Below are 144179 nucleotides of genomic sequence, written 5' to 3'. Positions count from 1 at the left end.
TACTGTGATAGATGAGTAATGTGATGGTTGACTCTCACAATTAAAAGGCAAATATCATGTGTATATATGCTAAGAGAAGTTTTATAGACTTACGGTTGTGTTTTACCCCCTTGCATTGTTATCAGGGGGTGGCTGGGGTTTGGGACATTTGGGAGGGTTGGCTTGTTACTATGGCAGCACCTGACCTCCAATCAAGATTTAAGGAAGTAAACTCCACTACTGGACAGGGAAGAAGGAGTCGATGGACAGAACTTTGGGAGGGGCTAAAGGGTTAAAAGACAAAACCTCCATTGTGTGGATGAGCACATGGTGGGAAAAACCCTCTGCTGTCGGCGCCAAAATATTTTCTCTATTCAGTCTTCTGTTGTATTTTTGATAAGGTTTTAATAAATCTTTTAAATTTTTTCAAAGTGAGTAGCATTTCTCACAAAACTATGTGTTGAAGGAGGTGTGGGTTTTGTTTGAGACAAGTTAAGGGGATGCACAGTCTAAAGTGAATTACCTCCCCTGTAGTTTAGCCAATCCCTTTCCACCAATAAGGAGAAGCAAGTATGAGTAGATGTAAGTGAAAAAATAATGGTTTACCAAAAAACCCCAGAACAGCAAGAGGTGAAAACCATCACTAAGATGCTGAAATCTCACTGACCCCAGGCACAGATTGAGATTCCAGCTGGCAGAGTGACTCCCACTATGGTGCTCCCGTTGCCCACTGCTGTGGGGAGACAGAGGAAGTAGGGCAGCCCTGCCCTCCCCGTCCATCTCTCTGGCAGCAGCAACTCTGTCTGCGAGTGTGGCTGGCAGCTCTGGCGGCTGGTACTCGCTCAGGGGCTGGTAATTCGTCAGTGGCTGGAACTCATGGAGGGATGATGTTCTACTGTGGACAGCAGAGAGCAAGCAGCTGACTTGGGCAATCAGACTCTGCTGTCTCGCCTCCTCCTCGTGTGCTCCGTAGCTGTCAGTGCTGCTGTTCACATGGGTGTGTTGCAGGGGCAAAAACAATCCCTGAAAATGGTACCCTCTGGCCATTACTGCTGCAAAAATAACTCTGAAACAAACAGTTTTTGATTGTGATATGCAGCTTCTTGGGTTGCTACTGTTGCCAGTAGAGCCAAGAGGTAAGAAGCAAGAGAGGTAAGAGATGAGAGAGAGCCTAAGAGTCAAGACAACAAAGAGGAGAACTCAGCTTTGGTGACTCTGACTTGTGAAACAGACCAGCCCCTGCTCCACTGCCCTGTGGTTTCATTTCTGGCTGCAGGGTCTTGAAGAGACAGTAACAAATTTGAGCACAGATAGATAAGGAATACAATAACATTTTGAATTACCCATTTTGGGTAATCCAAATAGGGGTTTATTTCACCCCTATTTTTCAACTTCACTTTATTTATCACTTCAACATTTGAAAATCACAGCAAGGCATAATTAAACCTTATGAAAACATTTCTTTCCTTTGTTCAAAAGAACTAGCCTTTGCAAGACAGAAGCAATATGCCTATGAGCAGTGTTTTGACAAAAACGATTACTACAGCTTATAAAACACAAAACTAAGATATAGAGTATGGGAGAGCTTAATGAAGTCTGATTGCCCTAGGAAAAAAAAAAAGTAAATCTGAAGCATAACTAATAATCTGAATTTATATTTGTCTAATCTTTGATTTTATTTTTTCTTTCAACTGGTAGCTATATATTTGGGAAATTTTCACTCTTCCAGTCCACAACAAGTCATACACACAACTGGTGGGTATTTAAGTAGATAATCTGTTAATAATAAGGTACAACTGCTAATTTTGAGATCTCATTTCTTGGCTGCCTCTTAGCCAAATTAGGAATTCGGTAACTGTGGTGCAAGTTTATGCAACAGATACATCTTGATGATATCTCTGACTGATTCTGTGTTACAGACTCTTCTGGTGCATGCACCTTTTAATGCCAAAATGATGTTTTTATAGCTTTGTTCATCTGTAGGAGGAATAGGAAAGCAGATTTCTTTTACTAATACCAGAGATATTTTGGTGGAACAGGAGTGATTTTTAGTACAATATAGCAGATTTCCTGTATTATACTTTTTTTCCTGGCAAAGACAGAGATACCTGTTTGCAGACTTAACTGTAGCACTGGCATCTTGAAATCTGTTTTGATTCACTTGGCAATCTCAAACTTCTTCCTGTGTCCTCTGAAAATTAAGAAACCATTTGAGATCAAAAATGCTTTTCTAATGTCAATGAAAAATGCAGTCTTTGACAACAAAGAGAATCGAGAGTGGATATGTAGGATGGGGTCACCAGGGAGAAGGGACATCATACAGGGAACCTGGGCACCTGTGTGCTACTGAGGCAGTGTCATGCATGAAGGCAGACTGGGAATCTGTCAATTAATGCACTAAATAAACACCTCTACTTGCCTAAATTCCAGCTAACAGGTCACACCTTCCACTTTCTGTTTCTTCCACAGGACTGCTTGTCAAGTACAAACTGGGACAATGCTAAGGTCTGGGATTCAGCTTGGCATTCCTCATCACTTGAGGATGTGCATAGCCCAGTTAGTTAACCTGCATACTCAGCAGTATTGGAGCCATATTGAGGAAAGTGGAATTGAAGCCAATTCTTGATAGGATCGAAGCCAGGGGTGAGGAAATGGGCTGAGTCACTCAAGGAACCAAAAGAAACATAACTGTGATTGTCATCAGTTTCAAAATTATGACCTCAAAATAGTTAAAATTATGTAGCTGAGAATAAGGAATATAAAAGGTGACAGGCAACATAGGAGCACAATTAGCCCTAATATTTTATAACGTGTTACTCGTGTCCTTTTGTAATTGATTGTGAAACTCTACCTGTCTGTAATGGAGCAAAATGTAAACAATATGAGCATTGCATACTTGCAATTAGGACAACAGAATGAGGCCAAAGACAGGTAGTAGTACTTACTAGTAGTAGTAGTAGTTACTAAGCCTAACCAGAACCTTGTAGAAATACCTGTGGATGATACCAAATACCAGTTGTTCTCTTTTGGGGAAGCTGGTTTTATGGCAAATAGATAATCGAGATGAATATTTCTTCCCAAGGAAGGTGCCAATGATGCAGAGGTGGCAAAGCATAGAAAATGTCTCAGGGTAGCAGGACAACTGAACCATGAAGAGATTATAGTTTGTATTTTTCCATTCTCTGTTTCTCTTTGCTATTCTTTGGGAAAAAATACCAGTGTTTTGTTAATATAGAAAACAGTTTGTTTACCCCCTAGCCTTGAGGCTGTCTATCCGAGAACATTTTAAATGTAGTCTAAGTGTCATTACTGGTAAAATTCCAAAATAATATAAAGTAATGAAACTGGTAATGAGAGGAAAATAAAAAAAAATCTATGGAAATTCTGTCTACAGATTTTCTTGTTGTATCTCTTGCTTGTAGTTTCAGCCTCTCACAGGAATTCATCTGGAAAACATTGATGACTTTTTGGTCATGATACCTTACCATGTCCTGCAAACAGATACTTAGAAAGTTTTGTGTCTGTGCATTGGGTATTAATCCCTTCTCTCTGCATGGCAAAATTACCCTAAGTGTTATGTGGAATTTTATTGGCTTCTACTGCTAAATCAGGTTCTGTGACTTTGCCCTGTAGCAGAAAGACAGGAGAGAGTGGTCAGACCTTTCACTGGGTGCAGGTAAGCCCTGATGTCAGCCAGGGCACGAGCAGGGGGGTGCCCATGGGTGCTTAAGCTGTGAGTTATGCAGTTCAGAGCAGCCTTTTGGTGACTACCTGCTGGAGATCTGATTTACACTACCATCAAGACAAAATTATAGGAGCAGGAGGGAAGGTCTTGAATTGTTCTTTCTCTGTGTTTGCTCAACAGCACAATGGGAAAATCCTATTTGTGTTTGCTTACCCACAGCCTAACCAGCTTAGCTGGCTTTGTTTCAGTTTAGATATCAATGGTCTTCCAAAGGTACTAAACTGTACTGATGGAGCTACACTGACTGGACAATAATCTTGTTTTAGGTTTCCAGCCTGGGCCTAGTCTTTGTAAGTCTAGTGCATAGGCAGTAGCAATGGGGTAAGTTAGGAGAAGTTTTAAAGATTATACCAGTGATATTTATGTGGAGATCCTGAGAATGGCACAAGTGACTTGTGACCTCTCTATCTGAGAGTATACTAGAAGTTTTTCATTGATGTTTTATCATGGGATTTTCTAAAATGTCTCTCCCATAAATTTTACTGAAAACAGGATCATGGAAAAGCAGTGGTGAAGTACAGCATGGCTCTGTTGTCTGCTTTCACACGGTGCCTGGGGCCTGCCTAGGGTTCTTGCCCACTAGCATATGGTGACCAGAGCATTGCTTTCCCATTTTCTTCCTTTCTCATCCTCCTGCAAATCATGCAATCCTCCCCTCTAGCAGAGGGTCATGATGATTCTGTCAGACATCATCATTCTTCCCATTGGGTTCACCGACATCTACAACACTGTCCCTGTACCCCTGCTGTGATACAGAAATCACAACAACCCTGCCATTGAATCCACACATTTCATTCATGTCAGTAGGAAGGTTCTCTGCTTGGGCTTTAGAGCAGCCCTGAAAATATATTGGAAAAATATATTGGAAAAGTATATTGGAAAAATATATTGGAAATTTTTTTTAAAAGCCCCACCAAAAAAGATGTCATATCTTATGGCTTTGAAACTCAGCCAGGCAAATCCACTGTTTAATTGATTTATTTTATCATTCTCTCTATAAAGAGAGAACCAGCACACACTCAAGCCCACCTCTGATTTTTGCTTTTCTCTAATTGCCTTGATGCTGCCTTTAAATATCCAGGAATGAGTGAACATTTCTGTCTTGACTTCTGGTTGAGCGGATGAATGTGAGTGTGGTGATTTTTGCTTTCCAGCTTGCAGCTGTCTTGTAGCAGTGCTGGTGTGTGCTCTAGGAAAAAAAGCAGACAAAGAATTGGCTTGTCTGCATGCCACTGTCATGTCTTGTGTCCAGATTTGGGCAGGAAGCTGGTGGAAGGGTTCCTATGCTTTTGGCTCTCATCTCCCCTTTGTGCAATGACTTTTCACATTTTGACAAATGTAAAATTTGTCATTCTTGTAAGTGCTTGTGCCAAATCAATGTGTTAGTGACTTTAGGGAGGTTACAGTCATGAACCCTGGCTTTTATTAAAGGATTTGAATGGATTGCTGGCTGCTTACAGGCTCAAAACTGCAGAGAATAGGTATGCAGACCCCATGGGCTGTATTTGTATACTTTTGTATGGCATCTTACCTGGTGCCAGTGTCTGTACATTCTGCATGCTCCTATTCCTCTCAAAATTTCAAATCAAAATTTCAAATTATTTCTTATGGTGTAGGCAGTGGATTTTATATTTTTTGATTAATTTCTCCTCCCCATGTTTTAACCATGGTTTATACTTTGGAAGAAAGAACTCATTCCTTTCATGTCTAAAACACCTTTTGGGAAGGCTTTTTGTGATCCCTTCCTTTTCTGTTCTTTAGCTAAGGATGTCAACTCCCATCCCCATCCCACTGTAGTACAATTAATTATTTCTTCTTTTAACTCTGACATGTAAAAATTCCTCTCTCTTTTCCTTTCTGTGGTCAGGGTAGTGTGAAATTATGTCACATTAACAGGGTATCAACGTGCATGGTGGGGCACAAGGGAAGCCTACCTGTTGTAAGGTAGTTATGGGCTGACAAAAAGTCCAAGTGGAGTTGGGGTCACACCCTATCAATTTAACAGGTTACTTGGCAGCTCACAGGAGATGGTGGTAGAAATATTACTGTGGACCATTTCTCTAGAAAGCACAGCATTATAAAAATGTGCATTTAACTGAGTCCCCATGTTAGCGTTCAGGAACACACATAATCACGGGATATGATTATATGCAGGTGCTTTTATTGCAAAGCTCTGGGAATCAGGGGTACAGACCCAAATCTGACTCCAACATGGCTTTAGAGCTGAACGTATTTTATATTCTATCGTTATATAACTTACATATTAATTATTAAACTTATATTGTTCTATTGTATACATTGACTTTATCCAAGCATGAATTTCTTGTGATCTTTCTCGAGCCCCTGACCACAGTTTCCCATGATTATTCATATGATTAAACAGTAATTATATTTATTTACGAAACAATCATCACATCTAACAATTCCGTCATTTATCATATACTAGCTACACAGGTGCAGTTCTAGCAAGTACAAGGCCTATACTTTCCCAGGGTATTTTCCCAGGGCCTAATATGCTTAGTTTTCCTTCTAACTCCCCAAATCCCCATGATTTTAAAACCCTTTTACTACCACCCAGAGGGTGAAATTATAAGAACAAAACAGCTGCAAAGGTTTATATTAATCTTTGATATATTGTCTTAATGCAACATGTGGAATATGTAAAAGTTTTCTTAAGAAAGGATGTTCTTTGATGTTTCATTTTTGTATACATTCAAGCCTAATCAACAAGAAGAGAGATATAATCTGTGAAACAGATAGCAGCTAACAAGCAAACTCTAAATGATGCTATGTATTGGAAAAATAAATCCTTGTTTAAATTTAGAACTTGACATGCTTCATTGATCTCAGATCTAGGGGGAGGTTTAACAAGGCTTGGGAAGAAAGGATGTTCACTGATATTGGACACAAAGAATGCAGAATTTATGTGACATCTGGTAGAACTCCCAAGATAAGGGAGAAACTAATAAAGCCAACTCAGCAACTGTGCTGAAATTAGCTCTGACTGGGTAAAAAGTAATTCTTGCAGGGGAATCTGAGACCACCAATTCACAGGCCACAAACCCGAGAAGCCCACTGACTCAAAAGAAGAGAAAGACTGAGCATGCAGACTAATTAGCATGGGAAGCGAGAGAATCATTAACCACTAGAAGATAGGACACTAATTAATTAATAAGAATTATGTAACAAATATGTATAATTTTCACAAGTTAATACTAATTCCTTTGTTTGCTAAAATGTATAAGTAGTAAAAATCTTTAATATTTGAGATGCTTGACTTGTGGAATTCCACCAGGCATCCAGGCTTGTGCAACCTTGAAATAAACAATCACTGCCTCTGTAGAGTGAGTAATTATTGGCTTGTTGCACACCAGGTAATGAATCTGTTTCTTGTGCACAGCAGACTGTTAGTAAATAGTCTGTCATCACTGAGTCACTGTACATGACTGCATCTGTAACATTGACTTTTTCTTCCCCTTTTGAAAAAAATTGCTTATATTAGTGATTTTCAGTATATGGTATCACTTAATTAATGAAATTAAAATTTTAGGTAAATTCTTACAGCATGCTGTAACTTTAGGGATTACAAGACCATTAATTCACATATCATTTCATGTCTGATAAAAGATGAATTCTTACTGGGGAATGAACAGGAACTGACAGTGTTTATCACCCACTGAAGAATCTTAGCATCTGCTAATAGCAAGGTTGATTTTTCTGAAAATTACCTGTTCATCGTTGTCTTGATTTGAAAAGACAGGAGTCTGTGAAGGAAGGCTAGAGTCTCCTGTGAAATGGAAAGGTAAACCACCCTCCCTCCAAATTACCACAATTTCAAAATAAAAGGTCTCTCAGGCAAAGATATAGGAATGGGAATAACAGTTCTTTACTAGGAAAAAGCTAAAAAAAAAAAAAAAGTAATCAGTACAAACAAAACTACTGATAGAGTCAGAAACCTGACACCCTGAGGAGTCAGGGTGTTGGTGATAGTCCAGTTAAATGGTGGCTGCTCCTCCTGGAGTGGCAGATGAAATGCTAATGAAGGAGTGGTCCTGTAGAAGGGTGTAGTTTTCTCTGAAGGTCTGGTGATAGAATAGATGGGCCTGGTCTTCCTCTGGGAATCCAGCGAAGAGGCTGAGTTCATGTCCCAAAAAATGCTGATTTTATGCAGGTAGGGATGCTTGGCTCCTCCCTCTGGGTGGAGCATCTCACAATGGGATGATGTAACCCCATCAGTCATGCAGTGAGTCATTCAATGGCCCATTAACAGAAGATATCTCCCCGGAGGGAGACATTGTTCTTGGAAGAGATAAGAAAACTGCCCACCTCCAACAGATGGCAAATAGAATATATGCTTATCTTACAAGTCAGAACCATCATCTTCATCAGTGTCCCTTTGCTCAGGACCTCCAGTGTTACACAGATTTTTTTCATCTGCTTTTTCTAAGGTTACATGAGCACTTCCTAATTTTCCCACTTTTTCAGGTTGATGGTGAAACAAGAGCTGGAGATATGCCCATGAGTATACGTTTAGATGGTGTGTCACAAAGAATCACCCTTCTTTAGGTTAGCAGATTCCTTTTACTGAGCCTTGTGCATGCTCACCTTTTCAGAAAGGAGAAAAGCATTGTGAGGAGCTTCTGCTGTTGTTGAGTGGTAGTGGCTTCATTCATCAGCTCAGCAGAAGATGCAAGATGAGGTAAGAGGTCACAGGAGACGTTCTGGTACTGAAAATGCTGTGGTTTCCAAGCAGCAATGATTAGCAGTGGTTAGGTTTTCAATTTAAGGACAGAGAATTAAAATGTAGTTTTCTGGTAAGAAGGTTTTGTGGTTATTTTATGACTTCAAAAGTGAGATCTAAATAATGTACCTTTCCATGGTCACTGTAACAATCACACTTTACTCATCTTTAGGAACTGAGACTTCATTGAACCTTAAACTTTGCAGAGTCATGTCAGTTTTTGTTTTCTTTAATTTCTTTTGCTTTCCCAGCACTAAAATCAATTAGAATATTAAAAAAATTGTATTTTTCAAGATTGTCTTTGAAGCCCAGTTTTATAAAAATTTATGCTTTCCATACAGCCAGAAACTAGGCTTTCCAGAAAGCCTTAAGTGGATACTTTGTTGCCCATAAGCTTCTGAGAAAGGAACATCAGCATTGTGAAATGTAATGTTTGAAAGTCAAAGTAGCGTTATTTCAGGCCCCTTGAGGTTAGGCATTACTCTACCAGCTTTAATTACATTGTTACATAAATTTTTTGCTACTTAAAATTTTGTCTACTCTCATGCTAATGTTAATAAACCTTCTAGTGTTTGATTTTAATGGTCCCTTACCCTCCAACTCTGGCTGTATATCCCAGGAATTCTCCATCTTGACTGATGGGCCATAAGCTCCCTCTGAGCTTATCAGAGACAGTGTTCTTTAGAAATTCTGCTGCCTAACCAACTGCTGTTGCCTAACGCCTTGTTGTTTACGTGTACTATTTGCCTGATGAAACAATATTGTATTTACAGGACTTTTGAGGAAAATTCCATCCCAGGTTATGGCCAAGAGGAAGACTGACAGACAACTACATCTAACCCTAAGCAGCAGTCCTGGATGAGGCTCTTGGAGCTCTGCTGGACCACAGTAGCTGCCCCAGCACTTCCCTTCTATTGCAGCGCCTCTTGGAATTCAGCAATTTTGTGGTGTACAACACTCGGGCCACCAAAGCCTGGCATTGGGGTTGGGGCTTGATACTTCCTTCATCAAAGCTTAACCCTCACCTGTTGAGAGGTGAAAAGATATCTAACATGAGTATCTCACTGAACTTTTAGAGGTGAATTTTTAACAGGTATATACCTCTGTACGTACTTCTTTGTGCTTGTATGCATGCATGAATCAATTTAAATATTATTTTCCTTTGTATGTTTCATTCATGTAATAGGTAATACAGTGAACCTTACATTAAACTTTGTTAAGTTATGCTTTTGGAAATTTATATTAAACTTTAAAAAAAAAAGAACTGTGATGGTGATTCTTTAAGTGACATAAATCACTCATTCATGACAGATGTGAAGAAAGTTGGAAAAGTGGGGACTTAATTCCTTGGGATTTTTAAAAAGGAAGCCACCCCTTAAACTAAATAATTGTCTTCTTGAGACCTCCTGACCACCATTCACATGGGTTTTTAACAGAGATAAGGAGTCCTGCCACTTTTCTCATTATTTGAATTAAAGGAGTGGCTGATGGTGGTAGAAGCCAAATTGACTTGAGTTTCCTAAAACATTAAACAACAAAACCACTGACATGTAATGCAGCTTGGGTTGCTGCATTCCTTGGGTTGCTGCATTGGGTTGCTCTTCCTTGATGACATACAGCACTCTCCTTTTCCTTTTCTTTTCCAGTCTGAGAGGCTGAGTATTAAACATGAAGGTGCTCAGAGAAGAATCAAAATCCCAGGCCTATAGTACTGTTTTTTTTTAGTTTATTCTGCCAATGAACACAGGCTTTGTTCTCACAGCAGCTATTCATCTGCTTTTAAGATGGATGGGAAATGCAATCAGCCTTTTCCTAGTTCCCTCTCAGTGCTGTTTGAGGGATGCTGTCTTGGACCTCCCTTATAAGGAGCTAAGCACTCATACTTTTCAGAAGCTTCTCATTTTCTCAGAGGACACAGACCATGTAGCAAATGACAGAGTATTTTTCTAATGAAAAGAATATGTTGGAGGAGAAAATAAATTACTACTTAAACAAAGCCTTTGAGATTGTTCTTAGAGAAACACAGACACTGGAAAAGAGGAACAATAAGGTCATATTTTAAAAATCAAAATCTCATGGAAAAATATCTTTGTGGTTGAGGGGATGGAATACAGACTCCAGTTTCACCAGCTGTAATTAAAACCATAAACTTCTGTTGAGATCTGATAAAAAAAAATATCCAGAAATCCTTATGTGATTCATTATTCAACCTCCTGGTGCACCACTGAAAGAAAGAAGAAAGCTCCAGTGTCACAAGTTATTCCACACGGGCAAACTCCTTTACCTTCTATGAGTTCCACTCGTTTTACTAATTGGTTGGGTAATGTTGTTGTCTCAGATGTGAGTTCATTACCTGATGCACAGCACCAATTCACACACTGAGGTGAGATATTTCTATCTTTTATTCTAAATTTTATTCTAAATAGGGAGCTTGTGGTAACCCATGAAATGCTGGCTCACAGATCATTAAAACTTAACACTATTAATACATTTTAACAATATGTAAATCAACATTCATTGGTTGCAATTAGATAACTTGTTCATTTCTTAATACTCAACCCCCTATTTGTTAGTTATATCTCTCATTTCCTATGCTTTTTAGTCTGCAGGTGCAGTTGTTCTTTTCACCTGAGTCTGGGGCCTGTTTTGAATAGGTGGACACTGAGTCAGTAGCTAGGATGGCTCACTGCTGGAATTACCTTTCTCCCAGTTACTGCTCAGTTCTGCTGACTTTACCCTGGTGGCTCTCATCCAGACACCCCATTCACCTTGGGATTGCCATCAATTTCCCATAAAACAAAAGATTAGCCAAGCATACAATATTCACAGTGCAAATGCTTAATCCTAACCATCTAGCTATAGCTACTGATTAACAAATAAAAGTTTGGTTCAAATTTTGAGGTACTTACATCTTGCCAGACTTGATACCAAGGTCTTAAAGGGACATAACTAGCAGCTTTGGGGAGCATCAGTGCTTGGCTTGGTCTCTGCTTTTTAGTTTTATCAACATAGATACATTGGCAGGATGATGGCAGCAGCACTAGAATGGGTTCATGAGTCAAGCAGATGGCGGAGCTTTGCCTGGCCCAGTGCCTGCAATGTGCTGTTGTAATGATCTGCTCTGTGCCTCATTCTGACACTGTGCACCATGGCTGTGTGGGCTTTGCCACACATTCAGGGAGCTGAGGAGTGCTGGCTCTGCTCCTCAAAACTGTGCTTCAGCACAGCAGGATCCACATCAGCCCATCTGCCATCCCCACCCAAGGTGTGTCTGCCCATCCTACTGCAGTGACTTGCAGCATGAAGGCCTCAAATATACAGACAGTGTCAAACCATGAGTAACTGCAGAGATTCCCCAGGATTTATAAAAGGATGTCTGAATATAATCAATAAGGATCTGCCCTTTGAACCTTCCATCTGTGTAGGTAAGAGTTGTGCTATGAAAAAGGTATCCTTTAGACAATTTTAACTTTAATAATCTCTTCTTTAGCCTTCTCTTTTTTGAAAATACATAGGCAGTCATTGTCTCAGGAAACAGGGAGACCAAGAGCAAAAGATGTCCAGTGAAAGGGGCTTTATTTTCTTGACTTTGGGTCCATGAAAGAGTTCATTGTTCCACCTCCACACTTCATTGCTGCTTGTAAAGAAAGGAGCAAATTACTGAGTGCCAGCAGAGGAAAAGAATGGTATTGAACTGAGATGAACAGGGGGTTTCATCATGACAAGAACAAGACAGATAAGAAATCAGTTGATTTGTGTTCAATGGCTGATGTTATGTTTTAATGTTCCAGTAGTGGCTGTGCTGTCTCTGATACCTTTTGGAACTGTTTGTACTTTGATTTAATTGAGAATTAAAGCTTTAAAACAAATTCAGTAAGCCCCTGGGGAGAAAAGCTACTTGTCAGCTGTTATTGCATTTAGTTAGTGCAAGAGTGAAGTTTTGAAGCGCCATTTTTCCTCTTAATCTTAGCTCACCAAGTCCTATTGAGTCTCTTTGGAGTTCCATTATTCCCTTTTGGTTCTCTGGGTTCTGAGTTACGCTATACTGCCATGTTTCTGATGTGAAGTTTTGTAGCAATCCTTGTTGACACAAAAAGATATAAACCTAGCCAATATAAATAAAATCATGTTTCATGACCAGGTCATAGCAGAATGGGCGATATAATAAGGAAAAATCTACTTTGTGGATGAATATTAATTGTACCTGGGACTTCTGTGCATGTTGAATTTACTTAGTAGTAACCCAAACTGCATTGATATAGAGATCTATATCTGGCAGTGTATTCCTCTAGTTTAACATGATTTTCAGCAGCTATTTTGCTGGGGTCTTTTGTGCTTGGCTGTGCTATCACAAAGTCTCAATGATGAGGATCAGAAAATTTACATTCAAAGTGCACCAGAGCTTTCCTGGAACACTGCTACTGAACATTACACAATATCTGCAAACATGTTTGATAACCTATGTGAGTACAATGAAATGGAGGGAAGAGGCTTGTCTTTGGAGGAGTTACACATGGAGGACAACCAGCAAAGTAGCAGGCCAAGCCGACAAAACCTGGGAATTGCTGAAGAAGGAAAATTGCTATATTCAGGGAACTGGAAAGATATTGCAGAAGCAGATCTTATGGTTAAGTGAACTAACAAAGTATGCTTTCATGCTGCTCTTCTACTTCTTCCACTTTGGTGTCTGACTGCCTGTGCATTAACTTGAAGTCACATCAGCGGCAGGCCCTGAAAACCCTGTGCATGAGGAACAGCTGCCCATAAGAATCTGTGACACAGAAACTCCAATAATGCTGCCTCAAAGGGAAGAAAAATTCAGGGCTGTATACAGACAGTCTTCATGAACCTGGGCACTGGGAAGTGTCCAGCAAATTGAGGGTCTGGAGAGGAATTTCCTGCTACTCTGCAAAGGATCTGTACAAGGTCTAGTGCTGCTGGGCAGAGAATTTCCTTTTCACAGGCATGAATTATTCTGCCTCCTCCCAGAGTCATGCCTTGGAAGTGTCATAACTCTTCAGCTAGTGATTCCTTTTGTAGTGAAAACAGTGACCCATGGAAACTGAGTTGCTTTGATTCTTCTGGAGGTGAAGGTGGTGCTTTATTAACTCCTCAGCCTCTGGAGTTCCGAAGGGGGTTCCAAGAGGTAAGAATCCTTGAATCCAAAGATTAGGATTTTCAAACCAAGGTCTTTCTGATACTACAGAGCCTGCACTGTTTGCACAGCATGTAAACAGTTGCAGTTTAAGAGAGCTATTGTTTCTGCAAATGTAATTTAATTATCTCATTTTGCCCATTATACCAAATGCTACTGCCCAGAAACAGCTGGAAAGTACCATTTTACAAAGCATGAGGAGAAATTCCATGGATAGTAGTCTCTCTTTGAGCCAATAGGCCAAAATGTTTAAATAAAATGATGGCATGTGACTTCAGTAAGGCACACTGAAGGTGAAACAAAAGTGTGTTCTCAGGAGACCTTGGCTAGGGGTTCACACCGCATAAACTAAGACACCTGACCCGATATGCTAGTCAAGATCTCTTTTGCCAAATGGATGTCTTCATGTCTGTGTGAGATGCCCCTGATACCATATCCCCAGCAATTCTCCTTTAGGAAATGGCACCTCCTTTGCACAGAGACTTGCCTGGAAAATTGATGTCTTTCTTTTTCTGCAATGCATCCTGGACTGCTTCAGACAATACTGGAGGAAATGCTTCACAGCTGGATTCTGGGATTGATACTACACATCAAGAATCACTTTTCCCCAAAAACATGCTCTGTGGTTCCCCTGCATCTGTTTCAGTGACTGTTAGTTCCTGATGTATCAAGTCTTCATCAGCTTTTGTAGATGAAAGAGGAAAATTCAGAAGACAGAAAAATACACAGTATCATCCATAAAGCTGGTCAGTAGCTGTCTTGAGGACTTCTGGTGGGAAAACAGTGGCAATAATTGTAATTCAAGAGATGTACTCACCTTTGTCATAAGAGTCCTGCTTGCCAGGCTATCAGCATTGTATTAATTAGCACCTGCAGGCACCAGTTGAACATCATGAACTTCCAGGTGCTCTGTGTGCTTGTAGGAGCTCTCCTATGTGTATGTGCCTGTCACTGAAACTCACAGATCTTGGTGTTCTGCAGCCATGCATTGCTCTCTTCTCCCTGATGATGTCTCTTTACTGTTCCCAGAATCATAATGTGCTAAACAAAACTATTCTGTATTGTCCTTGCTGAACCAGGCTTCTCTTTTCTTGGTCTCATGCTTGTTCTTTATCTTGTGAAGCTGCAGAGAACACAGAGGGACCTGTGACTTCCCATGAATCCCCAGTCTGCTTACCAGCATGGCAGGATGAAAATCAGAAAGCTCTGCGTAAGCTTTCTGAACAAAGCTTAGAACAAAAACAAAAACAAAAACATCTCTCTATTACCAACCCTGTGTCCAGCATAAATCCAAAACAGCCCCATGCCAGCCACTGTGAGGAAAATTAGCTCTACCCCAACCAAAATCAGTGCAGGCCCCTAAAGCTGCTGTCACAGCTGCTGATTAGCACAATGCCTGACTTGCAGCCAGCTTGCAGTGACCCTGGTACACACACCATGAGGGAAACGCATCTGCCTCACTATCAAAGTGTGGGTTGCCTTTCTGGTGTTTGTGGCTGTCCACTGGCACTGGCTGTTAGAAGGAGTCTATGATATGAGATAGCAGGAGAACATTCCAGGATTTTTTTTGTGCAATCTTAAGGTGGGGCACAGTGTTTCTTAGTTGCTCCCTGGCCTGCATCTGAGAACTAGGAAAATGCCACTGGGAATGGAGGTCAGCACTGTTACAAGCAAATGAAACCATCAGAGGAAACCTGCTTTGTCTGAAAGCACCAACTCACTGCAAAGCAAAAGCTGTTGGAATGCTGCCACTGTGTGCCTGCTCAGATGGTATGCTTACCATGAAGTACATAATCTTGATGTAACTCAAAGAAAGCAGAAAGGTTCTAAGTAATTTTCTGTGCTCAGCTGGCTTGTGTTGATGTCACTGAAATAAATGGAGTTGCACAAGTGAGATGTACATATTCATTGCAACTTCTCTAGACTACTTTTTAGAGAATTTGTTTTCTTATTTGATATGATCCCCAAACTAAAATAATTCTGACCATGACACTAGAATTTAGCTTCTCTTTAGAAAATAATATTATATAGGCATGTTATATAGCAGTCTCGGTGTAGTCCTGCCTTTTTGCTCCAACCAAAGCTCCACTTATAAGCTGGTGGTGAAGTCCTTTAACATTACAAAAATATCTCAGAAAAAAAAAATATTTACCAATCCTAGACTAATTTTAAGTTGTGTTGGCGTTTCAGGTCTTCCAAGTTATGGCCTAACTACAAAATGGCAAGATTTGTATATTGTCATAAAATGCCACAGACCAGAGTTAGAACCATGTCAGGGTATGTAGGTTTTAAGCTGCCAGGCTGGCTGAGCTCCACTGCTGTACTCGGAGTTGCTGCTACGTCAGCAGACTGCCAGTTTCCTGAATACTAATTCAGAAAGTCTGTGAGCACTGTTTCATTATTGCTTCACAAGTGTCACAATTCTTTTTCTTCATCAGTGGTGGTGGGCTGACCCTGGATGGATGCCAGGCACCCACCAAAGCTGCTCTCTCACTCCCCTCTGCAGGTGGATAGGGGAGAGATAATAAAATAAAGTTATATTCATGGATTGAGATAAGGACTGGGACAGATCAGTCACCAAACACCATCACAGGCAAAACAGGCTAGATTTAGAGATATTAACTGAATTTATTACTAACAAAATCAGAGCAGGAAAATGAGAAGTAAATCAGACCTTAAAAACACCTTCCCCTCATGCCTCCTTTCTTCCCAGCTCTACCTCTCCCCCAGAAGCACAGGGAGACAGGGAATGGGGGTTATGGTCAGTTCATCATGTTGTTTCTCTCACTGCTCAGGGTGAAGAGTCCTTCCCCTGCTCACCCATGGCATCCCCCTTACAGGAGACAGTTCTCCATTAACTTCTCTGATGTGAGTGTCCCACAGGCAACAGTCCCCCTCAAACTGCTGCAAGGTGAGTCACTCTTCCATGGGGTGCAGTCCTTCAAGGACAGGCTGCTCCAGTGTGGGCTCCTCTCTCCATGGGCCTCCTCTTAGGCATCCCCCTGCTCTGGTGTGGGACTCCTCTGGTGTTTGGATCCTCTTTCCCCCCTCCTTCCCCACTGACCCTGGTGTCTGCAGGGCTGTTCCCATCATATGTTCTCACCACACTCTTCTCTGGCTGCGATTACAACTGTGCAATGACTTTTTTGTCATTTGTAATTTCTAATCTGCCCAGCCTTAGCCAGCAGTTTGTTGACCTTTGGAGCCACTTGGCACTGACTTTGCCGGACATGGAGGAAGTTTCTGGAAGCTTCTCACAGAAGCCACTTTGGTAGCCTCCTGCTACAAAAGCTTGGCCATGCAAACCCAATACAAGTGAGGGAAATAATAATTTAAGGACATGAATGTAAAACCAAACTGCCACTCTGAGCACTGATAAAGACAATGCTGAGATTATAGTAACAATGGTGAGCAAACTCCTTTCTTCTCTTCACAATTTTCTCATCTTCATTTCATTGTCCAGCTTTCTTTATAATGAAACCCAAAATTTAATGAAGAGCAGTTATATTTACTCAGTTGGACTATGTGAGATCAAATTACTTTTTGTCTTACAGTTAGCTGCTGCTTATTTATTTGCTGTACATTATGTAAGGCCACAATTTCAATACTCTCCCCAACAGTGTGAAAGAAGACTGTGTGTGTTCATGTGTGTGTCCAAACTGTCTTTTCTCTGTGTGTGGTGAGTGGATGCCAGATACATTGTCTGTTGTGGGTTGGGTTGGTTTAGTTAGAGATTTTAATAAATGTTAGTTAGGTTGGTTCTCTGTACCCCTATTTTCCCTCACAATGGTCTGCTCCAAGCTGTCTACCACAAGAGCTCTTACATGTCAATCTTGCAGCCACTCCCTGATTCTTCTTGAAAGTTCTGTGTCAATCACCCCAACTTTGCAATGCTATTTGTCCCAGAACACTCTTCCCATCTCTGTTATGTTCCCACAGGTTATTATGTTCTATGTCACTCCCCTGTTGTCTGTCCCTGTTGGGCGAGGGGGTTTTCCACCCCTGTCCGCCCACCCCATATTTAACATAATGCTTTCTTTGTACTGGTGCCATTTTTGCCTTGCACTGCGCTGGGAACAGTTGCTCTGACCATCACTGCGGCCAGGTGGGAAATAAACGTTCTCAGGCTCACTGGCAAAGTGTGCCTCTCTTGTCCCTTCGCTTCCTCTCCGCATGAAGCTACCAAAGCTGCTAACCCATGCCGGGACACTCCGCAACCCTGGAGTGCCCGTCCACGTGGCAGCTACGGTGGGCAGCTCTAGCTGGGCTTTCCAGCTGCTTGAGGCCGTAGCGGGTAAAAGCTGCAAGTGGTGCCCAACAATTGTCCTCATTACCAAAATACAATTGAATAAAAATAATGCAATACGCAATAATCTGTTTTTCATTTGCATGAGGTGTGCAGGCAGACCTATTTGGTGCAGCTTAGCAGCCAAAGCTTTAAAGATTGGCGCTGCAGTGTCTTGACACAAAGCTTTCTGTAAACTAGATTGCAGGCTGATGCCTTGTTATTTATTGGTGCAAAATATAAAGACACTAAGTATCTTTCTCATGTAACTCCCTGGGTAAGAGGAATGAGGTGTAACTGCTATGATCTTGCAGTAATGAGTATCTCTGTTATGGGAACGGAGAGAAATACAACAATTAGAAACTTTCAATATCTGTTTAATAATCAATCTTAGCCCTGTATCTAAAAATTATTGTTAATTTTTTAAAATCAGAACACATTTTCAAAGTTCAGGGCTCTTTACTGTGCTTCCTTGAACTGACAACATGAAAAAAAAAAAAAACCTGGGCAATTTTTGTCCTCCAAGGCTACTCTTTTTCCTCAGGAACAAACAACTTGCTTGGACTCTCAAAAAAAAAAAAAAAAAAACCCAACCAATATAAATAAATATAAACAATTAAAGGTGGAGGCTAACCTACCATATCAGCACTGTTTAACTCATGCTAATGGCTGAACATTTTTACAGCTGCCAGTGCAGTTCTTCTGTGACCCTTACCAGTACTCACAATCTCTTAGGGAACTGTATTTTAAAACAAAAGCAGTACTTAACACTTGGAAAAGTGACAAGTCTCTGTAGAACCATAAAATTACAGGCAGTTGTGAACAAGTATCTGTTGAAAGGCAGCAGAGCATACCTCCTTCTTCCATGCAAAACTGAATAAAAAATGTCAGCCCATACCTCTTCCCTGCTTTTAAGCTAGAACACAATGTGGTTTTCTCCCTCTTGAGTAAAATTTATGTTAAGGTGTGCACATCAAGTTTATGTGTCCGATTACTTGGAAACTATTTATAATTACATTCAGAACATGTTGCAGTCCACTGAGGGGCTTACATTGTGCATACTTTAGTATACATGACAAGAACAAAATAGAACTATATCTGGCATATATCTAGATGTCATTTACTGTGGTTGAGCAAAGTAAACATAAAACGTGCCAGACTACATTTATAACAAGCATTTTTTAGAAAATATGCACCAAAAGTGTGTTAATATCAAAGTTCAGAAGAAATCAAGCCTATTTTGCAGACTGGCATTCCTCTTAAACAAAGTGAACAGGAAATAGTTTGAACCTCATTAATATTTCCCTATCAATATTTAAGTGGAACAGTTACAGTGTGTGATGCATATCTTTCTCTCTCTTAAATATGTGTACAATATGTTTTATGTTATGTATAATTCAACATAGTGGTTGAAAATTTGACAGTAATACAATAAAATTTTAAGATATCGTATCTTGACTATTACAATAATTTATCCCTAGGTCCTTGAATTTCCTTTCTGAAGAATTTTGAAACTTTTGGTTGTTGGCCATTCAAAAGAGTAAAAACTTGAAGATTTTTCATAAAACTGCCACTGCTCAGTACTAGTGATGACTGCTTTATTGACAGAGCTCTGGTGGTAATAATAGATAAGATACAACACTTCAGAGAAAGTGGAAGAAACTGATTTGAAACAGCTACAAACTAGAAAATATAGTTCAGTTGGTCAGAGCATGGTGCATCCATGCTTAATCCCAGGGTTGTGGGTTTGATTCCCGTACAGGCCATTCACTGAAGAGTTGGACATGATGATCCTTGTGGGTCCCTTCCAACTCAGAATATTCTGTGATTCTGTAATATAGTGTTTTTGAGATTCATGGTAAAAATACTGTCTTGCTTTCATATGTGCAGTGAATTTGTTGATTGAGGATAGCTTAAGACTGGACAAAGAAAATGGCTTTCCCTATCGTCTATTTTTCTGATTCTGTGAAATGATACCATGTGCTGTTAAGCTATTAAATAAGCTTTGTGTGCTCACCTTCAATTTCTATCTCTACATTCAGTAATAGCAAAATGTGGGGCATTACTCAGGCTCCGACTGCTGCCTGGCACTAGTGGGTGTAGTGTGACCTGACACAGTCAGAAAATAATCAGTCCTGATTCTGAGAGTCCCTCCAAGGCCACTATGCAATTTAGAAGGTACTACTGAGTAGTAAGATCTTCCTACCTTCCGTTTTGTAAGGTAAGGGCACCTTTTTTCATGAAGAAAGAGGATGGAAGCAACTGAAGATTTCAGTTAAATCAAATGCTGAATCACCTCAGGGCAAATGTTAAACCACCCAAGTGCTTCAGATTTCTATGGCATTGTCACCTTTGTAGTTGAAGGAAAGAGGTTCATGTAGGAAGGGAATCTAGAGTCTGGTTTTTGACACTGGGCTTCAGCATACTGAGCAACTGGCAATGTCTAAATGGCATATTTTTTTCAGGACATGCAATTTCATTTTGAACCACCAGTATAGATTGTAAGAGAAAATACATTATACAGGAAGCTACCTGTGTACTTGAAACCAACATATGCAATTATTCATGGATGAAACTGACATTTTAATAATGCAGAAGACTTGTCCACATACACAAATCTTTCAGTTTTCATTGTAGAAAAGCTTAAACAACATGACAAAACTTTAAATTTTGACTTAGTGAGGGTTTTTAAAAACCCTCAATAAAATGCATTCTTCTTGACATTTCATAAACAGATTGCATGAGATATAGCAACATTCAGGAAAGCTCACTGGTCATCAGTAATGGTTCAGTCATACCTCCACTAGCAGAAGTCTGTTGCTGCACTCCTATATAATTCTGATTTCTATTTAATAGCTGCTCACCAGCAGCCATTTGGTTGTATACAGAGGTACTCTGGAAAATTTTGAGGATGCTAAAAAATGCTGCCTTTGCAAATGTGCTCCTTTGCTATAGCATTTGGCAGGAATGGTGTGGCAAAAGTGAAAATAAAAGGAAAGAGACTTAAAAGTATACTAAGGACAGGCCAAGGCGACAATGCCATGAATTTAAGCAAAAGCTGCACTTTAAAAAAGGTTTTCTAACTGGGGGAGGGTCAGGCTTGTGCATTGGCAAAGAATCAGTGGAAATCCATATGCACCTTTCATAAAAGGACTTGAATGTAGTGCTGAATACATGTTAGGGAATAAGAAGGGCCTGGTAGCAGAAGGGTGGATGAGTTAATAGATCCTTTCTGTCCTTAATTCCTGTCATTCACACTCTATCAGTCAGCACATGGTATATGGAGAGAAAATGTGGTGCAGCCAAATTGGTTTTACAGATGAGATTGTTTTCAGCAGTTATTTCACACCTGCCAAGAACCACTTGAGTGAAATCTTTAACCCATCAAGCATGGGCACATTTCAGCCTGCAGGGCCTCATTGACACTAAGGGAAAAAGAAATCCACCTTTTCGAGAACTCACTGTTTTCCTTCCTGAGGGATGGTGCTGCCCTTTGCAGGCAAAATGGTTGTGCCAGCACTGTAGTGTTGACTTCTTGCATTTAAAAATCAAAAGACCCCTAAGTAACAGCATAAATGTAATATACTTTGGCTTCCTTTAATGTTTGTTCTACCTTTATACTCTTTGTTTTTTCACTGTTATCAATTTTCTTCTTCAGGAACAAAAAGATAATATCTTTAAGAAAATCAGGGATCCCCGTAATAAGTGCGTACACCACAAACTAAATATCCATTGTTATATCGGACATGATTGTGAGTTGCAGAGTTCACTTACCTGCATGAACAAACATTTTAGTTATGGGTAAAACAAGACTCCTGGTATAGACTTCTACACGGTTTAGGAATGCAGAATGTAATTATAATTTTGAACATTGGCGGTTGTTGCAGTGGGTTACAACTGGGTTCATCATGTCCAGGGAGGGTGCAGCTGCCGGTGCTGGGCATGGGAAAAAGTGGGACGGGTCTTTGTTTCAGAAAACTTGATAATCCATTTATTACCCCCGGGGAGGAGGGGTGGGATGGAGAGGAAAGGCAGGGTCATGGGGTTTTTATAGGGTATCGCAGGGGTGGAGTTAGGGTTTGGGTCAAGGGAGGAGTTATTAGCAACACAAAATGGGTAAGATCAAATTCCTGTCTCTTAGGAACAGGGGCATTCTACAGACAGTTTCAGTTCATATTATTTTAACTTATGCTGAGGACAAGGAACAGCATTATTCTGGATCCCCAGAGCCCACCAGGGGATTGGGAAGAAAGAGTTAAGTTGCAGTATGGGATGACAGTCTGCAGGAGCATATTAGAGTTATTTGCAGTTATTTGGCTCTTGTACATCTGCACCTTCACTTCAAAACAAAGAAGCCATTGTCACCCCACACTAATCTGTATGACATCTCATGGGATCAGGAGTCTAATGACTGAAACATTCGTGAGGGTCAGCTGGGCATGCAGTCCCATTGGAGGGGACACTGTTCGACATGGCTTTGGTCCTATCTGTCTGGGTGGCTAAGTTGCAGATCAGCCCACTATGAACAGCTTTCTTGTTGGCTTGCTGCCAGACAGGTAGTGTTGTATCTTGTGAGGCAAAAGACAGCAGAGATAAGTGTGCTACAATAATTTGTTTTCTCCTGTGCAATGTCATTTACTCATGTCCAGAAATTCTGGTTTGTTAGTACTCAGAAAATATTAATGTTTGAGCAGTGTTTCCCTTCTCAGCAGATCCAAGGTTCCTCCATTGCAAAATAACCTGGCAATGACAGGGTGTTTAAATGGACAAATAGCAGGTAAGAAAGTAAGAAAAGCAATCAGTGTCATTAAGGAGGTGGCGATTTCTCTTCCACCCTTCCATCAAGCTGCCACCTTTTCAGGTTTTGAAATAAACTTTACTCTTAGTCTTCTGAAAGCCCCAGTGTTCATATGTTATCTCTTCTGTTAATGTCGAAGCAAATACATGTGCCCAAATATTCCTGTAGTCTGGGCTGAACTGATTTGGATGTTAGGAATTTGAAATTATGATCTTGTAATTAAATTGATTTGGATAAAGGTGCAAATAATTGTGTGAGGCAACTTTACATGAGAAAAAGCACAAAAATTCTCATTAAATTGCTAGCTAAGATCTGTGTTATTTCCTTTTATACAAGAAAGAGAGTCTTTTCCTCCCTCTTCTATTCTTCTTCTGTAGAAGGCTGTCCTTTTGCATTTTGCAGCCCTGGATATGCGTTATCCATAAGCTGAGTGAAAGGCCAAGTCTTTAAACATACCTCTGCTTGACAAATATAGAAGGCAAATTGAGGCTGATAATTCATTAATAATTTATTACTCCCTCAACACATATTTTTAACACAAACTGTGGAAAGGGAGAATATAGATCAGTCTAGCAAATGAGTTGTCCCATTAAGGTTAGTGGGATCATTTGCATGGATAAAGTATACTCACGATACTACAGGCTGTACTCTATGGCATGGGTTTTGCAGCTGTGCAGTCTGAAGTCCTGCTCTGAACAGGTACTAGTTAGAGTGAAGGAAAAGACAATATGTCTCCATGCTGCTACAGCTCTATCCTTTTGGTTTGAAAATTGAACAGAGGGTTTTTGGATATTTTTAAAATTTTCTTTTTCCTGACCTTGACTGGGCCTTATGTTTTTGAAAAAGCAAAACATTAGGCCAGAAAGCATTTTCTACAGCATTTTGTCTACAGTGGAAATAATTGTAGGATTTGAAACCTAACCTATTCAGTAACTTCTTTCCAATTTTAAATTTGGAATACTTCTTTTGGAATGCACCCCCAACAAAAATTTGGATTTTCACAGGTCATTTTCAACCAGTGTAAGTAGTCTGTGAGTTTCTAAATATTTTGCAAGCCTGTTCAAACCCAAAGCTTTTCTATTGAAAGTCAGAGCAAAATTGTACTACTTTAAAACAATCTTATTAACAGTCGACAGAGCTTGCTGCTTGGTAAGAACTATTTGTCGTCTTCTGCTAGTCGTTGGACTAACAATTTTCCTATATGAGTAGATGCAATAAAAGTGATTGAAAAGACTACAGCCTCATCATGTGGGCAGGTGGTCTGAGAACTAGGGACCTGAAGGCACTGGTCACCTTTTTCCTGGGATGCAGCTTTGGAGCTGGAACACCTGTGCTTCTCACCATGACTTGCCTCAGCCAAGTGCAAGTCATCAGCAGAAGGAAGGAAAATTCTTTTACTGAAATCTGACTCTGGCAACTCTCAGAATTCAGGAATTGTCTGCTCTGTGACAATGGTATTTTGAGTCCTCAGCCTCTTCGTTTACAGACATAAATTTGAGAGTCTCAAAACTTTTAGACTGCTAATTCACCTGTAGATGCCAACATTTTAAAGTCTCTGACTCTTTTTCACACATAATGCTGTCATGAAGCAGAATGTTGACTGATGCTGGCACTCTGTGAAGATTCTTAGGGCTGCTGTCTTCATTCAGTGCAGACTTCCTCTAAACAGAATGTTCCAGTTATTTTGGAACAATATTGTAAAGTGTGGCTATTTTCCCTGCAACAGATAATATAAAACCATCATATTAACTTGTTTCTGTGGTTCCACAAACCGTTAGTGGAAGTTAAGTGGAAAGCATATTTAAAATTTCAAGTGTAATGAGCTGTATCCAGTTGTAGTTCCTGACTTATAGTGGTGCCAGGAAAGGAATTGTGTCTGGCCTATCGCCAGGGTGTGACTGGGGGGACCAGTGCCATGATGCGTGTAGGGCTTAGATTTAACTTAGAAACTGCAGAAGAGGATGACACAGCTGTACAGTGAGCAAGTATGAATGCAAATGTGTGACATCCCTTGACCTTTACGGGATAAACACCACAAAGTAAAAGTGGAGGAGCAATCGTGGGCTCAGAGAGCTGTCAAAGCCATTTATTCTGGAAACTTTGCACAGAAACCACTGGGGAGAAACTCAGAACTCTTCTGGTGTAATGCTGGGCTGCAAATAGCCAAATTGTAGACATGATTTTTTAGTTTATGCTCTAGTTTCTTAGGATAGTGAAGCCACTGTAACACAAGGGAACAGGAAGTTAGTAAAAAATTCAAGAAAATTCATTCTCCAAGCAGCAATATTTGAGCCACCATTAACCTGAATGACAATATTCTCTCCTTAATTCCTAAGGGTACTGTGTCAGGGGAGCTTTAGGCTGGATATCAGGAAAAGGATTTTCACCTAGAGAGTGGCTGGGCACTGGAACAGGCTTCCCAGGGAAGTGGTCATAGCACAAAGCCTGAAAGAGTTCCAGAAGTGTTTGGGCAAAGCTCTTGGGCACATGGTGTGTCTCTCGGGATGTCCTTGTGCAGGACCAGGAGTTGGACTTTGATGGTCCTGATGGGTGCCTTCCAGCACAGGATATTCTGTGATTCTATGACTTAATTGGCACACACTCTTGACAGCAAGTACTTTCAGTCTGTCTGCAAGCAAAGATGAGTAATCAGTATTGCAGATCTGACACATTCACAACAGTGTAAGCTTCATCCAATGCACACAACACATGTGCACACAATGTTATGTTGACCTAGTTGATAATTAATCAAAACTTGTTTATTCCTTGTCATATTCCTCCTGAAGCAGCTCATTGAATAATCCTACACTACAAATATTAACCTATTATTTCTCTAATATAATCCCTTGAAATAACAATAACTAAGTTGCAATATTGTAATGTTAATTTGCAACTGATGTTGTTGAAGAACCAGTTTACTGTCTGAAACATCTTTTTTTAAAGTTTTTTTTACAGCTTTTGCTGTACTAAACTCCTACAAGTTGATATTTGGATATATTCAAATGAGATTACATATGAACAGCAGTTCAAAGAGAAAAATGTCAGTTTGGCATTTCTTCTGGAAAAATTAGGGATTTTTATTTTGAGATAATGGCAATTAAACTTACATACTTAATATGTGATGGTTACAGCAAAAAATTTGGATCAGCTCTAAAAATGGCAAAGTTATTATTTTTCTCTTTCTGTCCTAGAGAGTAATGGGCATCAGGGAGCATTTCTTTCCTTCCAACAATGTACATAACTATGACAGTAATTGAAAGGAGGCACTACCATAGTGATAGGTGTGTTTTCGTGAAAGTGTGGTTTTACAGTGACCTTGCTGTGAACTGAACTCACAAACTATTCTCACTTCAGCTGGCAATTATGTACAGGCTTCATCCTCCTCCTATTAAAACTTTTGTCATGATTTTTGAATATGTGAATAATCTTTTCACTCCAACAGTGAAACTGGGGTGTTTTGACATAGTCTGATCTGAGCAGGAAAAGATCTGTCCCAGGTTTCTGCAAACAAATTCATTCAGATTTTAATTTTAGATCGCTTCTGAGTTCAGTTGTGAAATTGCGCAGACATCACCAATCTGATTTTAAGTGACCTGAGATGCAGCAGGAGTAAGAGATGAGGTGGTCTTAGAGCACCTGAAGGGTTTTAATTTGATATGTTCATTACAACTTGGTTTAGTACTGGGATTTGAGAAGTTTATTAATGCAGTGAAATAGTTTACCCTTTGTTCTTACTTCTAGTATTTCCCTCCTTAAAATTTATAATGAAAACATGTTAGAATATAGATAATATCTGCAGACAAGTACATTTCATTGATGAAATGTGTGAATATCTACTATTCAGAAGCTGACTGGAAAAAGGATCACAAAGTAATAAGATCCTATTTTTTTAGAGGTTTTTTAAAGCTCTCCTTCTAGGAGGGTGTGCTTTTTTTTGGCTTGGGTTTTTTTTTCCACAGTTATTCAGGGTGGTTTCATTGGTGCCCAGTGCTATTTTTTTCTGCAGTTTTTGCCAGAATATGTGTTTCCAGCAACAAAATGTCAAGATCATAGAATGACATGGGCAGAGAAGGAAAACAAGAGAGAGAGGAGATGATGAGAAAAATAAATGAGAAATTCCAAAGCAGTGCATTTCACCTTCCTTTCTATTATTAGTCCTGGGCTGTACCAAACACGTGGTGTGTAAAAAAGGTGGATGTGCATGTTGTTTTTCAGGACCATTCCCACCTGTCACAGGGGAATGTTTTTCGCAGGGGTTAAGGGTTTTTTTGTTTGATATCCCCATTCCAGCCCTTGGTGGAAAGGTGTGGGAGAGAAGGTTGCTTAGTGTTAGTAACTAGGGAGTAACCTTCACCTCTTGCATCTGCCTCCAGCTCCAAGATATTTAACTAACAGAAATGTGTACTGGGTTCACAGGGTTCAAATAAACAAGTTTCAGCTCATGCACGTTGTGTTAGCTATCTTAAGGGAAGTTATTTACAGCTAGTTCTGCCTACCTTTTGACCTCACTAGCTTTCTGCCCCCCTTCCCCAAATTCTTGATTTATTTCCAAGGCATGATTAATGTATTTCTTTAAATGCTTTGGGCTGTACACCCCAGCTGTTTTACTTTGATGACTTGTTTCATCATAATCCTATTTACTAGTGTTACAGTCAACAAGACTTGCTTGTTCCCTGAGGAGAACACAGGAGTAACAACACTTAAAATTATTCCTAATCAAGTTCCAGCTACTACAAGATGAGAAAGATAAGAGGTTTATTATTGTTAATATAATCTTGTGGGACATCAAATGTTTTGGTAATGGGCATCAAGATAAGCACCCAGGTACTTAACAGAGAAGGAGATTAAAAAATTGTGATATTAAGGTTTAAAATGGAAGACTCTACCCTTCTGCCAGTGAGTGTAAATCAGTTGAGAGAACAACATTTTCTGTTGTTTCATTTAAACTTGTCTAGGCTAGCATTTATTCAGAGATTTACCAGTGTTACACCTTCATTAAAAGTTTTATAGTGTAATAATATAAAAATTAATCAGTTTTAGCCCTGGTTTAAATATCACTGGTTTCTGTCTGGTCAATTGGTGGCAGGCAGAGCAGGAAAGCTGCCCCAAGGAGACACAGCAAAGAAGCTGCAAACACTGGAAAATGACCATCTGTGTGTCTCCCATCTGTGTCCAACAGAAAGGGGAGGTTGGGATCTAGCAGGGATTAATAGCTGGCAAGAGGTGATTTTGGAAGTGCAAAGGAACCCTGGATCTCCCTGTAATCCTTGGAGAGGTTCTTGTGGGTGTGGGGTGATGGGTATGACTATGAGTGTGATCTAAGATCAGGGACTGGAGAGGTCACTATGACTTTATGGTCTTCTATGTCTACTCTTTTGTACTTGGCTGAAGTGAGAATCTTTCTCCATCCAGCACATGCATGACTAGTTGCGCTCTTTTCTGCCCTGTGTCACCCCAAAATCCCAAATTGGGATCCTGCTGAGTTGTTCACAGAGACACAATCATTAGCAGGATTGTGTGGAGGTCCACAATGTTATGATCAAGATATTGTGCTTACAATATGTGGATGTGTTGAAGTCACTTATTCATCTGGAAGACAAGTGGGCACAGTGGACTAAGAGGATTTTTATGTAGTTTATTTTTAATATCTCAATATAGGGAGATGTAATATTCCATGGATGATCCTACAGACACGGGAGAGAAAGTGACTTAGTCTGGAACCTCAGCAGGAAGATGGAATAAGACTCACACACAATCTTGCACAACCAGGCTGACGATAACAATATGGGCAGTTATCTGGGAAGGATCCTAAGCCATTGCTGGAATTCCAGATGCATAATCTGGTTTTGTGTAAGAACTGTTCTCACAGTTTTCTAAATCCTAACCTGTTTTAAAGATTATGGTAATCCAGGTAATTAAGAAAAGGCACACTTTTTGTCTTCTTGACATCCAAAAATCAAAAAGCAATCATACGGAGAGTGTTTACTATCCCATTTACTGTAGCTGCTGCTTTATTACTTGTTCCAAAATATGAGCAGGTGAATTCCTTTCAATTTTTGCATTGCAGTTGACAAGAACTAATCAGCCAAAATTTTCAGTTCTTGCTTTGTTTCAAGTAAACACTGATAAAATCAAATGAAGCTTCAGCTGCTTTCTCCAAAACATAGTGAAAGCCAGTGTTCACAAAACAGGAACTATAACAAAGTTTCAGTCACATCTAACCTAGTTTGAATATTAGACACTGATAGCAGTGTTATGTCACCTTTTGGGAAAAAAGGTACCTTGCTTGATATTAATTAGGTAACATTCTATATTTGAAAGTTATGCCCCAGATATTTTAAAGTCCGTCTGATGTTTTTGATATTCCTCGGATTTGAAAATTGATTGATATGAAAGTAGTTGTTTCTGTAGTATTTTCCTTGTCAGGAAGTTGTTTTTGTAGTATTTTCCTTGTCAGGGAAAAAATGTTGCTGCATGTTTGTGTGTTTCAATTGGCATTTAAAAGATAATCTTTATTTAATACCTATTTAATTAAATTGCACATGTTTAACAACAAAGGAAGTACATATTCTGACATGTAATGTGCTAAATTAACACTAGTACACATGTTGCTTCAGGCTTGTATGGTACTTGATAAAGAATAAATTGTTCCGGGAGTTATTTCTCTTCTATTCTCAAGCATTTATTTCAAACAAACAAACAAACAAACAACTCCCAAAAAGCCAAACCCACATCCAAAAAAGAACCTCCCTCCCCGCAAACTCATGAAAAAAACCCAAAACAAACCTCCCTCCCAAAACCAAAACCCGAACAAAAGAAAAGTTAATCAGTGGCAGTGACAAGGATAAGATGTACACAGCCTGAACTCCATGTTCTCATCATATAGAGTCCTTATCCAGCACAATCTTCCTCCATTATCACATGTTTGTTCCTGGAAGGATGAAGTTTGCCTCATGCTAACTTTCCAAATTCCATCAAATTTGAGTACGAACAAGTTGGAGTTGAAAAGTGAGTACTTTCGCTGAGCACTTGAGACAAAATTCACCAGTATGTGTGTGAGGAGTGGGTGAACCCAGGTAGACAGGGATTTCCCTACTGGATTTCCACTCTATCCCTTCAGTTGTTCCCAATTACAGTTAAACTGTGTGAGCAGTTCAGGAGAAAAAAAAAAAAAAAGGAAGAAAAGGGTTATGATGGGATGCACTGGGGGAGCACTGTTGTCTGCTCTAGAGCTGCTGGCTGCTAGGAGTCCAGCTTGACCTGCTGAGCATGTAGGGCCATTTCAGTCCAGCAGGCACAAGCTGCTGAGCTGCTAGGAGCAGGGCACACAAGCAGGAAAAGGACTCATATTCTTGTCAGGAGCAGATTTCTAGGAAGTTGCTCAGCTGGTAAGGAGCACTTGCTGGATTTCTTACGAAGGCTGACAAAGTTTTAGAGGAGTGTTAGGATGCTCCATTACCTAAAGGGGGCCTGCTGGGGGAAAGATGGAGAGGGACTTTTTACAAGGGCATGTAGTGATAGGACAAGGGTAATGGTTTTAAACTGAAAGAGAGCAGGTTTACATTAGATATTAGGAAGAAATTATTTTTTGTGAGGGTGATGAGGCACTGGCACCAGAGAAGATGTAGATGCGCCATCTCTGGAAGTGTTCAAGGCCAGGCTGGATGAGGCTTTGAGAAATCTGGACAAGTAGAAGGTGTCCCTGCCCATGGCAGAAGAGTTGGAATTAGATGATGTTTAATGCCCCTTCCAATTAAAGCCATTCTATGATTCTGTTGACTCTGATTTAGTCAGACACATGAAAGGTTGCTCTTCTCTTTTCTAGAAGAGAATTCCTGTAAGAGAATGACACCAAGTCAGTGAATGAGGAGTTAAGATTTAACTGACTGTTATTAGCCTGGGCTGTTCATAGCAAGGATGATTCAAGTCATTGAATTCAACAAAGCTTTCTGCTCAAAGTAAACTGAGTGTTCACAACATCCTCCTAAACCAAAGCTAAAATTCTTCAGTTAAGTGACGTCTGACAAGGTGTTTCAAGTAAAGAAGTACAGTTAGTAGCTGTTTCTTGGATCTTATTTGTAAATAAATCTGTATAAAATAAAAAAGGAAAGATTAGGTTATGTCCTTATAGAACAATTGATGTTTCTTAGAAATTCTTCTGTTTGGATACCCTACAGTTGGAAATGAAGTATTAAAGTAAACCATCTGCACTTGATCAAGTGCAGATGGTTGTAATACTAAGATATTTACTTGACTGACTGAACTTGCTACAAATGTAATTTCTCCTTTACGTGTTGCCTCTGAATTTTTGTGGGTTGACTGGTTAAGACTCAGGTGACCATATAAATAATAGGCTGTAGAAATTTCAGGAAATAACATGGGATGATATTTCCTAAGCAATAAATTAAGATCTTTTTCTTACAGCAGTGGCAATGATGTGCAGTGACAGTGACATGCTAGGTACTCTCCAAACACACAATGGAATGTGTGCAATGGAAAAACATCTAGGAGGAAGACAAAGTGAAAGAAAAGAGGGAAGTAGAACACTAAAAGCTAATTACTATTGAAAAAGACAAGATTCTCTGCAAGAAAAAAACAAGATTAATGAAAATCCCTAAAGACACCCATAGTTTGTTTGGTGTCAGGGATTAAAAACAAAGTTAAAAGTGGAAATAGTAATGGCCTGTAGAGAAATTCATGTGTTCTGGCTGGAGAAGAGCTATTAAGCAAGGTATAAAAATGCCTTTGTGAGAAACTGCCAGTCACAGAGAAATGAATGATTGCTTAGCAGAGTGTCATGAGAGATGATGAATGTAGAGAGACACACTTACAAAACAGTGAAAATGGAAAAATAAATTCAAACCCAAACAATCCTGTAATTTCAAGGAGAAACTGAGCAGAGAACAGCAAGACACATTGCAAAGGTAAATAGCAAGTAAAATATAGCACATACAGCCTACATGTTCATTTCTTCTGTGCCATGACACATTTTCATTTTGCAGTCCTATACCACTAGTACAGTAATAGTGAGAACACTAGGCAAGTAATCCACCACTAAAATTGCTGCCAAGCTCCTCCCTGTTTTCAGAGGCAAATCAACTTTAGATATGGTACACAGACATGAGAAGGAGTGTGTGGTACCCTGGGAGGACCTGGAGAGGTCTTGCACTTAAAAAAGGCAGGAAGTTGTGAAACCAAATAAACAACTCACTGACCACATCACTGTTTCGATTCTAGGTGAGTCATCTGTACCTTCCTCACCTTCACAAGTGCTTCTGTGCAGACTTTGTCTATAGAGTAAAGATGTTCATGTCGAACAACCAGGGACAAGGATCTTCATTTGTTCCAAAGGCTGTTAAAAGTACTTTCTGAATGTCTCCAGCCTACTTTTTCCTCCTTCCATTTTGCATCCTTTCCTACTGCTCTTTGAAAAAAGTCCTGGTTATTTAGAATGGAGTCCAGATTGAGTAAGAGCAGTGTTCAGCTGCTTTGATCCTATTCCTCATGGCCTATATAGCTGCAGGAGCAAAGTTTACTCCTGCCATAGCCACTTTATTCTGCATGCATTGTTGTGATTTCCATGGTAAGTGGGTACTGGTCAGTGTACGCAGCATCAGCAGCAGCACCAGCAGCTACAGCAGCACCGTTTGGAGCAGTCTGATCTGTGTGAGGAAGTGTTTTGTGCAGCCTGAAGGAGCTATCACAGAAGAGCTGTCAGAGTAGTAATCTCTTTCTACACGAAAGGAAATGAAAAAATGTCACAAAGGCAAATTGAAAAGAGAACAGAAGGCGAGGGTTGCACGTACTTGAACATAACACAGCAAAGCTCAAAGTTTCAAACAAATGTAACAGCATGGTTACATTTGCAACCAGGGAACTAATTTTTTGGTGATGAAGAAGGTGTGAGTGTAGGAGAGGCTTTTGCTTTTCAGACATAACCAGAATAAAGGCAACAATGGAGCAGTCTGCTTCCCTCCGATAGCTCAAGACAGTAGCTCAGGATACAGAAAAGGTTGTCTGAGTAAGACTAACCACCATGGGAGAGCAGCAGAGGTGTGGAAGTGGAGATCAGGTCAATGGGTGAGAAGTGGTGACTGAAAAATACACTTGAAGCCCTTTGGTGCCTCAGTGAAAGTGGGAGAGGAAGGGGGAGTAGGGCTCACTGAGGAATCATTGCAGGGATTTCACTGCATCTTGACGTGGTGGGCTTACTTCTACTTATTTCAAAAGTGCTGCAGAAAGGGATTCCTGGGATAACTGATTACATCCATAACTAGCCTCATAGTTTTTTTTTTTTTTTTTTTTTTTTTTTTTTTTTTTTAATCAAAGATTCTGCTAGAAGTATTAATATATTACAAATATATGCTGAAAGGAATTCTTTTTTAAAAATAAAAACAATAAAGTTCTTGGGAGGAAATAAAAAATGAGGCAAGAAAAAAGGCTAGTTATAACTAATTTTGTTGCTAAGATTCTTAAACTTATGTGAAAATATTTAGTAACATTTTTGCGTACCCCATTATATTTCTAAGCTGTATATCCTGATGGCCAACTCTATTGCTTTCTGGACAAGAAAGGACTGGCAAATCAGCTATTTATTTACTCTGGTTATTAGAGTATTGCATCTTTTAAGCTGTGTAAAGAACAGTAACGTATCACAATTGCTTTCAAGAGTAAATGAAGTTTGGTTGCAGTCTCCTCAAGGCAGGAATTTTATGGCCTGTGCAGTGCTTGCCCAAAGAAGCCTTGGTAGAGCAGCATTTACTTGTATGCTTGTAATAATAATAGTAATATATTTTTAGTTTACTGAACCTTTTTTTTTTCTCTGAAGAATTAAGTGTCTGAGGTACCTTAAAACTATACCCTGCCCTGGGAAGGACTTTTTCTTTTCTGTAGTGAATTTGGTGTTCAGGGTTCACAGATTTAAGGACTGCAAATATTTTGTCTCCCCCAAAATAATGAAAACCAAAAACTGAAAATGTTTTCCAGGTAATGAAAAACAATAATTGCTCACTCTGCCTCCTTGTGCTTTTATATTGTTGTATTCTGTTGTAATGCTCTAACCATATTTGCTTGACAAATCTGGGACTCTCTGGAGGTGCCTGCTGTATAATGTACCCTTAATTTCAAGATGCTCATTTAGGGTCTTGTCTAGTCTATTAGGATCTGAAAGAATGTGACTTTATATTATTGTAGAGGATCTCTCTTTCTACCAGTGCTTTTTCTTGGCATTTGTGGTAGGTAGTGTACTCTGGTCAGGAAATGCTGGGGTCTATCATCCCCAAAGCTCTGAATTGTTCAGAAGGATGTCTGCCCACTTCTGGACATTTCTCTCTTAGGTGAAGAGACAGTTTTGCTGTCATCAGCCAATAAAAGGTTATTATTCCTTCCTAGTTGAAGGAATCTCATAAGCTGTGAATCATCCATATGAGGAAAAGTCAGGTAGATCAACTCAAATTGGCTGGCTGGATAAACCAATTCTGAAAGGATGGGAGAGTGATCCTGTAATCCATTTTGCAGTGTTTGCAGGTAGCAGAGAATGGTAACAACCAACCTTCAACCAGAACACCCATTTGCCAGCTGAGCATCTCTACAGTCCCCTGAATAATTAGCTTGGGTTTTTTGTTTTCTCTGAGCAATCTGTGTCAGGAATACCAAACAAAAGTCTTCTGTAAATAAGTTATCCCCATATGATGTGAGTTTTCTGCTGTTTCCTGACAGTTTATTAATATTTAATTGCATTTGCCATATTCAGCCAAGAATGAAATCTAAGTTAAAATGCTGAAGAAAGTCACAATGGATTTGGCTGCCAAAACAATGCTTAGATAAATTAAATACAGGCTAATAATCTGTTTCCTTAAAATCTTAGAAAGATGATGGAAAGAGAAATGTTAGACATGAAGTCCACATGGAATCAAAAAACAACTTACTTTTTATCAAGCAACAACTTACTGAAAGACTCTTACACTCAAGGCTGCGTTTTCTGAGTGCCTATATGGGTTTAAAAACAGTAGAAGAAATAGGTGCTGTTTGCACACAGCAAGGCCCTTTATATTACCATTGTTCTTTTCGTCAGTGCTAATAAGCAGATGCATTACCCAATAGTCCTGGTAATTAGTCTATCATCAGAAGGAGCTGGTGTTGCAAGTATGAGTAAAGATGAGAAAGATAAAGATAACTAATTTAGAACAGGAAGGGCAATGTGCTTGGTGACTATCATCACTGCACTTACACTCTACAGGGAGAAAAATAGGTATAAAACACAAGGACATTTTTAAATGCTGCAGAAGATTTTACTGGATGCCTAAGAATAGAAAAACCAATTCATTTACATTGTTACATTTTCTAGGTTATTTGCTATGAGAAGCACCCATTTTCTCTGCAACTGCAGATGTTAGGTTTAATTTCTGATCAATAGAAAGAGACAGTAATTGAGGTCAAACCTGCAAATTGTAGTACCAGTTTGTGTAGCTGTTTTCCTCTTTAAAAAGCTACTAATTGATTTATCGCTTTCTTACTGTGATCCTCACTGTTTTTTTTTCTTTAGCAGTTCTCTTTTCTGCAGAGTAAGTAAATAAATAATTGATCACTTGTAGTTTATTTTTCCCTCCCTGACCCATGTATGATATTTAGAAGAAGCTTAAATGTCTCAAAAGCTTTACACTGTTTTTTCAACTTAAAAAACCCATCCAGTTGATTTTTTCTCCCCAGAGAGTCATATTGTTGAAGGCCTTGAGGCTATTCAGTTTTGCCACTTGAGGAAACATGTAGAAGACATGTAGAACATTTTTCAGCTTGCTGACTGGAGCTGATTATAACAGCTGGGTTTTTTTTTTTTTAAGTATGTAATTACATTACATTTCAAGTTTTGTTCTGCTTTTTTTTATACCACCTGTTATGGACTCCCAGTAAACAATATAAATATATTATGTAGTTCTTTAGCCAATTGATCATGGTTACATTTGCATAGCATGCAAGTTCATAACTGGTCTTTGGAAAAGAGGAAAAAATATTTGATGAAAGTTACTTTTCGTAAAGAAACTTTGACTTAACAAGCATTTCTTTTAGCAGTGGTGCTGTTGTTAAAGGCTCTTACCCCTTGCCTTTATTCTCAGCCTATGCTTGAATAGCTTTAACGTCACCCTTCTTTGTCACAGATGAAACGAGTTTCCAAGCCAAATTTGCCTTTATGAATGGGGTTAGCTCAATTTAGTTTCATACACTCTCAGTTGTAAAGATACCACTGGTTGTGAGATCATACAGTGGCTTAGATTACAGAGGTCCTCTGTGACAAAAGCTGGAAAAAAGACAGAAAAAAATATTTCAGAACCAAATTATCTTAAGGAGCTGTAATAACTGAAGAGCTGAAACAAGGATCCTCTGGAAGCTGGACCCAGGCTGGATATCATGTCCCATAGCTATTCTCATTATGTTAATGAAGACTATTAAAGGTAAACCTTAACATTCTGTAAGTGAAGAATAAAGTCATATTAATTTTCACCACTTTTCTGAGCAGACACTTCAGTAACTGCTATCCACCATTTCTTTCAGGCTGCAAATCAGACTATGGTATTTCTGTTAGCTAAGAAAAAGGTGTGCAGTACATTACTGTTGAAACTCAGTATGCAAAGTTATGAGACAGATTCCAGCCTGGACTGAAGTGGTCCCTTCTGTCCCTAGCCTGACTACATTTTGGGCAGGATTTACAAAGTGGGACACTGGTGAAGGAGTGGTCGGAACCACCAGTGTTTTTATGGACAAACACAAAGGAACCTGCTTTGGAGAGGTTTTTGGTAGCTAATATCCAACTGATATTTAATATTTAGAAGGTACAATTTTCTATTGTAACAATTCAATTGCTCTTGTAATTTTCTTTCTGTGATCTGTTTTGACAGTGTTTATCAAATAATCATGTTTATTTTTCAAATGGATTTACTTGATCTCTTAGTAGATGAATGTCTTTGATGAAAATAAGATGAACAAGAAATAGCAAGTCTGGTGTTTCCAAACACAGAAATGAGATAATCTTTTGTAAGACAGAAACTTGTAAACATCCAAAAATGCAAGGAGTACTAGCAGTTTGAATCACAGTCTGTCTCCTCATTCAGAAAAAACTTTGAAATTGTTGCTACTCACGAAAATGTAGCAGCTCTAAAACCTGTCCTGTAGTTGAAAACCAATTTGTCAAGTGAGGTGATCCTGTTCTTGAGAGAAAAAGTTTCTAAAGGTACTCCTCTCAGAAGCTATATATACAAGAAACCATGTCAGATGGCTCTTAACAATAGAAGGGTAGGAAATGTGATGTGGTTCCTAATTCACAATAATAACTTGTGGTTTTATTTTTTCTTCTCTGCTGACTTAAAAATACAGCTATGTGTTATCTTATCCAGCATTGCCATTCTCTAAATAATGGTTATAGTATTTTCTTTTTCCCTCTGAGTATGTTTCATTTTTTAAATGCAGGTAAGTTAACTGTATTGTTTTAGGTCCCATTCAATGTGACTGCTTTGTCAATGGTACTATGATAATGAAAAGATGAGCTGCTTTGATATTAAATAAACATACTGTCAGGGTGTGAAAGGCTTCCTCCCCTATGATGTGCTTTTATGAATTGGAATTGTCATCCAGTACGGCTCAGGTGTGCTGTAGGGTCACCACTGAGCACCGCTGCCCTTCCCTATTAGTGTCCTAGTGAGTCCACTTTTGTGGCTTTACAAAACAGATTAAAAGATACAAAAGAGAAAAAAAAAGCCTTAATGATTGCTGTGACTTCAGTGAAATCCAATCTGGAGAAATTTGACAGGTTGTTTTTATGAACACTGTACACACTAGAGGTTTCCTTGAGATGTAGTTATATCAAGTTTTAAAACAGACTTAAAATTTGGGGAAAATTTCTCCTGTATTAACTCAGACTTGGCAAAAACAAGGAAATGAAGATGCACTTTGGTTTGTGATATCTGAGTCAATACATGGAGCAATTTTGCATATGGGTAGTATTTCAACTATGGGTAGTATTTCAATATGACACAAAAAAAAGACAATTAAAAAAATCACTAATGGAAGGAATAATTTCCTTCAGGAGGCTTGGTGAATGAAAGGAAACCAGAACCATAATTCTGTTTACTAGTGGAATTGTTTAGTTATTTGACGCTGCAAACAAGTATGGCTTGATAATTTCTGTATTCTCTTGATTTTATTAAAAGGGCAGTGTGAAGTGAAACTCTTTATATATTTTTATCAGGCTCAGAAATGTCAATTACTGTTGTAAATTTTATGTCTTCCTACCCAGCTGATGAGGGACAATGGAAAATGGTCTGAAGGATAAGATGGATTCTGAACTATACAGGTATGTAGGACAGATCTGTGTGCTCCTCATGCCTGTGCCTAGAGCACCATGTGGCATTTTGCTGTCTTTTTCAATTTACATCCTTCTCTTCACAACAGTATTTCTACAATAAAATAAAGGCCTCAGCTTCACCCTCCTTGTAATTTATCTTGTTAGTCTAGTGTGTAGGTGGGGATTCCTTACAGATCGCACTACAGTGTAAAATCTGAGCACTCAGTCTTCTGCCTAAGAAGTAAGGGCTTTGTCTCAAAGAAATCAGACAGAATTTTAAGAATATTATTAGAAGGCTTGCTTCAGGCATATTTTTAACAGAAGTTTTCTGTGTCATAACATTTGGCACATTACAAAGTACTATCCCTCATTTATTTTAGCAGAGAGTGTCTAAATCAGATAGCTGAAGATCTAGCAAATAAATTCAAAAGCATATGGGTTCTTCAGGCTTTCTAAAAATAATTTACTAAATGCTATAAGGTCTGCAAATTAAAATTGGTAGTATTAGTGTCATACTGAACAGGACACAAGAAGAAAAAGGTGCATCATATGACCACAAATGTATTAGCCATATTCATCATGAATACTTAAAAAAGAGGGAAATTGGGCTTTTCACAGAGAAGAATTTTCAAGTTCAGGTATACTGAGAACAAGAACTACTTTCTCTACAGTGCCTTAACCCTGGTTGCCTCTGCTGTCCTGTACTGCAGGACCAGGTTTAGTGGAATGAGGAAGAGATTAACATGTGCACAGGTCCTCAGCTCCTGCAAAAATAATTAGTTTTGCTTAGCTCAGCTACAATAACTTTTCAACTAAACTAAATCACACCACAACTAGTGACTTCATCAGAACCCTTTTCTTGTCCATATCATATAGTAAAACATCCTAGCTTTTCCTCTTCTTTTAGCTACTAACAAATAACTTGCTTTGGAAATAGCCCTGCATTAATAATTCAGCTTTACTTTAAGGTCAATTACAATACAAAGCAGAAAAACATGACTGGTGCCTCTGCTTTGTCCTATCCAATGCTCCCAGGAAGCCTGCAGCCAGACATGGTCTAGAGAGGGAAGGAAGGATGGCAGCAGTGACCACACTTTTCTCCAGGCTAACACTGAGCTCAGCTTTAGCAATTTAGAGCATGAGAAGATATATTTTGTTATCAAAGGAATAGTAGATAATTACAGAGTGCATGGAAAGCAGATATTTTCAGTATTCCCCCCACTAGGTTTATTTAATATGCAGACTAATTCAGAGCATCTTCTGATATCAGCTCCAGGGATATATATTTCCTTTATTTAAAAATAGGTCAGTAGAAAACCTAACACTTCCTCAGCTACCTGATTGCTTTGTTTGCAAGTCCAGAATATCATCTGGAAATGAGAAATAAAAAGTGACAAAGGGCCTAGAAGACCTTTTTGTGCTAAATTCATTCACTGCCTTTTTTTTTTTCCCAAGTTCACAGGAATTTCAGCCACTGTTATAAGCATCTGAATAATTTCTTGCATAGTCCACAGCAGATAGGGGAAGTAGTTTGTTGGAGAGGATGGTTTTCTTACTGGTGGAGAAGATCCTGCAAGATGTGGCTCTGATGGCAGCTTCACATGTGATGAAGCAGATACTGCTATTGTGTCTGAGTTGAAAAAATCATTGGAAAGCAGCTCATGCTTCTCTTCCTGTTTTTGTTCACTTCACCTAGGTGCACCATTGAGAAGCCCTGTAATAACATGAATGAGTCATTTCTTATGTTGCTTAATATTTGTTTTGAAATTCTGACACAGATTTGAGCACCTGACTTCTCCTTCTTCTATGATGACTTGGTTTAAAAATCAGTTGTGGGATTGTTGAACACTTGATTTAAGGAGTAACAACAGGTGCCAGCTCTGATCGAGCAGAGACATGCTTCTGAGCATTTGAGAGCAGAGTTAGTCTCTGGAATGGCTCAAGGATTTTTTTGTGTATGGTGCAGTGATTCTCTCTCTGGAGTCTCAAAAAGTATTTTTGTGGTCCTGAGGCATACATAGAGACAGCATCTATACATGCAAACAGAGGGAACTTGTTTTTGTACCTGGACACTGAGTCTCAGTCAGGGAGACCACCCAAGGTGGAGAGATGGGAACAAGAGGAAGAGAAAACTTCAGAGGCTCGATCAAGCAGGACTTTTTCCAGAGTGCAATGTACCAGGCAGGGACATCTGCTGTCTCTTCCAAAATGAATGTTGGGAGGAATCAACAAATGGAGCCGCTGGTTCATCAGACTGATAGTGGTCAAAGGTGCGAAAGGGCACCTAAATCATGCATGGGTTGATGAACAAATTAATGAAAAACAATTCTCTGAAGGATTGGCTAATGCACAGTGACTGTGTCAGGTTTGGGAGGTCTGTGAAGTGGAAAAGGTGAGAGGATGCAAGGAGGGCACTAGAGGGAAGAGTCAGAGATGCCTGTCTTCCACAGCTGGATGTGCTTATGTGGCCATAAAGTTTATAGCCACAGGAGGGACCTTCAGTCCAGTCCAGGAGAGGTATTCTTATTTATATTTATGCAAAAGTACAAAAACTATTTTGAAATTGCAAACCATAAGAAGAGTGGACTATTACTTTGAATAATGTCCTAGAAATATTTTTGAAGATGGCAAAAATGACAGGGGATTTTAATTTTTCAATGCTTTTAACAAATACTTTTCTCTGCTCATGCATCTAAAATGTTTCTAACATGTTAATGCATAGTCAAGGATATTGACATTGCTGGGAAGAGTGGGGGTTTTCCATCTCAGATAGATGACTTCCCCCTTTGTCATGGGAAATATTTTAACTCAGAATTCTTGTATGGGCTCTTAGCATTAAGTCATACATTACGTTTCAGGAATTCTGTGAGGTAGAAGGAAATTATAAAATCTAGATGGAATGGTTTTCAGAAGCAACCTCAGTCTTGCAAGAAGCCTTCCCTAAGATGTTTTAGTACTTGTGACTCACGTTGGAGTGTGATACTAATTGTTAGTGCCAATGTTTGCAATGGAGCCCACTAATTCAGTGTGGCTCCACGTTTGGGTCGTCAGATTAGAATATCATTGGAAACTTCCTCTAATTCAGTCCCACTAGCTTCAGTGGGTGTTAAGAGCCACTCTACATAAACATGTGAGTCTCACTGGCTGTTCTGCATTTATATTAAAATGTTTCTATTTATATAGATATATATAAATATATATAATATATATTATAATATATATTGTATATAAAACTTATATATTTATTTTTATTAAATTTTTTATATTTTCATTTGAGCTCTCTGTTCTGTCCTGAAGACAAACAAAGGTGCCTAAGGGACTTTATTTGCCCTCACAGGTGCCTCTGGTATGGGAACTGTCCGTACAATGTCCCCATAGCCTCAGCTCACCAAGAATTGATTTAGGTGGGGCCTCTGTCAGGGCATGGACAGTCCAGCACAATGTTTTCTTGGCTCACGAAGCAATGAGTAACTTAGATACACTTGGCAGCCTCTACCAGAGTGGCACAGCTCTCACATGACAGATCAGTGTGGTTAAAAACAGGAAGGTCAGCTTCCATTTTTAAACTATGGGGTGCTGTATAAACACTAGGATATGTGAACTTGTCATATCTAGCAGTGATCAGTGCAGTTAAATGATGTAACCGGCATAATGTCAGGAGCTGGTAATTAATATGAAACACATTTAACCATGGTTGTTCTCTTTACCTTGACTTACAACACAGCACATATAAAGAGAGCCATGATAAAAAATGCATTAATTTTTGTTGTGATGAAACAAAACCTAAGTGCTGGACTGTTTGTTGTCTAAATCATGAGAAACCAGGGACAGAGCACAAACCATAACTCCTGGTTATGGTTTTGTTCTGGTGCTTCCTGCCAATTAAGAAGGCAGCAGTTTCTTGAGCATGCCCTCCATGTAAACAACCCAGGGTTGATCACTGGGCAGTCTTGCTCTATTAGTGTGCCGTATACTGGTTTGATTGACCTGCTGACAGTAATGATTTAATTACTCTGACAGGCACAGAATCCAGGTTGCAAATAGTGTGTGTATATGAATAAGATATTGTCATGGTTTGACACTGGCACGATGCCAGCGCCCCCATGAAAATATACTTTTCTAAATAATTGCTGTGAGATGTGATCAGGAACAGAGCAGAGCAGGCCCATCTTAGTAACAAAGGAAAGAACTTTATTAAACTACTACTACTAGAAAAACCACAAACACTAAATCCTGGATGAAGACTTCCTAAAACACCCCTCCTCCTCCCACCTAATTTCTAAACAAACTTAACAGTGAGACACCACCCAGGATCTTCATCAAGTTGCTAACCTTCAGATATTCAAATACTCAATCTTTCAAGGGAGACAGGAGTCTCTCCTGTGCCACAGACCCCCCCCCCAGGAAACACAACTGCCACCCTTGTGTTTCCATGTCACACATGGCAACTGCCCGGAGAAAATCTGCCATGGTGACACTCTCCTTTCCATGTCACAGTGCTCTCACCACCGTGCATGAACAGACTGCTCACAGGGCTCTTTTAAGGATGCTTTGCCATGGACCAAAAGAGACAACAGTTCAGTTTCTCATTTTGGGACTACAGTCCCCCCCATTTTCCCCTGGGGCTGAGGGTCCAAGAACAGAGGTCTTCTTCTCCTCTTCTTCTTCCTTGAAGATAGAGGGCTTCTCCACACCTTCTCCAACTCTCCTCTGTTCTCTCTACTCCTCTGCTGGTAATCACTGAAACAGGTCTCCTGGCACACCAACGCACCACCCTAAGTGCAGCTTCTGTTAGGAGAATTTGGTTCAGTCTATGGCTAACAAGAGAAGTCCAGCCACAAGCCACTCCATTATCTCCTTCCAACTCAAGAATTTCTTCTTCCATCATCTCGGATCCCAGACTGTCTCTCTGCTACTTCAAATCAAGGAAGAGTAATATTTCACAAAGCCTTCATTTCTCAGGAAAGGGTTAAAAGCTCAGACTCCCTGGACGGCTGATATCTCTGCCCAGCAGCCAATTCCCAAGGCCAAGGCTGGGCGCCTTCCTCCCCCCTTCTTCTCCTCCGCGCCGGCAAAGTTACAGGTGCCGTCCGGACTCTCTATCTCTTCCCTCTGGTGGGGGGGGGGAATGACAAAGGCATCTCCGCTTCTTTCCACCCTTCCATCCACAGGAGCTGGCTCGGTTCCAGTCCTTCTACCCCTCGGCTCACCTCGACCAGGCCTCATGGCTCCCCCTCCCCCACCCAGTCCCATGGCTGGGCAGGGGAGGTCTGCACAGCACCTTGACCGGAACCAAAGAGAGCGAGCTCTTGGGAGTTCTTGCTTTTAACCCCCTGTGTTCTCAGAGGCGTATCCCTATCTTCAGTGGTCACTTCAGGTGCCAATATCCAAACTTGACCACTGATTGGTTTGACCCAACTTCCTGAAAAAAAAAAAAATCACTTCCATGTCAAACCACGACAGATATTTTTTTAATGATCAGTGTAAAACCAACAGAGTAGAGAAACTATCATCAACTGCTGTACACGTCGATAAGGCTGCTGTTGAGGGAGGACCATCTCTGTTCCCTACTGTACAGAAGGAATGCAAAAAGATAAATTGATGATGTTAACTCCTTAATATACTGAAATTTGAGTTATATATATACACACAGTATTTAACTATTATCATAAAAAAATGGAATTCTGTATTATTTTTTTCTCATCTGCATTACATAGTTATGCCAATGAAATTTTGAATTTTAAAATTAACCCCAAAAAGTACCATATTAGTACAAAAAATACAATAATAAAATCTATTCTAGTTTAATCTCATCAAAAGTCAATCGTTTTGGTTGAAAATATGTGATGTGTCTAAAAACGTTTTATTTTTTAAAACTAAATTATAAGAGAAGAAAAAGGAGTGAAAATTAGCAGGAGTAAATATCTTATAAGAGACTAAGCTGCTAATTAGTTAAGACAGAAATATATATTAGGTTCATCATAAAGTCTAACTAAGAAAAAAATTGCCGCGGAAGATCTGAGATTTTCTCACTGCTGAATTACATAACTTGTAGAGGTTCAAAACTGTGTTTGAAGGGATTTAGATGTCCAAAACCAGAATAATGACATGATGAATTGCAATAGGGTCCTGTCATGTGTGTGGGGACTTCCATGAACCTCCAGTGTCTGATTTGAATACTCTTTGAAGCAAATGGTTTAGGTGCTCTCTAGTCACTGGCCTTGACATGGTCTATTCTTGACAGGGTTTTGCCTCTGGCTTTACTGAGAAGCAAACACCTCATGCTTATGCCATTTGGTAAGAAGAAACATGTTAGTCACTTAAACATATAATGGCCAATTTTTTTCATGGATGAGACTACTGAAATGCTTCTCATGAGCATAAGCTTCGATGTTCACCTGAGCTAGGGTCTGCACTAGTCATCTAGACAACCTCTACAGCAGTCTGCTGGCTCTGGTCAACAGTGACTCTTTGTAGTCCTTGAGAGGCTTGATATACTTTCATTTTATGGTCACAGAATCTCAAAAAAAAAAATAGATTACTGTATGCTTCAGTTAATTCCTAGAAAAACACTATGAAATTATAATAGAAGGTGCAGAAATAGAAATAAAAGAAGAAACAAAAGAATTGCAAAACTTTCTTACTTACCAGTACAACCAGGCTGGAAACTTGCTGGATGAGGAATGCTGACTACAGTTTGTATACAGAACCTAGCTTGTACAGATGTAGTGTTCTGTCATAATATCTCAAGGTATTGATTTGCACAATTTACTAGAGTATGTTCTTTAGAGTACATAAAATTGGCATCAGGTTCCACACAACCCCAGTAATGACCACCCCACTTCCTATTCTTTTATACAATATACACACATTTCTCTCTTAGTCTATGAACCACCCCTGAAAAACATACATAAAATGTCCATCAAATGTCTGTTGAATTATATTAGTTCATGACTTTGGGCTCCATCTGTTATAGTGGTTCCTCAGGACAGGAGAGGTGGTGTGTTGCTTGTTTAGACCGAGTTATCTGGTTTAATCCTACAACAAACCCCTACCCTTGTTTTCAGCTTGGCTAATAATGAGGGGTTCCTTCCAGAGTCCACCAGTAGCAGAGTCTACATCCTAGTCCTCCTTGGGCTGCAGGGGGATCTCTGCTCCATCATGGTCTCATTTACATCACTGTCCCTTCAACTCTTCACACGGAGCTCCATCCTGTCCTGTATCCCAGCACAGAAAGCAGCAGCACCACACTGGCCACTGGCCAGCACAGGAGCTCTACCATGGTCATAACCAAAGTGTTCCCAGGCAGAACACAGGAAGGTGATGAGCAGTACTGCAGCAGCAAAAGCAACAAGTGGCCACTGACAAGCACTAGACTCTAATATTCAGTCAGGAAATAGAGCCCCATGGCAAGCACAGGAGCCTGCTCATTTCCAGCTGAATAGCACTAGCTGAATGTAAGTTCCATCTACTACATCCCAATCAAATCTGCCATTGTCTCAAACCCCTCAAGCTCCACATGGGGAATCAAAAAGGATTGTGGTTGGTTGACCTTGGCCGGATGCCATGCACCCACCAAGCTGCTCTATTGTTCCCCTCCCCAGCTAGACAGGGTAGAGAAAATAAGAAAATGAGTCATAGGCTAAGATAAGGCAGTTTACTGAAGCAAAGCGAAAGTTTGTGTATGCACAAGAAAGAGGAAAAAGAAAAAAGGTTTATTATCTACTTCCCATCAGCAAGCAATGTTCAGCCACTTCCCAGGAAGCAGGGCTTCAGCATATGTAGCAGTTACTCCAGAAGGCAAATTCTGTAAATAATGAATGCCTGCCTTCCTTCCTTCCCCTTTCCTTTGCTCTTATAGCTGAGATGATATAATTTGGTATGGAACATCCCTTTGGTTAATTTTTGATCAGGTGGCTTAATTGTGTGTCCTCCAAGGATCTTGCTCACTCCAGCCCCTTGATGGGGAGAGAATGTTGGAGAGGGAGCATTCTTGCAGTGCCAGCCTTGCTCAGCAGCAGCCAAAACACTGCTGTGTTATCAACCACCTTCCAACCAAGACTTCACCAGACTATGCCCTACCTAGCCATTCAAACCTGACAAATGGTGGCTTAGACATCTCATCTGCCAGTTTCCTTGGAAACTGTGGATGCATGTCATTGGGTACTAAGGACTCGTGCACTTCAGCTTCCTTAGATGGCCTTGAACCTGATCTTCTACAGCTCTTCATTCTCCCAGCCTCTGCCTTTTCCTTCTGCAACTCAGGTGGTGTGGCTAGCGTACTTGACAGTGAAGATTGAGGCAGAACTTTGTTGAGTGCCTCAGTCTTCTTCATATCCCAGGAAATCAGGTCTACAATTTCCTTCTTGAGTGGATCCACCATTTTCCCTACTCTTCCTTTTACCACCAGCATACTTGTAGGAATTTTTCTTGTTGGTCTTGATGTCCTTGCCAAAGTTTAATTCTATCGTGGCTGTAGATTTCCCAACCCTTATTTTTCCCAGGTTATCTATCCCAGTTTCTATCCTCTGTAGGTTTCCTTTTTGTGTTTGAGGTTTTCCAGGAGCTTCTTGCTCATATACACAGGCCTTCTGGAATTTTTGCCGAACTTCCTTTTTGTAAGGATACATCGCTCCTAAAGTCCAGGGCAGTGAGCTTGCTTCTCGTCATCCTCACTGCTGCAAGGATCTTGGAACTGCACCATTTCATGATCACTTCAGTGCAGGCTGCCACTGAGCTTCACCTTCCTTGTAAGCCTCTCCTTGTTAGTGAGAACAAAGTTCAGCAAAGCACCTCTGCTTGTTGGCCCTTCTCTCACTTGGAGAAGGCAGTTCACTGAAGTCATCAGTGTATGGTGGGAGCCTCCTGGATTGCCTTTGCCCTGCTGTGCTGTCCCTACAACAGATGTTATGGTGTTTGTAGTCCCCCATGAGGACCAGGACTTGACATTCAGAAGAATGTGAGGCTGCTCCTGTCTGTCTATAGAGGGCCTCATCCACTTGGTCTTGCTGGTCAGGTGGTCTGCAGCAGACCAGCACTATGTCACCTGTCCCTGCCCTCCCTTTAATCCTGATCCATAAGCTCTCAGTTGGTCCCTCATCCATCCCCAGACAGAGCTCCATGTACTCCATCAGGTCATTGACACCCCCTCCTCATCTCTACTGCCTGTCCTTCCTACACAGCCAGTGTCCATACATTCCAACACTGGAATGACTCATAGGAGTCATCTCACTACATCTCTGAGATTCCAGTAAGATCACAGTCCTGCAGACACATGCATATCTCTAATTCCTCTTGTTTGTTCCCCATGTTGTGTGCATCTGCATAGAGGCACTTAGATATGACTCTCTATGAAGCTGACTTACTAACTGCAGTGGCTGGAATTCTTTTGAACTGTCTCAGCTCTCCTGCTGACCTGTGATTCCTCTCTAGATTGTGAGTATCTGTTGCTGATCCTGGCATAAGACTGGTAGGAATGGGATAGATTGAGGTTCCCCTCTTCTGGCAACTTTAGTTTAAAGCAACACCACTCCACATCGCTGCTCTGTTTCTCTGTCTTAAATTGTTAACTTGTGTTTAAAATATTCTTTACAATTAGAACAAGACAAAAATTTAAAGGGGATTTAAGCCTTCAGCAGGACCTCATTATTAAAATAAAAAATGAAAAGGACAAGACATGAGATGTTGTGTTAAAGAGTTTGGAAGAAACACTATACTTGACAAAAAACCTCATCCCCTCCCCAATTTTTTTATTGATTCACTACAGGAAGCATGAAATTCAAGAAATATTTGAATTTTATGAGCATTTTAATGTAACTTCTTCATTAAAGGTATCAGAGCTCATTGGAAAGGTTTAGTGAAGCCTGGGGATGCTCCAGTGCTATCTCTCCACCTTTGGCTAGGTATGGGGCCAGGCACAGCAGACTGAATCTGAAGTGAATTGCTTCTGCCCGTTTAACTACTTCAGTACAGCCCAACCAGTGCTACTCCACAGGAGAAAAAAGTAATGGCCAGCATAATTTTGAACTCATTGATGCTGGTAAAAGAACACTCATTAAGGAAACACTGCAAAATATTGAATCCTGTCAGAAAACAAGAAGGGTCTGTGTATTCACAGCACAAATATCCTCTTGTCATATTTCTGAAACACTTTCCTCTGTTAAGTCCTAGATGACTCTGGTTCCTGTGAACATCTTGACTAACTGATTTCTGCAGCTTGTCCAGCTGAAGTGAAGAAACTTCTGTGGTTCAGTGTAGAGGCCACAAGGTCCATGAGCACCCTGGGGACTGTAGAGACTTCCAGGAACACTTATGCTGACTGCTAGGGAGATGTCTCTTTCCTGCACGTGTGTTTGCAACATCACTAAGAGATTCAGATTCTCCTTTGCGAACGGTAAGCAGCACATAGCATCCCTTAGGCTAGTAAAACAGCAAGTGTTAACATTCCTTGTCAACCCCAAGAGAAGTGTTACATATACTGGAGTGCCATCTACTGGCTCTTTTCCTCTGTAATAGGTAGATAAAAGTGCCAGCTTTGTGTATGTGTGTTACTTCATCCAGGACTGTAATGTAAATTGCATCCCAAGGAAGATCCCTCATTTCTCCCTCTGCATCCAGGACCCCGATCCCCAGACCTTCACCCAGCTCCGAGACCTTCAAAGTCTTCATGCTGGTATTCATGCCAACCCTATTCATACCTCAGCATCCTAGTTCTTCCCTTGTAGTGGCTCTTCCCACTCCTTACCATTTCTGCTGCCTTTGAAGGTATCTTGGGAGAGAAGCTCAAGTGCCTCCACTGAAACATTCAAACACTGTACACATAAGTAACAGCAAAACAGTTAATTATAGAATCACAGGAACGTGGAATTTTTCAGATCAGAAGATAGTCATAAGCATCAAGTGCATCTCCCTGCTTCTCTCAGAACTAACTATACAGCTAGAACATTATCCATAATCTCCGTGTCCTCTGATAGACTTGGTGCTGTGACCACTTCCCAGGAGAGCATGTTTCAGTGACTGACAATGCTTTCAGTGAATAATCTTTCCCTAAAGACCAATCTGAACTTCCTCTTAAGCAGTTTTATTCCTCTAAAGTAGCTCTGGTTCCCAGAGAGAGGAAGTCAACATCTCCCAATGCTACACTTCAATGGGTTCCCTCCAAGCCTTCATTTCTCAAAGACACACAAGCCAAGTGACCCCAATGCTCCTTTTAAGTCCTGCCCTTGAGTCCTTTTACCCTCAGCTTGGTCACCTTCCTCTGAATATACTCCAGAGTTTGATGTTCATATACTGAAGTGCCCAGAATTGACACAAGATTCAAGGTGAGGCCACGCCAGTGTAGAGTGGGACAATCACATCCCTTGACCAGCCAGTGATTCTGTGCTTGATATATTCCCAGGAATGGTTGGTCCTTTCAGTTGCCACAGGACTGCTGACTTGGGTTCAACTTGCCACCAATCCAAATATCCAAGTCTCTTTTTGTTGGGCTGCTCCCCTGTCTCTTATTCCCCAATTTGTACCTACACCCAGGATTTTTCTGTCTTAGATGCAGAATCCAGCACTTGCTCTTTTTGAATTTCATATGGTTTATGATTGCTCAGCTCTCTAGCCCATCCAGATCTCTCTCTAAACCTCTCTACCCTCAAAGGAGTTCACAGTTACTCCCAGTTTAGTATGGCAGGCAAAATCATTAAATAAATTTACATTTGATTGCTGTGTCTAGATAATTTATAAAAAATATTAAAGAGCATTGTCCCTAAATGCCAACCTGTTCTAATCCCAAGTAATAACATCCTTTGAGCCCAACCTATCAGACAATTGCTCACCCAAAGTATCATTGACTTGTCCAGCTGTGTGCTGGCCAATTTATCAGTAAGGATACTGTGAGAGACATTACTAATATTAAAAACCACACACATTTCCTGGCTTCCCTTAGTCAACTACTAAGGAAATAAAAGGAAATTAATGTGGTTAAGCAGCACATTCCCTTTGTTAACCTGTGCTGGCTGTGACCAATGATTTTGTTGCCTCTCAAGTGTTTTTCAGTAGCTCCAAGATTAATCTTCTCCATAATTTCAGCAGGCACTGTGAGACTGACAGGCCTGTAATTACTGGCCTTCATTCTTTCCCTTCTTGAAAACTCAGGCAACATTTGCTAGTTTCCAGTCCACTGGGACATCTCCAGACTCCAAAGATATTGAAAATAATGGAGACAGATCATGTGATGCTATCAGCCAGCTCTCTCAGTACCCTGGAATGAACCCCCTTGGAGTGATTTATGTGCAAAAGCAGGTTTTGAAAAAGTTTGGAGTTGACAGAGAGTGTATCTTGCCCCCAGTCATGGTCTTCCAAAACCGGACTCTGGGGGCACCAGGGCCCACCACTGGTGTTGAAGACAAGAGCTGAAAAAGGCTTTAATGCTTTTGCTTTGTCTGTGCCCTTATTTATGACCAACCTTGTCAAGCAATGGACCAGTGTTATGTCTGATCCTCTAACTTTCCAAATACCTGTAAAGCCCTTTTTGTTGTCCTTCATAGAGCTAAAGCAACCTGAACTCCAGTTGTTCTTTGCATGCAGGAGAAACACAATTTCTCTGTACAACAGGGAACAAGCATTGCTATAGTTGCCTTGTGTTGCCTGTCCCTGATTTCAATGTCTGTACACCTTAATTTTCTGTCTAAGTTCTGGAAGCAGATCCGTGCTTAGCCAAGCTGGTGCTCTGCCCTGCTAGCTTGACTTCTGACACTTTGAAAGAAACACTTACCTACTTATATGAAATTGTCACTCATAAGAGTTGACAGAAAAGCAACCAGCCTTCATGGACCCAAGTAAATTCAAAAGCAGAATCCTCAGAAGACCTTACTAAGTAGCTCCTTCTGCACCCTGAAATCTGCTCTTCCGGTATCTCTTCCTGTATCCTCTTTGTTTTCTTTCCCCTTCATTCTTACATAAGGGGTCTCCACAGTGTCACCTCCAGCTGCAAGAGCCATACATTCCAGACCATCCATTACATAAAATGCTACCCCTTCACCTTACCTTCCCTGCCTATGCATCCTGAAGGGGGCTGTAACCCTCCAGCAAGGCACCCCAGTTACAGGATTCATCTCACCATGTTTTGCTTTTGCTAATGATGTGCTTTTTCTAAGACTGGCCCAAAACGCAGTCCTATCTTCTCCTGCGTTTTCCTTATATATATTTATAGACTTAAACAAAAATCTTCAAGTGCAATAGTAAGGACGGGAGTAATAATCATAGATTTGAAGGGAGGATATAGCCATATAAATAAATTTAAAAAACTGATCATTAGAAGAAATCTGGACTTTATTTAAAAAGAAGGGACAGCTGAATGGCAAGGTCAGTATATTTGAAAATATTTATTTACACATGTCTACCTGTCTCTGTAGTTATGTCTGTCTTCTCTGTTGGTATATGTTGTTCCTGTAGTGATGAATTCACAAAATTATTTGCAGGTGTTTAAGTTTTACAGCCACCTTTAGGTTTTTGATTCATGTGCCTTTTGAATACATGGAGCTAGAATTAAGTTTCTACTTTTTTCTCCTGAATGGAAGAAGAGATGGAATAAAGCATATAGATCATGCTTTCTTCTGTAGTTTTTCTTCGCTTTGTTGAGTGGTACAATTTGTGCATGTAAGCATCCATTTACTGTTAGAAACACCAGCTAAAAAGCAAGGTTTGCATGTCATACCAAAAGTGAACTGTTTCCAGAACCTTTTTCTCCTGTAGTTAGCTGCTGTCTGGGTGTCGCTTTGAAGTTATTTCCATGCAATCAAACAAAAGAGTGCATTGTTCATATCACTGACATATTGACCAAGAATGGTATTTTATTTCTACCATCCAAACAATTGATTAATTTAGATGTAACAGGTCATGGGAAGAAAAGACATAACTGACATGATGCAAGATTAATGCAGTTTAATTTCATGCTCTCTCTTTTGCTTCTTTTAGGCAAAACATCAGTTGAGTGGTCCACTGATTTCCTAAGAAATGAGACCGTGATTTTCTTTTGATGTTTGATGCTGGTTTTGTTGTGAGGGGAGCCTTTGCATTAAGGAGCAGCTGGTTTGCATGTGTTGCCATCTGTTCATAGCTGAAACTGCAGAACCACAGGAGAGGTCAGAGAAAGACAGAATCACAGAATAAGCTGAGTTGGAAGAAGCCCATACAGATAATTTAGTCCAACTACTAGTCCTGCACAGGACATCGTAAGAATCATGCTGTGGGCCTAATAACATTGCCCAAACACTCCATGAAGGCTTGGTGCTGTGACCACTTCCCTGGGGAGCTTGTTCCAGTGCTCAGCAGCCCTCTGGGGCAAAACATTTTTCCTGATATCCAGCCTAAACTTCCCCTGACACAGCCTCATGCTGTTTTCTTGAGTCCTCTCACAGGTCAGTGCCTGCCCCTTCACTTCTTATGAGGATGTTGAAGAGCACTATGAGGTCTCCCCTCAGTCTCCTCTTCCCCAGACTGAAAAGACCGCGGCATCTCAGCTGCTTCTTACATGGCTTCCCTTCCAGACACTTCACCATTCTCATTGCCCTCCTTTGGATGCTCTCTAACAGGTCAATGTCTGTTTTATACTGTGGTACCCAAAACTGCCCCCAGCACTTGAGATGAGGCTGCCCCAGTGCAGAGCAGATCAGGACAATCCTTCCCATGCCCGGCTGGACATGCTGTGCCTGATGCTCCCCAGGACACGCTTGGCCCTCCTGGCTGCCAGGACACTGCTGGCTCATGTTCAGCTTGCCATTGACCAGGACTCCAGGTCCCTTTCTGCAGCACTGCTCTACAGCCTCTCATTTCCCAGTCTATGAAAACATCCAGGGTTGCCTTTCCCAGGTGCAGAATCCAGCATTTGTCCTTGTTAAACTTCATAGGGTTGGTGATTGCTCAGCTCTCTTATTTGTTAAGGTCTTTCTGCCCTCGAAGGAGTTGACAGTCCTTCTAATTAAGAGTCATCTGCAAGTATTCCTTTCAGTCCTGCATCCAAGTTGTTAATGAAGGTCTTGAAGAGCATAGGGCCAAGGATGGAGCTCTGCAAGTCCCCTCTAGTATCTGATGTTACCCTGCTATTCCAGTGCCTTTCCATTGGAGTTTTTTCCCAGCAAACTGTAATCCAAATTTCTGTCTGACTCTCTGTTGTATATACGTATGTATGTAGGTATGTATGTATGTACATATGTAAGGCTGAAGAGTGATGGAAATAATAATTTTATACACTTCTGCATAAATGAAAAGCATTAAGTCAATTAATATAATTTGACAGACGTGAACACGTGCGTGTGTAAAACTGCAATTAATTAGTGAGTGTTGCATCACGTAATGAAAACAAATGTGTGCTTGTAGCTGCCAGGTTGTGACCACAGTGTGGAGATCTCCCGGCTAGCATGCTCCCTGTGGCCTGAGGGCACTACAGGAGTGGCTGTGCCCAGGTCTCTCCCGAAACCTCCTTGGGTAGCAGTGCACACATAGTTGCAGCTCCCTGTGGCTGGCTGTGGCATGGGTATCACAGCTCCCGAACAGTACGAAGGACCAAAGCAAAGAAGCAGAGAGGGGCCACTTGTATGAATTCTAAGGCAGTTTATTGCCAAAAAGGGTTAATCAACAAGTAGGCACAGGACTGAGCTTTGCAGCACATTTTAAAGAGGGGAGGGTATGAGGGGCGGAAACAACTCATACCCAATGGGGAGACATTAGGGGAGGAGAACACAACTGAGGCAGTCCAATGAGGGCAATCCAGGGGAGGGAGCAGGTTTAACAGTCCAATGATACTGGGTATGGGGCAACAGACAGGGAGCATTCTAGAACAGGGTGTGTTCCTCTTGACAGGCAGGGGTAGGGGGCAGTGAACTGGGGATTGACAGGATAAGGGAGCAAGGGCGGTACAAGGGAGGGACTGGGGAGACTGACGTGGGGATTGACAAGCACTTGTCAGGAAAATATTGAAGTAAACAACTTAGGGCTAAACCATTAGGGGAACAGAACAGGGTACATGGAACAAACCATTATAAACTGATTGACAAAGAACAATTATAAAACAACAAACCACATGTGCTAACAGAATTGTAAATTTTTTTCCCCAGAATTTGGCTGAGAGGCCTGGACTGTGCAACATGGCATGTTAGCCACAGAAAATGGACACTGAAACCTCTGAGACATTAAGAAATTTGAGGGAAAAAAGAAAGTTCATTCCATGGCTCATACTTAGCTGTCTCACCTCCTCTTGGGGATAATTAGAAGGCTGAGCCAGGGCTTGGAGGACTAGGAACAACATAGATTTAAAATGTTGACTGAGGCATTTTGTCCCTATAGTGATGGAAATCTTTGTTCTCAGTAATATGAGGTGGTGTTTTTTCCCAAGGATCTTGTGTTGCTAAATGATGTCACAAAGTTTTTCTGTTACGACACAAAAAGACAAGGGTATTCTGAAAAAAATCTTGCAAAGTTGCCTTTGTTTTCCTGCAAATTCCAACGCTTAAGTGAAGAAAACTCACTAGCATATCATAATGGTGTAGTTTTCTGTAAGATTTTTAGAATATTAACTGATGATCTGAATTTTGTCCAAATCATAGTAACTTTAAGATAGGTTTTAGTGTATTTACATTTATTGGTGTGTCTTACTTTTAATGGTGTTTTTTTTCTCAAAGGATCTTTTATGTTACAAATAATTATTTCAAGAGTACTTAACTTTATCACTTTAATTTTTAGAAGAATGTAATTTTATGGTTTTAAACATATATTTCAAGCCTCAGTTTGCATATCCCAGGTTTGAGCATGACAGTATTTTTCTAGTCATATAAATAAATCTGGAGTTCCTCCACCTGGTGCAGCCACAACTAAGTAGTAAATACAATTATTTGAGCAGTGTGCCTATTTGTCAGCATAGCAGGTGCTACAAGCAGTCACACAGGCAGTCTCTGCTGCCATTGTGTGCTGCTGGATATTAGTAAAGAAAGCAGGTCTATTAATGACCGTTCATTCAGCCATTAATTCTGGCTAGAAGAAAGACAAGAATATGATTCTAAGTAGAATTATTTAATTTTAAGTAGTATTATCATTAGAGGAAATATCTATATATATATATGCATATCTTCACATGAAATCCCTGAACATTTCTAGCTAAAAAAATTCACAAGTGGTGCAAAGAACAGAATATATGGATCTGTAGAAACTCTTCTAAATATTTCCTTTTCTAATTAAAAAAAAAATAGAGAGTTTTAGTGAATAGTTAGGATTTTAAAGGATTTTAGAGTGGGTTTTGAGGCTATAATAAGACATTCCAATTGCTAATAGAAGATAGATTCATTGACCAGGACAGATTCACTGACCAAGACCTCTAAATCCTACCACCCAAATATCTTCATTCACATCAATTGATTAGATTTTTTTTAATGGCTTCTTTGTGAGGCTTTTGATGTTTTTTTCTTTCAACCCAATTCTTTTGTCTACCATGAGAATCTAATGAAGATTACATCCTGCTGTACTTTTGGTTTAAATTCCAGTTTTTTAGAAAAACTTGAAATACAGTATATCAGAAATGTCAGAGAAATTACAAGTGGCTTTAGAAACAGTAATTGTAAGTGCGTTGGCATTCCCTGTAGTTTTTCTGACTTAGTTGTTAGATTTTCACAAGGGGCGCAGAGATCTCTACACAAATAAAGCTCTTTCTACAAGTAGATTTAAGCTGTGACTCTTTTCTCAGTCAATACTAGAGAGGCATCAGAGTAATGTTGTGTTTCTGTTCATGGCATTCCCTAATCAATGCTCAGCAGCTGAACTCCTTGACTTGGGAATTAATATTTGAAAATAATGCAAGTCAAATTTTGGAAGTTTCTGGCATGAAATTAATCAATCTGATTTGTCATCTGACGGTGTCCTTCACCCTTACCAGGGTCCCCCCAGTGCCAGTGTCACCTCCCTGCTCTATTAGCACTGCTGCAGGCTGGTGCCCCTAGGGGAAGTTTTGACCCCCATCCCACCTCAGCTGCTTCCTGCTGCAGTCTCCTGCTGCTCCCAGACTGATTGGCAAAATCATCCACTCAGCTGTGAAAAGATGTGGGATAATGAGGGTGGTAGGACCAGACTTAACAGTTAATGCTGTTCAGAGTCATCTGAGTCATTTGAATGCAGACTTAGGGAAAGATTGACATTAAGTAGTACATTAGGATGAAAAAGGCGTTTCTGCCAGCATGGCGACAGTGCCATGCCTTTAGACTGTTTTTGAATCTACTTCCAGTACTCCCTGATTTTATGATGTCCTTAGGCAGAATAGACACTTTGCATGCCTCTAAACAAAATGGCTTTTAAAATCCCATCCTGAAAAGAGTAACCTTCAGCAAAGTCTGTCAAAAAATAATTTATTACCCTATGTTTTGCATTAAGTTTAGAAACAGAGGAAATATTCATGTTGAAACAAGTAAAAATCAACATTCAGTGCATTTCATGGCTGTAGAAAGGGTTTTCAGCAGCTATGTAGAGGTGTGAAGAAGGAAATTACAGTGGTTCTTTATGCATAGGTTGTGGCACTGTAACTTAAAAGCTGTTTACAAGCAAAACTGATGCTTGCAGATTTACTGAGGCATTAGTGTTTATACAAAACATGGTTAAGTCATCATACTTTGGTGTCATTTCTCTTTTCCCTGGCTGGATTTATCTGTTTGGCCGATGGTTATCACTTCAGCAGCGTGAGAAGGGTATGCAGACCAGTACTTTCCAGTTCTTCTTCATTATGGGTTTTCAGCTGAGGTAGAGATACTTGTGTATTGCCATCCTCAGCTTTTGCCTTCTTTGCATACTTCAGCTCTTGGAATATAATAGTAAATGTTTCTGATAAAAAGATGGGGATTTGAACAATGGGAATAAAATGTGACATTTGCCAACAATGGAAACTTTCACAGTGTTCAACAAACTCCATCAGGACTAAGGCCAGTTCTCTAAACCTGTCTGCATTGGGACTATTTTAGTATATTTTTATTGATTAATAGCATTCTGTATTGTTCTGATTTCATTATTATTGTGCAGAGCTAAAATAATGTGGTTTGGGGTTTTTTGTTTGTTTGTTTGTTTGGATTTTAGTTTGTTTATTTGGTTTGGTTTGGTTTGGTTTGGTTTGGTTTGGTTTGGTTGGGTGTGGTTTGGTTTGGCTTGGTTTGGTTTGGTTTGGTTTTTTTGGGGGTTTTTGCTTTTTTGTCTTTCAAGACTTGTGTGCTGTAAAGAGAACCTAGTGTAAATGAAAACTGTTTATTCTCATTCTCTGATTAGTATTTGAAGTCCCAGGGTAAAAGGAAATCTAGCACATATCTCCTTGCTATATTAGCTCCCGTGATAAGTCTCTCTTCAAAGGTTTACAGCCTCTTCCTGTCTCCTGTCTCCTGACCCTGGCTGCCCTTTCCCACATCATGTCAAAATTTGACTTCTTTTTGTGCTAATACAATTGTTTTTGGACTGTGCTGTGGATGGGATCACTGCACTAAGCTGACTTAAGAAACTGATTATTTGCTTTGATTAGTGATCCAGTCTGCACCACAGCCCCACAGTGACATACTGATGAGAGCAGCAAGTAGAAGAACTTAAAGAAACATTTAACTCTACAGCCACAAATATAAACTACAAACTAGACTGGAAATGCTAACAAGTTGTACTGTGATAAAAGTACTTAATGAAATCTGGTTGCTGACTGAGTCAGAAGACCTTAAGAAACAAGCAAAATGTTCACAATTCATGTACATAATAGCAAATATTCACCATCAGACAACATCAGACTGCATGTTTAACTCTTTTATTTATGTATATTTTTAAATACTGGTTTTGCATCTCTGATTTTTCTGTTTTGTGGTTTTTTAGGGTAAGATTAATAAGTCAGCATTCAATTTTTTCCCTTTCCTTTTCATATATCCAGTAAAATATTTTCCAATGTGGCTAATAGATGTAAGTGAGATATTATTAACTTTAAATTTTGAAGAAGACTTATAGGACCAGTGCTCTGATCCCATTTTGACTGCAGCTACAAAATACCTTGTTAGAATTTTTTGACTGCTTCTTTTTGCAAGTACTTGCAAATCCATGCTCATCATTCTTCCCAAGATATTCTTCTTTCTAATATTAAAAAAGTACAGAAGTCTACCAACTGAATTTTTAGAACATGATTATTACTTTCTGAATACTTGAAACATAGTCTAACTAGGGATATTCAGAGATTATTTGAATTTTTGTTTTGTTTTAGAAGTATTTCCAAGTATATAAAAATACAAGATCTAGGATATTATGAAATGACTAATATAAGAATGCAGCAAAAGGGAAAAATACTAGGTCAGAAAAAAGTTTAACACAGGGACTCTTACAATTGAAAAGGCAGGCTTAATCTCGTGGAGAATATTTCAAATATACGATGTTAAAACTCTAAGAGAAATAGCCATATGTTTCAAAACAAAACAAAAAACCCATGCAGTTCCATGCTGAAGGAAAATGAAAAGGTAAGGTAGTCAGCCTCACTGGATTATTTTCCAGATAAACTTCCTTCAGACACCTGAATGATGGCTCCAAAGAAAAAAAAAACGGCTTTCACAGTCCTGTGTGTAAGAGGATCCAGACACCACTCAGGAGCATCTGAGAAGGAAGGCTGTTCTGCAGATGCTTACACTCTTTTTCAGCTGGGTCACACTGAAAGAATTTCAGATAAAGAGTTATGATGGGATTATCTAGTTAAATACAAATACTTAATGCAAGAATTGTATTTTGTGTTGTTTTATTTGTAACATATTCTTTCAGATTTTTATTTCCAAACCTCCCTTGTCTTGTAAACGATATTTTGGCTTTCTTTCACTGTTAATTTAGATCAAAGACAAATCTGCATAAAACTGGTAAACTCAGGATGTAATATCTGGATAAAAAGGCAGAAATAAGAGTCCTAACAGAACTGCAAGGAGTGCAAATGCAAACCAGCAGATAAGTCAGAATCTATCTGATTTTGCTAAGATTTTTTAAATCAGTGTCAGGCTGTTCTATTAAAGCTATGCAATTTAATGCATCTTTGGTAAAATCTGACTTTTGTGGCAGAAGAATAATCCATTTAATTTTCTCCATGTGCAGAACTGTAGATCCAAATACAGCATGAAAGCATACTCATGTGGACACTGTGCAACCTCCTTCCTCAGTAAGGCAATTAAACAATTAGTGTTTATCATAGGTAAGTACATTGCAGAAGAGTTTTTTCAGCAATAAGAATAAAGAAGGTGAATAACTTATTTGATTCTTTTAATCCTAGCATGCCAAACCTAAATAGTAAACTAAACATTCATGAAAGATTTATCACTTACGAAATTAGTATCTTCTTATATTTCAGTGACTGAAACTTCACCAGCGCCACCCGTTCAATGACAAGCAGGATGATATTGTGGTTTGCTTCATCTTAACCCACTCAGCCTTCAGACACTCTCCTGTATATCCAGCACCTGCAGCAGCCCTGTGAAATACCATAATGACTGAACAGGACAAGTCAACAGAAGGAAATGGTAATTACAAATATAATTATGTAACTTAGGCACATATTCATTTTCTGCATGTAGCTCAACAGTGTGAAAATTCTGTTTTCTTCTACTTCTTTTTAATGTAAAATCTTGGTAGTCACAATTCATTATCTTTTGTTCAGAAATGTGTTTTGTTTGGAAGATGAGTAGTTGTAGCATGGTAGTGTGGCTTTCCACTGATTAGTAAATCAAAAGATTGTGACTACAGTCCTGTTACTTGTTTTACACTTACATGTCATTTGTATGAAAGACTAAGAAAAGAATGTTATTTTGTGGCTTCTGTAAGGTGCACAAAAAATGCCTCTTTTTCTTACTGCTTTCAGTATTTATTATGAAATGTCAAACATTTTTCATAGTAAGATTAACAGTATCTCTCTACGAATACTATACTGTTCTGGATCTAAGAAATGTTTTTTGTAGGATAATAATGCCTAATGGCTTATTCTGGCAATGTGCAAGGCAAGTCTAATATGGGAAGTGCTCTCAGTTCTCATGAGCAGTGCTACTCTTTCTAAAGCAAAGATCTCTATTGTATGCAACAAGTATGATGTTTCTTGTCTTCAGCATGGGAGGAAATTGCCAGGGACCTTATTTTTTAGGTCTTCCTAAGTACCAGGGCTGACACTAATAACAAGCTTCCTAGATTTTTAATCCATAACTGTAACACTTGATATTAATAAAATATGTTCTACTTCAATAGAAAACATCAGAAGGAACTGCTGAGCATTTTGACAGAATATAACAACCAGTTCATTTTAAAAGTCCATCTTATTTGCTTTCCTTTTGTGGTCTGAACTCCTCTTATTTTTCTCCACCTCAATTTTTTTTCTACAACATCCTTTACTGACCGATTTAATTTTCAAGCAGTATATGCTAATGGAACTAATTTTAACACAAGAGAATCACAGAAATTAATTCAGCATAGGCAAAATACTTAATGGCTACAAATGAATTTTATCTCCATAAGAAACCTTATAAGCATGACCATAGAACATACACATTTTTATAAGCATTTATAATGAACAAATTCTATGACTAAAAAGGTTTTAAGTTTGCCATAAATATCTGCCTTTTAGTTGAAAATACCTGACTGAATTTACTTGTATTGTGATTCAGTGATTTTTTTATTCATTTGAATTATAGAGGATATCATTCTCATGGCAAGCCAATACTGCACACTTTTTACCTGGAGAAGAAAAAGATTTTTTGTTGCTGAATCGCAATCACTCTTTGACACCTCTTTTTCTTCCAATGAAAATTTATCTTGTATATATAATTTACTGTAAAACCTAACAATCCTAATGATAGTTATGTGTGTATTTGGTGATGAGATCATGTGGGTAAGCTTAGGACTACATTATGATTTCAGAACTTATGAAAAGCTGAACCTCCATTGCAAGTAACTATGCGACATTTCCAGAATGTAGTTCTCAATCCACTTTTAACTTAAAAAGTCCAGGGAATGGACTTATATAGCACAGAGTTCAGGAATATTGAACTAATCTAGTTCCAGTTTCTTACAGGAGGTTTTGTATCGCCACTGCTGACAGTCCAGAGGACTATTCTTGTAACAGTTTCAAATATTGCATTTTTGCTTTTTGATATCCTTATCTCCAGTGACACCATTCTCAGTTTGGTGGTTCTTCTTGTTTCACAGCATGTCTGCTGCCAAGTCTAAGATAGTAGGAGAGGTATGGTCCATTATGATGAGTTCATGAATGTGAATTCATTGTTCCTGGCATCTCATACAGGAAACGACAACCTAGGTCAAAAATCTTCAGAGTGGATTTTTAAAAAGGAGCAGTTGGAAAGTGCCTATTACTCTCTAAACATAGTAAAAATAATACGTGGTGAGCTGGTCAACTCTAGTTATCAACCTTAAAAGACCTTTTTTTCTCATGATATAGTAAAAAATACAATTGAGTTCATATCCACGAAGAACCCTTCATTTTTAACTTGAATATAAACTTTTTTCTCCATATTATCACATCTTCTTCCCATTTTAACAGCATTATTAGTGAATGACAATGAACTGAATAAATCCCATTTCAGAACTGGAAAAGGCCAGATTGGTATGGTTTACTGCAGTCTCAGACTTCTCAAGGGGCACTGAACACTTACTATTCTGATCCTAATTCTTGCAGTAAAGCCTGCAACAAAAATGGAAAATTACCCACCACTACCCCACTGTGTGATGAAGACCAAGTGCAAGTGTTTTGTCTTATTGCTTTATTACAGTAACCAATGTGCCCTGCAAGGTGGTCAGCTCTCTAGCCTTGGATAAGGCAAAGCACCCCAAGATTAGACATTTGTAGGGAACAGGTAGGAGAACACAGCTGTATCCACAGGGATTGAGTAAGATACAGAGGCCTGGAAACTTTTACACATTTCTCTGAAGGGGGTAAAATACTGAGGAGCTTCTCATTGAACTGTCTTTCCTCTCTATCTTTTGTAAGCTTTATAACAGTAATATCAGATTTTAGAGTCCTTGCACTGAAATCGTGCAATAAACAACTTATTTATCCCTGAGGGGAGGATTAGCATAGAAGTCCTGACCCTCAAACTGAGAAATAGCTGTCAAACCTTGCCATGTGTAAGAACAGCCCAGAAGGAAACTGAAAGAAAGAGGAGAGTGCAATCAGATGATGTATCCCATGCTAGCTACAGTATTAACATGACCTATGTGAGCTCAGTCTCTGACCTTTCAGAGAAAGGTAGAAAAAGGTAGAGAAAGTAGAAAACCAGTATTTTTTTCTTATCAATGAGAAGAAATGAGCTACTTATGGATGTGAATTGAATGAATTTCAGTGGTCTCCAGCTGTATTTTTCAAATATTGATTACAAACACTTAAAATATTAAATGGGCAAATTTTCTTTACTACAGAGAGGGAAAACCCATTGCCCCAGAGACAATGTCTGGAAACAATTCAGGCATACAGGCCTGCAGGGCACAGCATTGTGCATTAAGACCAGTAAGTCTTCCAAGACCCTGGTGTCCTTATGACATTGAAGCATAAATATTCTACCTACTTTGGTATTTATGATATTGCAAATTTAGATTGAAAAAATAAGCAATATATTAGCTTATTTTTCAGTTTGTGTGTAACTGAATAATAATTATTATTTTACTTTATAATTTCTTAGCCATTGCTTGTCAGGATACATTTTTTTAGTTTTGTGATTTTTATGTTTGTTCATTGGAAGTAAAATTTGTGATACTTACTGGGAAAAACAGAGGAAAAATAAAGCATGGTCTGAAATACTGAGTGTTATGGTTGCTCTATAAATGTAATTTTTATTTGAGGTTTCTGTGTTTCAAGCTCTCTTGTTTTGTGCCCAAGGTGAGCCAAGGTGTTCTTCCCAAAGTCTGGAAAGAGACTAAGAGCATGGGGTCTCTAGTGTTAAGGTCACAAATCTTGCATGTTGAAGCCTTCACTAATTCACTTTTCCAATAGACTTTCTGTGATATCTTGATGTATTATTTCGGTGTATTTCAGAGGTATTACTTCCAGTGATATTTATTGTTACCGGAGTGTTGTGCGATACTCTCATATATCCATGATTAGAAAGAATAATATGGAAATGTATGTAAATATATAGAACTGAGTATTATATAACACTACCCTTTTTTAACTAGTGCTTGCCAGGCATTTATTGTCTAATACAATCTTGCATTTCTGACATTTCCTCTTGTTGAACACTTAGTTTATTATTTACCTAGGCTGATGTTTTTCCAGCACTTAAAAACCATGGTCTAGTTCAGAGGAAAACATGGTAGTTGCTTACAAGGCTCTGTTGGCAGATGATCCATTTCATTGGCTTGACAATTAATTAAGTAGAAATTTATTTTTATAACATATACAAAAAGTCAGACATAATTTTTTATGTAGAGGTTACTTTGCATTCCACTGAATTTTTTGTAGTACCAAAATGCAGAATTGCTTAGCAGCAGTCCGCTTTACACACTAGTAGTGGGAGCACAGATATTACAAGAGTGGGCCATGTTCTGTGAGTTAGTTTCAAGAATTATTATCCCTCTCGCAGTGAAAGGTCCATAAAGCTATGTCAGTGTAGAATAAGTTTAAAAAAATCCAAAGCATGAAATCTGGGTAATAGCCTCTGATAGAAGGTGTAAAAACAACTTGAGAAAATCATGTTAAGGGTAAAATTATTCTTATGATCTGCTAAACAGACACTTGATAGAACAAAGACTATGATGTTATGCATTTTTTTCCTGCTCTTAATTTCCTCAGAAGCCAACATGTCAGCCTTTGGAGCCCTCTCCCTGAGCTGTCTGATATTCTGCCTTGTGTCTGTGACTTGCAGGTTGGTCTGAGCCCATTCAGGACACCTTCTTTAGGTCTTGTAGTCTTATTTATGGCTATAGTCTAAATAAGACTTCAGGTAAAATGATAGCTTACTTAGATTACACTATCACTGCCCTTAATCTAGAAAGATGAGAAAGTTTCCCTTAAACTACTTGGAAAACAAAATAAGAACGTGATTGGATTTCCAAGACTAAAAGGAGTTATGGACTATATCTTCGAATATACTTAATGATACATATGCAAATATACTGTCATTAGGACAAGATGATGTATCCTGGAAGGTGTAGCAGTTGAGATTTTGCTCTGGGTCAGACTAACTCAAGTTAGCTGAGTCAAAGGCTGCTATTAGGCCTATGAATATTAACACTGTGAAGATAAGGGGTTCTATCAACCCTTTTCTGGAAAAATTGGTAATTCTAGACAGTGCTTTTGTGATACTTAGTTGTTTTTACAGGAGGATTCACTGAACATTTGATAAGTGGGATTATATGATCTGTTTAAAAATTCCCAAGACTGGTATACGAATTTCCCATATAGTGAGGAATTTTTTCCTGCAATGAATACTACAATTTAACAAACCAAAGCATAAAAAATACATTTTGGCTCTCTGTAGAATGCAAATAGAGTGCTTGAGGAATGTGCTCTACCGTTTGTCTATGTTGTGGTTTACAGCAGAACATTTAAATTAAGTGCTAAACTGCATTTAGATGTAGTGTCATCACAAAGGGTTATTTGTGTTTGAACATTGTTGAAATGCTTCTCTGGTAATTCATTGAGACGGGCTTTTGCACAAGCACCTGAATTGCTGCATTATGAGCTGCCTAACCTGTTCCTTTCCTCTTTGAAAAGTATAATGGAGTTTATGACCTGAAATAGTTTAATAATAATAATAATAATAATAATAATAACAACAACAACAATAATAATGGCAATGTTTATTTTTCTCTTATTACTCAAATACCCAGCCAACTATCAACACCAGTCTTCAATACTAAGTAAAAATCATTCAGACACAAAAGTTATTAATACAGCTTGTCTGAAACACAAGTTGTCAGGGGTAGCTGCAATGTGGGTGCAATGTAGAGTGCCTGTGTATCTTATATGAACCCATACATATATGTGTTTTATGTTCTCAGGCGTGACAAAGCTCTTCCATTCCCTCTCCTCAGTTGGAGAGGGTGCTAAACAGCACCAACTGCTATCACCACTATCACAATCAATAACTTTTAGTTCTACCTTGAGCTTCAGCAAAATGCTCTCTGCATGCGCCTACGACCTGGAATAGGTCTCTTATTTTGTAGGTATACCAGAATGAGAAGGGCACACCTCTAAAAGTCTTCATATTAACACACTTTATCTCCATATGAAATTCAGTTTGTAGATACAATTTTAAATCCCTGCAGGCATAAATTTTGAAGGTGCACTAGTGCTTGCTGGACATGTCTATAATACCCATTTCTAGCTGATAGCCCCGTGTAATCACCGATCATGCTTTCTAGGTTTGTTTCTGTGGCAATATTTATTTCTGCTTGATTTTAGGCTTTTTCCTTACTTTTTAAAAAATTGTTCTTTATCACTCATGTTCCTGATAATTCAGATGAAAAACTCCATTAACATAATTTAATATTCAGATACACTCACCCATAGCAGTGTTTTCAATGCTTTTTTCAAGCAATCTGATAGCTGTAAATTACCTTAGAATTTTATGTCAAATTTTCAGTGTAGTGAATTTGCTATTCTTATGCTACAAGAATTAAACAGATTCCAGCAGTTATCTTCTACCTTGTTTAGTCTCTGTGTCTCACAATCCCTTGTCACTGTCATTGTTATGTCAATATGTTGTCAACTCAAGCTTGGTAGACTTCACTGCTGATGTTTTGGTATATATGATAAACTTCCTTTTGTTTGCTTGTTGTATGGGCTCATCAGACTGCACTGAGGCCAATCTCTAACCAATAAAGTGCTTTTCTGGGAATTTCTGTTTGGCCGTAGGAGATCAGCCACAGCATTTGTTTTGATAAGAGACAGTGCCTTACCATTGCATGTGAAGTATCTCTTTAGAGGTGTTTGTCTTCATCTTTGCAAGCTTTCAATAGCTGCACAATGGTCTTTATCAAAGGAGATCCTGTTACTGTCAGCAGCAGAAGGCATGTGTCAAGGCAGAACAAAGGAGCATTTATTGTCACATTCTGATGATGATATTGAATGACAATATTTTTGCATAATCTTAAAAAATATGGTGCAGATGCTGTAGAAGTGGTAGATAGTGTTAATTACAATTAGATGTTTTGTGTAGGGAAGTTAGACTCCGTTTTAATATGCTAGTTAAATTCTGGTTAATAACACTTTGACTGTTACTGCACATAGTGAAAGAAAACCCTGGATTCCTTCTTGTTTGCAGCCTGACATGCTCTTCATTTTACTCTTTTTATCTGATACTAGGCAAAGTCAAGAAATTAGATACAGCAGTCCCTAAATAAATCAATTTGTGTATAAATTTTCAATGAATTGGAAGTGGCTTAGTAAAATTTATAAAAGAAACTGGGCAACCAGGGAATGTGTGAAGAAAGAATATAAAGAAAAATTCAGAAATATTAGAGATGATTGAAAAAGGAAGATACCTGCAGTTTCTTACCTGAAAAAAAAACTGTAAGGGTCAGCACCTATCACCTATCCAGAGGGGAAACTGGACAATATATACATGGAACATATAGGTTATATAGGAGTGGAACAACTACTAGCTACTTCTTCTATTTCATGGTAATCTCTGTTAGTCTTCTCATTAATTTCCTATTACTATCTATTTCTATAAATACCACCAAAGTGTGTAAAGTGTTTAGCCACACATAGAAGCTCAAAAATACCTCAAAAGGACCCATTAGAACTTGGCTTCTCAGGCATTGCTTCTGAAGAAACTTTCCTAGGGAATATCAGTAGCAGTTGCAGAAGCAGTTTCAGATTACTTACAAGATAAGTGATATGTTCATACCAATGTATTCAAAGAACACATTAATTAGATATTAATTAGATATTAAAATGGATATAATACATATGAGAGTATTTTTATTATTTAGTTTATTCTCTATAAATCCATGATCACAGTTTCAAAGTGTACTAGGCAAATGAAGTGGATAATTTTCTGCTTATTGATAGGTAGCACAGACATTGTCTCTCATTTAGCTTATTGAGAATGATTGAGAATGAAAATTAAGCAAGAAGTTTCTAAGGAGAAATACTACAATCTTCTAATCATAGACTATCCCTCTAAAGCCTTCAATGTTAAAAACATCTCATGTGGTAGAGTGGTAGAATAGAACTTGTGGTAGAGCATAGAAGTGAGCTGGATCAATTTTTGTCCCTGTGCTTAGACATGTGGTTGTTGGAACTGAGAGTAGGTCTGCTCTTTCTTCTGGAACTGCACTCTTCAGCTATGCTGCAAGTCTGGAGCTTCATGCCCTTCAGTCAAATCAGAAAATGATTATTTTAGTATTTTTTTAATCTAGCAAGTTATTTATCTCTCATGTTTAAGAAAATCTCAGAGAATAGCCTGAGAAACGTTTTCATCCTTGTTCTCCAAATTTTCAGGGTTTTTTAGCATCCTCCTTTCCTGTATATTACTTCCAGAAGAAAGAGTTCTTCCCAGTATCCCTTTGAGGTGTACTTATTTGGGTGCTGAAGGAAAGTGTAACTGGTTTTTCTGTCTTCATCTTACCTCTTGAAAACTGTTGGCCATGTTCCAAAAGGCTGGATTCATAAAATGTTGTAAAGAAGTACAAAGCAGTAATTGGCAGGAATTTCTTGAAATCTCTGAATTTGTAATGATTGATCTACCCTTCACATCCACTGGCCTTTTTTTGACAGATGGCAGTGATGACAATGAAGAAGGCAGTGCAGTTGAGAATAAAGAAACTGCCAAAGGAACAGGTCAGTAACGTGGATTACTTTCAGGCCAGACACAGATGCTTTCTGATTATTAGTAAGAATGAAGGAGAAGGAAAGGTCTCCTTCTAACATATATCCTCCTGTCATGTGTTTTTATCTTTTTTAATCAATCACATATAAAGGGAGGAAGAGAGCAACACCAAGAACCAGAAGAGCACATGCCAGAGGGAGAGACAGGCATGGTGATGAGGAGGATGAGGATGATGAAGATGGAACAAGGAGAGCTGGGCATCGAAGGCACAGAAACCGTAGACGAGGACGAGCAGCTGGAAATCAGGCCAGTGATTCAGATATGGAGCCTGCAAAAGCCAGGAAGAATCAAGCAGATCAAAATTCCAAGGAAGATGATGAAGAAGATGAAGATGAGAAAGGGGGTAAAAGTGGGAAAGGTAAAAATGAGAAGAAAGGGGACAAAAAGTCTGACAAAAAAGGGAAAAAAGAGAAGGCCAACAAGAAGAAAAAAGACAAAAAGAAATCAGGATCAGGGTAATTGTTGTTTTTTCCATATAATAAAACCATAGTTATCTTACATAAAACCTGTTTTCACTTATAGCTGTGAAATACCAAGAGTCAGTATGACTCCCTTAATTGAGGCAGTCAAATTAGAGCTGGACAGACATTCTTTGTCCTGCAATGAAGAAATGACATCTGTGTGAAATGAAAACTTACCAGAAAATCATATCTAGTTATGTTATAAGTTTATGAGCTGTTTTCTAGAGAAACTGGGTGAAAAATGACAGAGTAGAAGAGAAAGTGGTAGAGGGAGGTGATAACATGTGAGATCTGCCCTGCTTTTTTCTTTCTACAAAATAAAAATTCCCCAAACTCCAAGCTGATAACCTTCCAAGAAAGTCAAGTTTTATTTCCAGTATGGAACTAAAATCTTGATGCTTCTCAGAAGATAACATTCTTGTTTCCCAGCCAGTTTTGAGCCAGATTTTTAAGACTTAGGATCACCAAAATTTCAAGAACCCAGAACCAAAATCTGAAATGGAATTTTCCAGTCTGTCTCTCACTCACTTCCTCTGAAATGTCACTTTTCAACTTTCCAAAGTATGTAATGCAACCTGGGGTCTTTATAAGACTACAGGGACATGGAGCCCATCAGAAAAACATTTCTATTTCTCTGCCATTTTAGCATTCCCTTGCTCCTTGTCCCTTCTTGTGCTTTTGAAAGGAAGCAACCCCTGGGAGATACATATAAAGGAGCAAATGGAGCTATCTCAATGGAGAGGGAGAGAAACTCCCATTCCTCATTCAGCACTCGTTACAGCTGTTTTTGTTCCCAGGGTCATCACTAGAGAGCCCAGCAGGATTAAAAGGAAAGGAAAAAATACACTAAGATATGCTGTATTAATTTGTCTGTCATCCCATTTCTACCTTTCTACTTCATTTCCCTTCCCAATGAGAATGAGAAGGCCTAAAATCTTTCCTTCTGCTGGCTCTTCACTGTGGTGGCAATTATACTTCTGTGTGCAGTTTTCTGTACTCACAGAGCAACAGCCCCGACTGTGTAAAACTATGTTCCTTTGCTTATTTTTGTCTTCATGGTAAACATTTACTCAGTGTTAATTTAAAAAGGCCACTGAAAATAGAAAATTGAACAAGGACACAATGTTTTTTATTGTCTTTCAAAGTCCTTAATATTAAAATACATAATTTTGGGCTAAATAACTTGAAATGGCTGCCTGAACAAGATATTGATCTTAAAGTAGTAAGCTTAACAACATTTGAGGACAGTCTCAAAGATAACTCAAGAGTATTATATTTTTAGATTTACAGGAGCTTCTGAAAAGATTGCAGAATAATACGAATATTTTAAAATATTTTCAAAAGAAAAAACAAAATCATGTAAGAATGAAGGATAGCAGGCTGGTGATCAGTTTGGCTGTGATTGAGATAAAGCTTCAGAATGGAATATAGGGTTGGCAGTATAGAAATACAGCTGCTCTAGCAAGTCTGGTGGACCTATCACAACAAATTCTCTCCACTGTTTAAACATAGACCTTGCTGATGCAGCTTTTTAATTGCTGACGTGTTTCAGCATGAAATAGCAGGAAAAGAGTGAAATCAGAAGTTGAGAAAGAAAACACACCAAAAATTTCCCTAAATGAAAAGTGGAACTATTTGACAGAGGGATAATATTGTATTTACTGCTGTCATGGTGGCTTTTGCTAAACTCTAACTATATGGCCCATTTTGGTTAGATCACAGTACAAGTCAGTAGAATCTGCTGCAGTTGCTTTCTTCCCCCTCTGTACTTTTCATTTAAATCAGGAAAACCTCTTCATGCTATACTTATTCTACATAAAGGACATAAGGGAATCCTAGAAGAACTCTGCCTTGATTTTCTGGTTTAGTTGTTTTGTTTTTTTGAAACTTAAATATTCCGCTCTTCGTTAATTTGTGATAGTGAGTTTCCCAGGGTAATGCCATGGTGAAAGGAGTTCTTTCTTGGTAAGTTTTAAATCTTCTGTTCTTAGATATTAATGGTTGTTGATGAGGCTGATTGTAGCCTTTTATTGAGTGTGTGAGGAGGACCTGCTCTACACTGTTCATAATCATCAATCCCAAAATATCAATGATGAACTGCTCCTTTAATATCACTGTGGGGGTTGGAGATGTCCATGGGTTAAAACTGGTTTAGTTCTTTACTGCCTTGTTTCATTTTTTCCGATTGATTTTAGAAACTCTTTGCAGTCACAAGAGAAAAAAAAATAGGAATGGGATCATATTCTTCCTACTGCATAGCTCTATCTGTGAGTAAATAAACTGACTTTTATTAAGTCAGTTTATACTTGCACTCTAGAGTATAAAACTTCTGTGAAAGCCTAGAGGTACATGGAAGATTAAGACACTACTTTTTTCTAACTGAACAGTATTAACTAACAGACAATGCTAGGGGATAATCTGTATAAATAGAATTTACACAAAAAAAACTAGAAAGAAAGATTTCAAATTTAGTCTAATTTATAAATTGTCATGCTATACTCTCAAAGTCATACCAGTCTTATCCTGTAATATCCTAACTGAAAGAAAACATTTTCATCCTAATTTTTAATTCTATTCACAGAAATAATGAGATAAGTAGATTACATCCATAAAAAGGAGATGAAACTAAAACCAAAATAGAGATGTATAATAAGGTTATAAAACCAAGCTACAGATGAATAGAATGAAGAAGTTCATTGTGTGTGTAACTTGAAGAAGCACTTCATTTCAAGAGCTCTACTGATTTAGATGTGTGTTGAATTGGAGCCAAGGAGGATGGGGTTTTTATGTCAAGATATTTATTGACACTTAATGCTTTATGTTGGCCTGCAGGTCACAATGAACCCTTCTGGCCTTCAAATGTGTGAATGACAACCTTTTATGAAAGGCTTAGACTTTTGGTTGCAGAAGACATAATTTTGATTTCCTGACTTAAATAACATGATGTTCCACCAATTCAGCTGAATGAAAAGTCTGCTGTTACTCCACCTAGTTTGTCTGCATAATGCAAACACTCTAGAAAAGACTGATTTCTTAAAGAAACTCTGAAATTTGGATTTTTTATTATTTTTCTGGTTCCAAAGGAAAGTGAAGAATGGAAGATGAGACAAGTTTGTAAAGACAAACAAAGCAATAGCTGGCAAAGGGCACAAAGCCCATATTATCCTGACTTGACCTCTTGTGTTCTGCTAAACTTCCTTTTCTCAGTAAGCTCACTACATTAGCACAAAGCCCTCATGTTTCCCACCTTCTCACTACAGCATTGTAAATCAGCAAATTCCAGCTTTGCATAACCCAGCAGTCTTCCGTCAAAGGAAATGTTTAATATCAGGCACATCACTCCGCGTTGTAAAATGCAAAACAGCTGATTGCAATGGATTCTGAGCACTCTCAAATCAGACTTCTGATTCTTCTGTTCTTCATGAAGATATGACACTCTTTGCATTCTCCCTCAAAATTTTATGCACAAATCACTTCATTACCCTTTATCCATTTCATACCATCCTCAACTTGTTCTTCACAATACTGGTATGACAACAGATAGATGTGGTTCTCAGTAGCAGTTTTTCTTTATGTAGCTTCACGTTTTCTGTGATACTGCTTTTTGTCATGTGAAGCCCAACATGGTAAGACTGATGGGTACAATTTTCTAGGTGACAGTCTATTTAGTATGAGCCACAATGATGCTCAGAGAGTTGGAGCACCTCTCCTACAGGACATGCTGAAAGAATTGGAATTGTTCAGCCCAAAGAAGAGAAGGTTCTGGGGACATCTCACTTAAGGCCTTTCAGTGCCTTAAGGCAGCTTATGAAAAGGAGGGAGAAAGACTTTTAATATGGCCAGACAGTGACAGAACAAGGGGCAAAGGTTTTAAACTGAAAGCGAACAAATTTATATTAGATGTTAGGAAGAAATTCTTTACTCCGAGTGTGGTGTAGAACTAGATCAAGTTGCTCAGAGAAGCTGTGGATGCCCCACAACTGGGGAGGGTTCAAGGCCAGGCTGGATGGGGTCCTGAGCAACCTGATCTAGTGAAAGGCATACTTGCATATGGCAGAGAGGGTTGGAGAGAGGTGATTTCTGAGGTGTCTTCCAACCCAAACCATTCTGAGATTCTATGGCTCTATGAAAATAAATAGCATTTTAAACTTTAATAGCAGGGTGACCCACAGCTGTGGAAGCCTCTTCCTTTACTTTACTAACTTGTGTGTGTCTGAAAGTTTTCAGCTCATCCCCTAATCTTTTACTACAATTAAGAAAAATTTATGAAGATTATAGGCAGATGACCAATAAGAAATTTGTATTTCTTCTGTGTTTCAAAAAGTATTTTGCTTTTATTTTATTTGTTTTGAATCCTAGAAATATTCTTGCTGGTAAACTCTTGCATCATTTATACCATTTAGATCTCTAAAAAGATGTGTGTTATCTCATCTACCTGTGTTTCACTCGAAGAAAAGTTTTATAATTTTTAAATTATTCAGGAGATAGAGTCTATACATTAGGTGATGAATAATTCAGCTGACACATCAGATGTTGGATATCAAACTCTCAGAAAGGTGAAGTATGAGCAAAAGAGTCTGAAAACTGCTTGCTTGATAAAGTCAGAATAAATTTTTCTCAAATCAAGCCATCAGAAAACCATTAAAAAACCCCAAACAAATCTGCAGTACAGTTTTAAACATTCATAAGACAAACAAGCAAGCAAGCAAATCAACAAAAGAAGCGAAAGCACAACAAGAACAGATAGAAATGCATCAAACTGCTATCACCAAGAGGTCACTTAATGGCAATTGTCACTGTCAGCTTTTTAGAGCAGAAATTCAGAGTCTATTGATTTCCTTTTTATCATCTTCCTGGCATAAAAAGAGGAAACACCTGTTGCTAATGAATTGCATCATGCCATTATATGAGATGCAAGTTTGCTCACAGAAAAGGGTATCTATGCAGAATTTAGGAAAGTGAATACTGTTTACATCAGCAAATCTTTGCAAAGCTATTGTAAGTTGATGTATGGATAATAAATTCAGATCACAGAAACAACATACCTGGAGATGCCATTACAATTGCACCTCCTTTCCTTGAATGCTTGCTGCAATGTGGCTTTGAATTTTTTCCCATCTATGAAATGTTATTTCCTTGGTAAGTGCATGGGCTGTCATTTGTGTTTAAATTTGTCTTAGCTGAGGCTGTGGTGTCTCTTCTCTCTACTGTGACACACTAAGGTGAAGGAGTTTGCTTTTATGGCCGCAGTTATAGCATCCTCACTTGACCATAGTGAGTTTGGGTAGGAGGCTGATTACAGCTGGAGAAACAATAAGTGATTGTCAGATTTTACCCCAAGAGTGCTGCTCACTGTCCCTGTGATGTTGAAAATGTAGTGCTGGTTCACCTGCAGCTCTGCCCTTTGTGTGCAGGCTTTGCCTTTCATACTAAAATTAATAACAAGTCTAATGAAGTGTGTCTTCCCTTCTGTGCAAGTGTGAAGGCATTAATCTAGTCTCAAATTTAATAGAAAGTAACACAAAGTACGTTTTTCTGTGAAAACTTCTGTCCTATCTGAGTTTTGGTGATGTATTTTGTTCCTGCATTTGTTTGAAGCTCTGATTCGGAATCTGAGGAGGAGCCAATTACAGAGGAGGAGTTGGCCAAGCTGAAAGAAGAGGTAGAAGAAAAAAAGAAACTGATTGCCACGCTACGAAACAAGCCATGGAAGATGAAAAAGAAATTGTCTGTCCTGAAGTATGGTTTGATTTCCTTAATTAATATCTGCTGTTCTGCTTTGCACTGTTTTTCTGAATTTTCACTTTAGTTCTGCACCTATTCACAAAATTGACTTCAGACCACCTCTAATCTCTCTTCCCTAGGAGGTATGCTCACAGTAAGTGGAGGTAAATGGTGCTGCAGATCACTGCTTTCTTGTCCCAGTAGAGTTGAAATCAAATACGGAAAGCTAATATCTTCCTGTTTTCAGAATTTCCATTACAACCCAATGCAAAATCTTTTCCTTTTCTTCAGTTAGGTTGATGTTTATGAATTCTTCCATTTGTGAGATTAATATCTCATTAATATCTTTCAGAAAAATGATGAAATTGCAGGATTACCTCAAGATTGCTGGAGAGAAAGGAGAGGACTTTTGTCCCTAGCCTGACTTTTAGGAAAGAAAAAAAAAAGACTTATGAAAAACCAAACTCTTTGGAAGCAGAACTTGTACTTTCATTCATTTTTATTTATGCCACATAGAAAATTGTATTTTGCCCTAGCACACCTATCACTATATTTATTTGGAAGCCAAAAATGAAGTATTTATTTACATTTAAATTTCCACCAAGCACAGGAACTGAGTAAATTGAGAAAACTTTATTCTTTTGATAAACCTGCAATGCTCCCCTGTTTTAGAGAACTAATTAGCTGCAGCAATACCAAGACACCAGTAAAACATATCTAGCAGAGAAAAGATGGTCTGTCCTACAGAGAGTTTTTAATATGAACAGAAAACACAGACATGAAATATAGTGTGGAAAGTCTATAGATTTGTCCTTTTAGAAGGTAAAGTAATTTTTGAAAGAGGTAGTGAAAAGACTCAAATTAGGTAAAAGGGAACAGTATCTAGGAGATGTAGAGTAGAAGAATTGTGAAGGTAAGAGAACTTTCATCAAATATAAATGAGCAGATTAAGTTTTGGATAATCTACAGCTGAAGGATCCCCATGTACATAAACTTAACATTTGTTTGTAGTCTTCCTAAGGAGAAAGCTTCTAGTTTTACAACCATTCTTCTATGCCATAATTCCTAGCAATTCCAAGGAAACTTCATGACTTGGTATGTACCTTAGACTATTTTCCACTATTGCTTTTCCATGTGGGCAGTGCAACATGTAGCTCAAGGATGAGCTCAAAAGATACTTCTGAGCCTTGGGATATCTGGTAAGGAAAGTTGGCACCAAAGTTATTTTTTCTGCTATATTTCCAGTTATGGGCAGTGATATTGGTGGAAACAGATGCACCCGGTCTATTAATACAATAATTAACAGAAAAAATCCTCCTAGAAACTCTACCAAGGCTCTTGGAAGATGGGGAGATGATTTGAGACAATAAGCACCTCTTCACCAGGGAAAGAACTGCCTGAACAAACCTTCTGTGATGAAGTTACTACATTGGACAAAGGAAGGGTCTACCTTTAGCTGGACTTCTGGAAGGTCTTTGACATGGTACCCCACAAAATCCTCTCCCCAAATTGTAAAGATATGGATTAAATGGGTGGACTGTAAGGTTGCTAAGAAATTGTCTGAATGATCACACCTAGGGAGCTGGTGGCCAATGTCTGCTTGGACAGCCCTTTGGAGGACTTGGGGGTGCTGGTGGATGGAAAGTCAAAGGAAAGCCTACAATGTGGGTTTGCAGCCCAGCAAAGCAAATCCAAAACAGTGTGGCCAGTAGGGTGAGGGAAGGGATTCTGCTCCTCTAAACCACTCTAGTGAGACCCCACCTGGAATGTCCAGATCTGGGGTCCTCAATACAGGAAAGGCATGAACCTGCTTGGGCAGTCCACAGGAGGGCCACAGAAATGGTCAGGAGACTGGAACAGTTTTCCTATGGCCACAGACTATGAGAGTTGGGCTGTTCAGCCTGGAGAAGAGAAGGCCCTGGAGACACCCTGCAGCAGCCTTCCTTCTACTGGTTTACATGGTTTGTGAATACTTTTTACATTTTTTGTGAATACCTGTTGCTCTACTTTTTCCATGGGAGTTGAGAACTTGTGACATTTCTTCTTGACACTGCCTACTCAGGTGAGCACAAAGTTACCTGAAGAACCATCAGGTGAAAATGATCATTAATTATTACTTGCAAGACTGAAATTTAGAGAGAGGAGTAAATTGCCTGATTGACTGATTGACAGAAACCTTTGGGAATCAGTCCTGAAGGGCAAAGGAGTCCAGGAAGGATGGATATGCTTTAAAAAGGAAATTGTTAAATATTCAGGAACAGGCTGTCCCCATATGCAGGAAGACAAGTCATTGGGGAAAAAGGCCAGCCTGGTTAATATTAGGCTTAATCTCAGGAAAAAAAGAGAATCTGTTTTTTCTGGAAGGAGGGACAGATAACTTGGGAGGTCTACCAGGATGTCACAAGTTCATATAGGGAGAAGATTAGAATGGCCACAGCCCTACTAGAACCCAACTGGCCTCTACTTTAAAAGACAATAACAAATTTTCTATAAATACATTTGCAGTAAATGGAAGGTCAAGAGGTCTCTATCGCTTGTTGAATGTGAAGGGTAGTGTAGTGACAGGGAATGAGAGAAAGGCAGAGGTACTTAATGCCTTCTTTCTCTCAGTCATCAATATCAGGACAGTTTTCCTTATGAAATCTATCTCCTCGATAAGAAAGTTGGTGATGGGGAAATGAATGAAGCCCCCACAATCCAGGAGGAGATGGTTAGTGTCCTGCTATTCCAATTAGACGTGCAGAAATCTATGTGTCCTGGTGGAATCCACTCCACAGAAATAAGCAAACTGGTGAAAGAACCAAAACACATTAAATCACCTACCAGCAGTCCTGATTAACTGGAGAAGTTCCAGCTGACTAGAAATTGGCACGTGTAACACTTGTCTACAAGAAGGATCAGAAGGATGATCTGGGGAACTACAGGCCTGTCAGCCTAACCTCAGTTCCAGACAATTTATGGAAAATATTATCCTCAGTGCCGTTATGCAGGACAATCAGAAGATCAAGCCCAGACGATACGGTTTGATGAAAGGCAGGTTGTGGTTGGCCAAATTTATTACCTTCTATGACAAAGTGACCCACTTAGTATATGAGGGAAGCCTGTGGATGTCATCTGTCTAGACTTCAGTAAAGCATTTGATACAGTCTCCCAAAAGATCCTTCCAGAAATATTGGCTTGGATGGGTAAAAACTAGCTGTTTGTCTGGGCCCCGAGAGTGGTGGTGAATGGAGCTAAATCCTGTTGATGGCCAGTCACTAGTGGTGCTCCCCACAGCTCTGTTTTGGGGTCAGTATTCTCTAACATTTTTATTGATGATCTAGGCATGGGAATTGACTGCACCCTCATTAAATTTGCAGATGACACCGGTTGGGTGGGAGTGTTGGGTGGGTCTGCTTGAGGGCAGGAAGGCTCTGCAGAGGGACAAGCTTAATCAATCGGCTGAGGACAACTGCAGGAGGTTCAACAAGGCCAAGTGCTGTGTCTTGTACTGGGGTTGCAGCAGCCCCTGTGCAGTGCTACAGTCTTGGGGTGAGGTGGCTCAAGAGCTGTTCTTCAGAAAGGAACTAGGGGGTTGCTGTTTGAACAAGAGCCAGCAGTGTTCCCATGTGGAGAAAAAGACCAGTGGCATCCTGGCCTGTGTCTAGAACAGCGTGGCCAGCAGGACAGGGCAGTGATTGTGCCCCTGTACCAGGCACTGGGGAGGCCTCACCTTGAGTCTGTGCTCAGTTCTGGGCCCCTCACTTTAAAAGGGACACTGAGGGGCTGGAGCCTGTCCACCGAAGGGCAACGAGGCTCCTGAAAGAGCTGAAGAACATCTCTCATGAGGCACAGCTGAGGGAGCTGGGGTTGTTTAGCCTCAAGAAGAGGAGGCTCAGGGGGAACCTCATTGCTTTTTGCAGCTCCCTGTAAGGAGGTTGGGGTGAGTCAGGGCCTGTATTCACTACAGTGCCTGCAGTGAGAGGACAAGAGGAAAAGGCCTTAGGCTGAGACAAGGGAGAGTCAGATTAGATAGTATAAAAAAAATTTTACTGTTAGGGTGAATTGGAATTGGTTGCCCAGGGAGGTGGTGGAGTCACCATCCCTGGAGGTGTTCAAGAGGCATCTGGAACTGGTGTTTGGTGATGTGGTTTAGTGTCTCTGGGGTTACAGTGGTAGTACTGGGTTGATGGTTGCACATAAGGTGTCTTAAAGTCTCTCCCAACCTTGACATTCTATGATTCTGTGATTTTTGGATTAGAAGAAGGTACAAAAAACAAAAACAAAAACAAAAAAAACCCAAACCAAACAACCAAACAAAAAAAACCCACCACCATAAAACAAAACAAAACAAACAACAAAAAAAACCAAAACCATACACAAACACACACACACACACACAAAAAAAAAAAAAAAAAAAACAACAAAAAAAAAAAAACCACCCAACCAAACGAATGGGCCAGAGCTTCAGCTGTTGCAAACTGGAAAACCTTTGTTGCAAACTGGAAAACCTTCAGAAGAAGCTATCACAGTTTAAGTCTGAGGACTGGATTTTGGATTTTGGGAACTGCATTCTTGTTTGTGCATTTTTCTGCCTGAGTTTTGCACCAATATGAAGAAAAGGGAAGGGTTTAAATGCTGTGCTACTGTGTTTGCCTCTGGTATACTCATCTTACTTCTCTTATTAGTGCTCAAAGCACTTTAGATGGACAAAATTCTGTGCTATAAAAGCACAAATTCCATTAGTAACTGAGCAGTTTGTATCCAACAGCAATGCTTATTATGGTAACATATAATTAAAAAACTGAGCGCAAGAATCCAGAGATGTGCCAACTGTGTTCTCTAAAGTTACACCACAAGACAGTTAATACACTATCAAAACAAGTGAAATGACAAGTTATATGAAAAAAAGATAGTAAAATATCAAGTTTAGGCTTTTTGAAGGACTTCCAATTAAACACTCACATAAAGAAAGATGTGAGAACTATTTTTTTCTCCTAGAAAAATCAGAGCAGTATAGAAGCTGTTCTTCACTTAGAATCATAGAACAGTTTGGGTTGCAAGGGCCCTTAATATTAAATTTATCCCAACCCACCTGCCATTGAAAGGGACACCTTTCTCTAGACGAGGTTTCTCACAGCCCCATCCATCCTGGCCTCAAACACTTCCAGAAATAGGGCATCCAAAACTTCTCTAGACAACCTGTGACAGTACTTCACCACCTTCACAGTAAATAATTTCTTCCTAATATCTAATACAAACTCATTCTATCTCAATTGGAAGACTTTCTCCCATGACCTGTCACTACATCCTGTCATAAGAAGTCCCTCCCCTCTCTTGCAGGTCCCCTTCAGGTACTGGAAGGCTGTAAGTAAGTCACCTTGAAACGTCTTCTTTTCTAGGCTGAGCCAACCCAGTTCTTTCGGGCTTTTCTTTTAGGAGGCTAGCTCCATCCTTCTAACCATGTTACTCTAAGAGCAACTTGGTGGTTCTCCTTTGGACTTGCTCCCACAGGTTGATGTGCTTCCCTTTTCCACTGATGTGGTCACTCTATCACAACAGATCACATTCTAGGGACAGAATACATTATGGTGATTTTTTTCAGTATTTTTCTAGCACAATTAATTTTATTACAGGACTTAGACTGCCGATCAAGACAAATGAATTGGAAATAAGAAATTTTATAGGCATATAAACCCAAAGATTTATAAGGCACATGTGTGATATGGTGGAAATTTCTCATCTGTTTTTGCACTCTTTGTACTCCCATCAATCAGTATTTCATCTCTCTTATTGTGGATATACTTACAGTCCTGGAGGCAAGACTGGATGTCTTGGAAGCCAGCTGGGTATTAAATAACAATATAATTTGCCCACTATTATTGCTGAACTTCTTTTTAAGTGAGCGGTGCCTGACAATATCTGTTTTGAAGTCTGTTTTCAGCCAATCTTCTAAGACTTACAAAAGTCCTGGATGGTTAACATTTCTTTTTATTGAGCTTTTAATTCTTAGAGTCTGAAACCTTCCTGAACTGTTACTGAAAAATGTGATCAATCCACTCAAATCCTATTCATTAGCAACAAGCTCTAAGAGCTGTAACACATCCCCCGTGCAGCACAGAAGTGCCTGAGGTACCATACACCTATCACTTTGGAAGCTGTAACTCCACACCTTGTATTAATAATTAACTCAGTCTTCTCTGGGACAATAATGCCTGGCCGTCTGAAACATTTATTAGTTCTTGCATCTGTAATTCAATTAATAAGCTTTCTCTAAAGTTTCTTTAAATTCACAGTTAGCTAGTGGGGGACACTTTGGCCTATCTTGTGATACAGATAATTTACCTCTAACACATGATACCAGTGATTACAAAGCTTGGTTTTGTTGGTCTGCGTTGTTTTTGACACATCCTCATGTTTGTGAAATCGCAATACTTCCAAGTGGGCATGAATATGTATATATGTACTTCTGGTTTTTGTTGTGGTTTCTAAAGTATTTCTAAGACTTGCCCTTTCTTCCTGTTGTTTATAGCACAAAAGACATGGAGGAAAGGACAAAGTTTTACAGAAATTCACAGTGATGTACAAATAGAGGTCTTTCATTTAGCTAGTTTAGACATCAAGGTAGAAACCTTAAAATTAAGTAATCTGTTGAACTATACTTGACAAGAACATATGTCACAGACATGGAAAGGACATGGCAAGACTGGTCCCTGACTGAATGGTGCCAAGTTGATGCTGAAATTTTAAGACTAGGAGTTTTAAGTAACTTAAAAACCACAGAAGTCAGGAGTAAGTTGTCAGTGGAATAATCTGCTGCAGAGCTGGGGGAAGAAAAGCTGAGGAGAAAATGAATGCATATTCTGTTTGATAGCTCCAGCATCATGAGCAATATGAAAATTTTATTTAGAATGTTATTGGTAAAATTACCAAAATGAAAGATATGCCTGTAGAACATCAAAGGTAACTTGATTTATTTTATTCCAACTGTGAAAGAATACTTCCACTATTCTTTCACAAAATAATTTAAAAAAATACAATTGCATAACAATGATACAAAACAATTTAGATTGGAAAAGAATCTTATGATCATTGAGTCCAGCCATTAACACAGCACTGTCAAGTCCATCTCTCCAAGTCACTTATCATGACACTTCCACATTTTTTCAAAACCTCCAGGGATGGTGATTCTACCACTTCCCTGGGCAGCCTGTTCCAATGCTTAGCAACCTTTTGTAGAAGAAATTTTTTGTAATACACAATCTAAACCTCCCTGGAACAATTTGAGACTGTTTCTTGTCCTGTCACTTGTACCTGGAAGAAGAGACTGATTCCCTCTTCACTACAACCTCCTCTGAGGAGGCAAACTGACTGAGAGCGCCCTTTATCCCCTCCTCCAGATCATTCATAGAGCAGGACTCTCCTCTGTACTGAGTCCTGGGGAACACCACTGCAATTGGATGACAGATGGATTTAATTCTATTCACCACAACTCTTTTGGCCATATAGCATGTGCTACTCTTTTATTAATTATATGGTGGTTATTAACTATGTGATAATTTTGGCCATTACTTCACAAGAATTGGAAACATTATGGCCACCATTTTTAATGCATGTTTGAAACACCTTCTTGTCATGGTCAGGGTGCATTAATGGTCGATGCATTAATGCCAGCAATTCTATTAATATAAAAAAAAAACAATTAAAGTGTGTTGTTATTAGACCAGAGTAAAATTCAATGTAAATGAAAATGAAAGTAATACTGCAAGTCCACAATTTGGATTTAACTGACTTCTTTCAGCATTTATACAACAGACTTTTTAGTGTGCAAAAACAATTTATTAAGGAAGTGAAAGGAGTTGCTTCACACTTCTTTGATTAAACATGAAAATAACTTCATAAATATCGTGCACATGTGGATCAAACAGATTTTTGGTCCAGTCTTTCTTGTGCAACTCAGTTGACTGCACTTGTAGCCACTCAGTAAGAAATGGTTGTTTGTCATGCAATGGTGATCTTAGTCTAATGCAGGGAAACTGAATGAAAATCAGTGAAAAAAATATTATAAAACATTTAGGGAAGAAGGAGTGCAAGGAGAGAGAAAATTTCAGCCACTAGCAAAGCAGAATCCAGGGAAGCATTCAGGACAATCAGCAGCATAGAATCCGTAGATCCAGATTACCACCTTAAAAAAGCAATTTTTTGTTTTGTCCTGGGGAAAAAGCTGAAATACTCATAACACTTGAAAGATTGTATGATGGGGGTCCAGGAGGCAGATGAAGATAAAACAAACTAGTTTTAGTAGAAAACCTTACAAAATTAATTTAAAATAAGTCAAAAAGAGGTTTAAGATAATTTTTTTAGGAATTTGATAGTGGAAAATTCCTTCCTGTTTTGGCTTAACTTTATTTTTTATCAGAACAAGTTTGTGGAGAGCTTGAGTGTTTCACCTATAGATGTTAAAAGTAGTCATATATGCTATCAAGGATTTTTAATGTATTTACTGCAGTTTTCACATTATGTTCTTAAATTTCTAATTCATTGCTTCACTCTGAAAAAAAAAACACTTAAAATTTGAAAATTTCATATTCTGCAGCATAATTAGTGACTGAAAACACAAGAATTCTACTCTGTAGGTTTTGATTTCAGAAAATTTTCATGAACAAGCCTGAATTACCCAGTGATAGAAATTATAGTAGAGTATAGTATGCCAACCTGGGAGATTGATAGGTATGCAGTTTATTGTCTTCCTGCTTTTATGGCACTGTTCCAGCACTGACTGCTGAATTCAGGAGGAAGCTGCCATCTGCTGTCAGGACACCCTGTTGACGGAGCAGTAAGATTTTGGATCCTGTGGATTGGGTTTAAAGGTGACCCTAGGACACAGGTTTCCTGAAGCTGAACTAATCTGTTTTCTATGACTTACTTGGAAGGGCTGAAATTTAATTGTAGATTTTTCTGAGAATCAAAATGAAAAAATGATATGTGAGCAGTGGGTTGTAAAATCTCTGGAGGACTCAGAGTGGTTTGGAAAATAAAGAATCCCCAATCAGTGTCAGCACTAGCTAAGTACAGAAAGATCAGACTTAAAAATCTGGAATACAAATGTGATCTAGAAGCACAGGATTGGAAATAAAGGATCTACACCCTTAAAAAGACACTGACTTGAACCTCAAGGAATGTGTTTGATGTGATGAATAGGTGGGCTCTGTGGCTGTGGGGGTGGCTGGGTATTTTTATCTTTTCTAATATGAATCTTTGCTTTACTTGTGCTATAGAGAGAAAAAAAATATTAGATTAACATTCATAATTTCAAATGTTGTGAAAAGGCATGCAGAAGTCCTGAGGTCAGGTGAAATTGCACTGGCCCTGATGTTTCACCAGCTGGGTTTGAGTGAAAGCACTTGGAAGGGGAGAGTGCCCAGAGGCCTTTCAAATAAGGAAAGCTCTCAATCACTGAAAATGAAATTCAATAACTCAATTTTGCACTTAAGTGCACTTATTTGGATACTTGGTACTGCAAGCCAAAGCAATTGTTGCAGCGGATGTCTAAGTTGTGAAAGTATTCGATAGATCTTCAGACTGAAGATTACCCTAAACATTTGAAGTTATTAAAAAAACACAGTTACTTCTATAGATGTTGAGATTTTTAACCATTAAATTAGAAAAGTTATGTCATGGCTAAAGGCCATCTTCTCACGTAATTTTAATTCTCCTTTATCTCAACTACACTGCTATACTGTCATTAGTCCTGCCAGATTTTACAGTTTAACACTCTTTTTCCTTCCTTGTATAAAATATATGAGCAGAAAATGTAAGCATGATAATTAATTTCACTCGGTAAACTTATCTGTAGGAGTTCCGGAAAGAAAGAAAAATGCATCAACATCAATATGCATCACAATTAATATTTTCCTAATAGTCTACCTTCTCAAAGGTGCTTTGTGCAATACAATATAATAATAATAAACATAATATAGAGTGCTTTGAAGTTATACAGTGTGACAACAGAACCGTTTACAGCATTGTGCATACACTGAGAGTTAAGAATCCTTAGTCCTTTTTTCAGTGGTTTAGAACATTTAGCCTTTAGAGCACATTTTCTTGTGAGAGATATAGTGGAAAGTCATACATAGAAATTGGATTAAATGGAGGAAACATTAAAATGCACTTGATCTCTTCATTGTTTTAATCTGTGGACTTTATGCATTTTAAAGAGTTTAAAAGTCTTCCTTTCATCTTTATATTATTTAACTTATAAATCTCTATAGGCAAAATTTTAGCCTTTTGGGGACCTGAGAAGCTGTGTTTCAAAGAAATTACTCTGGGAATGGTACATCTAAAGAAGATGTTTGCAAAAATTCAGAAGGGCGAAGTTACATGTAGTATTGAGAAGGGTGGGCACAAGGGAACCAAAGCTCTAGTGTACACATCTCTCTCCCAACCCATCCTAAGCTGAGAACACAGAGGGGAGAGGCTCAAAGGTATCCAGAGCATGACTAAGACACAAAGGAGGTCAAATGTTGGTAATTGAAATGAAAATTCACTTTTATTCACTATTATAGAAGAGAGCAAGGAAGAAATTAGAATAGTAGGAAAAAGCAAAGTATTACAGAAAGCAAGAAAGGTGATCACCACCAAGATCCCACAGTGTCCTATGAAGATCCCTCTTTCTTCTGTTGGAATAACTGTCAGGGTAACAGGAATAACTGTGCTTCATATAAATGGGCTGTAGCTTAACTGTGAAAGTCAGTTTACTGAGTTACTGTGATTAAACATATTTAGTAACCTTGACTGGACTTAGGCAAATATGAGAGCTCCAAATATGTTCACATTAGATCAGGTGAATAAAGTTGCTTGATTTTTGCATTACATACACATTACATATATAGTCTTCTGCAAAATAGAAAAACTCTGAGCTTTCCTTTTCAAACATTACTAAGGTAACAAGATTTTATAAAGTTCTATGAGGACTAAAAAATACATTAATTTGATAGAGACAATATGAAATTTACTATAACATAATCTATATCTCTCTTTTGCCTTCATTTTCCAGGGAAGCACAGCTTTTTGTTGAGAAGTTTGAAGGTGCTCTTGGAAAAGGAAAAGGAAAAAAATTCTATGCATACAAAGTGATGATGACCAAGGTAAATGAATTGTTTCACTAATTTCCTGTAAAGCTCATGGGAAGCCTTCTGAAGATTATTGCCATGAGTACTCATATTCCACAGTAGCATTCCTTGTCTTTCCATGGATTTTAAACTTTTTTTTTTTATTTATTAATCTTTTATTTTTATATTTTATTTTCTTTTAAAAGTTTATTTTAAAATAAACTTTTTTATTTTATTTTTCTCACATGAAAATATTTCTAATGAAAGCTTATAGTTTGATTTTTGAAACTTGTCATCAAAACGAAAATCAGCTGTTTTACAGGAGTTTGCAAGGGTTCAATATCTTATGAAAGTTAATTTGCCTTGGTGTGGATTGAGTATTTGTGTGGACTGAATCCAAAGTTCAGTTTTTCCCTTGAGACAGTCTTCTGTAAAAGATAAAGAAAAAAGAAAGAGAAAGAAAAAAAGAAAAAGAAAGAAAAAAAGAAAAAGAAAAAGAAAAAGAAAAAGAAAAAGAAAAAGAAAAAGAAAAAGAAAAAGAAAAAGAAAAAGAAAAAGAAAAAGAAAAAGAAAAAGAAAAAGATTGGCATGAAAAAAGTGATTAGCTAATAATTCTTGTGGTAGAAATAGAAACGTCACACAAATCCAATAGAAGAGATATTAAAATAAACAAAAGGAGATGGCTCTTCACAATTACTTTGTGGACTCTACCAATGGATTTTGTGAATGATTAAGGGGTTACATTAGCTCAAGGAAGAAATGAGCATCTGGGCACTGAGATGATGGTGTGGTTTTTGTTTTTTCTTTTCTGTGACTCTCCAGAAATGGATGAAATTTCAAAGAGATTTTGAAAATTTTAAGACAGCCTGCATACCCTGGGAAATGAAAATTAAGGAGATTGAAAGTAAGTAAGTAAGAATAGGATCTAGTATCATATTTCTGATGTCTGCCAAATGATAATTTTTTTAGTATATGCATCTGTATTCAATGCATAGTTTAAAAACAATGAGTATTTATTTTTTCATTAATATTTATTGAGCTTGATAATATAAATAGTTGAAAATTGTCTTCAGAGGGTACCACTTTACAGATAAAAATTGTCACTATACAGGTAGCAGTTAAAAAAAACCAGTGTTGAAATGAATCACAAAAAAGTATAATTGAGACTTAGCCATTCACTTTATTCACCTTCACTTTATTTGTTTGCATTTATTTTATACAGATTATACTATATAGGTTATACCGCAATTATTTCAATTATTTCTGCCACTTTTTTCATTATCTTGAGCTTTGTGTAAGTTGCCTTTCTGTCATTGTCAGCCACAGAAAAAAAACACAGAGAGAACAGAATTGGTCTTGGATGGCCCATATATAAACGAGGCAGTGTAGTTAGTACTATGGGTATATTTGAGAGTAGGGGTCTGTCACAATTCAGTTTTGTGTTGACATTCCAGTGACAAATTTAAACTGCAGTCCTTTATTTGAAGGAGATTTGACTTAAGTGTGTGGCTTCCTGAGTGAAGGTCTGACACCTAGATTCCCTTTACAACAAATGCTTCCCACTACCACATAAAGAGCCTTTCTCAGTTGAGTTTGACTCCTCCAGTGCTCCAGCAATCTAGAAAGATCAGGTAAAGGCTTGAAGCACTGTGCTTCAGGTAGGCTCCCTTCTTCAAGATGTGAGTCCCTTCTAGCTCAGGGAGACTGGCTTCAGAACAAAGGGCATCTGCTATGTGTCCTCATGTTGTCAATAGGTGACAACCTGGGACTTTGATGTTTAAAAGAGAAGTTGACAAATGTATGAAGTATTTATATGTAGAAAATATAAATTCTTCTTTTCCTTGCAGAACAGATATTCAGTATTATCTGTGCAAAAGGACTTAATGGGAATCACACAGACCTGTGTTGGGACAGGGTGAATCCTATTCCACTGATAAAATCTATAAAATGCACACCTATCTCCATACCAATGCCTAGCGTGGTGAGACTGTGGATGGTGGAAAAGATGGCTAAAGTCTACTTAAAATTATTTCATTCATACACAGAACATGTTGCTCCTCAGAGTGGATTCAAAATACTGGTGAAACTTGGACTGGTTTTGTTCACAGCTTGTGCACTCCATTTGTGTCAATTTCCATGTTCCCTGTTGCAGGACCCTGTTTGGACCTGCCTACTCTGAAAATACAGCTGAGGGCAGTCATGGCTAAATTGTCCTCACCCATAGTTAAGCTTTTTACTTACTAAAAGATGTCTGTTCTTGCCTGATTGGTGAAAAATAATAAAGCACTAGAGCGGTCTGTGCATTCACTTGCAATAACTATCCTGGTGCAGGTAATTCCAATGCATTGGCTCACTGCACATGTTCCAGATGGATGCATAGCAGAGGTTTCATCAGGATAACTGATACAAGAACTATAACTGAGTGCGTGAAAAGAAGGTATTCCCAATACAATGAGGATATTAGGATTTGAGCAAAAGAAATAATGGGACATGGCGATGTCTACAAAAGTAACCTGAAATCAGAAATACTTGTAATTATCTGCACTGTATTTTTTTGAGTCCATAGTATCCCCCAAAGGCTGCAGTTTGGTTATAATTGGTTAATCTTACAACCAGACAGACTAACTCAAAGTCTCTTGATTTATACCTCTCCCCAGACTTCCCAGTATGTTGGTCACTGCTAAGATTGACCACTTCACACAAAATTTCAAAACGATGGTTTAATTCTGAACTGTGAATAAAGCAGATTCAAAATGCTGAAATCCTTGACAGAATAGTTTGCTCCTGCCTTTGCAGATCTGTGATAAATGTCTCATAGTTGGCCTCTTTTTATACTTTGGGATTATACCTGTTTAAATGTATTAAGTTTTCTACTGATTGAGATGTTACAGTAAAATATGAATATATGCATCCCAAATAATAAAAGATATATTAACTTCATATTACATACTGAAAGAATGTGTTGCATGTCTGCAAAAGGGTTTAGAAATAACAATACAAATAAGTCACTCTGAACAGAGATATTTACTTTTCATTTGCTGAGGTGTGCTCCAGGCTCACAAACTAGAACGTGTATGAAAAACATATTGAAAGGTAATTTTTTCCCCTGCAGATGAATGATAAAGGAACTGAAACCTAGTACTTTTCTAACTGACAGCTCTCCTATAGTAATTTATCTGAGCTTTTATTTTTGTTTGCCCTGACTTGCAGAGCATGGGTCAAAACAGTCTCTTGGTTGTCAGTGCTTCCCCTGCAGCCTCTAATTTGTGCACTGGTCCAGGTTAGGCTCTGGAGCGTGTGAGGTCAGATCCTTCACCTAGAGATGGGACTGCCTGCACACCTGGCTACAGATAGAACACATAAGCAGAAGAGTAAGAGAAAGAAAGGGTACAAACACTGCAGATAATGTTTTTCATCTCTAGTGAAAAAATCTGGTGAGCACTATTATAATAGCGCTGACAAGTGTTTTCATCTTGGAAAGACTTTACCTACTAGCTAATACTGCTGTGCTTCCCATTAAAACTGGGCTGGTTCTGCTTTAGCATGTCAAGAATGCTTAAAATCCACATCAGACAGAAAAAAATTAATTGAAACATACTTCTAGATATTACTTAATAAGAGCAAGTTTCACAGCTTTTATATGAACCTAGAAACTCTATTTAACTAATACTTTTATATTTTTGTTCCTGTTTTTTCAGCCAGCTCAACACATATTAGTATGCAATATGCAAGAAATTTATTAAAATTATGGTAATAAAGAAAAAAAATAAAATTAATTACATTTAGAATTAATTAAAATTAGAATCAATCAAATGTGTAAAATCCTCTCCTGATTTTACTTCTTTTTAATAAATTTTGTGCATCCTTAGATAAAATAAATTCAAAGGACCAGCTTATCTGTCTTTTAATCACATCTCATGTTTTCACAGGTCACTTTGGCTCATCAGTAGCATCTTATTTCATATTCTTGCGTTGGATGTATGGAATAAATATGATTCTCTTTGGATTGACTTTTGGTCTTGTAATGGTGCCTGAGGTGGGAATCTTTTAAATTATCTTTGAGGATTGCCATGTGGATTTCTGTCTTTGCAGTGAGATTTCATAGGACTGCAGCTTTAAATGGTTTTTAGTCTCTTCATGCTCCATTTGCAAGTATTAGACTGTAGTAAGCCTGTAAAAATGGGCTTACTTTGTGGACAGTTGTCTCTATAGAGAGATGTCTTGAATTAAACAGGACAGGAAAATGTAAAATATATTTAGGTTTGTCTTCTGAAATGGTTTTTGAAGTCTGGGATGACATAGATGTAGGGGGTTTTTGTTATATGGGGGAGCGGATTTGTTTGTTTGTTTGTTTGCTTATTTGTTTGGTTTTGGTTGTTCTGTGCATAACAAAGTAGAGGAACTGAGACTAAGAAAACTCATGGGAGACTATGTTGACTAAATATGCATTGCAATAGAAAGATGCATCCTGGGGCTCAAAGGATCCTTTCAGATGCAACACTCACATGCTGATAAGGCATAACAGGGCTGTAAAGTCACAAGGGACCTCTCATATTTCGCACTGTGCAACATCTTTGTTAAGAGTGGTACTTAGAGCAGATATTGGACTCAGACATAAATTACTTCTATGAAATGTAATACTTCCTGGGTTTCTTTGAGCTACCATATTGCCCTTCTAAAAGCAGGGCTTTATGGAATTAAAATTATTGCGCCATCTCCCTGATTTCAATATCTCATATTCATTTTAGCTTTCTCATTTTGTAGCACGCGGATAAGAAAGAGTTAGGAATTGTAACTTCCCAGCCCAGCATTTCAGTAACTTGATCCCTCCATCTAGATCCCTACAAATCTATAGGGTTTGATGGGATTCCTCATCTAACATCATTGAAAAACATCTCTCAATGATTTTTGAGTGGTCTTGGGAGTTAGGAGATGTCCCAGCTGACTGGATGCTGGCAAGTGTTCTGATTTTCAAGAAGGGCAAGAAGGACAACCCTGGAAAATACAGGCCTGTCAGTCTCACTTCAGTGCCTGGTAAAGTTAAGGGGAAGATTTTTCTGTGAGGTATTGAAAAGCATCTGAAGAACAATGCAGCGGTTCACTGCCACCATGGCTTCATGAGAGGGAAGTCCTGCTTATCAAACCTGTGATCCTTTTATAACAAAGTAACCTAACCAGTTGATCAAGGGAAACCAGTAGATGCGCTCTTTTTGGATTTCAGAAAAGCTTTCAATTGTGTCTCTCCCAGTATCCTTCTGGAGAAAATGTGCAGCACACAGCTGGAGAAACACATCATGGGGTGGGTGAGCAACTGACTCACAGGTCAGGCATGAAGGGTGATAGTGGATGGGTTGACATCTGACTGGTGACCTGTCACCAGTGGGGTCCCATAGAGCTCCATTCTTGGTCCTGTGTTCTTTAACATCTTCATAAATGACTTAAACTCAGGAGTGGAAAGGATACTAAGCAAGTTTACAGATGATCCAAAACTGAGAGGAGCTGTTGACTCCTTCGAAGGCAGGGACACCCTGCAGGGAGATCTCAGCAAATTAGAGAAATGAGAAATCACCAACAACATGAAGCCCAACAAGTGAAAATGCCAGATTCTGCACTGGGCTGGGACAACTCTATATGTACAGACAGACTGGGGAATGAGAGGCTGGAGAGCAGTGCTGTGGACCTGGGGGTCCTGGTCAATGGCGAGCTGAATATGAGCCAGTGCCCTGGCAGCCAGGAGGGCCAAGCGTGTCCTGGGGTGCATCAGGCAAAGCATCGCCATCTGGGCAAGGGAGGGAATTGTCCCGCTCTGCTCTGCACTGGGGCAGCCTCACCTCGAGTGCTGGGGGCAGTTTGGGGTGCCACAACATAAAGCACATATTAAGGTGTTAGAGAGCATCCAAAGGATCATGAAGGGCCTCCAGGGGAAGCTGTATGAGAAGCACCTGAGGTCACTTGATCTGCTCAACCTGAAGAATAGATTGAGGAGAGACCTCATCACAATCTACAGCTTCCTCATCAGGGGAGGAGGAGGGGGAGGCACTGATCTCTTCTCTGTGGGGACAGTGTCAGGGCCCAAGGGAATGGCCTGAAGTTGTGTCAGGTGAGGTTGAGGTTATATATCAGAAAAAGGTTCTTCATCCAGAAGATGGTTGGGGACTGGAACAGGCTCCCTAGAAAAATGGTCACAGTTTCAAGTCTCACAGCATTCAAGAAGTTTTTGGACAATACTCTCAGGCACATGATGTGACTCTTTGAGATGATCTTTTGCAGGGACAGGAGTTGGACTTGATAATCTTTGTGGGTCCCTTTCAACTCAGTATATTCTGTCATTCTGTGATCTTCCTTAGAAGCCAAAACAGAATAAATGTCCAATACTTTTCAGGGTGAGCCTGGAAAGAACCCTGTGAGGAGATGTACTGTGCCTGAATAAGCATCTTGCCAGCAGCAGGTGAACTGTCAGAATCCAAAAACTGATTCCCTAGCATCTTCCCATTTGTTTCATTTAAAATATCCCAATAAAATCCATAATGCAAGAAAAATGTTGGTCTTTGCAAGATAAACACCACTCATTAGAGAAATATGGATGGACTTCTGTGCCTTTGAATGTAAGAGGCACAGTTTGGCAATCCATTGAAACTAGTGGAACTTTAAATTTAGAACACACCACTGAATGCATATATTAAGCACAGTTTCAATCAGTAACGTGAGGAGCAGTGAAAGGAATTGTAGAAGTAGTTCTTTCTCATTAGGGAGGTTAGGAACATAAAACCAGTCTTTCAAAGAAATGACAGATCACTGTCCATTTCCTTTGCTGCTATTTTGCTTTAAAATATAAATCAGTCTCATTTTTTTGTTTGTTTCAGGCTTTGATGGGTAAGCCATATGGCTCTTTGCCGAGAAAAACTGTCCCAAGAGCTGAAGAAGCAACGGCTATGAATTTTGCTACCCTCTGGGATTTTAGTGTAAGTGCATAATCTTGCAGTATTGGATATCCACATGACTTTTATTCACTATTTCTTCATGATTTAATGTTCAGTTACTTAATATTAAGTATTTCAGGAGATAATTCACAAGATAATTAATTTACATGTTTGTTTCACAAGCTCTCTGTATAGATGCTTCTTTCAGACAAAACCCATAATGAAGCTTGATATTCACAAGCATGTCTCAGTATATGTGGCAATCAAAAGACACCTGGGGAAATATTTCAAATCTGGTTTGCCATTCTGGGGTACTGGGTTTCCATTTCTGAAATGTGAATTTGGTCTTCTTCTTTCATATGATTAAGATCCTGAATTTTAAAATGCAGTATGAATTAAGAAAAAAAAAAAAAAAGAAGAAAATACATTAAAAGTAACAGTGAACTCCGCACATTTTATCCCTTTGTCTACATTCAATGCCGTTGATGGGTTCTTGGATAAAAACAGGATTGGAAGATCTTTCTGAAAACATGTGTATGCATCTTTTTGCAGTGACTACTTCATGAAATGTCATTTCTTCTAGTGCATCAGAAATTGTATATTTGAGTGACATTAAGAAAAAATCTAAACACGTGGCTGGGGAGTTAGATAATTATACTGAAATTATAAAATGAGAAATAAAAATATCAGGGAAATATTGGAGAAAAAAGGAATTGTAGCAACTCGAAGATTTTGTCAAGAGAATTGGCTAGAAGAGCTTTATACAGAAAATTAGAAAAAAACTTGTAAAATAAATGTGTTCGAGAGAAGATGGATGAAGGCATGGTGGAAAGACAAGAAAAGCTTTCAATAATTGTCAGAAAAAAACTGACAGGTGTGAAGAAGAAAGTACAATAAGTAACAATGTAGCAGTTAACAGAAGGAGCAAATGCAAATATAATAAACATAGAATAAGGCATTGAAAGAGACAGATCCCCTGAAAGATTGAGGGGGAAATTTTTTCTTGAGGCATGTGAGATTGTCAAATATTCCCTGAAGACAATGACATCTTTGTTTAAACAGCACAGGAAATAGCTCCTTTCATCTGCTAGCAAGACTTGTATGCTACCAGGTAACTTAGAAATAAATGATCGCACATCAGCAATCGATATTTTAACCTAAACAAAACTCCAACAAAACCCAAGAACTCCAAGCCCTTAAAAATGCAGCAGGAAACAATGTCCCCATAAGATAAGCCAACATAATGGAACCTGAGATAACACAGATGCTGCAGTAGGAAGGAGTTAATTCCAGGCCTAACAGGGGTGAAGGCTTGGTTAGCATCTGGACAAAAATTCCCACTGTGGCAAAATGTGAGAAAGGAAGCAAGTGCTTATCCACATGCCATCCCATGTAATGGGAACATTGTGGAACCTGGAACTTGGACTGTATAAAGGTGATACCACAGAAGAATGTCTTGGGACTCCTCCACTGAGAAGACCAGGGCGAAAAAGCCCTGGGAGGATGCCACACGAATCCACGTGGTGATAATTGTATCTTTCTACTGGTGATATCTTTCTACTTAATCTCTCTGTCTCTCTCTCCATCTCTCTTTCTCTCTCTCTGTCTCTTACACCCCCTCACTCCCATTTATCTCTCTCTCTCTGTCTCTCTCCCCCTCACACTTACTGTTAAGTAATATCTGTGCTGTTGAATTCAGCGTATGGTCTCTTATGGTCATCTTATTTTGGGCAGAGACATCTCTATAAAATGGATCATAACACCCAACCAGTCTCTAAGACAAGTAAAGAAAAGATGAACTCAGCGTGCACATTCTGCTTTCTTTTGTGCTTGATTCACATTACTGACATGGCAAAGGGAAGCATATTTGGATTTTGATGTATTCTACTTGGAATTCGATTTTAATATATAGTATTCAGATTATAATCCAGTCATAAAATATTAGAGTCACAAGTTTTATTGCAATAACACATTTAATCAATAGTCTTTTATGTTAGGCTTAGAAAGGAGTGAAAGAGATCTTTCATGCATGCCTACTTTTACAGAGTTGAAGTTATTTCTAATCTTATGGTGAAATGCTGTGAAATCAACAGAGTGGTACACAGTGCAGGAATTACCCCTAATTTGCAGAACACAGAGACTAAAAAGGCATTTTAATAATTTTGGGGTCCCAAAAGGCTCTCCAGAGTTGCATTAGGCTGTACTGAAACCTAGGCTAAGACGGAATTATAGGATGCTTTAGTGACCAAAAATATGCAAAATACATGCTATTGTGCTTGAATGTATCCTGACTGGTGTAGATGTTTTACTAGAATTTAGCAAGAAATGTGCTCTATTAGAATACTTGCCTTATTAGAGATGGGCATATTTTTATCCCTTATGCATAAGCACATATCTCAAATCTAGTCAGAGATGAAGAAAAATGAGATATGTGGATCAAGATATTTTGAAAAGTATTTATGTGTGCCATATACTAATATTTGATTTTCAGCTTAGAACTGTGAAGTAGGTTTTTCAAATAAGACTGTGACTCATTTCACATATAGAAAAAGCTTCAATAAATCAAGTGCATGTTTTGAAAAAATAAACAAGAGAAAGATGTTACTAATTTTTAGGAAAGTGGGCAATTGAAAAACACAAGGGTAGCAAATGTTTTTTTTATTTCACCAACCCTTCATATTATTGTATTACTGACAAAATTATGCATGGTCTATCCTCCAATTACGTGGTGAAATACTACATATTGCACTTGGTATTCTTACATCCAGCTGGAGTTTTGCCACTGCTGTGCCTGCACTGGGCTGTCCTGGTAAAGTCTCTGGCTTTGGCCTTCATCTAGGACATGAGTTCTTGCATTCACCTGAGAATTACCAGGAAGTTTTAGCTATTGATCCATGTAGACACCAGCAATTTCCTACAGTTAATAAGGTACTGTTGAAATTTAGAAAAATCATCTATCTGACCAGTAGAAGAGAGGGTAATTCATATTAAGATATTTAGAAAAGAAGATAGAATTTGAATTGCAGAGAAAGACAGTGAACTTATATTGCAATTTTTATAGCCTTGGAGTCAAGTCAAAGTATGCAAAAGATCTACATCCAGAATAATCACCTATAAAATGCCCCTACTTATTGGTTGTCATACATACTGAATGATCACCCAATGAACAGCAGACAACTGTTATTAGACAAAGAAGGCATATGAGATTTTTGTATCAAACTCATGCAAATAAATTTTAGAAAGGTAAAAAATAAGTTAAAAATATGGGATTTTATCTGCAAGTAATATGAAAAACAAATTCTGTAAGACAATGTGTTTCTGTCTTTACAAGAAGAATGCTGATGAAGAAGTTTTGACTCATTAAATAGTAGAGGGATTGTTAATGATCAATTTTAAAAGATTTTGAAGTTGCTATGAAATATTTTATGTCTTTTTAAAATAAAAGGACACATTTTCTATCCTGTGAGCTTTATTGTAGTGGTATCTGCAACTGATTTGAATTCACTGAAATGAATGTTTTAATATATTGCTATTGATATATTAACTGATTATGTGCAATATTAGGAAAAGTAACATTATATTTTTTTCTGAATTTTCAGGGCTTTGCACAGTATTCTGTACTCTTTTATGGTTATTACAATAACCAGAGGACAATCGGGTGGCTCAAGTTCAGGATGCCTCTTTCATATTTCCTTGTTGGAGTTGGGTCTATTGGCTATAGCTTTATGATTGTCACTCGAACGTAAGTTCTTGTCTCTGGAAAAAAGTACTTTCAAAAAGGCAGGTAATTCCACTGTTGACCCTGGAGACTGTCTTTATAAAAAATGCACTAATTCTAGGTACAGGACAATGCAAGATCAAATGCAAGGTCACAGTTATGTAAGACTCCTTCAACCTCTATTTATTTATCTGTTCTTCTGCACTAGAAGTTGAGTTACAGTGTTGTGAAAGTGGGAATAAATCTTTACTGAAATAACAGAACACTTCTCTTCTGAACTTCAAAATTAAAAATGAATACGTAAAGTGAGGAAGAGACCTGTCAGCCCATCTTTTCATAATTCTTGGCGTCCAGTATATTTTCAGCTAAAATGCAAGAAATTCAATAATTCTACCTTCAGTGAATTCTGAATTCAATCTACCTTCTACTTTATGTGAGTTAGACTCTTTTATGCAGGAAGAACATAATAAAGAAGCATATGGCAAATAATTCTGCATGTAGTTCACAGTCCACAGTAAATGCTGCCAGTTAATATAATCTTTAATACCCTTGGTTCATGCAAGATTACCACCTCACACAGTAGTACACCTCTAGCAGTGGTTTTATGAAAAGCCTGTAGCGAAAAAATTAAGAACCTTGCAGTTCAAGATTCAAAGACACATTTAAATATAGGGAAAAATACAGTCTGTGTATTTCCATAGTTTTGTTCTGAAGCCAGTATTTTTCACTTGCATGAGGACTAGATTAATTCATATCCTGTTTTCAAATTGGCTTCCTACATAAGGCAAGAATAATTTCATAAAAAAAAGTCTTCAGTCACATATATGTATTTTTTGAGAGGAAACAAACCAGTACAATAAAATGGCAATTGATTTAGTTCAAAAATAGATCTTTTAATATTTTTGATAAAACAACTACTGAGATTAGAAAAGTCGTAGTCTCAGACAATTTTATTTCAATGACTCTCTGTCAGACAAAGAAATATTCCTGATAGCAGGAAAACCCTGTAGCCAAAAAACAAAGGAATATCCTTAAGAAAAAAAAAATACATTGTATGTGCAAACTTTCCATCTGGCCACCTAACACTAATGATGACCAATATTTAGGTAATCATATGAGAGTTCTTACAGTCTTCTGCGCTTTTCTATTTCTCCAGAAAGAAGCACAGTGAGCACAGAAACTGAAAGCAATCTAATCTAATAGGAGGTGCTACCATTTTTCTGCTGTTGTCTGAGAGCAGAGAAAGATCTGTGTGAAGAGATAGTGAGGATGATAATCACTATTATTTTATTTAGGGGAAATATTTAGATGTAGGGTTCCTCTCTTCAGCTCTTGCAGTGTATAACATAAAATTGAAACATTTCTGATTGCAAAGAAATTATATTCTAACAACAATGTTCATTATTTCATTAGAAACTCTTGAGAAGGAAATGTCTTAATCTATAAATCAGAAGAGAGCAGGCTTCATTAAGAACCTTTCATGATGTCTGACTCTTCTGGGTAAAACCAACCCTGATATTGATTTTTGGCATCTCAGAAAGATTTTCTTTATTATTTACATACTATTTTCATCCTAGATTTCTGAGCATGTATTTTATTGGACTTTTAAAAATGTGGTACATAGAAAGCAATAATATTAATAAAATCTTTGCTGCATTATTGAGATTTAAAGTGTTTCCTTTTCCTGACCAGAAATACTGAAGACTAAGTTATTTGTGCCTTATCAGCACACTCTTTCCTTGTGTTTAATGACTTCTTGAATTAGGCAACAAAGTATGCAAACCAATACCATGGTTATTACATAAATGAAACGCCTTTAAAACAGAGAACATTGAAGACAAGATTAAGTTTAATCTGAAGAAATACTTCTCTGAAGAAATAATCTGATGTTTCTGGACTTTGTAATAAATCTTTTTGTATATGCATAGGAGATGATAGGGAAGATTGTTGTATGAGTCCTATTTTGTATGTTACAACTACATTTTCTTCTTTCTTGTTATTTTAGCATATTTCTTATATTCTTATGTGTATTTTGTTTTATTTATGTATTTATTTTGTTTATTGTTATTTTAGAATATTTTGCTTATTGGATTTTTTCTTCTTTTTCTATTTGTGAACTCTCTAATAAAGTCTATTGCAGTTCAGGATGCTCTGCACCTTTCTATTTAAGAGATGTTCTCAATATTGTTTTTCTATTAAGCTTCTTATCCAGCAGAGTTTCTCTGAGAGGTTAATGAAATACATTTATTCTTTTTCATCAAAATGTGTGTGGTGAGATCATAACATGTCTAAATGAGAAAATCTCCATTTTGCACACTTGTTTCAGAAATAAAGATTTAGCATAACTGTAATAAAGATTTAGTAAAGCAAGAATGATGTAGAGTTTTTTCAGGAAAAAAAGTTAGAAATTAGAAATCATTTAAAAGGCATGTCTACAAAGCAGAACTAGTGCTAAGAGGTTCTCCCTGTGTCTTTGTGTTTTTTGTAGAATGGCAAAGAATGCAAATGACGATGGTGGTGGGGATGACACTAGTTTTAATTTCAGCTGGAAAATGTTCACAAGCTGGGACTATCTTATTGGCAATCCTGAGACAGCAGATAATAAGTTTGCCTCCATCACAACAAGCTTTAAGGTAAAACAGAGTTTACTAAGGAGTGGCAACATGATTTGGCTTTCACACTGGTGTGAATCAGGCAGAATTAAGGTCAAGAGTTAGGTGTGCTGAGGCTCAGAAACGTGTACTCAGATTGACATCTGTACACCCTTCTGGGTCTCTGTGTCTTGCCAACAAATTATTTTTCTTTTTACCTGTGAAAGAAATAACATTAGCATTTTTTGTGTCCTCTGTGCTGACAGTACCAGTTTTAGAAAACTGATTCTATTGTAAAAATAATATTTTTCTTTTTTCTTATCTCGGTGGCTTCCAGTTTCTATGTTGTTTGTCTGAAAACTGTTTTTAAAATATTGCTCCCTTTTTGGCAGCCTCACATTGTCAACTTCTCTTGTTACAGAGAAGAAATATCATAAGACAAAATAATAAAATAAACTCTATAGGGCAATTTATCAGAAGAACTGACCTCAGAATTATGACTTTATACTCGCTTTTCAGTAAGAAAATGTCTTATTTTCAAATTAATGACAAAATATAGCCCAATTTGCAAGGCAATGTTCTAGGCCTCTTTCCAGTGTATAGGGTATGTTGATTTCAAGAATAGTTGTGTAAGGAATCTAAGGCAAGACGTAAGGTGCAGGGCTGTGAAAACAGTGGAGGGGATATATTCTATATGTTGAATGTTAAAGACTGTGTTTGTGCTGTAGGGTGGCTGGGACACACCAATGTAGCATGCAAAGGAGGATTTAATTTTTAATGTAATAATGTACAGGGAACACACAGGTGCAGTGTTGTAAGACAATGAAGAAGGTGCCAGGCTCGCAGTCCTGCTGACAAGTGTGACACTGTGGGACTGGAGCACTGAGCACTGAGCTGCTCTGCTCAGCTGCATTTTTCCTGTCCACAGTAGTGGCACAGCCACCACAGCCCCTCACCCTGCCCACCTCCTCAGCTGCAGGCATAACAGAGAACTGCTCTCAAGTGTAAGTTATCAAGAGAAGATTCCGAGAAAGCAAATACTGGAGAAATACTGATTGAAAGTGTTGAATCTGTAAGAGGGTCCCTGCCTGCCAGCTAAGAGCAGATGCTGAAAGCTATTTGGGAAAGAATACAAAACTGTCAAGAAAAAGGCTTAATTTTGAGAAATAAACTCATGAAGCTTTACTGTAATTGTTACAAACAAGCAAGGAACCTCAGAAAGAAAGGCTTGGGTGAGGTCATGGAGTTTTGTTTGAAAGCTGCTGCAGTCTTCTGTCATTTATGTGACAAATACATGCTGTAAAAGGAGCAGAGCTATTAAAGACAATTATTACAATGACATTCAGCTTCCCCTCTAGGCAGCAGATCTCTAAACAAAGTCAGAAGCTTTAACAAAACTTCCTTTCATGAGAACACTCCAGACCAAAAGCTCTTTCACCTGGCAAAAGTAAAAGCTGGATATTATATTTGCCTCAGAATCGTAATATTTATCAGTTTTATCAGGGAAAATTGGGGCAAACATTTTTTCTGCAGTCTGAAGCTCTGCACTGTCCAATTTTTTTTGGGGATTCCCACATGTCAACTATCTTTTCATTCTGAGTTGCTGACTTTCAGAGTAAAACATTATCCTCTTTTCTCACAAGTGCACATTTTAAAACATGACACTTCCTTTTCTGGCAGACAATCACACATTTATCCTGCTGTATCACTCGACCTTGCAAGCTGAAAGAATGTGCTGGCATTTTTTTTGACACATGAGTACAACTGTAACAAGATTCATTGTGGGCACATTCAACAGGGGCAAAAAAACCCTGTGGAGCCAAACCCCAGAATCTTCCAGGACCTGAACAAGACTTTATGAGATAATATACATTCATCTCAAAACATGAACCCCAGATATCCATTTTCATATTTGTAATTTATTTAACTGACTTCTAACAATTGAGGAAACAATGTGGGGCCTTGACCATTAAAGTATTCATAATATTCTTTTCTTTCTAACAAGTGCAGGAAGCAATTGTGGAGGAGCAGGAGAGCCGAAAAGAAGAAAATATTCATTTGACTCGATTCCTAAGAGTTCTTGCTAACTTCTTAGCCCTATGCACACTTGCTGGAAGTGGCTACCTCATCTTTTTTGTTGTCAGAAGATCCCAGCAATTTGCCTTGGAAGGTCTGGAGAACTACGGGTGGTGGGAAAGAAATGAAGTTCGTGCTATTTCTATAATAGATGTGTTTTGAAACTGTGTTCCCATGCTTTGCATGTTGCCTTTTTTCCCATGGTAGTTTAAATATTCTGTGTGGGTGGGAAGTGTCTAACAAAAGAATTATTTATTTCTCTCTGCTTCCTACTTCATCAAATTTCTTCTTTGCCTCTTTCAAATATCCATCAGTATTTAGCTTTCATTTGAGGCCTTTACATTTCCTCCCCTGTGCTCTTAGGATTGTTTTCCAGACACTGTGAATTCATGAGAACCCACTCTCTTCTTGCTTCTTGCAAGAACCCACTCTTCTTCTTGCACAGAGGAGGTTATTTGGCACCTCATGAATACAACTCTGCAGTGTAGCAACAGGTTGAAATGGATGCCTTCCAGTTCCACTTGCCCTGTCCAAGAGTCCCGTGTGATTTTTTTGTGCCTAGTCTGTGCCTAATTCTTTCTTCAAACCCAGATTCATCCTGCCTGATAGAGGTGTATAGTGAAGATGGTGATTTTTTTTTGCTATGACAGTATGTGTATGCACCTGAAGTTAGTGTGCTGTGTGAAAGCCTTTGAAGGATTTACTTTCTTAGCAAAAATGCTACTGTGTGTGTTGTAAAACTAGTTTGTTACTTCAAGCTTATCTTTTGAGCTGGAGTGTAAAGTGCATATCTGACTTAAAGTAAGGCACAAAGGTGTTAGCCTCACAAAGCTGATGAGAAGGGTGATGATGGAACAAGGAAAATCAATCCAGAAATTTCAACACCAAAGCCTGACTGAGAAAGTAGCATTAAAATATCAAATAATCCACTTCTGGAATCCAGAGAAATAGGGCTGTTGAGAGTAGATTAAGTTACTTATTATCACATTTTAGTTTGATGGAAAAATTATGTACAAAACTTCTGGTTTAAGGCAGCACAAGTTCTGAGACAACGGAGCTTGGAGGAATTCAACTTTCTCTCAGCTTAAAGGTGTGGTAACAGATTTGTACTAACAAAAACTGGGGTACCAAAGGTTGTTATGTTAGGTTATGATGTAATCAGGAAAGTAGGTAACATTTGTCTTTATATTAATAGTTTTGCTTTTTTTTCTGTAATAAAAATATATTTCTAAGGTGACAGAACTAAGATCTGGAGCAGGTGTGTCTCTAAAGCAGAGTGGGTAAAAAAATACTGACATTACTTGGCTAAAAAATTTTCCTATTGACAGGTAATTAACATATTTGTGAGTACAGAACATTCCTCTTGATTGGATAGTAATAATTAATTGGATAAATATATTTGGCCTCTGAGTGAAACTCACACATTTTTCTAATTCTATAGATCAAATTTTCTTATGTTTGCATCATTAATATAGGAATTGAGAATTTGATCAGAAAAAAGTCCCGACACCTAATGTAAAACTTTAAGTGAACAAAAGTGCAGCTCCTATGTGCAAGGCAAGGAGCAATATTATAAATTGACATTCTTCATGAAAATATTAAGCTGCTATTGTAGAAAATTTTATTATACTAGATTGATTACGGGATTGAACATGGTTTATATGTGATAGAGAAATCCAGGGTAAATATATTTTTTGTCATGTGTTCCTGAAGTTCACAGCAAAATAAAGGGATGCTGATGACTTAGTGGAAAAGACCTTTCTCTCTCTGACTCCCCTTCTCTCTCTTTAATGCTGTAAATTTTTTTATCTCCCTCTCCATATCAGCAGTTCCTAGTTATGTAAGAACACAGTTCAGATTCATTTGTCTAGTGTGTCATGGAAGGGGATAATTAGTGGAAAGACGCAGACTGGGATGGTATGTGGATTTTATCAGCTTGTGATACTCAGAGTGGATTTTGGTTTTTATTAAATCAAATACCAAGTAAAAAGTAGTAATAGAAATACAGTTTTCACCCAAATCAGAATTAATAGGAGAATTTGTGTCTAACATTTCACTGTAAACTTTTTTCCCCCTCCTCAGGTGAACACGGTTATGTCACTTTTAGGAATGTTCTGTCCAACTTTATTTGATGTAATCAGTTCTCTGGAAAATTATCACCCTCGAATAGCTCTAAGATGGCAGCTGGGAAGAATCTTTGCTCTTTTTCTTGGCAATCTCTACACTTTCATTATTGCCCTAATGGATGAAATCAACCTCAAGGCAAGATATTTACTTCCCTTCACTGTGTTTGACATGTTGCTGGGCAGCACTGACGCATTCCAGTCAGTCCCAGACATATCAGTGGAAGGCATTCTTTTGTTTCTGTTCTGCAAATTACATTTACCTAAGCTAGCAATGGGAATTTTGGAAGAGACAAGCTTGAGGGTTGGTAACCAATTCATGTGGATTTTTTCTCCCCTGATTTATTTCTTTACTTAGTTGGAAGAAGAAAAGATAGTGAAATATAACATGACAATATGGGAAGCCAGTCTGTACAATGGTACTATTCCAGAGAATTCAACTGCTCCTCCAATACAGGTGGATCCTGCTGATGTCCCCAGAGGGCCATGTTGGGAAACAATGGTAGGACAGGTAATGTAGCTGCTTGGACCTCAGATCTGAAAATAGGTCATACAATCTCTTACAAGATATGATATCTAAATCCTCTTTATTTTGGCTAACAAGTGTCATTTACATGAGAAAATGTGAGAAGAAACTGATGTGGAACTTTCTCTTGAACTAAAAGTTTTTAAAAAATTATTCTGTTTTCTTTGAATCCTGTCTAACAAGAAATTTTTTCTTCTGTTAGTTGACAAATTGAAAGCATTTATTTTTTCCCTCTCATTTCCTCTAGCCTCCTAATTTATTTTCCTCTTCCTGATGCCATCTTTGCCTTGCTCGTCTACTAATTTTAAAAAAATAAAGGAGTAGCTCAAAAGGGACATGTATGTAAGGCAGCTCTTACAGCAGTATGCTTTTGAGAAGGCATATCTGTCTTTAGCCAAGCAAAATAATGCCAAAGAACAATAAAAGTTTAGTATAAAATCTGCTCAAATATTTTATCTGATTCAGTTAAACATTTATTCTTATTGACCCACTAGTATAAAATGTGGTTTCCAAACAATTTTCTAACATGCCCTTTCCCTCTATTTGATCCTACTTAATTGTTGTTGACTTGTCCATGACAACAAATTCACTATTGAATCAATTTTGTTGTTTCTCAATCACTCCGACAATCTGTCCTCCCAAATGAATAAATCACCAGCAGGGACCATATAGGCAGAAAAATCCGCCCTCACTTTTCACTGATGCTGAATAAGAAGCAAAGACCAAAAGCTCATAACTGAAATAATTTTACCCTTAATTTAATATCACGGAGAGTAATAGCTTTCTGGGCTGTTGGGGTAAGGCCTGTTACAGCAGGTTTTAGTGAAACATAAAAATCCTAAAATAAAAGTAGAGGCATGAGGATTTGCATTAGGATTTTCTTACTTTCTCTCCATATCCACTGGAGATTGAAACTGCTTGAGAAAGAAGCTACTCACTTTTTTTTTTTTTTTTTTTTTTTTTTTTTTTAATCTTCTCAAAGTCAAAGGGGTCAAAAGCAGTTTAAGGACTCTAGAAAATGAGGGGCAGTAGTTCTGACACATTACAGATTCACTGAATGTAGAAAAGTTAAGAGTTTTGTACATGTTGAAGCAGGATCAGCACAATTACAGATCTACTACAGTATTTAATTATTATTGCAACTATTAATTTCTTAAATGTATTCTTAAAAGAGAATATTGCTCTAACAGGAATTTGTGCGCCTGACAGTCTCTGACATGATGACAACATACATCACAATTCTAATCGGCGATTTTTTGAGAGCTGTCTTTGTTAGGTTTTTCAATTATTGCTGGTGCTGGGATTTGGAGTACGGATTTGTAAGTATCTGATTTAAAATGTCTTTGCTCTCCATCATTTCACAATTTAGTAACGAAGTTAATTTTCCTTTCAATGCTACAGAGTTAACATTTAGTTAGATACACCACGTTAAAAATCCCTGAACTACATGGTGTTAGTTTTTCTTGCATTTTGCTTATATCTTAATATTTTTCTTCTTTAGACTTTGGTAACTTTAAGACTTCTTTAATTTATTTTATTTTGTAAAAGCATATTTTATTTTGTTTGTAAGAGCACACATTTTTCACACATTCACTATTTGGACATTCCACAGAATACAATCTCATTGATTGGATAGGGTTTTCAAGCACATAGTTCTTGAGAAAAATATGAAAGATCCTGTTCTAGAAGTATTACTATATATATATATATATATATATATATATATATATATATATATATATTTCATTAGAATTAGTTTAGCTGATGTAAAGTTAGTAAGGCCCATAACATAAGCAGACATAGAACTCTTCACTTGGGAGTTGAGACTTGCAGTCTCACACTGACCTGATCCAAGTTGAATTTGCCAGCTACTTATGCTTTCAGGGGTCTGATGCTGTTTTTCATCTTTTAAGTAGTAGTCATGGTATTGTCAAAGCTTGTGAAGCTCCTGAAGCCTCTTTTGTACTTACTGAGAAGTGAGAAGTACAGAAAAGAGCTATGTCATTTAAGACTATCAAGGGTACCTCTGCATAAGCAGCCATCATAGCTGTAATTTTCACCTTCTTTCATTAAAATTTTATCTTCATACACATAAAAATTTCTTGCATTGCTAAGAACTGCATCTTGGGAAATCCCAGTTTTCCAGAGGAAGTGAAAATTTTCATGTTTTCAGTTAAAAAACTCTTGTTTCTGGTGCAGCAATATCATTCTTACTTGCTGACTCCCATGAAATTTCAGCATTATTTCTAGGTTTTACCTTCTAACCGGACTAGTGTAGGGATGGACAAAGTCTACTAGCTAGTCAGGTTGTGGTCAAACAGGTAATAGCTGTTGCTATATCAAAATCAAATGGAAGAGTTTAAATATAGAATGAGCAGAAAAATTGGCAACAATGTATCTGCTTGTAGAGGATCCTGAAACCATTTTATAATTGACATATTTATTTGGCAGTATATTGGAATGTCTGTAATGGTCTGGTCCATTGTGGTCCCCAGGTCCAGTAAGCTGCCTGAAACAACTGCTGGAAGTGGAAGTTGAAACTGGAAATCACTGAATTTCTGGAAATAGCTCCTTTGAAAACCTTCCTTAGGAAGTAGCTATACCTATGTCTCTGTGGTTAGTGGCCATGGATACATATCCATTAATTTTCAGCCTTTTGCTACAAGAAAAATATTTTTGATGATCAAGATGTCCACTGGTGAAGAATTCCAGAGACTAACTTGCATGTTTTGTGGGAAGACCTTATTTTTATTTGTTTAAAAATTGGATTTCAAATAATTTAATATGTTATTCCTAGCACCTATGTTACAAAAAACAGTTGTACATTATTTGATTCTGTATGATTTTATTAATATCTCCATGTTTCTTTTGATATTCTAGCCTATACAGATCTCTTTAGTCAACTGCTTTTCAACTGTAATATTAGTCATCTATTTAATTTTCCCCCTTATTTTAGCAAGTCTATAAATACATGTGACATAAATATATCGCTTCACTGTAAACAGAGCTATATTTGTATAGGCACAAAATTACACGGATAGAGTGCAGGAACTTGAAATATTCTAACAGCACAGCACAGTACAAGTCAAAATTGTGGCTTTAATTGGAGACTTCAGTAGAATCTTTTTGTCTTGTTTCAGCCACAAGGGAATTGTTATTTTTGCATCTCATGCCCCTCTTACCCTCTCTCACTTATCGATATAATTATTAACTGGAATATATGCATTACTCATGGTCTTTTTGTCCATCATTATGGTGAATCATGGAAGACACCTGCTATGGAGTATAAATATATTAAAAATATTTATAAATGTATAAGTAATATATTTGAAACAGACATTCAGGTATAAATAAAAAGTTTAAAGCCACCAATTTCTTAGCAGAAAGTTTTGATCTGGTCCACATGAACACAAATTAACATGTGTTGCCTTTCAATTGTTGCTTAAATTCAGTCCATTCAATGATTACAACCGGAAATATTCGTAAATAAAAAATCAATAATTAAGGTAAAAGAAGAGATGGGTAAATGATTAAAGATTTGAAAAAACAGAAAGAAGGATCAAATTATTAATTCAGAAATAAAAGAGTAAACAATTTTTGTGAGATTTTTATCTCTCACACTGGAGATAAAATGTATAATACAGGGTGTTCTATAGCAAAGAAAGAGATAATGAGATCCCATGAAGTTCTTAAAGTTCTGAATCTTAAAGGAAAAATTAGTATCAAACACTCATATTAGAAATAAGGTATTCATGTTAAAAAGAGAAAATGATTGGCAGCCTCTATCAATGATAAAAGGAAAACTTAAAAACTGAAATATGAGGAAAAAAAAAGAAAAATAGTGCAAGAGTTCAATTGGGTATTAAATCAATTAAATCACTTTCATCACATTAAATTTCACTGCTGGTGCTGTACTGGAGAACAAAATATTTTGACTACCAGTGGCCACTCCAATGGAAATTTTCTGAATTGTTGCTTTAAGATTTACCCAGTACCCAGAATGATTTTTAATTTTCAATTAGCATCTGCCTCTGAACAAATGTCAGAAAGATTTTCAGTAAAGTGCTGACTACCATGTAGCCTTGAATTATATAATTTATTTCATCATTCACTGATAAGTTGCAACAAGAGGCCTTGTAACATGATGCCAATGTGCTGCTCTTCTTCACAGTGAGAGTTTTCATCTGCTGTAACTCATTTTAAAACCCTTTGTGCAAACCTAATGAAAACATCTGTATAATTTCTTTCAGCCATCATATTCTGAGTTTGATATAAGTGGAAATGTGCTGGGACTGATCTTTAACCAAGGCATGATCTGGTAGGTGTGGCAAAGCATGTTGTATCTGCAGGATGGTGGGATTTATCTGCATCTGGGAAGGATTTTTCTGAAATCCTGATTATATCCCATTTCTTTAATTTGATGGAAGTATATTCAATATATACCAAACTCTGGTACACTGCAATCAGTTGGAGAAATTCAAAACTAGTTATGGACTGAGATTATTGGACCATGTATTTCAGGATTTTGCACTGAGTTGATAAGACTAACCAGTAAAAATCTGCATAGATTAAATTTACGTTTTTGGTCACTGACTTCTTGCTGTAGTGTTTTGCTTTGAAATTTAGCCTTTCAGTGAAACTTACCATTATTTTCCCATGTTCCTGTGCAAAAAGGCTTTAAAACAAATGTATTTATACCTATCTGTGCTCTCACATGAATGTGTAAACAATACTACTGCTGCAGCATTAGTCCTTAGATGTAGAGGAGAAAAGGTGTAGATTTTCATACTATTTCTGGACTTTACATGACTGGTAAAGAGCACCAGCATGTAGAGTCCTCATGCAACATGCTCAGACTTCCACAGGAACAGGTCTCTGCAGGCACTTGGCTTGTCACTTTTTGCTAAAACCTAGTTTTTTACATTTAATATGACTTAGCTGATCAGGCTTTTTTGTGTGATAAAAGCTGTTCCTTCTGTAAAGCCCTTTATCTTTTCATTCAAGATACATGAAAAGAGGAAGGGGATATATTAATATAATAAAGCTTGTCATTTTTCTGTACTCAGAAGGTCTTTCCAACCCTAATATAAATGTATTTCCAGTTTATAAATAGGATGTCCAAGGCACTCAGGGGCAAAGCAACTTAGCTTGATCACCTTGCCACCTGATCACAAGGGCAAGGATTAAGGAAGAAGCAGGTTCCCAATCTCTTGTATTCTGTACCATTTGGCCAGAAAAATGAATTTAGCTGCTCTTCAGTCAGCATGACACAAGAAGCAAGGTGTGATAAAAATAAAAATGTGCCAACTATTTCAGTGTCATAACCATGTAACCATATATAATAAGGAAAAAAGCATATTTAACAAAGTCAATAAACAGATTGTTGGCATGAAGCACTAAATAACCCTGGCAACAGCAATTAAAATAAATGTCAATTAAGAAAAAATATCCTTCCAAAAAAAGTGCTAGTATATCAATAAAAATAATAAATTATGAATGAAATTATTTTATTTACATCTAGCTGTAGGAATTGGTAATACCTAGTTTTATGGCTATCCTTTTTTTGCATGACACAAGCAAGATGCTACCTGGAAAACTTAAAAGTGAATAATATTTCACAAAGTCCTCATTTGATTTGCAGAGAAAGAGGACTTTGAAAAAAAAAAGTTCATACAGATAATTGTCTACATACACCTTCAAGCTTTTTTATAAAAGAGCAAAGACCAATTAAAAAACCCCATAAAATTTGCTATATGAATTTCTGAGTGCACAGTGTGCAAAACTCATTGACAGAAGGAATGTGTGGCATACCTGGAAAGACAGAAATCCTATAATATAGCGGTTATTTTATTTATTTGCTTCTCTTCTAGGATGGGATCTTTTTATGCTCCATGTCTCCCAGCAATCAATGTGTTCCGCCTCCACACATCGATGTACCTGCAGTGCTGGGCAGTGATGTGCTGCAATGTCCCCCAAGAACGGGTTTTCAAGGCTTCCAGATCCAATAACTTCTACATGGCCATGCTGCTTTTCATCCTCTTTCTCTCCACTCTGCCTGCTGTGTACACCATTGTCTCCATTCCACCATCTTTTGACTGTGGTCCTTTCAGGTTCTTTGCATTTTACTTCCATCTTTTGTAATTGTTGCAATGAACTGCTTCCATACATCACAGTGAATGATGCAGTAACGAAAAAGTACCTCTATAATAAGCATTAGCACCTGATATGCTGAGTGTTTAATTGTGATGTATTTCTCATTGTGGATAATTCCCGAAGCAGGAATCCTGGAAAACTGTTGATTTCAATGAAAAAAAAAATATTACTGCTGTACTGAAAAAAAAATTATTCTTATGGAGTAGAGCAGTGACCTGCTGTGTTTGAAAGAGATGCATTTTAGGAAATGTCTATATGCCCTGTACGAAGGGCAGATCGGAATGCGTGAGGGTGATAAATGTACTGTGGTTCAGTCTTTGAATGCCTCGACTCTCTCCAGTTCACAGAATTTCATGTGTCTGTACTACCATTGTGAGGCTTGTTTTTGAAGTCTTCAAGGCCTCCATAGTCATGAATTTTTTCTAAACACCTAGGCCTGCCCTGCACACGCATCTTGAATTCAAGGTAGTTTAGACTTCACCACGCTTTCTCCTGTGCACAGTACCTGGAAAGTCTAGGATCATTTTAATCATTACCTGCCAGGTAACATAAGATACAGTTATAATGTGTTGTATCACATGACAACAGAAAAGATAAGAAATAAAAAATTTTAAAAGTCTTTAGCCTTTGTTTTTGAGCAAAATATTAACAAAGCAAGAGTAGGAGAACCATAAAAGAGGCATTCTGGTTGCAATGAAAGGTTTAAATAATATATTACTCTTGTGACTAAAATAACATCTGTGTGATCCCCAGTGCACTTTGTAAAGGAACAGAAGTCTCACCACATTAAATCTGGGAAAAGACAAAATGACAGATTGTCATTGCAATAGTCATAGGTACCTAAATGGGAGAATCACATGACATGACAAAAGTTCTGATGGCACAGAAAATTATTTGAATTTAGAGAAGAATTTACAACAAAACAAGTGATATAAATTAAGATTTTCTTTTTTTGAGTCCTAGCAAAAAAATATTGAGGGAAATATTTGAGGTCAGATCTGAGTAGCAGCAGCAATCGAATTTGGTATTAAATAAATGGTGAAATTACTCTTCAAAATGAGAAGGATAATGCTTGCCACTTTGTCATGTGCAGAGATATGTTGTTCTTCATCAAAAAGTGAAACCTTCAATGTAGCTTTTGATGGGAGCACTTGAAACTGATGAAGGTTCATTCAGACTCAGTATAGGTAATGCCACAGTTGAACAGTAAGTGAATAAATATATATTATTTATAAAAAAATAAATAAAGCAACATACAAAATTCAACAGAGACCTGCCAGGAGTAGGGAAGACAGGACAGAATTAGCAATAGTGCAGTAGAAAAAGCTTTGTGCATGCTGAAGAGCATGAAGAGAGCAGAGGATGGAATTTCTCATCTACTCTGAGTGGGTTGGGCAAATAGAGAGAAAGAACAAGTCTGAAGAATTCTACCTGCAAAATTTTTATATTACTTGAAAGGAAGTGTAAACATTGAGAAAAAATTTAGAAAAAGACCCATTTGTAAGAAATTCTTTACCAGAACTGAAAAGCAGTGACAGAATTCTTCAATGACGGGACAATCAACACAGCATTTTGGTGACAATTCCTACAACTAAGTAGAACTACTAATTAGAATTGATACACAGAGATCCATTTTTCCAGTCTTGTCCAGGTCAAAAATGACAAACTTCTGTGCCACGAGGCACAGAAAAAGGCAAAATAAACAGAAAGGGATTTTCAGAAACATCTATTGATACACTACAGAAGGAAAATAGTCTAGGAAGAAAAAAACTTTATAAATAAGCTGGAACAATTACCTATAAAGGTAACTATATTTCTGCAACAACAATAAAAATATCCTGAAACACAGCCCCTGACTTGTGTAGCACTGGTACACATCAAAGAGAAAGGAGAACTGGGCGGAACAAAAAACAATTGCAAGCCGACCACTTTATCTTGTCAAATGTAAAAAAGAGGATTTGAATTTTTTTCCCCCATGACTTCATAGAGCACATATAATACTTTGTTTGTTGGTTGATGGTATGGAGTTTATAACTCATACATTGATTTACTGAGGAATAATTTGGGTAGTAACCTGGCAAAATCTATTAGCATACAATAAGAATTTTGGTGTCCTTTTTATGTCTTAGAATACATAAATACTACTTTAGACACTATTCCCTTCAGAGTGTAATGTTTTAAATAATGTTAACATACCATATATTATCTTTTTTCCAGGTTTGATGTGATGTGATTAGCTTATATATTCATAGTTGCCATAATATTTGTATGTGATATTATCAACTTTTCTGTTTAATAGTGGGAAGACTAGAATGTTTGAAGTCATATCAGAAACTCTGGAGCACGACTTTCCTTCCTGGTTTGGGAAGGTATTTGGTTATGCCTCTAACCCTGGACTTATCCTACCCTTTATATTGCTGATGGTGTACGTACAGAATATTAACTCAATGCTTGCTGTATTTAAGGTGTGATAAGTTTCTTTCACTCTGAATCATCGCTGCCTGAATATCTAAGAAATGCAGTGCTGATTGTGCAGTGATGAGAGACTTGAACAATTCATGAGTCTTTTCTTTGCGCATACTTGATGTGCATTTGCAGAAAGATTGATATCTCTTTTTTATTCAATGTCTTTCTTTTTGCTTTAGAAATACTTTTAAAAAATGTTGGTCCTGCCACAAAAGATAGAAAACTATTAAAATGTAAAAGGCCCATAGGGAATTTGTAATATTTTGACATTGATCAGCTTGTCCAGTTTGCAGAACAGCACATCATAAGTCCTTAGCGAGTTCAATAGAAACATGAACATCATGTAGCAGAGTTATTCTCAGTAACTTTCAGTGAATATGATCTTCAGTGTCTTTAACTGATAAAGACTGTACTCTATATTATTGAGACAGGGGTGTGAGATAGAGTTTTGGAGGCTTTGTGAAATAAGGCCAGTAGAGATTTTTGTGAGTAACCCAGTAACTGGTAAAGAAAAATGGCCCTGGAATATTTGCTCTTAGAGACTGTATTGAGTCCTATTTTGTCAAGGCATTGTAACCTGCTTGAATGGGTTATTATACTGGGTATTTAGTATTCTGCTGAACTAAAATTTAATTTGATACAAAAATATGCTGGGATTTAATTTTGCATTGCAGAACTGCAAATAAATGTAGACACTACAGAGCACAACAGAAATTACAAAAGGATTTTATATGAGCAATATGAAATATTGAGATGAAATTTTGCCAAGGTTCACTTAACAGCATATTCTATTTTAACCCTCAGCTGCAAAGAGTAAAGACAGGTATTTAAAAATAAAGAGAACCAAAAAAAAAGAGGGAAAATACAAGGCAAAATCAGGCAAAGCAGAGGAAACAGCTTATGCTGATTAATTATTTACTGCTTATGTCAATTAAAGACATCATAGCAGATTTTTTCTTATTAAATCAGGATAGTGAAAACTATTAATTTCATAAAGTTTTCACAATAGTAATTCCATAAACTAAAACACGAAAATATTCTTATTTTTTTTCTTAGTAGAAGAAGGAAGTAATAACTGGAAAAAAAAAAGGAATAAGGAATATTATTTTGGTTGTTTTCTTTACAGTATTTCAGATTGCATACAATATTTGCTCAGAAACTTTCATAAATGTGATTTACTCATTTTTAATGTATGTCATGAGAATTAACTTTTATAAGTTATTCTATAGATGTAACTTCACAGTTAAGCACTTCTTAATGAAACATCTTTCTTAAATACTATAGGATTGAATATAGAATATTAATGGATAGAATATTTTCTTTCATTTCCCCCCCAGAAATAACAGTGCCTTCCTCATAATGTAAGGAAGCACATTACTCATTGTCAAAATATTAGTACTGGTTAAGTACAATAAATGAGAAAAAGATTCAAACCTTATATTATCATAACTGTAATGGTTGCTAAAGGAATGTTCTGCCAAAGCAATGTTTTTATATTTAAATCATTGTCTAACAAGAAACTATTATTTTTAAAATTTAGCCTGAGCATTTATTATCTCAACGCAACATCCAAATCCTACAAGGAAGCTAACTTGGAACTTAAGAAGAAGTTACAAAGTGTAAGAATAGAGAATTAACGATTTTTTGTATTTTACTAAATATTAGAGAGGCTGTCTGGGTCACTAAAAAATGCCCTCTGTCTCCTTGTCATTAGCAAGCAGAAGAAAATAAAAGAAGAAATAAACAAAAGGCACAAAAAACAAACAAAGAAGAAGAAAATCCATTTGAGACAGAACCACCACCAGCAAAACCTAAAGGAGACAAGCAAGATGAATCCACTCCAAACAAAGGTAAGAATTGGTTTGAATGTCTCATGATGAGTAACTAATGTATGTGTGAGCCTCGACTTCCTCACTGCCTTGACTGCTTCCTCTGCTATAATCTCCTGAAACACCTTCACAATGCTGAATCACAAGTATTAGCCTATTTCTTTCTTTGCCTCCTTTAAGAAATATTGCAACATTATTCCATACCTGGCAACACTAAAGTAAAAAGCTGAACTGTAATGAACTGAAAGTCACAGCCCTGTTGAAAAAAAGGCAATCAAAGCCTGTCTAAGTGTCAGTGATCCTTCTTATCTATCACACACCAGTCAAAGTCTACATCTTCTACACTTCCATTGCATTTTATTGACCCAGAACTATGCAGGAAAGTATTTGCCACCTGTGCCAGGTTCACCTGGAGAAGGTGTAGTAAGAACACAGTAAGCAACTCTTATCAGAAAGTCTGGCTGGTGCAGGTGGGTGTCAGTCTGTCCTAAGGGATTGTGCTGTCTGTTTCCTTTCCCTCATCATGCACACATGCCCTACAGCTACTAAACTGCCTCAAGCCTAGGAGGAAAACCCAGCTGAGACATGAATGTCTTTGGAAGAGCCATGTCTTCATCACTGCCTTCATCACCATTGATTGACAATATCTAAGTGCGTCTTGAAAGATTTCCCACATACCCCCATGGGAGCCTTGCAGAAAAAAATGGATGGAAAATAGAGCACAAAGGTCATGAAGGTGTATTACCCCAGGTTTGGGGAGGGGAGGCCCAGGCTTTCTACTGCACTCTAGGATAGTCAGGCAGCTGCTGAATTTCAGGGCGCTTCAGGCTTGCATGATCATTTGTTAATTCTGTCCTCCAAACACATTTCAGACAGCAAGAAAGGACAAGATGGCAATGGATCAAAGATGACAGGCCAGCCACAAGAAGCCAGCTCCTCTCAGACACTCCAGCATCCTGGCCCGGTCCTGAATGGCCACTATCCTCCACAGAGCCGAGGAGGAAACCTTCCTCCACCATCCATAGCTGTGACAAGGCCACCGGGGCCCAGGAGGCCTGGAGTGCCAGGCTATCCACCTGGAAATCCATGCCTCCCAGGCATGCAGCCAGGAATGCCCAGGGGCCCTCCCATGTACAGATGAGGAGCCTTAAGAATAGTATAATAAGACACTGAAGGATAGAAGCATGGTCCTAAACCCAAACACACTCCTGTAAGAGCAGAACCTTGCTATGTTTGTTGTAAATCTTCATGTGCATAGAAGTAACCCACATGCTTCAGTTTCCTGCAGCATGGGAGCTTCAGAAGAAAACATGGCATACGTCTTCTTGCATTTGAAGGCATTGTGAAAATGTGTTGTCTGTATCAATAAATTGCTAAAATTACAGATTTTTACTGGGGATACTTGTTAGAAGAGCAAAAAACAATTTGTATTCAGATGACTTTTCTTAAAAGCTTGAAATATTGTCCCTAATATCTTTTCCTTTTTCTTAGAAGAACATTTCACTGGAAGCACAACTTTGTGTAGTTTATGAGAATCAGTTAAACCCTTCATATATCTTGTCCTCTGAAGTTCAAACATGCTTAGCCAAAGATTTCAGATTGTATATGGGGAAACTAGGACCAAAACTAGGGAAATCTGCATGATTCCATCTACAGTCTCTGTAAAAGTGTTAAAAAGGAAAAAGAAAACCAGTGGTTTACCTGTAACTAAGAAGAAAATTTAACTCCTATTACACTACCACTTTCAGCTAGTAATAGTTTTGTCACATTCTTAAAGACTAGAAACACATTTTAAAAATCAGAGTGGTAAAGGAGTATCTCCTGTGCAGGAAAACATATTTGGGGAATGGAGGTAAGACAATTATTGATTAATTTCTCTTAAATGCCCTAGTAGTATAGACCCAGTTAACATTTCATAAGAATATGTACTGCATAATCTTCTCTGTGAATTTATGACTGGATACCTGTATTGGTCTCTACGCAGCCCAAAGTGGAACAGATTATTTTCCTGACAGGTCTTGTGGAAACACAGGATAGATATAAGCCCAGGGGCAAGTTGATGTTACCTAATCCAATAACATAGGTTGATTTTTTTTTTGTTTTGATCTTATTTCCTTTCTCAGAACATTGTTCTTAATTATTTTAGGACTCACAAGCTTAATAACAACAAAATTAATCGACTTACTGTCTTTCAAAAAAATAAATGTAATTCCATTGAGGACCTTCTGTATAACAGAGATTTATTTTCTCTGTTATACAGAGAAAAATCTTAACCATATAACCATAAATCCTACTATGAAACAAGTCTGTGACATCACCTAATTAAACTGTGTATCTTATGAAAAAAAGGCTTACAAAGTCCCCCAGCATAGTCTGTCATAGTATGTATCCCTATAAACCACAGTGATCCAGATACAACTTCCAACTCAAGCAGTCTTTAAATCAATTGCCAGAACTTGGAAGGATTAACCAAAGGAAAGTTGACTTTATATTTGACTTGGCTGTTGTACTGCTTCCATGAGCAGATACTAGATATACCTGCAACTGGTGTGCTGTGAGTCTTATATTTTAAGTCAGAGACAGTACAGATAACTGCAGTGTAAGTGGTTTCACCGTTCTCACCTATGAACTTCAAACTAATGGAAAAAGTACAGTAATTCAAACTGTGTATTACTTGGTAAATTTTCTAATAGGATTTAGTTTTAAACTGCACATGTCTCTAGCCCAGAAACAAAAGCTTGCCAGTTTTCTTACTGAAGCTAAGCATGCCCAGTATGGCAATATTTTCATGCTTTTAACAAAAACTTTTTCCTATAAGCTGGGCTTTATCTATCCTGAAGTACTGATTTACACAGAGATTTTAGTTCATTTTTTGTTAGCATTTCATAGTAAGAAAACTCTGGGTATTCCTCAGAAAATAGATGATTTTTTATAGAACAGGTGAAGAAAGTTTAAAGATATGTTATAGCTTGGGGAGTTTTTCAAGAGGTGTTGGAGTAAATTTGAGTTGTAAAGTAATTTTAATGCAGTCTGGTTCTCTAAAATGTAGAGGGATATTTACACCACATATACAGACCTTAATAAGGATTCCTTGTTCTGTCAGGAGTGAAAATTTTCTGGGGATGTTAAAGGCTTTCTCATTGTTAGTGGTTTTAGTATTTCATTCTGTGTGATTGCTTCACATTGTGAACAGAATACAGACACAGCAAATAATCCACCAGCTGAAGTTGTTCTGGGGAGATTTCTGTCAGATCTGTATGCTCTACTGATTTTCAACAATCAATGTGTTCTCATAAAATACATGTATATGCAGAGATGAGCATGTAATAGCCAATATGAATAACAATAGCAAAGCTAGATGTTGTTCTGTGATTGAAAATGAGATATTTATTTTTATTCTTTGGTACTTAAAAGTAAGGGTATTTCATCACTCTATTTTGTGACACTTTTATTTCAGTACAACATGGAAATGTTGCTAATTTTAGGATGAAAAACACTACCAGTATCATATTTGGGTGTAAACATTCTCTGTTTTTGCTTGTACTTACATTATTACAAGGTTTTATATTAGTGTAAAAAGCTGGAAGATATTTGGCATTAATAATAATTCAAGGTAGGAATAAATATAATCTTCCCTGTCTGGGGAACAGCTGATTGTACTGATCTGCACTTCAAAGGTCTTACTATTTTATTCTGCTTAGCATGAAAATTTAAAGAAAGGAGCTAGTATATGACATCAAAGTATTTTGCTTTGTTTTGAGATGTAACATCTCAGTTGCAGTGCATAGTCATAGGAAGTTATGAATCACATCTGTTGGAATGTTAGTAAAATAATAAAGAAGAATAGTATTACACATTTTGAGGCTTGGTTTGGTCATTGACTTTTTGCTGGAATGTTTTATGCATGTTCACATAATAGTCTCTGCTCTTAATATCACAGGTATGTAAATTTTAAAAAATATTGGTGATTTAGTTTGGAAATTACAAAAGCAAAGAGAATTTCCAATACCTGTTGTTGATTTCCCACTTTGATCCATTCTTATATGTGTACATTGGTATCATACACAACTAATATGTTCAGTAAATAATGTTCATCACTTGACTCCTTTGTTTGTGTCTTTGCCAGCTCTCCACTACTGTTAATATTTCCACAACTTTTATTATTTCATATTCTTAATCCATTGTGAAGAACTATATAAAAAAATAGATCAAGAATATTTTTCCTGTCTCTATCTTGGAAATTGATACGAAAAAACCATTTTGTAATTTTCTGTTATTAATAGCTATAACCAGTTGTCTCAAAATATTGCATCAGTTATATTATAACAATTATAGTGGAAATATTTAATTTCCATAATTCTTAGAGTCAATAGTTTTAAATTAATAACAATTTTACCCATTGAAATTATAATTTTAAAGTATTGAACTTTCTGACTATAAAATAGTACACACAGTTATCTCAAGTAATTGATACACAAGGTAAAAACTATTTTCATGCAATGAGCTATCCAAAAGAGAGAGAAGGGGCTAACAGAAGATTGGGACAATTAGGTTGCATCACTGATAGAGAATGACATTTGGATTTTTAAACATAAATAAATAAAACTAATTTTTTAAGACCTGGAAAAATTAGTAGAAGAAAGATAAAAAGTGATATGTAATAATAATTAAAGGAAACAAAATATTCTAAAATAATTTCATAAGCTCTCAATGTATGAAGGCCAGTTCTTGAACAAAACACGAATAACCTCTAGAAAGAAGATATCTATCTAAGCCATAACTTATGTAAAGTAACAATCTGATCCTTACAGTGCAAAAATATGTAGCAATATTTCCTTGAAATTAACATGAGATTAATTTCTTGCTGGCTGAAAGTAAATGTGATATTTCAAAACTTTTTTTTAATTAAATTACCTCAGATCTGCTCTGCAGATAGAGCCATGGGTCCAGATATTTTGGATAAAAGATAATTTTAGAAAGTCTGCAAGTCATACTCATTTCTTTAAAGGACCCATATTTAATACACTAAGGATATTTCCTCCAAAAGCTGGTAAGCCTGGTGAGCTGGTTGTTATGGTCTGATTAGTGAGAAATGCCTCTGCCTGAATTAAAGTGCAAACAAGACTATATGTTCAAATAAATAATATCACAGAATCACAGAATAAGATGGGAATGTGGATTTTATGTAACTCTAAATGTGAGGTAGAAACATAAAAATGTATAGAAGTGAGGTGGTGGGGGTGGAGATGGGGAGAGAGAGAGAAAGACAGAGAGATCAAGCTGAAGATAGTCAGCAGCCATGGATCCAGGGGCATTCCACTGGTTCTTCTTAACCCTGGGCTTCTCAGTGGTGGGGATCCAAGAACGGTTCTACTGGGGGTTTTTCACCGTTTTTACATTCCAAGTTTTGAGTATCCATGCAGCAGTAGCAGATGCTGTTCTCATAACTTGGTGTGCTATGTGTATGAGCAGTTGCTTCCTTTCCCACAGTTTGCCACACTGGGAATTTTTGTCCAGATATGTCAGCCATAATGTGATAAACAGATCTCACCTCCCCAGGCCTGGAATTAGGACCTTCCTGTCATAATTTTTTTGTCTCAAGTTCCTGTTGTGGTGGTCTATCTTATGGCATATTCCTTCTGTGGCCTTGACAGTGTTTTGAGGCATGCACCTGTGTTTTTATAGTCCTTAATGTGTAAATACCTAGGACTGAGAGACTGTAAAATTTCTCATACAATTTTAAAGGCATGTTCTGGTTGCCAGTGTATTGCAACATTCTGGCACCTTCCAGTATCTCTGATGACCACATACAACAATGATGCTGAAGGACCATAAATAATCTGTGTTCCAGCTGCAACTAGATTAAAAATAGAGAAGTGTCTGTTTTGGTTTTTTTGTTTTTTTTTTAACAAGCAGTTTCTTACTGTCAATATCAACCTCAGTCCTACCATGTAAAAGCAGACTGACAGTTCTGCTGTGCCACTGCTGCTCTTGTGTGCTTGATGCAGATGGGAATTCTCAGTTTGTAAACTATGCTCTCTAATATTATCTACCAGAATAAGCTACTTGGCACTTGGTGCTTCCTATCCTCAAATGAACTTAGCTGCACAGTGGAAAGCAAATATTCTGTTGTTTCCAGAAACAGAGGCAAGTGGCACAACATGTATTGGAAGTGAGATACTCCAGGGCAGGCTGACAATTTACTATAAATAACAGCTTTCAGAGAATTTTGGTGCCCACCATCTGCCTGTATAATATGATGCTGCTTTCATCACCAGGCAAGACTAGGTGTAAATCTATCTATCTATCTATCTATCTATCTATCTATCTACAGCTGATGTCCTAAGTTCCAAAGCATGTTATGTGTTAAAATCTGGTCTCCTATTCTGCTTCAGTATTGCCTCCCAGGGCCAATCAAAAACCTGTGATTAAGGCACACTGTCCAGGCAGCTTCCCGTTGCCTGGAGTCAAGAGAAAAGCTTTCCAAACAATATTGAAGTGGTAATACAATGAGTGGTTCTTTAATGAAAGCTTTCAAGTGCACAAAACATAGCTGTATGTACATGCACAGTATTGGATTTCCACACTTTTAATGAGTTCAATTAATTAGTATATCTAGAAGGTACCTCCAATAGAAGACTGGTTGCCCTGGCAACCTACCCTTGGACCTACCCTGTTGGAAAGTACCAAGGGGTAGTAACATAACGCCATATTTTGTTATGTCTGCTAAGTGCTGGATGCAAAACTGGATGTGCTTGTTAGAAATTTTTTTCTTGAAAATAAGACTAAACAGATTTTCAAGAAGATGGCATAAATGTGTGAGAAAGCGTAACCTCTAAAGTGCAAGAAAGTGTTAAAAACTATACAGCTATATATATAAAAAAATCTACAAAGGTACAAACAGATAAAAAATTTATAAAAAGTAAAAAATCTTTAGGCATCATCCTCTCTACCCCAGCTGTTCCCTCCACATCAGGATGCTGAAGACACTGGGAATCCTGGTCAACAACCTGTGGGCCCTCATCTTCTAAACATTGCCTCAAATCAAGGAGGACTTAAAATCTCTGGGCTGTCTTCTGCATGTTCGTTCAGCAGAGAGGCAAACTGATCATTGTCAGTATGGAGCTGCCTCTAACCTTGGCTTGGTCTCTGGTTTGGATTTCCTGTGAGCCAGGCTTTTAGTAATACTTCCATGGAAGGCTGCAGCAGGATCATTGAAGAGCAGACAGAAACTGATGGGAAGACGGAAGTGACTTTCCCTTTTCTATGCAGCACTCTGCTGGTGGCTGTAGCTCCACTTTCCTGGTGACAAGCCTGTCCAGCTATGTCCCATGACTCAGTCTGACACAGCAGAGCAGGATATATTTTTTTTTTTGAGCTGCCACACTATCTGCTTGCTTGAGAGGCTAGTCACCCTTTTCCAGACCTGCAGCTGATGTTCTTTTATGCCCCATATCTGGGAAAGAAAAGGCAGAGCACATCTGCATATCTTCTCAGTTCATGAAACATATCCATGCTCTTTCTGTGAAACTGGCAATTTCTGTGTGCTAGGCATGTGTATTACTAGAGGTAATGTGCTGAGATGGTTGTGCCATGGCTGAGGCAGGAGGAGAGGTTCTGTGTTTAACCAGTGCTGTTGAAAGCACAGACCAGCCAGGTAGTCTTTTTCTCTCTGTAGGACTTCCTTTACACATGGGCTCCACAATTTCATTCCTCTTCTGATGTACAGATAAGAGAAGTCCCAGTACTTTTGCTTTTAATCAAGTCAGAGGCTAAAATATTTGCTTACTTAATGTATGGGTTTATATCATTATCCTGTACTCAGTTCCATATGCAATTTTGCAGAATACCACTAGAATGTTACTAGTTGTATGTATGGTTTTTTAGGCCTTTATCTGAGAGAACCCAAGCTGGCTATGTTTACTTTTAAAGATTATATGGCATCCCTGACAGGACTCTAGTGCTTTCTAAAAGGCACTCATTAGCTCTTTGAATCCCACCTTTGCCTTGTCTCTTTATTTGAAGGTGCCGTTAACCCCAATTAAATTTGGTTTGTAAAATGCTTTCTGTATTTTTCTATTCCAGAGTGCTTGAACTAGGAAATAGTTTGTCTCGGTAGTTCCCCAGTTTTAACTGAAGAAAAATATGACAAATAAGACATTTGTCTTGTCAGTATATGAATTTGAGGAAAACTGTCCCTCAATTCTTCTTTGTCTTTCTCTCTCTCCTGAAATCTTGCTCTTTGTCTTTCTTCCTTGCTAACTGTGGACTTCTAGTTTAATTTCTACCCTATCCACTCTACCACTTAAAAATAGAAATAAAGAGATCATAATTCATCATTCACATTCATTCACTGCAGAAGAATGCCTGGTGTCCTCACTTTATTAATTGTTGAATTTAAGTTGAATGTAACTTATTAAAAAAAGTCCTCTGCCTACCCACTTCTTTATTTCAAACATTTTAAGTTGTGAAATTTACTGACTACATCATGTCCTGAACAACATGTGAACATTTTGAAGTAGCTTAGACTTTTTATCTGTTTGTGAGGCTCCCACTGCAAAACTGCTCTAAATCAAACTAGAAGCTACTAGTAAGTGAGCATCTAAGTGTGTGAGTACCTAACAGTTAGTTTCACACTGATATGGGCCATCAGATATGTATTAATCTATTACCTGTATGCATAATAAGAAATTGTTTTAAAGCTTACAGTGATGTAAAAAGCACTTTTTTCTCTTTCTCTTCCACTTGCCTCATAAAAAAAATATTACATGTGCTTTTGGTCTTCTCTCCAGTAGAGGTCAGAACAACATAAGATAATTTCCACCATCTGTGGGAGTAATTGCCTTCGGAAAGAATAAATCCTTCCTACTTGATCCCATAAAAGTTGACAGAATTAAGGCTGCTAATAGTTTCAGTTCAACTGGGAATTTGTGGTACTGCCACAAGTCTGCTGATATGATGTTTCAACTGATTCCAGTGGTACATGTTTGCTGTTCTGTGGCTATGTAAAAGAAATTTAAAAAATAACAGGCCATTTGAAATAGTGAATGGGAAAATTCAGGGGGAAAAATCCTTGGCCAACATTAATGTATTTTTTAGAGATAATAACTGGTACTGTAACTGCTTGGGAATCAGTCTTTTGATTTCTGTTTTTAAATTGGCATTGCTGAATCATATAATGTGACCTATAGGTACTTTTCACACCAAAATAGTCCATCTATTCTCTCACTATAAATTTGAAAAAATGTAATGCTTGTTCAAAAAACTAGATTTAAACATATAAGTATAAAGAAAAGGCAAACTCCAAACTCATCAAAGGAAATTTTCACTTCCGTATCTTCTATTTGGTCAAAAAAAAAACCAATGCACTCTGTCTTACATGTCTTATTTAAAATAACTAAGTATAGATTAAGTACTGATTTTCATTTTCGTGCATAAATGAATAGATATGTAGTAATATTCAGATAGATAAGTCTTATGGAGGATAATTTGGGAAACGTTTTTGCAGAGCAAAGATGTTCAATAAACTGCAAACTGTAGCTCCTTCAATAGAGGTAGCAAACAGCTCTGCAAAGAATTGATATCATGTTAAATCTGTAATGGCTGAAACACCACATGAATGAGAAGTTACATGCAAAGATATGATTAAAGAAAAGTCCGCAGCCTTTACAAGCTGTGACAGAGTAAGGTAGAGGGATTGTCCTGCCTCACATGAACTGTCCATGGAGATAAATACAACACTGTTTTAAAAAGCTAAACATCTCTTTCAGGAGGTATATGAAGACACATATCCCTTCATTTTCCAGATCATGAGTGAACAAGTTCAAGAATACTTCAGACTTCATATTTCCATTCAGTAACACAAAACAAATACAGAAATGCAGAAAGTATTATGTTTTCAACTCAATCGAAGGCAGAACAGTCAATTGTACAACAGTGGTACATCCAATTCCCATTTTGTTTTTCAGTTGATAAATTTACATCAGGAAACAATACTCCCTCCAGGCAATTTCTGCACCAGAACAAACCCAAGTAACATAGGTTATAGGTGCCACTATGCAGTGTGGAGAAAGTTTGTTTGGTCTTTTGTAAGTCACAAGACAACTGGTATGGGAATCTTGCAGCAAAAAATCAGGAAAACAAATTCCAGGAAAGTGTGAATATAAAACTCAGCATCATCACAGAATCACAGGATCACAGTATCACATGAACAGTTCAGGTTAGAAGTGACCATTGTGGGTCATCTGGTCCAATCACCCTTCTTAAGCTGGGTCATCCCAAAGCACATGGCACAGGATTGTGTCCAGACAGTCTTCCTCCAGTGAGGGAGACTCCACAGTGTTTGGGAGAACCAGTGGCCCCTCCCTCAAGATAAACTGAGTGCCCTTCAAGATTTGGTGCAGGAGCAGTTGGACCAGGGTCATCTGGAGCTTTCTACCAGTCCCTGGAACACTCCTGTTTTCTGCATCAAGAAGAAATTTGGGAAATGGAGGTTGTAACAAGACCTCCGAAAGGTCAGTGCCGTGATGGAAAGTATAGGAACATTGCAGGTGGGCATGCCATCACATACCATGCTTCCTGCAGATTGGCTGATCTTCATCATGGATTTGAAGGATTGTTTCTTTACAATTCCTTTGCATCCCAATGACAGACCAAAATTTGCCTTCTCAGTGCCAGCAATCGACAATGCTGAGCGCGCACAGCGATATCAATGGAAAGTTTTGCCCCAGGGGATGCGAAATTCTTCTGCCATATGCCAATGGTATGTGACCTGTGCCTTATCTGGAGTTCACAAGCAGTTTCCTGGTGCACATCTGTATCATTATATGGACGACATTTTGGTGGCTGCTTCCACCCAGGATGAGCTACTGAGGATTTAGCCTCCGTTGCTCAATACTTTGCATGAGCATGGACTCCAGGTAGCTCCATAAAAGGTTCAACAACAGCCTCCTTGGAAGTATTTGGGGGTCAAAATTCTGGAGCAGACGATCCAACACCAGGAGGTGCAATTTGTGCATTCGGTGAAGACACTGAATGATGTCCAGAAATTGATGGGTGTCATCACTTGGTTACGTCCATACCTGGGACTAACCGACGCACAGCTGTCTCCTCTGTATGATTTGTTGAAAGGAGACTCTGATCTAAAGTCGCCTCACACATTGACCCCTGAGGCACGTCAGGTGCTGGAGGAGGTTGAGTGGGCTGTTTCTGCCCACCAAGTTTATCGCATTGATTTCTCCATTGATGTCACTGTATTCGTTACCACTCCAGATTCTCATCCCACAGGTATCATTGGCCAATGGAGTGACAAATGGTCCAATCCCTTGCACATCTTGGAATGGGTTTTCCTGCCCCATCAGCCACAGAAGAAGGCAACTGAATTGCCTGAGTTGCTTGCTCACTTGATAATCAAATGCCGGCAATGGTGTTTGCAATTGATGGGCGCGGATCCTGAAAAGATCATACTCCCGGTATCCCGGGAGGATTTTGACTGGAGCCTTGCACACAGCGTATCCCTGCAATGTGCTCTGGAAAACTTTTCAGGGCTGATCACTTATCATCTGCCCAGCCACAAGCTACTGCAGGTGGCAAAATCCACACAAATTTCTTTGCGGCCCAAAAATAGTCAGGAACCCATGCAAGGGCTCACCGTCTTCACTGACGGTTCGGGGAAGACTGGAAAGGCCATTGCTACCTGGCAGGATGGATCTGAGTGGCAGGTTCTGGAAGGTCCTCAGGATGGCTCAGTCCAGTTGGTTGAATTAAGGGCTGCTGTCATGGCATTTGAGAGATTTTCCCAGGAACCTTTCAATTTGGTCACGGATTCTGCCTATGTGGCTGACATTGCACAGCGATTGGGTCATTTGGTTTTGAAGGAGGTCAGTAATCCTACCTTGTTTCATTTACATGATTCCTCCATGAATAGACACTGAACATTGTTCATTTTTTCTTTTCCTTTTCTTTTTTTAAACTGAGAAGGGTGAGATGTTGCCCTGATTTCTTAGGATTTTCTAAAGCCTTCTGAGTTTACATTCTTGTAGAGAACTTTCTCACACAACTTTCTGTAAACAACCTATTGTTTTGCATTCTTTCATAGAGGCAGAGAAATTTGATAGACTGGTAGTTTGTCCATTGTCGTTGGAGAGGTGGCACGTTCACCCTCCAATCCACTGGCACCTTTTGAGAATTATAAATTATTGGAGTCAGAGAAATAAATTAGTCTCTTCATTGTGACCAAAGCTGTGGTGTGTCGTTTTTCCTTGTGTCCTCTGGTGACATTCAGTGGTGGTGGTGTCCCAAGTCCTCAAATGGCAAGATTATATGTGGTCAGATTCAGGTGGTACTTCCTCCAGGGCAGGGAGTTTCACAATGGAAAGATGTAATCCTGTGTGTCATAGGATATTTTTGGAGTCCTTGATGGTCATTGTAGCCCTGAGTTTTTGATGGTCCATTAACAGGGATGACCCCCTCAAAATATGTGTGACTGTGCAACCTTGGAGTGAGCTATCAAGCCGAGTCATTACCTACCTCTCAGGGTTCGCTCTTTTTTTTCCTTATCTCAAACACCCAGGTCATAGTCTGAGGGGTAGAGTGTATACTGGGCAGCTGTTGCAAATGACAGTTCGTGATGTAGATGGAAGTAGAATACATCGTTTGATTACACCCATAGTGGCACCCTTTTTCCTGTAACCACAAGATGGCAATCCTTTTTACTTGAGCTGGCTGGGTCATCAAGAGTTAACTTACAGGTGCCAAGTGCTGTTCCATTGTCTAGCATTTATATTTTTATAGTGTCTTGCTTTGCCACCCCATCTGGGCACCTGAAAGACCAGCATTGGAGACTCCATAGTTATTCTGTACTGACAGCATAAATTGGAGTGGTCCAAATAAAACCTCCAAGACTAATACTTCTACAAACATTTTGAAAATGAGGATGTGAAATAGTGCATAGAATACCTGTCCAGGTACTTTTAGATGACATCACACACTAGTGAGTATGGAGGTAATTCTATTCTAGAACTGTTGAGCCCCATACAGTCCCAGAGAGTTTGCCTTGTACTAATAACCATCATCTGAGATATCTGCCTCTGAAGGGTATTCATTGGAACTGTACTTACCATAAACTGAAAGAGGACCATTGCATAATAATTGTTAAATTATTTCTGTACCAAATGTCACTAATTTAAATGTCTCTGCTTTGTAGTCAACTATTGCAGTCTTCCAAAGCTACAGACTGGATACCAAGGAGACCTTTCTGAAAGAACAGAACTTCTCTTTCTAATTTGGCAGATCATAGTACTTTTCAGTGAGGACATTCAGCATGAGGAAGGGTGTTATATTTGAAGACAGACAGCTGCCCTTTTGAACCATGATGAGTATGCTAATGTTGCTCCTTGAAAGATTATTTTTCAGAAACACACAAGAAACACAATCATTAACTAAAATGCCTCAGTAAGTGACACGTGATGCTCATGTGTCTGAGACGGAACACACGACAGACCTCCATTGTTTCATCAGCCAAATAGCCTATTTTATTGTTTGGGGCTTGCTTTTATAGGCAATTTGAAGCTCCCAGCTCTAAACAGTCATTGGTCTAATCCCCATGCCTCCCAGACTCTGAACCATTCAAATGCTTGTATTTTAAGAGAGTTGCAATTAGTTGAAACCTCTGTCAGTCAGCCCAGAGACTGGTTTATGGAAGTGGGCTGGATTTCATATTTATAACCAGATTAATGTTCAGTACAAGTCAGCTTGTACTGCAACAAGTATGAAGAACAAAGGCTGAAAAGCTTTAGGACATCTGTATATATACCTCTTAAGCGTTACACTGATAATTTTTCTCAAAGAAAATTTGCACACTCTTGTCAAAACAAAACTTGTACTGTTTCTTTTTCTTAGGGCAGCCCTAGCAGGGGATTAAATATCCATTTTTCTTCCTAAAAATGCATTATATAGTTTGATCTCCTCACTTAATAGGTCCTTTCGTAGTCACAATGTTATCAGACAGATGTATATGTTAATCTTCTATGCTATATTACACATTATCACACATCTGATGTAGAGAGATTTTATGTTTCTATATATAATATGCAGAAAATACCAGGTAAAGTCTGTAGCCAATCATTTTATACTCTAGTATCAGAGATGTTGAGTACTGTGTCACTGAAATATTGTAAGATACTTATATCAAAAAATTGCTGTCTAAGATTTTGACACTTGTTGTACAACATATTCTTCAGAGTCACAAAGTCTTTTCAGAGAGGTCTGAAGGCAGAAGGTTCTTCTGTGGAAGAGTCTTTTGCGTGGATGCTGCTTATCACTGAGTTAACAGTAAAAACTAATTACAGTGCTCTGTTCTCAGACTTAATGGCATTGAGCATTTCTGACTACAGCCCTGAGATATTAAAATTGATATACTGGTACAGGTCCTTCTTCCTTCAGGGATTTTTTATGCTAATGCACAGATAACAACCCAAACCTTTACTTATCTGTTTCATCATGGGCATTTTCAAATGATCTCTTTAATACACTTCTAGGAAAATGGTGATGGAGAGGTTCTTACAAGTACATGTAGGAAAAAAAGTGTACAGACCAGTGTTTTAGAGGGAAATGCTTGGTATTAGAAGGCAGTTATTCACTGAGTGCTTTTTGTCCTGCAGGATTTTTTGTTCAACTGCCTCCTGCAGTATTCTCTACATGCTAAAACAAGCTCAACAATAAAGTTTCAGAGATATTGTCACATTATAATCCTGATATTAACTTTCAAAAATCGGCACTGTGGTAGAGTGGAAAAATGTCTCTCTCAAACCTCTACTTTCCTATCAGTCATTTTGAGCCTAAGTTTCTTCTGTTTCTGCTTCTGGTTTGTGTGGAATAACTCATTACTCAAAACACCTGTTTTTAAAGAAACAGAGATTATTTGAGGTGAAAGCTACAAATCTGCAGTATTCTGAGAAGTGGTGGTTTTGTTATAAATCATTAAGGCAAAATTACAATACAGATAAGCAAAACAATTTCCTGCTCATGCTAAATGTGTAATTCTGTAGCTGTAGTCACTCACTAAGTTATATTCTGAGTTTAGGATAAGCAATAGTCTTATTTAAGGAATGAAAAGGAGAATGATTTAAATAATGTAACATTCACTTAATATATTATATGTTATATTAATTTATATTGCTTAACATAGTATGGAATTTAGATATATATTTTGAAATAATATATTATAAAATTTAATTTTAGAAGGAAGATACTACATCATGCATGCAAATATATGAATACAAGAGCATCAATGTATTTCTGCCATGTGTGCTACTCAACTGCAGAGGGCTGGAGAGTTAACTTCTATGTAGAAAGGCCTTTTATGTAAATGCTCCTCCTAATTTTGTCACTAAAAATGTGTGAACGAAATTAACATTTTAATCCTTGCCTGCATTTCTGTACTGAATGTGATATTTTCTAAAACTCTTTCTTTTAGAAGATAGAATATGTACCTTCATAATAGCAAGTGTAAATAGATGGAAAAAGCAGCTTTTACCTGGAAATAGTGTGGGTTTATTGGAAAGAGCAAGTTTAGGATTTATTTTCTATTTTTTTAAATTTGCAGGTGACTGTTCCTGCACATTCCCTTATGTAGTTTTAAATATACGTGTCTTCTCTAGAAATAGCACTACCATACCTTCCTGGTGCCTTTCTGAATGACTGAAAGGCTCACATACCTTGTTTTATATTTATACACTTGTTCCCATGCAAATTTTGAAAAAATTCCCATTAAATTTTGAAAAATATGTCTGGTCCTGGAAGCCAGGAAGTATGTTTTCTTTGCAGGATATGGCGTGTGGCTGCACTCTTTTAATTGGATACCTAGAAGGGGTATTTATATTTTAATATTTTTATATATACATATACATATACATATATATATATATATATATATATATATATATATATATGTATATACACACATCTCTCTCACTCTGTTACTCTCTCTGTATATATATATATCTCCCTGCTCATATTTTTAATATCACTGTTTTACTTCTTATTCTGCTTCAGTATACTCTTCTGCATTTGATAATTTACATAAAAATATATAGTATATGAAAATGGGTAAGAATTATTTTAAAGGCAAGGCTCCTAGTTCCCACAGTGCAGTAGTTTATACAACAATATGATTGACTCTGCTCTTTTTTCATTGCAGGTAATTTCTGGGAACATAACAGAGTTTGAAAAGGCTGACAGCAATGGACAGTACTCATTTTGTGAGAAATATTTGTAGTCTTTTCAAGGCAATTGTGTTGCAAAACCTTTGTGTGAAATTATTGCCCCTTGATTTTGTTTCCCTTGGAAAAATACATTAAAAGGTCTGTGACTGTTCCTTTGTAGATTAAATCAGATCTATGGTTTGTTTTTTTGGAGAGTTTTTTTGAGAGGATACTGCTGGATTTTTCTCCATTTGCATAAACATGAGCAGGAGCAATAATAAGTAAAGAACTATCAGATTCTCAGGGTTTCTCAGTGAAAGTAACAAAACAATGCTAACAAACACTTGAAGACATGTAAATATATTGATTTTAAAAAGATAAAATATAGATATTTTAGTTTTTATTTTAATTTAGTTTAGAGATTTTAGATTATTTTGGTTTTTTTCCCCGGGAAAATGAAATTGCTTCTGAAATGTACATTCATCATTTTCATTCAAGTCAGTTGATGCTGCTATAGCATATAGATTACCCTTACATTAAGCATGTATTTTTAACAGAGAAAAAAGACAGTGTTAAGAAACCATGATGAACAAAGGTTTTACTTTTATTTTAGCAATATCTTAGTCTATATGCTTATGCAGAAAGAAAATAGGGTTTTTTTTCCTATTCTTCTTCTCCCCTCAAACAACTATCATTTATTAACAAGACCAGGGAAAGCTATTGCTATTTATGATTTGAGCAATAATTTTCCAAGATTTTCAGGCATGTTGATGAAAGTAGTACTTTTCCTGAAATAAAATGAAGGTCAGTATGCCAGCCTGACTATTCACCTATAAACATCATTATTTTTTTAGTCAGATGCACAAGAAAGGTTTGTTTTAGAAATTTTTGCAGATTCTAAAAATCTACAGATTTTTAGAAATCTGTAAATTACTTGAAATTTTTTTCTGCTTTTTTTTTGGTATTATAGGAGAACATCTAAGGTTGATATAGCAAAGTTTCACAACATGCTTAACTGTAGCTGTAGATGATTAGGTCATGTACAAGCTCTCACTCAAAGTTAGGTTTGATTAATATTTTTAATATCTGAGAATACTGTCATATAACCATCTGCTACTTATATAAATAATTCCGTAAATTTTTTGTTTTATCTGCTGATTGCACATTACCTCTAAGCAACCAAAAGAGAATGTTGAAATGTCTTTTTTTTAAGCATCAACAGTATATGTCAAGCATTTAGTATTTCAAGTCCTTGATAGGTCATTTCAGATAGATTGCCTGTGCAAGACTTTATTTTTCTTATTCCTGTCCTGACAAAGACAAATAAGGGATTAAATGAACAAAAAACCACAACTTCTGAGCTCCCCAGAGTGCAAGACAAGTGATGACTTAAACAACTATGTTTTCTGTATATACTCCTGCACTTTACTATTGATTCACTGATTTGAAAACTGATTCCAAAATATTGCTAATAAACACATGGAAATACTTAAAAGAAGCACTTCTTTATATTCATCTGCAAAATTCTAGTGCAGGTTTTTGTTTTAATTCTGTGATACCATCAGTTCTTTCATAAAAACACACAAATGTCCCTAAAAACTATTTAACCAGCTGCTAAAGCATACCTTTCATACTTCTAATCACTGAAGAGAAGATTTTAATCTAAAGAGAAGCTTTTCTTCCAGAGACATGCAAATCCCAAATCAATGAAGCTGGCAGATTGCATGGTTTGTTACTAATCAAATATTCAGATAATTTTCTATTCACAAACTCAGACTCTCTTTTTAATACATCTTGCACTACATCAGATTTTGATAGTTTGTTTTGGTTTTGGGTGTTTTTCTATTGTTTCTGGTTTTGGTTTGGGTGGTTTTTTTTTTGGGGGGGGGGTCTTTTTTTTTTTTTTTTTTCTTTTTTGGGATTCTTTTTGGTGGTGGTAGCGTTTGAAGCTTTTTTTTTTCCTACCTGAGGAGCAAGTGGAGAAAGTTCCTGTGCACTTAATTATTCTAAACCTTAAAAAAAGAAAAAAGAAAAAAAGGAGAAAACCTGTTTTGGTTCATTTGGCTCTGATCTTCTCACAAATACTGTACATTTAATATAGTGGAATTCTAATGAAGATGTTGTGGGTGATGGCCCTTTGTTTCCATTTAGAAGAATTCTTGAAAGACAATGCTTGAATAATAATTTCTCATTGCCCATCAAACCACTGAGAGGCTCTCAAGCCTATTTCTCAATGGGTGCAAGCCAGAAGGGCTTTGCTGGAGCCAGCAGAAATAGCTGAGGCTGTGGTTGTGCTTTCCACACTTGGAAATCAGCATATCATAGCACAAACACAACTCCAGTCCCCAAAGACATTTGGATGTGTAGGATTATGTGTCCAACTGGATCCTGTTGACACAGTGAACTGCAAGTGGTTGGCCAAATCACTTGACAAATTGAGGTTCTAAGGGTGATCAAATCAGCTAATCCACAATGGTCATGAGATAGCTGTCATGGTAATTCATGATGGTGAGCTGAGCTGAAACAAACCACTGAGAAGCAGGGACAAGTGTTAAACTGCTTGTACACCAAAGATTAGTCAGTGAATGAAAATGCTCATCAAGAAATCATAAATAGGAATTTGTGAACTATTGGAGCACCAAAAACTCACTGATATCACAGTGTCATTAGGTCATGCCCCTGATGTGGAGAGCAGTTGTATTAATTTCACAGTGATTGCTGAGAAAAATAATTTAATTTAAATATTCTTTTGCCATAAAATACATATGTGATACAGTAGAGGTAAACAGCCTTAGTAAGACACTTTCCTTTAAAACCACTTCTTTTTGATAGTATTCAGTAACTTGTGCGTAAAACACGGTTTAAGTACTTAGCATCTTACAAAGGAGCTCAGTCTCATCAGAAGCAGGTCATAAAATCATTCTCATCACATCTACCTTTTGCATCTCCAGCCTGCCAAGATACAATCAATAATGAAACAAAAAAACTGAACATCTGAAACTTTTTCTGCAATTGCAAGGATTTTGATTCTTTTGGTCCTGTCCTTTCTGAGAAGACTGTTCAGTGGGTGGCATTTCAATATGCATACAATTATTTATATTGTTGGCATATTGTGCTGGTGGTGGCATGCTTCCTCACCATTAACTTGAATGCAAGGGCAGGAGGCTGTTTGATCTGGAGCAGACCTGAATGCTGAAAAGTTGTGATGTCCTGTATTGGGTGCAGGACAGTGGAACAGAGCAGAAATATTCTCCCTGTAGAAGAACTTGATGCATCGAAGCTTCCAGAGGCTGGGCAAGCTCTTATTGTTGTAAAACCTAACACATCTTTCAGGATGATGCTGTTCCCAATCCCACTTAGTACAATTTAGTAAAAACTTTACTAGCATGGAAGGAAAGTTAATGAGAAGAGTCAAATGCTAATCCTGAATGTATCAGAGATGTGTTTTGTGAAGTCCTTGGTTAATTTTTCCTGTGGTTCAGTGCTGCCATACAACAATTTCCTTCACGGCAATTCCCCATGACTGACACGTACTGTTCTTAGATTCTGAGTTTTTCTCCTGGTTTACTTGTAGGTTGACTTCCTATAATTACTAAAATTTCAGTATCAGCAGAAGTGACGGTAACTGTTTCACAGTGCATACACACATGCATGCCTTTCCTTCATCTTAAATCAAGCTGTATTGTTGTCTGAATTAGATTAAAGAGAGTCAATACCCCATCAATTCTGATCTGATATCATGTTTTTGACACAGTTCAAACCAGACATTATTGTCATGGTTTGACACTAGTCCAATGCCAGGCACCCATGAGAGTTGTTTGGTTACCCTCCCCTGCTACAGCTGAGCAGGGGAGGGAAAAGGGAAAAAAAAAATAGTGAAGTCTTCATGAGTGAGATAAGGACTGAGAGAAGTATTTCAAGGGCAAAGCAGGCTCAACTTAAGTTGCAAAGTGAATTTATTACTAACTGAATCAGAGGAGGATAATGAGAAGTAAAAGAAGCCCTTAAAACACCATTTCCCCACAGCCCCTCCCCCCTTCCCACAGACAGCACAGGGAGACAGGGTGTGGGGGTTTTGGTCAGTTCATCACCAAGATTTTCTTCTGCTGCTTTGGGAGAGGAGTCCTTCCCCTGTGAGGCCATGGGGTTCCTCCCACGGGAGACAGCTCTCTGTGAACTTCTCTGGCATGGGTCCATTCTCACAAATAGCAGCCATACTGCATCTGCTGCAGCATGAACTCTCCCCACGGACGGACAATCCTCCCAAAACTGCTGGGACATGGGTCTCTCTTTCCATGGAGTGCAGTCCTCCAAGGTCAGGCTGCTCCAGCCTGGAGGCAGGGGCCCCCTCTCCTCCAGGTCTTCCACTGGATCAGAGCCTCCTTCAGGTATCCACCTGCTCAGGCATGTGCACCTCCCCCATAGGCTGTGGGTGGATCTCTGCATTCCCCATGGACCCATGGGCTGCAGGGGCACAGCTGCTTCAGCATGGTCTTCACCACAGCCTGCAGAGGAATCTCAGCTCTGGTGGCTGGAGCACCTCCTCCCATCTCCTTCTCCACTGACCTTGGTGCCTCCATTTTGTTTTCCCTCACATGTTCTCACCTCCTCCTCTTTTCTAACTAGAAGCAAAAATTCCCTGACTTTGTTTTGATTTTCTTCTTAAATATGTCATCACAGAGGTGTTACAAACCTCTCTCATTGGCCCGGCATGTTTTGGCCGCAGCATGTCCATCTTCAGAGCCATCAGCCATTGGCTCTGCTGGACACAGTGGAAAGCTTCCAGCAGCTTCTTTGTGCCCCCCCTACGGCCAAAAACCAGGCCATGCTAAACCAATGAAATTATCATTTTGAATTGGGAGCTCAGCTGTTCCAGTACTACATTATAGTTTGTGAAATGCCTTCCGAAGTTGAATTTGAATTGATGTCAGTATAAGTAGGGTTTTTAAACAGAGTTATTGTTTTATGCCTAGCCTGTTTCACAAAGGAAAATGGTTAAACAAGATAGAACTTGTTCAACTACTAGCAATGGCACAGTGATTACATGAAAGATGCTTGGCTTTAAATCAGTTGAAGAAGACTCAACCATTGGTCATCCTGTTCACATGAGGAGACCTACATTATTCGCTGTGAGCATGAAAAACACACGACCCATCCAGAAAGCTCTAGCTTCTTTCTTCTACTATGGAAAAATTGCTTTGGCACTTAGGACAGCATCATGATGCAAATCTTAAGATTCTGAGATGTCTGAGCAAATCAAACCATTTGGACACTCTGATGCTTTTTAATCTATCTCCCTGGCTTTTTTTTCCTTGTACTTTTAATTTTTGATGTAAGTACTAGGAGGGGAAAATACAATTTAGTAATAGAGAAGTAACTACTACAACCAACTTAATCTTTTCCTCTCTTTCAGCTTGGGAAGAACTTATTATTATCATCTTCATCTTCATTATTTTTTGATTATGATGATGTTCATCAGATTCTTGTCTGTACTGGAAGTGGAGAAAAACATTAATATTTTGAAAATTATTACTATCAATTCCAATTTTAGTTGTCTGAGTTCTTGTCTTGGTTTAGAGACAAGTTTAGGAGAAAAACACTCTGGAAATGAGTGTTTCTTCTAAAGAAACAGTTCCAACAATCTCTTTCTGCCAATAATAAAAAAAAAAGAATATTAGTGGATGAAAGTGAAAAAACCCAACCATTTATTGACAAACAGAGTGCCCACATGGCACAAAGAAGAAAAATTATTAAGTGCTAGATACTGAATTGTCTGACCAACACCCCCACCCCACTCACAGGAACAAAAAAAACCAACCAACCAACCAAACAAACAAACAAAAAAAACCAACAAAATACCAGGCAAAGAGAAAAGGAAAAAAACCCAACTAAACAAAAAACCCATGACAGCTGCAATGTAGTGGGGGAGGGGGAAAAAAGGCCCTGGCCTTTGTCTCAGAGAACGAAAAAACAAAGGGTTCATGCAGCAGTTTGGGAAAAACAGATGGGAACCTATTGAATCTCTGGTGCTGGTCTCCTCTTCACAGCAGGTGAAACTGGTGGATTTGGTGTCCTTTCTCTTGTTGGTTTGGCTTTCCTGAATTCTGGGTCTGGGACAGAATGGCCCCTCAGCTCCCTGCCAGTCCCCAGTGAATGCTTTTCCTGTTGATTGTCCTTTCTAGTCTTGGACCAAAACCAAACTGAGTAGCTCAAGAGAAAAACAAGGCTGCTGATGGACTGCTGCTGCAGTCTGCCCAGTCCACATGGCATGATGGATGGGGAGTGAGGCTTTGAAAAAGTCCACAAAAGAACTCCAAAGGCTTCCCCTTATCCCAGACCCACTTTAAAGCTACAGCAACCATTTCTGGGCCTGGAGCAGCCAATCATGGGAATAGAAAACCACTCCAAGATAATTCCGAAGCCCCGATGAAATCCTCAGGCAGTCAAAACTCTCACTGTTGGCATTTGCCTGATTAAAGAGATTTTCTTGATCTTCATGGATGCTATGCAGGGATGGCATTGCAATGATTTGCAATGATTTTGAACCCTGACTTGTTGAAGAATACATTTAGTGCAGATAGCTGAGTGCGCAGCTACAAGTTGAACTCTGGATGCGGGAAATGTTGGAAACCTGAGGCAAAAGGCTGCGACCTGGCACTGCACATTTGCACAGCAAAGGAATGGGACATCTGGCATGAACCATGGGATCAGGAGAGGGTGACTCACCAGAAAGACTCCAGACTACCACATTGCAGTCCATTATGGACTGTGAGGGTATAAAAGCCCAGAGGTTCCTTGGTTGGGGGCACCTCCTTTGAGACACCCACTCCAGCTGTTTCCTTGTTACTGCGCTGTGAATAAATTGCTTTAAGAATGTGGACGTTTGAAACTCTGCTGTGGGAAACCTGAGGCTGAACCAATGAGGAAACTTTGTCTGACTGTGTGAATGGGATGTGTGGGGAGTCAAGAGGGGACCCATCTGGTTAGTGGAGCCACCTGGGGTCCCAGCAGTGAGGGTCTGTGGTGGTGCAAATGAGACATACAGAGTAGCTCCTGGCTAGGCAGAGAGGAAAGATTCTCTAACAGACCCTGCTATCTGTTCTCCTGTGCTAGAAGAAAAGGTTATTTTCTTTCCTATTGGGGAACTACCCATCTTTATATATTGTGGTACAGCAAACTTTTCTAGCAGTTTTCAGAATGCTGGTAGACAGATGTTGAGCTGCTTTGAATTTACATGGTAAACCTGACTTTAGTGGAATTGTATGTTTTTTACTGTTGCTAATTATCTGCCCTTAGTTTTACTACCCTCTAGTACCCTTTATTGAAGAAGTACAAACATTTTCTGCTGACTGATGCTTACATTCATCAGGAAATATGTGGCACCCTAGATTTTCTCCATTGTCTTGCTAACCAAAACCTAAGTGATTGAAGAGTTATGTTTTCATCCAAGAGAAGTTATCCTTACAGGTTTATCCATCCATCATTCATTTAAAATTTCCAAATTAGTTCAATTAACTTGCAGTTATCTCAGATTTCTTAGCTTTCACCTTTTTCTCTTCCTCTTCTTTCCAAAAATATTTTCATTTTATAACACTTCGGTTAGTTATCAAAGAGACTTTAGTGAAATAGTTGGAGTTTCCTTTGATGTGTCCCTGTGAATAAACTATACTTTGTAAATTCTTTCAGAACCTTAGAGTAAGAGCCAGGATTTCTTGGTTGATTGATTCATCATTGGCATGTGTATGCCTAGTGAAGATGATATATATTCAAATATCAGTTATTTCCTGACACTTTCTTCTGCTGCTTTAGAAAGTAATTGTGGATGGATCCTCAGTTCCCCAAAACTGTTAATATCAATAGAGACTTGCAATAGTTCTCTCTTTCAACTCATATTTTAAGGTCAGCATTTGAATCTGAAACATAAATCTGTTTGTGTCATTCAAAAAATAGAGATCCAATAGAAGAAGACTGGAGTCTGTCCAGTGACACCTGTGCATCAGATTTCTATCATCTCAATAACTAAGTGGGAACATAAATGTAAGGGTTTCATTGTCCCCATAGTCAGAAGGATGACTGTGCATGAAGACTGCCTATGCTCTATTATGCCTTTTGAAGTGGGTTTTTTAGGTCTGGTTCCATCTTTGGAGTAGATACAGATATTATTTGTATTGCCTGCTTTTGGGATATGGTGGATGTACCTCTAGAGATTAGGGCACCCCAATTAATACCTATTTATAATGTTCTTTGAGAAACCACGTACCAATTTGAACAACATCTAAGTTCTCAATTGTCAGTTTCCTCTCCCATACATCCTTTTTCAGCTTCTGTGAAGCCTCCCTTACCCTCTTTCCCTCAGACTTTCCCACTCCCTTCCCAGTCCCCAGCCTGGGATAGCATTGGCCGCATCATCCTGGTCTCCCCTCTCCAAGATGGCAATGGCCATGCAACTTGGAACCATTTTTCCCGTGCTTCTGCTTCTTTTCCTGTCCCTAATCCCACCCTGGGTCCAGCCCTTTCCCCTGAAGGCTCCACCCCTAGGGGTGATAACCATTCCATCATGGGTCATGCCCCTTCTGGGAAGGGCGGAAGTGGAGGCTCCCTACTAGAAACTGCTATTTTGTGTAATACCCCCGCAATGGCGGCACCTGTACCCCCTACCCTGTCCTCATCCCTTTCCCCACCAGGAACCCAGATAGCTTTTAACCATCACTCGACACACGATATCAGTGCTTCTCCAGAAACAGATCCCTCGGCTGCCAACTCCACTAGAATGATAAAGCCCTCCTTGGACAGAGACAATGCAGTTTTTGCTAGTTTAGGAAGTGCAGCATTTGCTGTACAGACTTGCACAAGACTGCGCCAACTCCCAGTTAAAACAATGGAGATTTTTAGAATAACTGTGTTTCATCCAAAGTTTTTAAGGACCAATGGCAAAAGAAGGAAAATCATCATCATCATCATTCAAGACAATAATTAGTGGTATCTGTTCAAGTTGTCTGGGACACTTGACTCCTTTCTCCAAGTTAATTTCTTTATTGGTTAAACCATCTTAAGTTTACATGGGTTTTATATCAAAAATATGTTTGTTTAATTATTTTTATTATCCTAGTTACTTTAAAACTGTTAGGTATTATTCTTGGTTTTGTCCTGAGCTCAGTGTTACTTTGTGTGGGTTCATTAAGTTTAATTATTTTATTTAAATTGTGTATATAGTTCTATTTCAAAATCATTAATTTAATGAGATATAGGTAGTCCTAACTTTGATAATTTAAATTGATTTAATACACTCTTTATACTCTGTCTATTACCTCTTTTTCTAAAGGCCCAGCAGAGGGAGAATATTCACAGTTTTTATAATGAGGAGTGTTCTCTTTTGTGTGTTAACCTTAATGTATTTTAATTAGTGTTTAATATTTTAAAATATAATTTTCATTTATAGAAAGACACTAGAAATCTTACTGAGAACGAAAAGGCAAGTGTAAGAAGGTATGTGTTAGAGTGGTGGTGTGTAGAATGCCTAAAAGGACAATCAAGAAGAAGAGAGGAGGAGAAAGAAGGAAACAAGAGAGGAGACAGTGAGAAAGAATAAAAAGGAAAATGAGTGGTTTACTAAGAATAAAAGGTATTGGGTGGTAAGTAAAGAAGTGGGGGAGGCTGTTTTAGTTAAAAGTTATGTTAGTTAGTATGTTAAACTTTATTTCCCTGTCTCTACCTTGGCTCCCTTGCAAATACTAAGTTTAATCTCTTGTGTGCACCCCATTTCATAGAATATCCCATGTGAGTGTTGATGTAATCTAATCTGTGATGTGAGTTCTGTATTGCAGAGAAAAAGGCAGTAAAAGGAAAGGAAAAACAACCCAAGGCACAGTGGTGCTGGGTATGGTGGGGCGTGCCTGTAGTCCTAGTTGCCGGGGAGGCTGAGCCCAATGGATTGCTTGAGCCCAGGAGTTCTGGGCTGCCGTACTCTGTGCCAAGCGGACTTCCAAGCAAGGCCACCATCAATATAATGACATAGGCAGAGCTGCGGGACACCAGGTTGACTAAAGGAGGGTGAACTGGCCCAGGCTGGAGACGGAGCAGGTCAAAGTTCCCGTGGCAGACATTAGTGGGATTGTGCCTGTGAATAGCCACACCAGTGTAGCCTGAGCAATACAGAGACATAAAGGCTCTTTCACCACAAACACTTTTTGAAATAAACTATTAGCACAAGTTTAATTGAAATGAATAACTTTATAATTGTTGTTATCAAGTTCATAATGTTCTTTTGTTTATAGTTACATTCACGGAAATCTTTCTTAAGACATTCAACTGTTTAGAGTTATATATATCTCAGAATCTCTTCATGAGTTGTCATTGTTTCTTTAGCAATTACCTTTTAATCTTTATTTTACCCATTTCTAGGATTTTGTCTGTTAACCAAGACTTTCCCTCTCTCTTTTCAAAACAAGAAAAGGGGAGATGTTACAGTGTGTTTTTTGTTTTTATTTTTAATAGTTTATTTTGTACTTCCCCCCCAGCTCTGAGGCACTGTTTTAATCCCAGCTGTCAGTCCTCCCTCCCCTTTTTCCAGAGATTTCCCTGTCATTTTTGTATCCTTCAATGCCTCATTGGTTTGTTTAAACTGTTCCCTGTAACTCCTATTGGTTTAAACATTGTAATCCTTGCCTTGTGTTCCTCCCCAGACCCTTTGTTATTGGTTCCCAGCCCTAAACTCCACCCTGGTCCTGTCCCTTAAAACCCACTAGCCTGCCTTTGTTCATGGTCCTTGCCTCTGTTCTATATTTGAGATATGGATGCATTTGTTTTCACCCTTATGGTTTAAAAAACGATCCTCGTATTTACAAGCAAGGCCCATCTTGCTTTTTCTACATTGATCCACCCGTGACTGCATAGGAGGTTCAGGGCCCCAGGGGAGGTGTTGCGCCCCCGTCAAGCGCATAGCACCAAGTGCACCATCGCAAATGTATTACACTGTAATTTTTATTGTAATTATTTTTCACCTACTTGATATCCTTAAGGACCCTGTTTACACAGCTATAGAATAAATACAGTCGACAAACATCATTGACCCTATCTTGTAGGATGGTGATAATTGCAGATTTGTATATTGTATAAAAACAGGCTTAAAAATTACATGCTTATATAAAACTTTTGAAATCTGTAATTCATTGTTATTACTTCTATTATTTTACTGTACTGTTCATTCTACTTACTAGCTGTAATTTCAAGATTTATTTGTCACTGTTCTCTATTTTTCTTCTGTACATAGTGTTTGTGGACTATGGCAACCAATCCTCTAGGATTTCCTTTGCTTTAATTTGCATAAGCACAGACATTATATGAATGTAAGTGGCTTTGTATTAAATAAATGCCCTTAATCAGCTTTTCAGTTCAGTTATTTTGGTTGTGCAGAGTCAGCTATTTCTTCCAGAAATTCTGAGAGCCCTACAAAGCTAACTGGATTAGTTTGCAATTCTTTGATACATTTTATGAAAAATAATTTTAGTTAATTATATGGAATCTGGGGATGACTGAAAGCTTACTAGTTTGATCAAGGGGAAGCTATATTTTTGTATTTTTTCATCATTATTATTGTTTTTATTAATCCCTGATGGCCAGGTTCGGAACATGCTTCACTAATTTGCATAAACTCTTAATCAATAATACATTAGGGTTATTTTAAACAGTGGGCTCCTAGCATGGATTTATATATGGCAGTGTGGTTTGATTAGCTCTGCAATATTTTCATTCCTGGCAAATGTTCCTATAAACCTGAAAGCCACTAAAGAACCTGTACTAATATGCAGTATTTGTTTTTTGAAAATGTTGGCTATCTTTCCAAAGAGAATTGCACTAATTTCTCTCCCTTCCCCCCAGCTATTAGCACTTCTGACTTTTCATTAGAAATATAAGCTTGATTGTGCCCACTGTTTGTAGCCTTGACTAGTGCCTGGGATTCATGGGGAAGGTGGCATCACCTGTATGTACTTTTAACTTGCATAAATAGGAGCAACCTGTAAATAAGAAACACTTCTGTTGATATGCACTGTGCATCCTTCCTTTTTGCATATTTGAAATCTCTGGCCTCACCTCTGCTTATGCTGGGATGCAATCTGGGAAAGGAATAATTACACACTAAATGTGTTACTTATAATGCTTGTGTGATTCTTGTGCTATCTAAAATGTAATTTAAAGGAGAAGGATTGGTGGGATGGCTATCTTTTCATAAATTAGGGAAAGGTGAGAAGGCAAGAGTTAATTTAGGACTCTGCTTGGGATAGAGAGTCAAAGCTAATTTATGTATTTAAATTACTGAAGATAATTAGTGTCCTTCTCCTTATTCTTAGCTTAGTATTCTACTTTTGTGAGTGTCTTAAAATGACATAGAGGATAAAATAACCCCAACATGGAGGATAAAATACCCCCATTTCTAGCTTGCTTGTTACAAAGGGTTCTGATCCAGAAATTTGTATACATACTGGTCCTTGAAGGAGTCAGTGTCCCAGGCAAATATAATATATATGTGGGTACCAAAGATGGCTATGTGGAAAAGAAAAATTAATGAAACAGAGGTGTGATACACAATAAAATTGAGGGCAAAAGACATATTAAATGGAAAGCATAATTAGCAATCTATCTATTGAACTGTATCAAATACAGCAATGCATGTTCTTCACAAATTATAATGAGCTGTCCACGGGTCTGGACTACAGGTAGAACCTCTAAACCTGAACAGAGAGATTTTAACAATACCACATTAAAAAAATTATGCTTTAAATTGACTGAAGGCAACCTGGAGTAATGTGAGGCATATAATGTCCAGTTGGTGTGTTTTCCACTGTGTTGTGATCTGCGATGACAAGATGCTGAGCAAAGAAAGCATTTTCACTGTTTTTGTCAACTATTCCCGTAAATCTAGTGCAAATTAAAACTAAAGAAACAAAAAAGGAATGAAGAAAAAACAAAGATGTTTGATTTAGTCACTAGTTTCCTCATTTGGGATACTATTTCTTCAAATATTTCTATCATTTCTTATATGGCATCAAAAGAATATTTCTGGATTCCTAGCAGGGAGCCTGTCAGATTCATGTTTCATTATTTGACCTGTTTTCAATTTTTGTTTTCATTTTTCCTTTAAATCAGTGCCTGGTATTCTGAAGAAGAAACAAGAAAGTGGACTAAAACTTAAGATGTTAAAGTAGAAAAAAGTGTTCTCATTATTAAGTTTAAAAAGTGTTAACTGTATACAGAATTATTAAAACTAATTTTGAGTTTATATCACCTGTCAATTTAAATTAATTAAATCTTTCAGTTATTAATAAGTTCACTGTGCATTTACTCTTCAGTCATTAAATGTTTACAGCTATCATAAATACTAAGTGATCTTTAACACATTACAGGGATTTTAGGGCTGATCATTTTAAAGGATATACTTATTAGAACTAGGTGACTTATTAAAAAATGTTGTGAGGAACATCTGTAATAGTAAATATATTATTATGGGGTAGTTATAGGATGTAGTACCTCACTCTGTGCTGAGCCCTCGCTTGCTTTTTTCACAATGAAAAAACAAAGAATTTGTTAATATCCTGATTAAATTGATTATAACCTGTAACTGTTACCACTGCTGCTTAGATGAAATTTTCAGAGGCAGTGCAGGGATTTTACATGTAGGAAGGAATTTTAAATTTTTTAAAAATGTTTACAGTTGTTAATGAACAGCAGGTGGTGCCATTGTTGGCACCATAGAACATAAAGGCGATAATGCCCGAGGCATTTTCTTGGGAAAAAAACCTTGAGGGCCAATGAGCACAATGTAATTGTCTATAATGAGACAGGATGAAGTATATGGTTGGAAATGCTTTAATGTCTCCAAGCAAATATGTGATAAAAGTCATAAACCAAATCCTCCATGCTGGATGCTTAGCAATAACCATGGCAAACATGTTCTTCCTACACATGCTTTGGCTTGGCTGAGCAACCCACCTTAATACACTCCTAAGCACCTCCGAAATACCCATCACCAGCCCTTGCAAATATACAGCAGTTTCTATTTCACTTTCAAAATGAAACCATAATATTGGATTATTGGATGAATCAATCATACCTGTTTTTTCAGGGTAATCAGAAATAAAGCAGTGCTTGGCCTCACAGATCCTGCTGTTTCTCCTTTTTTTTTTTTTTCTTCCTTTTTTTTTTTTCTTTTCCCCTAGGGGAAATAAAGAATTAGTGGAAGCCTGTCTTCAATAGCAGTGATTGGAGACTAATCAACTTAGTCTCTTCAACTTAGTCTCTTCAACTCTTAGACTAATCAACTTAGTCAACTTCAATTTGAACTTAATTCATCCTTAACTGACCAGCAAGGGGGCCAACAATGCATGGATTTTAATTCAGGAGTTTTATAGATTTTTATTTGT

The 144179-nt window shown here is 38.1% G+C and overlaps 1 protein-coding gene across 1 annotated transcript; it reads left to right on the top strand.

Annotated features, from left to right (window-relative positions):
• Positions 1 to 32328: 32328 nt before the first annotated feature.
• On the top strand, positions 32329 to 114946 carry TMC1 (transmembrane channel like 1). The gene is made up of 21 exons (XM_068175897.1): positions 32329 to 32783; positions 59399 to 59567; positions 67772 to 67834; positions 67969 to 68338; positions 73943 to 74083; positions 85104 to 85194; positions 85981 to 86062; positions 89088 to 89194; positions 92022 to 92120; positions 95678 to 95820; positions 98285 to 98429; positions 100398 to 100592; positions 102546 to 102725; positions 102945 to 103097; positions 104303 to 104431; positions 107363 to 107430; positions 108983 to 109222; positions 111565 to 111690; positions 113272 to 113350; positions 113446 to 113581; positions 114433 to 114946. Exons 2-21 carry the CDS (start codon positions 59534 to 59536, stop codon positions 114699 to 114701), a joined length of 2850 nt encoding a protein of 949 aa, XP_068031998.1. The 5' UTR covers positions 32329 to 32783; positions 59399 to 59533; the 3' UTR covers positions 114702 to 114946.
• The last annotated feature ends 29233 nt before the right edge of the window (positions 114947 to 144179 follow it).

This window comes from Anomalospiza imberbis, chromosome Z (assembly GCF_031753505.1).
Source record: "Anomalospiza imberbis isolate Cuckoo-Finch-1a 21T00152 chromosome Z, ASM3175350v1, whole genome shotgun sequence".
Classification (NCBI taxonomy): domain Eukaryota; kingdom Metazoa; phylum Chordata; class Aves; order Passeriformes; family Viduidae; genus Anomalospiza; species Anomalospiza imberbis.
This window is presented reverse-complemented; position numbering and strand designations above follow the sequence as displayed.

Bases quoted from the DNA above. Each gene is read 5' to 3' on its own strand.
- TMC1 (XM_068175897.1), top strand. From the start codon at position 59,534: ATGACTGAACAGGACAAGTCAACAGAAGGAAATG. The intron at 74,084-85,103 runs GTATGGTTTGAT...TTCATTTTCCAG, and splicing joins AAGAAATTGTCTGTCCTGAA to GGAAGCACAGCTTTTTGTTG. The intron at 109,223-111,564 runs GTTCTTTGCATT...TCTGTTTAATAG, and splicing joins TTTGACTGTGGTCCTTTCAG to TGGGAAGACTAGAATGTTTG.